This window comes from Corapipo altera, unplaced genomic scaffold (genome assembly GCF_003945725.1).
Source record: "Corapipo altera isolate COAL_440 unplaced genomic scaffold, ASM394572v1 124, whole genome shotgun sequence".
NCBI lineage: Eukaryota > Metazoa > Chordata > Aves > Passeriformes > Pipridae > Corapipo > Corapipo altera.
Window position 1 is genome coordinate 1,460,153 of NW_020884967.1, and position 123,785 is coordinate 1,583,937.

The window sequence follows — 123,785 nt, forward strand, 5'->3', positions numbered from 1 at the left end:
ACTGACGTTTATTGAATTTATTGTCATGTAAGTTTTTAACAACTTGTGAAGTTGTGAGACAATTTTGCATTCTGGGATTTTTTCTGAGAACCTGAGGGGAATTCTCAGTTCTCAGATGTTCCCATTTGGTGTTACAACGGCCACAGTAATTTCTTCCTCTGCACATGTAATTGCCAGAAGTCGTTTCATGAATCTTCCACGGAATTACTATTCAGTAGGATCTAAAAAGACTGGGAGATGGCCATTAAAAACTAGTGTATTAAAAATGTTTGGGTGCATGGATATTGTGAATGAAACCAAGGGAATATGTAAATCCTTCAAATGGTGAGGTTTCCTGGTGCTTAAACAACTCAGCATGACTAATTGCTTTCTGTTCTCAGCCCATCTGCTCTCTCGGGTTCTTCTGGGCGCCGTGCTCAGGAGGAGGTTTGCACTCCCCCATTCCTGAATCACACCAGGAGATGGACCACGTTTCAGGCATCTAGCCCTGGCACGTCAATCCAGAGTCACCACTGAGCAGATTCAAATCCTGAGAGCACAGCCTGGTTTCCAGTGCTGCCTCTCACTTGGGGTGCCAGACAGGGCCCAGGGCTGAGCTGTGGGCAGGTTCTGGTGGGGCAGGAGGTTGTACCAGCTATTTTCCCGGTGAGCCCAGCAGGTTCATGATGTGTGTGCGTGCAGGAATGGGGATGGGGCTGGAAGGACATGCAGCTGGTGGTTCTGTTGAGCTGGTATCCAGAGCAGCTGTGACCAGGGGCCTCAGGAAAATTAGTACTTGAGGAAGGCCAGGTTGGAAGGGGCTTGGAGCAGCCTGGTCTAGTGGAAGATGTCTCTGCCTATGTCAGGGTTGGAATGAGATGGGCCTTTAAAGGTCCCTTCCAACCCAACCCATCCTTTGATTCTATTATTTGAAGATGAAAATGATGGAAATGCCAGCTGGCTCATGTTTCTCTGGAAGGGACATCAGTTGACCCAGCAGGCAGGCAAACCAAGTATTTGGACTAGGCACCAAGCATGTTTGCATCCATGCCCTGGGAGTGTCCAAGGCCAGGTTGGACGGGGCTTGGAGCAACCTGGGCTAGTCGAAGGTGTCCCTGCCCATGGCAGAAGTCTGGAATGGGATGATCTTTAAGATCTCTTCCAACCCAACCCATTCTAGGTAGAGTTCCATGATCTGGCTGCCTGTGCCGGGTGTGCAGGGCTCAGACGTGGCCATCCAGTGCCAGCAGCTCAGGGGCATGTCCTGGCAGTCCTGGGAATATTCACAAATCGAGATTTCCCTGGGAATTTTTTGTTTGAGGGCTGTTGGGAATGATTGTGCTGGATTTTCAGAAATACTCTGAATCTGTATGTTTGCATAAGGAAAACTAACCCTTTGGGGAGGTGGGATATTCCATCAGGAGACCTCTTACTGCATTAGCAGAAAAGTCAGCAGTAACTTGAAAAATAAATGTTCAGATGCATTAAAGGCAGTATCACAAGTGTCTTGCTCTGGTTATAAGATCCATCAAACTTGAACACTTTTACAGTGTTCTCCAGGACAGGTCTGTTCCCCATGTCCAGTATTGATTTCTCCTTCATACATTTCATGAAATAAAATATTTTTGATGGGCTCCAACATAATTTTAGCCTGAATTCCTTTCCTGGGTTAAATTGCAAGAGTGTCCTAGGGAAGAGTTTCTGCTGATTGTGAGAGGAATTTTCAAAGCTCCATTTGGCTTAGGCTTGGAATCTTGTGTAAAGCAGTTTTTGTCAGGTCTGTAACAATTCATATATTGTATGTGCATATGCAATTATGGAAATGGCCTAGCAGTTTATTGCCATTTCTATTTTTTTGTAGCTTTCCAACTTTTTGGCAGCTGTTAGAGTGCAAATATGGGACAGTGGATTTTTTTCTGTCCTGTATGATATAATAGCTATTTAATTCCTCAGATAAGAAATCTGGAATTGGAGGTAAAACACTCTACTGAACTTTCACAGTCTTATATTAAATCTTAATTATGATTTATCTCCTAACTTTACAGTTCTTAAACACCTTGATTTTAGTAGTAATACAATTAATCTGGTGAATTAGGTCTACAAAGTGAATTTTTAATTGAGTTTGAATTCACAACCTGCTGTAGCCGATGACTGTCAGTCCCTGCTTCGGGCTGTATCACCACTTAGGGAAGGTTTCCCATCTCTCAGGGCCCCACGCTGGAGTGATGCTGCTTGGAAGGAGCAGCTCTCTTTTTGGTGACCGACTCTCCTGTGATATTTTCCTTGAAGCCAACTCTCCTCACACAGTGTTTTGTGAGTCTGTCAAGTGTCGCCGCTCTCCGCTCTCCGTCACTTCCCCACAAGCCTGGAGGCCCTGGGGCAGATTTGGCACCTGAGGTGCAGGGAAACCTGTGCCTGGGTGTGCAGGAAGTGATGGGGCTGGTGATTAAAACGTTTTTACATGCATTTGAGCACGTACTGCAGTCAGCTGCCTGCTTTTATTTCTCGCAGGCAGTTGCTTTCCATTCACATTCATATTGTGTAAGTACTGCCTTTGCTGCAGGAAATAACCTCCTAGGATTGCTGCCACGGCCAGTTCCATCATGGGAGTTCTTTCCATAATGGGAGTTGGTAGCTAACTTTGGGATAGGCAAGGTAAGGTATATCTGAGGGAAAAGAGGGGAAAAGATTTAAGAATACAACACAGATGGTTGAGTTGTGAATGTGACTGTGTTTGTTATCTGGGCTTTGAGATGAGAACTAAACATGGTCATGCTTGCATTGCTGTAGTCTTGTCCTTCTGATTTTCCCAGGATAGAAACCTATATGAACTATATGAAATAATAAGAAATTCTTTCAAAGCAATCCTCTGTTCCTCCTCATGCCACCCATATCCAAGCACAAACATCTCTTCTCCCTTACTTCCTCCGTTGTTTCTTTACTTTCTCTTCCTCAGTCTCTGACTGACATCTCTTCTTTCTCCTGTGAAGACTCATTCAGGGCCTGTGTCAGCCTGGACCTGCAATCTCTGAGTTTAAATCTTTATTTCTGGCACAGTAACATCAAATACCTCCACTGTTTACTCTAGAGAAAAAGCACATCCATCCTCTACCTTACTTTTTTACCCCACTCTGATTTTCCTCATCTTTTAAAGTGCTTCTTCCCAACGAACTCTCCATAGCCCATGTCAGACACTCATCTCCTCCCATACCATAACAGTATTTTTCTTACCAAGTCCAAAATACCTTTCAGGAAATTTGGCACCCAAATAGCGACGGTGCCGATGTCTGGCAAGATCTGACAGTCGAGTCGGGGTCTCGGCATACTTTGGCACTCTGCTATCTGTCAAAAGACTATGTAAAATCACGATGAAGGATGGAACGAGATAATAATGAAAAAACCACATAGTTAAGATAAATTAAAACTCAGCTACTCTGCTGGATTATTTTTCTGCACTTGGACAAGGCATAAGGGAAACTCATTCACAGTTCCGTTCAATTGAAGTTCAGAATCTCACATTTAGACACAAATCCTACCAAATAAAATATTTGGAAACAATTGGCCTCAGACCTGCAGAACAATGTATCTTTTTGGACTTGTAAAACAGGAGTTTTAGGGTTGTTTTATGGTTTGTCTTTGCAGCCAGACTAGCTTGACTTGTTCCTGAAAGCATTTTTGGCCTCCAATCACAAACTGAATTGACATCATTTCCTGCATTAATAGCTAACAAATCAAAACCTCCTATTAGGAAGCCAAGGCGATTTGGAAAAAAAAAAAAAAAGGGGAAAAAAACCCAAACAACCAAAACACCCCAAAAAAAAAAAAAAAAAAAAGAGCCAAAACCCAAACAAATGCATCTTTAAGTCACGAGCCCTTGCTTTTGGCATGCTGTGGTACTTTCCAAAGCTTCTGAATGGCTGCACATTAAGAAAGGTTTGAGCTGTCCAGTTATTTAGGCTTCCTTTACTCACCTGAACTGCTGACTTTGTCTGTCCTTTCTTGCATAATAACTACTTTTTGATTGCTTAAAAGTACAGAAGCTTGTCCGTCCAATTCGTTGTGTTTAGTCTTACCTAATTCTGTGTGTCTTGTATTGTTTTACCTTGTAGGGTCCACCTTGAAACGACTATGTCTAGGCAAAGATCACAGTAGTAGTAACTATCCCATTTTTGTTTCTCAGTATTTCCTTCATGGCATGGGATGTTCTTTGCTTTTTTATATTATTATTTTTTACTAAAAGCTAGTTGTTTAATAACTAGAGCTGATGCACTTATACGAGAAATATAAATTGTGGTACTTTTGAGACTAATGCATGTGCTGTGATGTCTTGGGAACCTCGCATGCTGCAAGAGAGTTGTGGTGTTCTGTGTGTGTGTGAGACGTGCACGCATGCAGCCAGGAAACTGGGTTCAGTGTTTGTCTCTGAAATACACACCTTTATATGACTGCAGTTCTCTGCTGGAGGAATTGATAGCTTAAAACCATCCCGGCCCCCTTGAGCTGCATGAAATATTAAACACCAATTGAAGAGCTTTTCTCTCAAAAGCCTTATTTTTCTCACTTTCCCCCAAGTAAAGGAAAAGGGATTGAGCAGTATTCACTTAGAAGTGACATTGCAGGTTGAATGCATGATCATTTAAAGGTTATTAACGTATTCTGTATTACTGTAGGACTAATTAGTGGACTCGGTTTCATTGGCTGGTAACTGATTAACAGAGAAAAGAAGACTGAATGTTCATGTTTGCTTATGTAATAATTATATTACAGTTCTATGAACTTTTTGCTTGGAGAGATGGTCTTTATTTCCAATCTTTAGCTATCTCAAATATGTTAGCTGAAAAGTTACTTTACATTTCCTGCTTAGGTCAGATTCAGGCTCCTTCAGTTGCAGTTCCCTGCTGAGCTTGCTGTGTCAGAACTGTAGTTACCAACACAGGAAAAGCACAGAAAATTTTCTTCCCTAGTGAACATATGAACTTAAACCTCTGTCAATACTCTTCCTGGTTGCTTTTATCTATACCAAAAGTTCTTTATCTCAAAAATTCACCCCCCACTATGTTCTCTCTCCTTTGTCTTCTATACATTCACGGTCCTGATGGGGTTTTTTCCCCAAAAATATGCAGGTGGCCAAATAAATGGTCCTGATGTCATCAAGAGAGATGGTGGGTTCCCAGAGCCTTTGAGGCACAGGAGCCAATCCTACCTGTAACCTCTGCAACAATTACATTTTTCCAGGAGGACAGTAAACTTATGCAAGCAAAATAAATGGTAAATCAATTCTATGAATGCCTGCAGTTTTAGCAATACATCCCGCCTCCCACTTTCTCGTGGTAATCTCTGATAAGGTGGTGTCTGCCTCAGGATGGCAGCATTACTGGGCTGCATTCCTGGCTTCTCTCCCTGTCCTTAATTTCCCCAGAGAGACGTTAGTGGCCAGGGTAACATGATGTGATAGAAAATACAGAGCCATTGGACTTGGACCATTTCTTTAAGCAAAGGAGTTCTGTAGCCAGGAGGGGGAGGGTTAAAAGTCTGAAAAGCCACCATTGGAGTGGCAGTAGGTGAGAAGGTGTTTGAGCTGCAGAGCTGAGGCAGAGATGTCATTGTCAGTTCTCTCTGTGTGATTTTCCAGGATCCTCGACCAACAGCCTGGTGACGTGTCCTGAGCCCCTCCCGCAGTCGACGCTGCAGGTTCAGGCCAACAACAGTAACAACAAGAAAGGGACGTTCACAGATGACCTGCACAAGCTGGTGGACCAGTGGACGAGCAAATCTGTTGGAGCTGCCCAGACAAAACCTTCTTTAAACCAACTGAAGCAGAACCAAAAAAGGCAAGACATGGAGCCAAAGGCTAACCCCATGCAAACACAGAATGAGACATGTGGAGTAAGTGGCCCTCCTTGAAGGACATACCTTTTGCTATGTGTCTGGCAGCCTTTTCAGAACTCAGATGTGGAGGAGGACATAGACTAAAATTACTCCAGATAGATGCTTCCTATAAATGTCCAGCTCTTTTCATTCAGTACTAATCCGATTTTTTTTAAAATCGTCTTTTGGAATAATCTTAAGGGATACGTGGGCTGCAGTATATATATATATACATATATATATATATATATATAAAATATATATTTTTAAATTCCAAACTGCTTATTAACAATGATACACAGCAATACTCATATCATTACCACCTGTTGCTCAACTTCAGTTTCAACTTACTAAAGTTTTCTTCTTTTTGATGTTTAATATTAACCTTCCTTCAACAGAACAGTAGCTGGTGGCTTGGGTACTGTGAGCCGTTGTTTGAGTGGAATTGGAGTGAGTACTGGGCTGAGAGAGGGGACAGCTGGATGCGTGTGCTGACCCTTGCTTGTTGTACCGGGCACCGTGACAATACCACCCTCAGAGCTGCTGTGAAAGTATCCTACAGCAGATAGGCACCTCTTCCTCCCCTCGTATATTCAGTAGCAGGACAAAGCCATTGCAATGTGTGTGTGTTCAGGGCTGGTTTTCATGGCTGAGGGGTGATACAGAGGGAGGCAAAAAAAGGAATGAGTGCACATCCAGAACCCCAGTTTACCATTCTGTCCCACCCTGGCCTGGGTTTCCAGATGTCTTCCTTCTCCTCACAACTGGAGGTTGTTTGACTAATAAGTTTTGCTGGCTTCATTTTTTTTGAAAAATGAAAAATTGAGCCAAAGTAGAGGAAAATAACAGTGAGGAGCTGCTTTGTAATCCCTTAAAAGCAAGAGAACTAGATCTGGATAGTAAACCATTGTCTTTTTTGGCATGTAGAAGGAAAAAAAACCCTTGTAGCACTAGTAGCTCTGCAGTTGTTCGTGAGGTGAGATGTGCCAAGGAGGAACTGCTCCAGTGCCTCTGCTTTGGGACCTGCACATTCCTGAGTTGATTGGGTCACTGACTGCACAGGGAAAAACGTTTGTGCAAATTTATTAAGCAATTTAATTTCAATTCTTAGTTGCCGAAGTGGGTGAAAAGTAAATAATCCTTCTACATAATAATGGTTTAACTGGCTCCAGAGTTACATATACTTGAAGATTTATAGAGAGTGATGGTGAGGGCACAGATTTTGCTCTGTGAAGTCACTTCTTACCTTCTTTTGATGTGCTTTTTGTGGTGTTTTGGTGTCTTTCCCCTGAGACTCCTGCAGCAGTTTGAAGTATTTGATGTGGGTGTTTTGCCCTCTTGTAACTGTGGAAAAGTGAGTGGTTATTTTTCTTATTTAAATCACTCATTAGTATCAATTTAGAGTTAATTTTACCTCCTGCAGTCTTGGTGTCTCTGTCTCAAAGCCTGTGGGGAAGGCAGAATATCATTGAGAGAGCAACAGGAATGTCCCTCTCTCAGGACACTGATCTTAGAGGGTTTATGTCTTTCTCAACCACGGCAGTTGTTCCAGGGAATCGACAGGGCTGACTGAAGTCTTTTGGAGGTGATTTGCCAAGAGCATGGAGAGGTTGGGATTCCCTGCTCTTCATTTCACATCATTCCTTGTTGCTTAGAGGAGTTGCTTGGAGCCCTGGTGTGGGTGATGCCTGGGATGGTTTGGGGCATGAAGCCCCTGTAAGAACCACGGTGGCTGCAACAGAGATGCAAGGGCAGATGGCAAACATTCCTGGTGTGGGTTTTATTGGGTGTTTTGGCCATGAAGATGGCACAGAATGCTGTGAAGTGACAGAAAACAGGGCAGTAGGATGATATAAAGGACTTTGACAAGAGTTGGTTTGGGAGTTGAGCATCATTCTGCTATTCGTACCCTTTGAATTCCAACCTAAAGGGGAAATTGAAGTTGAGGGAGGAGAGGGCTGTGTGGTGTTGGGAGAGAAGTGGCCAAAAGAGGAGGAAGGGAATAGTGTGACACAACCAGACAAGCGACCTGTGTGTTAGTGGTTGGAGGGATGAGCCCCATGAGGAGATGTTACACCTCTGCTGAATCACAGCTGCATCCACTGGAAGGACAAAAAGAACTTGGGAAATAACATAAAGGATGGGGAAAAATAGCTTTCCAAGAGGGAGAAAGTGAAGCTCAGGCTGTACTTCCTCAGTCCATCTGGTAACACCGTCTTTTGTCACTTCTTTTGATCAAAAATGCCTTTGCAACAAAAGAATAAGGAACACTAAGCAGATTTCCAGCCCATTAGAGAAAGTTATAGTAAGGTTTTATGTTGGAAATAAAGGCTGGATAAATAGGAAACGTGGGAATTCTTATGCCTTTTGTGTTGGTTTTTTTTTCAACTGGAATAAATAGCAAGAAGCTGTTAGGGCAGGTTGTCTCATCTCATGTGGGGTATTGGTTTTGAGAAAAGCTGTCGCTGGTCCTGTGTGATGGTCAGAAATGAGGGGCTGGGGGCAGCAGTATTTGTACCTTTGCTTCTGCATTGTCTCTGGGGGTTATTGGACAGAGAGAGATGCCTCCTTGAAGGGTTTTCATAAGGGGTAGGAGTGAAGTGAGTTGTCCCATGATGCAAAATACATTTTAAAAAAAAAATATATAAAACATTAACTATACATTTAAATAGAAAAATGTATTTTTCAATTTATTATTTTCTTTTACTGTCCACCCACTGTCATTAATAAGCAGGGCAGTTGTGTGTCTGTCTTCAAGTCTTCTCTTTCCCCCTGGAACCAGAAGACATCTCTGATTTACCTGAGATGCTTCTACCACGAGCAGCAAATTGTTTGCTGTGAATGTAATATTTTATATGATTTTTTAACAAAGTGAAGGCTACTCTTTAAGACTGGAAATAGCTCAGAAGAGAAACTGATGGTGTGTTTAATAAGAGTAAGTGGGTTTATTTTTTGTCATCAGAAGTGTAGGCAGCAATGAAATAATTGGGATGCAAAGCAAAACTTTATATTCTGCTTTATTTCTGTGGAAGTTTGGCTGCAAATCCTGGTTAGAAGTTTGCTGGGGGGGAGGGTGGGAAACTTCAGGCATCCAGTTGTGTCACAGGAGCACTGAAATGTTCCTTCCCAAATGTTTTAAGGAAGCATGGAAATGCAGGTAGAGTCTCATCAGCAGTAGTTTGAATTGTAATAGGAGATGTTAGAAAGAATTGAAGTCAAACTGCCTGATAGTGGTGATTTCTGTCTTTGTCATCTGTGTGAAGATATGGTGTAATATTCCTTTTTTACAGGTAATTCTGGTTGACATTGGTCAAGGAATATGCTTAGGAATGTGAGCTGCCTTCTGTGCAAGTATACTGAATATTGGGTACTTACAGGCATTATTTAAAGATGCCTGGGAATGAAGGGCTTGCCAAAAATATTTTCTATTCTTCATGTTGTTCTGGAGCGCCATGGGTTTTAAAAGGCAAAAATATTACCCCCCAAAAAAGGTGTATACGTGTTCCCAGTGCATGGTGAGGCTGTTTCTGTGAACACACAGAGCTGTGTCAGTGGGTGACGTGTGCTGGGGGCTTGGACACCGTCGGTAACATCTGCACATCTGCTGGCATTTCCTAACTCTGGGCTCCATGGGCTGACTGCCAGGGAGCTGGAGGTGGGCACGGATGCCAAAACCAAGCAGGAGGACTAGTGCCACCTTTACTGTATCCTCCGTCTCTGTTGGGTTGGAAGGATAGTAAAAAATGAATCTGTGTTTGAAGCTTGGTCTGAATGTCAGAATGACTTTCCAGGAACTCGGAAAAGCATAAACGCAGATATTCAGGAGCACCTAACAACTTCGGGTTTTCAGCAAACTGGGCAAAAGTGATAAAAGAGGTGGATTGGCATTCTTGCCTGCTCATGTTGGCAGCCAGCTGTGACTCTGCCCTGCCACTCAGTTTTGTTTCAGTGGTAGCTGGTCTATGCAGAAGTAAAACACTAATACTAATGGGGTAGCCATCAAAAGAAAAATATTCTAAATCCTGACTTTTTAAGTGGGTTGTGATAGTTACAGTCAGCTTTCACAGCAGAATTACCTGGTTTCCTCTATTCCAATATAAACCCAGAAGTATTTATGGTGTTTGTGAGTCATACCCAAATCTTGGCTGTGTATTTGACAGTACAGGAGGTGTGAGTATCACTGAGGTGGCACTTTGGAGCTTGCCTGGTGAAGCACAAGAACAAGGTGGAGAATTAAAACAAGTCCAAAGAACAGATTTGGGGTTTTTAAACTACTTAAGTCTGTCCTGTGGGGTTTGTTTCATTTTTACCAGTGTTTTCCTGTATGTTCTCCTCTGTGTGTGTATTATTCTTGTTTTCTAAATGAGTCTGTGTAATTATTTGGTGCAAAGGGAAGACTGGCAGGAGAAGGCAGGTGTTGGGAAGCAGGAAGGAGAGGTGGCTGGTACCTGCAGGGATGTGTACAGGGCAGAGGTTTGCCAGTGCAGGCAGAGCTGGGGAAGGGCAGGTGGGGAGGTGGCCTGAGCAGAGGGGAGAGGGCAGTGGGCAAAGGTGCCCCTGTTGGGTGTTGGTTCAGTAACAGAGGAGGTTAATGGATATGTAGAGGGGGAGAGCAGGGGAGGAACTTCCCTTCCTACACATGTCATAGAGGGTACTCTGCCCCCCTGAGATCCCCCCAAGAGCTGTGTACAGGGCTGGGGCCTCAGCACGAGAGGCACTTGGAGCGAGTCCAGAGGAGGCCATGGAGATGCTCCGAGGGCTGGAGCCCCTCTGCTCTGGGACAGGCTGGGAGAGCTGGGCATGTTCACCTGGAGAAGAGAAGGCTCCAGGGAGTCCTGAGAGCCCCTTCCAGGGCCTAAAGGGGCTCCAGGAGAGCTGGAGAGGGACTGTGGACAAGGGATGGAGGGACAGGACAAGGGGGAATGGCTTCCCATTGACAGCAGGAAGGGTTAGATGGGATATTGGGAAGAGATTCTTCCCTGTGAGGGTGGGGAGGCCCTGGCACAGGGTGCCCAGAGAATCTGTGGCTGCCCCATCCCTGGAAGTGTTGAAGGCCAGGTTGGATGGGACTTGGAGCAACTTGGGCTAGTGGAAGGTGTCCCTGCCCATGGCAGGAAGTCTGGAATGAGATGAGCTCTAAGGTCCCTTCCAACCCAAACCATTCTGTGATTGATTCTATGACTAAAGGACATCAACCCAGTCTTTCTTCCTTAAAAAAAAAAAAAAAAAAAAAAGTAGAAAAATCCCTATTAAATATCTCTGGCAGACAGACTTTTTACGTGGTGATGTCAGATGTAAATTTTGCAGAGCAGTTGTTAAATTTGTTGGGTTTGGGACTGTTGGCCTTATCAGCCTCCTTAAGGCCAGGGCAGCTGACTCTGCTAGGCCTCGACACGCAGCAGAACAAACAGGAGGACATGAATATTGTAACATGAAAAATGAAGTCATGCCATCCATAGCTGGCTAAGCCATGGAATCTGTGGCATTCCTCATTGCTGGTGTTATAGAGTCTAAAGTTGAATCAGAAAGGGAGAAGACCAGTTCTGCTTTCCACTCCTTCAGGAGGGTTGTTTTATTCTAAATAACCCCCAAAGACGTGTCCTGTGTGACTGTGGGTACAGCTCCAAGGATCTTTGTATGTCAGTGGTCTCTCAACATGTGTTGCTTGAGCTGGATGCTGTGCTCTGATATTGTACTGCTTGTTTCCAGTTGCCAAGATAACTTCAGAAACCATTCACAACCATGTCTTCAGGCTGTGGGGAGAATGCCAAAGCCCAGCAGCCACACTGGAAGCCGAAGCCTTGGCTCCCTGGGATATAGTGGGTGTAACTGGTGCACATTGTAGAATCAACAGCCTGTGCCAGAACTGGCACCTTTCATAGACCCACAGAGTCATTGAGGCTGGAAAAGCCCTCTGAGACCACTGAGTCCAAGCGTTCCCCCAGCACTGCCAAGGCCACCACTAACCCATGTTCCCAAATGCCACATCCACACATCTGTTAATCCCTTCAGAGGCAGTGACTCCACCACCGCCCTGGGCAACCTCCAGCAAACTTGCAGAACTGTCAAGGGAGTGGCCAAGGGGAGAGGTGCCTTGGGCCAGCAGGGAGCCAAGGATACCAGGCATGTCCTTTCAACCCAGAACTGGCCAACTCATGAGAGATGGGAGAACCCACAGGCTCACAGCTGCACTGGGGACTCTCCACCCCTGGCAGCTCTCAGGTGACCACTCTGACCACTGACAGGGCACTGGCCATGAATCCCAGGGCCTTCCCTCGGTGCATCTTGTTAAACACCAGCCTGGCTGACTTGAAATGCTGAGCTAGTCCTGTTCACAGCTGAGATCTGACCCCATGTAGGTGATGAACGCACCTCATTCATCACCATCTGAATGTCCATCTTCTTCCCTTCAAACTGTACAAGCAAAGGGACTTGTAGTCTCCTGGCTTTCCTGGAGCCGGGAAATCCACAACTCCTTGTGCTGCTTTGAGGACTCTTCTGGCACATGTTAATTTTGGTGTTTCAGTCAGCATCTCCATGCAGGACTCAATGGGTTGTGTGGGCCTCCATCAGTGTTGAGTCATCAGAACTGGTTAAAAGGTGATGGTTAAATAGAGACCATGACCAAGAGACTCCTACCCAGGGGAAGACACAAGAGCCAGATGTTGTGCCTCCTAAAGTGTGCATTTAGCTCCCTTGAAGCATGGGATGAAGGTAGAGGAAGAAAACTTAAGTCATTAGTATGCATTTGTCATGACATTATCAAGTTTAATGAGTATGTGTAATGGTGGGTTTGGAGCATGACACAGTTTTATTCCCAGTAGCACATACACAGCCTTAAATCCAGCTGCTGCTTTGCTGAGGAATTCAGCTGAGAAGCAGAAAGTTCCAAATCTTGAACTGGGGTGAGTCAGATTTCTCAGTACTTTAAAAGAGCTGAAAATTATGTTTTTCAAGTTAATTTTTAAATAGGGCCACTGAAAATGTCACCTCACATTTTCAGTGCCACTGAATAAATAATCTGTTGCTAGTGTGAGAAATGCTGTCCTGGAACCATAGGATGTCCTGAGTTGGAAGGGACCATCAAAGATCATCAAGTCCGACTCCTGGCCCAACACAGGACACCCCCCAACAATCCCAACATGTACCTGAGAGCGTTGTCCAGAATCTGTATTTTGGTTAGGTACATCACTCACAGGTGTTTAGCTTGGTGGAAACCATGATTTTGAGGATGTTAAAACAACTTAAAGAAGTGTGCTGGTCTTAAAAATATGTCCCTGGTTCCTTTGTTTCTTGTTCTTTGGTGTCTGTTGTTAATTTTGGTGGAGTTTTACACTTTAATGATGTCAAATTCATTATACTGAGGCATCTCGTTCAGTTGGACATTCACCATCAGATTCAGGTTTCAGATGAAAGGAAGCGAAGGAGGGTATCGGATACTTCTGTATTTTTCTAAAATTGCCTTTGGAGCAGAGGTTCATGCCCCAAAGCAGAAAATCCCAGGGGGACATTGCCATTTTTATTGTTAATTGAGAAGAGAAATTAAAATCAGAAGCATGGAGTAAGCGTTCCGCACAACCTTATACGTATATTCATTTTTTCTGTTGAAATTTCACCTTCATACCAATTTTATCAATTGAATGTAAAATATCACATTGGTGGGAGATTCCCAGAATTAAATAACACCCCTTTTTCCTATGCCACAAATAGGTGCTGGCATGCTGGGAACCCCACAGGGAGTTGTAAATTCTGTGACATTAAAAACATAATGAAATGTGAATGTTTGGGATAACGGCAGTTCCCATGGTATTGTGCAGGATGGAGTGTGTCATCTGGAAAGCTCTGCCATCCCATGTTGAGGGAGAGCTCTTTCTCTGCCCCTTGCATGCAAAAGCTGAATAATTGTAGTGGGTGTTAATAGAATTCCAGAAAACCGGCTGGAATTGGTTGTGGCAGCGCCTGAGGCAGAGCAACCCCGCTGTGCCCTCACTGGTTTTGCCACCCTGGCAGGTCTCCTTCCTTTCCTCAGTTCTCTGGGGCCAGATGAAACAATTTTGTACAGAAATATGGGCTAGAATTTTTAAGCCTCTTCTGAGGCTGATCTCACGTAAGGGCGTGAGATTTGGGTTAATTCTGCACTTAGTGCAGTTCATTTACTTCTATGCACAAGATAAAAGATACTTGAGTTCCTCTGGACGTGCGAGGTTGTTTGTGACTTTTTATGGTGTTCATCCTCACTTGTTTAGTGATGCTTCCTTCCTTCTTGAAGAGCGAGGTTATAATCAGATAACTTTCCCCTCTGCCCCATATCAATCGTTCCTATTAATTTCCAAATTTTATGTCTTTAAAAAGAAAAAAAGAAAAACCAAAAAACAAACCCAACCTAATCCCCACCAAAAATATAAAAGGAAAATAATAAATGAACCCAAAATAAAGGCCCAAGGACACTGTGACACCCTTGTGCCTGTGCCCCCAGCTGGCAGCCCCTGCCATGCCGTGGGGGAGCAGTACCACCATGGACATGTGTGTCTGGGCTCGGTGTCACTGCCCGTGGCAGGGGGGAAGAGGAGCTCTGTAGCGACGCTTCTTGTATTTCTCTTTTTGTAGGTAAATTCGGTAAGGACAGGACTGGGGAGCAAGTGCCCTGTTCCGGTGGCTTGCCCCATGCCCACAGGATTAGCTCCTGGAGCTCCACCATCCCTGCCAGTGCCTGTGCCAGGGCCCGCCCTTGCTGGCGCGGTGACACCGTATGTGATGCCTCTCTGTCAGTACGGAGGAGTTTTCCCCAGCCCCGTGTACGGGGTGCCGTGGCCGGGGCCGATGGCGCAGCCCGGGCTGGTCGGGGGTCCCGGCATCGTGCGGTTCTCGCCCCTCAGCAGGAGCTGCCTGCGGATGTACCCGGTGCCGCTGCAGCGCCCGCCCGCCCGCGCGCCCGGCCCGCGGCTGCGCATGACCTAGCGGGGGGCCTGGCCGTGGGGACCCTGCCACGGGCATCCTGCCAGGGGTGATCTGGCTGTGGGGACCCTGCCACAGGTAACCCTGCAATGAGTGACCTCGCCATGGGGACCCTGTCATGGGTAACCCTGTCGGGGGGCTGACCTTGCCATGGGTGACCTTGACATGGGTGACCCTGCCATGGGTGACCCTGTCAGTGGGTGACCTTGCCACGAGTGGTCCTGCCATGGGTCCTGGTGATTGTGACGCCGTCACGTGGAGTGTTTGCTCTGTGGATGATCCGTGTGGGCCGGGGCGGGGCCCGCGAGCGCACAGCCATACCCCGCGTCAGCAATCACTGTGAGGCGGCGTCACAACAGATCGTTTGTGCTTATGGCAATATCTGCTTCTGTTCCATTGCTGAAGACACTTTATTCCTTGTGTTCTGTTTCACACTTGCGATCCTTAATGTTGATGTACTTGAATTGATGACTTGCAAATTGTACTAACCCTGCAGGACTTCAGTGCCTTGAATCTCAGCTTTCCAGTCCCAACTGGAAAGAGATGTACAATTATTTGAAAGGTGTATTTTATTTACTGCTTGCCAGTTGGAGTTCTTTTTATTTGCAAAGATATTGCAGGTTTACAGTTGACATTCCTCATCAGCTTAATTTTGCTGTAAATGCTTTCGTTTTTATTCACGGGTTGAATTTCGTTTCTGAAACTTTTAAAAAAAAAAAAAGAATTGTGAGGTGAGGTTTGTTTGACACGTTTGTTTGACGCACTGATCATAAAACTGTTTGTGTTTGTACAAGGAGTAGTGAAGTGCACATTGTAATGTAGGAGTATTTACAGAGTGATCCAAGGAAAGTGCATACAAGGACAGGGAATAGCTTCAGGCAGTGCAATCCGTTCTCCTCCCCAGCCTGTGGTAAAGTCGTTGTAGACGGCGGCTTAACTGCAGTAACAGGCAGCAAAAATGCTGCTTTCCTCTGGATCAGCAGCACATTGGATTTAATTTCCTTTCCCTATCTGGGCTTTTATAATTCAGTTAAATTACAAGTTCATGCATGTTCCATAAGTGAAGAAAACTAGTGGAACTCTTGATCGTAGGAGAGCGTATCTCCAGGGGACTGTCAGACCCGTGTAAGTACAGCACTCGCACGTGCTCTGGCTCCGGTTCGGCCACCAAGGCTCAAGGTGGTGTCTGGCCACTGACAGCGTTCGTGCTGAAACAGAACAGAATATGAAGCTGTTCTTTCTCATATCTGACACTTCAGGTTTGGAGTCTCACCACCTTTCATATGGAATTTTTTTTTTTTTTTTTTTAATTTATTTACTTACTTTTATTTTTACCAAAGTTTGCGCTCCAGGTGGCACGGACACCTCTCTCCTGTTTGAAAGTTGCTTTTTGCCCGTTTTACTGTGCGTAGAGTCTCCACCTGCACCTCAGTCTAAAGGCACAAGGTAACCACTAGACCTGGTTTGCCGATGGTAAGTCTCCTTCCCTCTGAAAGCGCTGCGGGCGCGTTACAGGCACAGGACCCGGAGCAGTGGCCGTGCCCAAAGGCGCCGTCACTCCCTGGTGATGACACTTTGTACCGTCTGCTGAAGGGCAGAGATGTCCTGTGCTGCCAAGCTGTGAATTGTATAGTTCTATTGTACTTCGAGCATTATTATACCTGTCTAAATTATTTTGTTTGTACCCTTTGAATATATTATTCCATCAATTCAGTTAGAATTGAATTTTATAGACAATTATGCAGAGTCTTCTGCCTGGGCAAAATACTTACTGTAGTAAGAGATTTCTGTTCTCTGTACCATGTATCTTTAATTTGTTTGAGTTTTTTAGATTCATGTATGTATGCTTCATGAGCAAACATGGAAAATATGTTCTCACACCGGGTTCCCTTCGGCTCGCACTGAATCCTACAGATTATGTCGCTATTGCCTGTATAGTCCATCCCTTGTATACTGACAAAGTCAGTGGCACTAAAAGCCCCAAGAAATTGTATAGATTAAAAAGAAAAATAAACATTTTGTGCTTGAAAATGGTGTGAAAAACCCGATGTTTTTCTAAACTGTAGAACTGTGTTGATTCCCAGCTATTCCGGGTAACACTGCGTTTGTTTTCCAGACTCATTCTTGTCCCTTGGTTGTGTAGCAGGAGCAGATGTGATGCCTCTGCCGGTTCTTGGGTTCTCCCCATAGCCAACACCTGCAGCAGCTGTAGAAAGGAAGCGGTGCCCCAGGAGGTGCGTGGGGCCACCTCACAGGGCACAGTGCCCCGAGTCCTTGCCTGTGGAGGTGTTCCTGGTGTTGGGGCTGCTGCAGAGCAGAGCGGGCTCAGTTCCTATGAGCAGATGGTGCCCTCAGCGCTGCTGGTGGTGCACGTGAGGGTGCTGAGTTTGGTAGATGGGAAAGAAGCCCATGGACTGTGTCCCCCCTGTGCTGCAAAGCACTAGGGAAGCCCCTCTAAAGGATCCTGGCATCGTTTAAGTGTGAGGAAGCTTGGCCCCGTTGCCAGCACCCTCTTGGCAGCCACCGTCATTGGGTTAGGCTGCAGGAGGAATGAGGGAAGGGTGTGCAGGTGACACCCCTGCTTCTGTCTCTCTGTGCACCCATCCCACGTGGCTTTGCTGTGTGTGCTCTGTGTGTTGGGGGCTCCGTGCCCCGCGCTGGTGCCCGTCCCCGCCGTGGCTGCATTGCATGCGCTGCACTCCTGAGGGGCGGCCGGGGCAGCAGGGCAGGGATGCAGCTTCCACATCCCCGGGGGAGCAGCTCCTGCCTGTTGCACCTTTATCCAGCACTGGGGCTAAGCAGCAGCTCAGAAGGTGATGGAATTGTGGTACTTGTGTTTAATTTCCTGAGGGCCCTCTTGGCTGCAGCTCTTCTGGCTGTTGCTTCAGGCCGTGGTTCTTTCGTCCTCAGTTGTGACAACTGTGTCATGGGGTGCTTTGACCCTCAGCAGCAATTAAACAAATGACATGAGATTAAATAAATGGGGCGACTCCTTGAGCAAAAGGTGAGCCAAGGAGCAAGAGGGACCTGAGGGATCTGTGCTGTACCATCAGAGAGGGATTTGTACCCACAAAAGATCCCTTGCAGATCGCAGAGCTGAACTCATTTTATTCCTGACTCTGAATATTGCTTCAATAGGCAGCAAATGGGTCAAACCTGCTGGTAGAATTCCTGGCCTTCCTAGTTCCTGACCTGCTGCCATATCCTGTAGCTGTGCCATCACCCAACATTCCCAGCCCTGTGCTGACACATGGGAAGTCAGCACAGAGGCTTTTAATACCAAGTTTCGATGAGGGAGCTCACAGATTCCCCAATTTTCAATCTTTCAGTTACAGAAACTTAATACAAATCTCGAAGGAGTGTTTTAACCCCCCTGAGTCACGCACCCAGTAGTGGAGCAAAGTTTTTGAAACTTTGGTAGGAAAGTTTCAAAGTTTTCACAATTTGGGAAGTTGGGAAAGTAGTTGAAGTTTTCCTGTGTGCCATTCATTTAGCTTTCTGATTGCATCGTGTCATGACGGAGTATCTCAATGCATAATCACATTCTGCTTTCCCACCCCATCCTTGGCTTACTTGGAGTGGGACTGGGTATCCTGAGAAGGAGCTGCTCATCTGCCACAGGGATGCAAAGCTGGGCATTAGAGATGGCAGGGAGAAACACTGGAGGGCTTTAAGGCTCTTTTGCAAATCCAGATTCAACCTCCCTGGCACAGCTTTCACCCGAAAGAATGATGTAACGTTGGCCCTCACAGTTTGTTCGTGTATTTAACTCTGGTCTCCATTTCACAACTTTAAAGAGGAAATATTTTTTTAATTCCTTTAGAAAAGAAAAAAATCCTTTAAAAAGCTGCTTTAAGGAGGAAATGTTGCCCAGAGAAGCTGTGGCTGCCCCATTCCTGGAAGTGTCCAAGGCCAGGTTGGATGGGGCTTGGAGCAACCTGGGCTAGTGGGAGGTGTTCCTGCCCATGACAGGGAATTGGAACAAGATGGTCTTTAAGGTCCCTTCCAACCTAAACCATTCTGTGACTCTGTGATTACTTAACCATCACTTCACACCTGTCTCCAAAGTACTCCATTCTTGCTCTCTGCTGTGTAACTTCTTTACTTTTCTCTGAAATACTTGACATTGGCTGAGATCAAAGGCAAGACAAGGGTGAGAAGTGGCCATTACTGTGCTCAGACAGAGATACTCGTGTTGGGGAACAGGGCCTTGGTGCTCAGGGGCAGTAATTCCTGAAATCAGCTTCTTCATCCAGTGGCAGGTTTTGCTGTTTGGTGTTTGTGGAAGGAAATCACTAATACTTTGAATCATTAGTTTAACTTGGCTTTGCCAATGGTATGTCTTCAAGCATTTTTCATGATCCCAGTGCATTGCTGTCAGGTCTGGGAACATTCAGAATATTTCCAGACAAGCCTCGTGGACACTTCATAGGTCCGTGTTGGATTTGTTCAGTTTGCACATGTTTGGGCAGGAAAAACATCTGTCCTCAAACATTCCTTGGAAGTTGGCTTTGGAGGGTTGTAACCAGAAGTCTCCCTTCTGAAATTGTGTGACCTCAGCATTGCTTTCCCTGTCATCCCCACCCCCACAATGAAGCAAAGAGTTCAAGACTTTTTGGGTGAGATTGATGTTACTCATCAGGTATTGGCTATTAATGCAAAAACCTGCCTTGTTTTCTGCCTTGCTGCCAGCAAGTTCCCCCCAGGTTTTCCATGGATGCTATTGAAGGGGTTGTATCAGAGGCAGAAGTTACACATGAAATAGTTCCTGACTGTGTCTAGTGTCCCAGTAAGGTTTCCTTGCCTTCTCCTGCTCCTTGTGTGCCCTCCTCTGTCCCTGATTTCTGGTGATGTCTGTGGGGAAGTGTGGGCACGGTCTCTGCAGAGTGTACAGGCAGGAAACTCATACGTTCTTGTCGTGGATAGATGAGTGTCTGATACAGGATTGAATATATAACACAGCAAAACCATAATCTTGTGTTATTTCTGGCTACAGTTATTTATTATGGATTGAGTCCATCTCAGGGATCTGTAGGGTCGGGCTGTCCTAGTCGGCGCTTGTGCAGATTGAGTGGAGTGAGTCTGATGTGCTGATCCCTGTTATTATTTTACCCCTGACAATCATTTTCCTGTCTGTGTACCCAGAAAGGAGCCGTTGATCAGATGGGAGCTGTGTGGTGACTCACACGTGCAGTTGGTGCCCTTGGCAGGGGCAGTGTCTGGCTGTGGAGCCGCCCCTGCAGAGGCAGCAGGACAGGGAGGCTCCAGCCCTGACCGTGCTGCTGCTTTTATTAATGCAGCCAAGCTCCAGAAGGGCAGCATAACGAGATGGATTTTAGGAGCTGTCAGATTACAAATTCTGCTTTATGAAGGAATTTGTTGCTCAGAGGGGTTTGGATGTGCTGCAGTGCTGACGTTGACTGTGTCAGCACAGAGATCACTTACACTTGATTCATTTGGAAGTCAGGCTTGGAGCAGGAGGTGGCTGCTGTTGTGAGTGATGTGGTGCTCTTTGCTCCCTTCCCAGGGATAGTTGTGGTGTGCTGTCAAGGCTGGTGCTGCATGCTCTTGGATCTATATCTGCTTATAGAGCGTCTCCCTTGAAATAAGTTTCTCATGAAGAGTTTAGGGGCTGCATGGTTTGAGCCTTCAGTCTGACCTGCAAAGCCTCGAGAAGCTTTAGGGCTCACTTGGTCACTGTGGAGGAGCTGTTCATACACAACAACCTACTATTCGATAAAGTATCTGTTACAACAGTGAAATTCTTGTGACAAGGTCTTGGTTTTTCCAAGTCTGGTTGAGTAAGGGGCGCTTGGATGAATTTCTTTGGATGTAGTGCAACGGAATGGATGCACGGTGAATACTGGTCATGTTGTTGTAGTTGTGAGGCAGAAGGAAAAGTTGGAATTATTTTTTCTTCTCAGAAAGGAGCAGATCCCCCACACTTTGTCTTTCATTATTGAGGTGTCACTGAGTGCTAGCTATGGCAGTGTGGCTCTCGAGGAACTTCGGGTGACAGGACGAGCATGGTGAGAGCCTCTCCAGCCACTCTTCCGGGGTCTTCTTTGTACCTGTTGCAGTTTTTGTGGGGTATTCAGGACTCTGACACCTTGTAAACAATTAGATTTAAGAAGAAATAACCAGCTGCCAATCATTCTCAAATGGGGCTTCTTCAGGTCTGACGTAAAATTGCCCCCAAAAGTATTTAGTCTTCTGTTGTTTTTTTCAATTACTTTGCAAGTAGAGTAAAAACTTCCTCAGCACTCAGGGTTTGTTTATCAGGCTAGACAGACTGCATCTAGGGTCTTCGTCACCACATTAGGCAGCAGCTACAGGATGTGCCATCACTGCCTTTTTCCCACCACCGAGCAAACGTGGGGTACAATCACATTCCCCGGTCTCTCCGGCGCTGTTGCCTCCTCAGCCTGTGAAAGCTCACAGTTGACTTTGTAGTAAGAAGTGAGGAGTTTGTCTGTGGGCTGAGCACCCATGAGGGTTTGTTTGAGGAGCCAGGTGACTGGGGACCTGGCTCTGCTCAGGGTGTTGTGGCTGACCCATGGCTACCATACCTTTTTTCCTAGTTACCTGGAGATAGTTCATCTTACTCTGTTTTCCTGGATGAAACTCTCTGCCAGATGTTGGTTATCCATAGCAAGCAGGTGTTGGGGTGGGTCCAGGTGGATCTTCAGAACCAGCACTGGTCAGAAGCTCAGGAAGGAATTACGATCAAGACATGATTTTCCTTCCCTTAAAAGCCATTCTTCCAATGAACAGGCGGAGCAAGGAATACGGGAAAGTTGGGGCTGCGTTTAACAAAAGCGGAGCCCAAACCACAGAGACCCAGCAGGAGCTGTGCCAGACCCAGATGGCATCTGCACCACGTGCTGTCCCCACCCATCTCCCGCCTTCCCTGCTGCTCCAAGGACTCCCTGCTGCTCCAAGGACACCCTGCATGTGTTCTGAGGGCATCCCAAAGCCATCTGCTCCGTCAGGCCTGTCCGTGGCTGTGATCCCACAGTGTGCATGTGTGTCTGTGGAGCAAGGGGCTGGGGTGCATGTCCCTGGGAGCATGTCCCCAGCACAGCGTGGTGGTGGGCATGTGCTGCAGGGTGTGGGACACGTGGTGGCACCTCGTGCTGCTGCTTCTTTAGCCACATGTTGTGCCCTCGGCGCCCTCGCTGCCTTTTATCCCAGTCCTGTCCTTGCAAGTCCTTGGCATTGCTGTGCCCTTCCACGTCTGTCCCACCATCTTGCCCTGTGGTCTGCCTCCTGTGGAAGGCTGATGGATCCCATCCCTGCCTGGGTGGGACATGGCATCCCTGCAGCCCAGGTGGAAGAAGGTCTCTTCCAACCCAAGCCATTCTATGATCTGTGATCCGAGGCTTGGCTCCGTTTCCATTGGACAAGGGAACCAAGCCTGCGGATGTGGGGAGCTGGTGCCACGGCGTACCCTGGCAATCCCACCATCCCTTTGGCACCTCCACACAGCATCACATCCCTCTCCCCTCTTCCCTCAGCGACAGGGTCCCACAAACTGAGCCCAGTGCTGGGCGTCTCTGCTGGCTCTTTCCATCTCTACCTCCTGGGAGCCTGGCTCTGCTCAGGGTGTTGTGGCTGACCTGCTGCTGCCATGTGTTTTTTCCTGGTTACCTGGAGATACTTAATTTTTTTTTCCTGATTCCCACAGGAATCAGAGCTCTGGTCTGAGGGACCCTGTGAGGTGCTGAGGTTCTACCACCAAAATAAATGTGTTTACACATCTGAGCTCTCAGCATGACAGATCTTGGTCTCTGTTTCCTTGCGGTACCTGTAGCGTGCTCTGGCAGCAGCAGCTCCACACACTTGGGGCCCATGAGCTTGCGTGGCCCTTTTTGGGTTTGGTTTGGGTTTTCCTAGATGTGAAATCCATATATGGATTTTTTTCTTTTAGATTCTGAAAATGAGACCGTCGGCGACTGACACGTGGCCCCCGCAGCTACAGTGCCAAGCGCGAGGCCCCGCCGCGGCTAAGGAGGAGGAAGAGGAAGATGGGAAGTGATTTATCATGTGTGAGGAATTCTGTGCTGTTCTGGTCCATTCGACACAATTTTGTAACTTCTTTCTAATCATTTTTTTATTTATAGTTGGAAATACAAAAAATGTTATGCAAAAAAAAAAAAAAAAATAAAGGAGAATTATTTTGGGGGAAAAGGATTTTGTTCCAAATTGTTCCCTTCTGTTGTGAGCCAGGTTTCCATGAGCAGCAGATGGAGAAGAGGGAGGAGGAGGAAGAGGAGGAGGCACTCCTTCAAATGCTTTTTGTTTCACACAACTAATTGTCATTTAAGCAATTTTCCAAGCAATAAGCCAGGCACACATACAAGGAAGACAATTCCAGTTCCATTTAAATGTCTCACCATTCTTTTGTAGAGATGAGACTCTATTTTAAATCCACTTAAATCAAGTAAAAAGCCCTCTGGATCCTGCACAGGAGAGTCAGTCTGTGCTTGTCACTTCCCTTTTTACCTCTTTCTTTTCTCATAGACCAGCCACTTTTTCTTGTTGGACTTAAATACAGTTTCGAGTCACTGCTGATTTTAACTGTAAGACCACAGATCAGTGGGTAATTGGAGCCATTTTTAAGACTCTAAAGTGCCTTCAATGAGCTAAAATGAGCAGTAGGGGCTTCTTTCTCTGGGTTCACTGGTGGTGGGTTTCACTGGCTTTGGGTCAAGGGGATGGACAGAGTAGTTTGAAGCAATAATCTCACAGGTGATCATTTATCAAAGGACTACTCACCTCTTTTTAAGAAAGCTGGGTTAGCACGGTCCTAAGGAGTGGGAAAGTGCTGCTCCTGCGGTCACATCTGGGCCCCAAACTCTGTGCACCCACAGGTCTCCCTTGCTGCCTCGGCAGCCCCAGCCCAGGCTGTTCTCACCCTCTCACTCTTGGTTTTGATCCCAGAGCCATAGGAACTTCCACCTGCCCATCAGCCCCTCGGTACCCCCCTTCCTCACAGCTGGAGCCTGGTGTTCTGTTTTGTTGTTATCTGCCATGTCTGTCTCTTCCAAATCTTGGTTCTAAGTAATAAATCTTATTTTGATGCCGTTGTTCCCTATTTCCTTTCCACCTCGGCCCCTTCTGCCCGCCAGTGGGAGGGAGGAGAGCACAGGTGGAGGTGCGTGTATTGCTGAAGCTCCAGGATCATTCAAACACTTGGTTAATTCAGAGCTTTGAAGCCCCAGGGCCAAAATATATGTATTTATGTTAATTTTTTGCTTCTCTGGAATACCTCCTGCCCTGTCCTTGTCTGAGGAAATGGAATGGATCACCTGCACAGGAGCAGGGACTGGGTAAGTGGTAAAGGCTAAATTGTTACAGGCCTTGGGCTTCTCTGCTCAAAGGGAAGTCCAGCCAAGTGCTGTACCTTTCTTTTTGGTTTTTTGGTTGTTTTCCTCTTACACACCTCCTTGCCATCCGGTCCCACATCCAACATGCTGGGTACAGGGACAGGGTTGTCACTTCTCTGGGGATGAGCCACTATTCCAGTGATCACGGAAACAAAGCACTTTCCCCTCACCTGAGACTTTTATTCCCAAGTTCAAAAGATGGTTTTTCTCCAGGGAAATCCCTTGCAGGGTCTCCTGAGGTCTAGGTGGGCCTCCTTCATCAGTTGTTCCAACCCTCTTTGCTGCTCCTGCAGATCCTCGGGGTCCCCCACAGCTGCAGGGAGCCAAGGGGCCTCTGGCTCCAGATAAGCATTTTATAAATATTCTATTAATATTCAGGTTAAACATAAGATTTAGTATCAGGATTAAATCTCAGGAGTGGAAGCTGGGGCCACTCCCCACCTGGTTTTGGATAATTTCTCCTGTGAAGACCTACTCTGTCTTGGGGGCTACACATGTGTTTGCTGCTTGCTCAACAGTTTGGAGCTGCCAAGGGTCCCTGAGCTCCTCTGGGATGAACCACTGAATGGGATCCTCTAATTCATCCTGTGGTTCTGTGAGGGGGAATGGTTTTAAACTAGATTTAGATTGGTTATGAGGAAGAAATCCTTTCCTGTGAGGGTGGGGAGGCCCTGGCACAGGTTGCCCAGAGAAGCTGTGGCTGCCCCAGCCCTGGAAGTGTCCAAGGCCAGGTTGGACAGGACTTGGAGCAACCTGGGCTAGTGGAAGGTGTCCCTGCCCATGGCAGGATGGGAACAAGATGAGCTTTGAGGTTCCTTCCAACCCAAACCATTTGAGTCTTTGAGGATTCTCTGCAGAGGAAGAGCCAAGCTTTGGGGCTTTTCCCTGCTCCCTGCTGTCCCAAGTTCCTCTCTTCCTTGCAGTGTTGTAACGAATATTCTCTTCTCAGCCTGGTGCCATGCTTGGGTTTAATCAGAAACCTGAGCAGGAGATTGTGGCCGTGACAAGGTTTAACACAGCACTGAGGAGTGAAAAGGAGGAGTGTGAAGAGCTGAGCTCTAACCGTGCTCCGAAATGCGATGCTTGGTCCCTGCTCCCATCAAAGTTCTCTCCCCAGAGGCTGGACATGATTGTTGGGGTCCACACCTGCCTGTGCCACCTCATGAAAAGATAGAACTCTTCAAAAAGACCCAAAATGTTGCAGTTTGGGTGCTGGCTGCTACAAATTTCAGTGTATTTGGTTTGGCAACAAGCATGCCTGTGGGCATGGAATGGGACTCCTTGGTGTTGGTTGGTTATTCTGAAATTACTTGGAATGTAAAACAAATGCTGAAGGGAAAAAACAAACAGCTCATTATAATCATAGAAGAGTCACAGAATGGATTGGGTTGAAGGGGACCTTTCAAAGGTCATCTAGTCCCACCCAACCCCTGCAGCAAACTGGCAGCATGGTTACAAGGCTTAGAGTCAAATTAGAGACTGGCTCCTGGAGGTGGTTCTTCCAAGTTTCCACCCCCAAGATGTAGATGTAGATGTAGATGTGAAGGAACTGAACTCTTGGGATAATTGTCAATAAAGATTTTCTGGGTGGTTGTTCTGGGGCACCTTTATACCTCCAAAGTGTTCTTGGGGATGTCCTCAGGGTCAGGCCTCAGCTTCAGGATTTTCTGTGGTCTATTGATCTGTGTCATCCTGAAAAAACAATTTGGGTTGTCATCAATCCCTTCAACTTCTACTGGAGCCAGAGGAAGAGCTCGTTAGTAATGGCTGGTAAAGCCATAGTGAGCCTGCTGTATAGGATCAGTTGTAACTGCCAGGACACTTTCCTGGCTCTTAGCTGAGACAAAATGATGGATTTGGGGGCTGCTGAAGCCTCCAATAGCCCAGCTTTGGGGGCTGAATGACTGGAAAACTGAGGCTTCCCCAAGACTGCCCAAGCTTGGGTAACAACCTCTGTGCTCTGCCAGAGGAATCCAAACCAATGATGAGGTTGATCTGTCAGATCCTTCCCAGATCCTCTCTTACAATGCACAACAAGTACTCAGTGTTCCCTGGATGCTGTCTTTTGGGAATAGAACACTTGGGCTTGGACACACTGAGCGCAGCCCCAGTGCCAACACTGACTGGGTTCAGAGCAAGGTGAGATTTTAGTCTGTGTGCCATCAAATCCTGATCCACTCAGTGGATTCTCAGTCACTCTGTAACGTGTTATTCCAGAGGCAGGTGAGGCTGGATGCAGAGGCACATGGCTTTACCTGGATCCAGGGTGTGGTTGGTGGTGTACCTGGTACACAAGGGGCTGCTGGAACAGTGATGTTACTCTTCACAGCCTGGGCACTGTTCTAGAACCATTAATGGGAGTTTAGGAACCAGGCTGAAGTTTCCTGAACTCATTTCTGTGCTCTCAGGCTGCTGTTGTCTGTCAGAGTGTCTGCTCTGCAAGCACAGCCCACAGCCCCCTGCCAAGAAGGGATGTTTGGGACATGGTTAGGAAAATTTGGACTTTTAGGAGCTGAAGGAAGAACTGGGGCAGCTTCTGGTGAGTGGAAGGATGAGGCAGCTCCTGCCAGGCTGAACCCCTGTGCATGGACAGCTGTGCTCCCTCTGGGCTCTGCATCCCAGAGGAACTGTGGCTACCCCATCCCTGGAAGTGTTCAAGGCCAGGTTGGATGGGATTTGGAGCAATCTGGTTCAGTGGAAGGTGTCCCTGCACATGGCAGGGCATGGAATGGGATGAGCTTTAAGGTCCCTTCCAACCCAAACTATCCTAGGATTCTGTGATCCCAGTGTTGCATCCCAGCCTCCCTGCTGGAGAAGAAGGGATGTGAGTGCTGGGGATCTGTGGCAGCTGGCAAAGGGAAGACTGGGGGGAAATTATGGGAAAAAAAGGGGCTCTTCTGGTCTAGAACTATTACAAACAACATTAAAGTTCATGGAATAATTCTACTTTTCTCCCCACAGAACAGGAGAGTTCTTGTTATTATAGAAGCAGTAAGTAAAATCACTTGATATATTAGAAAATATATGTGTGTTTGAAAAGAAATACATTTTAATTTGACCAAAAAAAAAATTTTGTGGCAATAGAAGGAAATCCCTGCAAATGTTGAAAGCACAGCTTAGTTCCCTGTGACAGGGGCTGAAGCAGTGACGTGTTTGAGTGGCTGCTGATTTTGGAGGGGGAAAGACTGGAAAGGTTTCCAATCCCCTCTGGGTTTCTGCAGTTTCTGTAAGACTGTGGAGAATGTTGAAATGGTTTATTCTCTGTGCAGCTTCTCAGTGTTTTGTGCTCTGAGCAGTAGAATTTTTGGAAAGTAAAAGGAGGAATAAATTTGATGAGAGGCTGATTTGACGCTTGGGGGTATGTGGAGATGTTTGAGGCTGTTGGATGTTTAATGAGAATTCCAGGGGCTGGTAACAAAGTCATGAAAATGGGGATTCAGTTAAAAATGTCAAACATAATTCTCAATATTTGCTGATGGCACGTGAGCTGCTGTAGGTGCTTTGAGAGAGGGTGATATGGGGATTCTGCAGGGCTTTGCAGCCCTAAACCTTTCATTTTGGGGGGACTTTGGAAGGTAACCTGTGTTTGTTATCCCTGTTAAATCAGAGCATTCATTGGTTTTTTTTTTAAAAACCCATTAATTGGCATTGGTGGAGCTCAGCATTGCTGTGCTGCCTATTGGTGGCAGAATGAACCTTCTGTTCGTGCCCAGCACTGGCTGGTGACGCAGGGGGAGAGGGGATGGGAGAAGGTGGCTGGAAGAAGTGACACCCCCCCCCTCCCAACGTGGTCCCTGTGGATTTGGTCTCACATGTGTGAAGTGGTGAACACCCTGAAAATCCCTGACAGTGTTCCATTTGTTCTTGCAGTAGGATTCTAGGAGCATATTTCTGTATTTATTTCATATATATTGAATGTTAAGAGATGGTATTTCCAGAAGCTGGCAATTAGCAATGCAGAAATAAAAATATTTCTGTTTCCTGATAAGCAGAGACAAGTAAAGGGACATAGATCTTGTAGAGTTCAGCACTTGGAGACTTTTATTTGTCATTTTCCTTCCATTTCCTTCAGGTGTCCCTGCCCATGGCAGTGGGTTGGAACGAGAGCTTTAAGGTCCCTTTCAACACAGATTATTCTGTGATTCTGTGATTATTTTTTGCTGTTTCCTACTGCCTCTTATTATGAAAGCAGACAAGGAAAATTTTTCAGATATCACCTACTTGGATGGTTCCTCCATGGGAAAATGCAGTTGCTGGAAAGCAAACCCCAATGCTCCATTTCAGCAGGAACCGACACTATGAGCAGGTTTCCTGTGTCCAGCTCCAGCTGAATTAGAAGTGCCTGGAGTGAGGCCATGCCCTCACCCTCGAGGTGGGACCCTCTTGGTACCAGGCTTGGCTCTGCATAATTTTTTAATAAGCTCTGAGATGCTTTTAGCTCCCTCCTGTACCTGGGTGCTTTACGCATTCACAGGCGTGCGGAGTTACTCCTGTTGGGAAAATGCCTCAATTCCATGTCTTTCCCACTGCACTGTGTATTTCTGTATTTACTCACTCTGGGTTAACTTTTTGCTGTGCTCAGTATCAGGAGGTCAGGCCCTGGTGACAAATGAAATGTCCCCAGGAATGATGGCCCCCGTGCAGGGCAGGTGGAGGCTGTGCTGGCCACAGAAGAGGTGAGGGGGTTTGGGGGGTTGGCTGGGCCAGTGAGTCTCTGCTGGACCATAGCCAGGGGACAGCCTGAGATGATGTTTTCCAGATGAAAAAGCAAAGCCCCTCCCTTTTCCTTCCCTCCACTCCCTCTTCAGAGCATCCCAAGGGAGCTCTGGGAGCTGGGGCTGCACTGTGGGGGCACCAGGGCAGAAAAGAGCGTGCTCTGGAGTGGTGGGTGCACGTCTGCACACCCTGGGAGAGGTTCATCCCCGTGGCTGCCAGCTCCTTACTGGGTCTATCTCTTACCAGGAAGTCAACCAGAGGGAAGGGCGGGGGGCAAACATGGAATTTTTTCGATGTTGTTTCTAATCAGATCTACGACAAAATCCTCAGGGCGAGGGCTGGAGCCTGGAGCATCCCCCTGTGCCAGGCCAGGATGGGGCAGGCAGGGGCACAGGCAGAGACAGCCCTGGCCTATAACTGTTCAAATCTCTATTTTTTAAGAAATCCCTGCCTTACATCCTGGCTTTGCAAGATCCTCTGTTCCCAACAGTTAATGAAATGACGTGGACGTGTGTGAGCTGCCGAACCTGTCCCCAAATACTGATTTTCACAGAGGACTAAATCCAGAGCTTTAAGTACAGCAGGGGTGGCAGGGTGGGTTTCTCAGAGTGGGTTTTTCAGGCTGTTTTCAGGGTGTGTTTTTCCACACACACCAAATTCCTGATGGGCCGGAGTTGGCTTTCCCCTGGCAGCAGCCCTCTGGGCTCTTTGTCATGGTGATCAGCAATGCTTCCCTGTTGTCATGGCTGCGGGGTTACTACTGAAGCCAAAGCGCTCCACAGCCCCTTTATTCATAGTTTCAGTGTATAAACTAATTAAGTCAACTGAAAACAGCAGTCTGTTCCCTGCGCCTTGTTTTTCTAATACGCAGATCAGATAGACCTGATTCCTGCCATCCTCCAAAATATCCAGCCTGACTGGGATGAGTTTTGTATCTTAAGACCCAGCAAAGTTCACTGATTATTGCCCAGAAACCTCCTCACAAAATTGAAAAGGTCTCTGGAAAATGTCTTTTGAGCTGCTAAGATGAGGCTGGGAGCTCGCTGTTGGAGCCATGCTGGATTCCTTAGTGCTGCTTTACTCGGGGCAGGAACTCTGTCACTATGTTTAGTTTCTGAGTTTATGCATTGCTGGGTTAAAAAAAAAATAAAATGGTGGCAAAATGCTTGGGGGAGGATTTCTTCAAAGCTCCTCACTCCTGCCCCCACCACGGGAGGATGGAGAAGGACAGGCCCCAGCTGCAGCCAGTGGACAGTGTTTCCTCCAGCCAGGAGCAGGCTGGCTGCACAGTGACACACGGGCTCATTTTTTATTAAAACTTAATATAAGCAGAGGCTCTGTGTGAGCCCCGGGAGCCATGAAAGGAACCCCATTGTGTCTGCATGAGGTGGGAACAGTGGTGCCAGCATCGGCCTCTGTCAGGAAAGGATTTTGGAGATTTGGTGTCCCCACTTGGTGTCCTGCTCACTGGTCAGCCCAAAGTAAAACCACACAGGGACCCTAAAAATCCTCTTACAGTTATCTGCATCTGAGTGTTCCTGTGGTGTCTCCCCAGGAGGATGCACACACTCTAGCACCCCATCCTGGGAGCACAGGGATGTGCAGAGCAGCCCTTCGCCCTCCTCCTGTGGGATTTGCTTCCCTCCTCTCCATCATCCCAGCCTGGGGATGCAGGGCCATCGGCTCTCCTTGGGGTACAAAGTTTGCCCCATGTGGAGCTGTTGGCTGTGGCCACCACAGTGTCTGTGCCACCACAGGGGGGGCAGTGGGGGGTGCTCAGGGTCCCAGTGCGTCCCACACTGTCAGATGTCCATCCACTGCCCCCCTTCCCTCAGGCAGCTGAAGGGGCTCTGCTGCTCTGGGAGGGTGGTGGGCCCCTGGGGAACACCCCGTTGAGATGAGGGGACTGAGGGGCCTCTGGGGGACCATGGAACTTCTCTTTTCCACACAAGGTGAAAACTCCCCAGTTTTCAGACAAACTGGACCCGCAAAGATGGACCTCTGTTCCCATTGGTCCATCCCTTTTCTTCACCTTCTCTGTGGTGTGAGAGCAGCAGGACCCCAGTTGGGGTGCTCAGGGTTCAGAGGCAGCGTGCTGTGCCACCGCTCCAGCTGACTCATCCCAGTGTTTTGCACTGTTACCTATTCCTCTGTTGGGATTTGAGGGTTTTTTTTATTTTGAATTACTGTTCACATTTGGAAAAGAAAACTAAGGGTCGCTCTGAGGACAGTGAGTCCTGGAGAGGTGGTGAATCTGCAGTGATGCTTGTCAGTCTTCAGAATCAGTTGAAGATAGCCCTGCACAGCTCCAACTGCTCACCCTGCACCCCTGGGGGGCAAAAGGCCAGCAGGGCCATTGCATGTGGGTGTAGAGGCCAAGAGGTGCTGGTGTGAGCAGGCACTGCAGAGGGCATTGGGGGGCTGCCAAGGAATTAGGCAGCACTTGAAGGACAATGGTTTGCAGCAACAACGGAGGCTCCTTCCCCCTTAGCCCAGGAAGCTGTGCTGGCTGCTGACCCGGACAGGGAAAATCTGTCTCCGCGTTGGTGCTCGTGGCTTTTGGAAGGCAGGGATTTCTTTTGTGCATCCAGGGGTTGGTGGAGGGGACCTCCGTGACCACAGCCCTTCTGCCACTGCCAGCACATCTGGCTGCACAACGGTGTGCCCTGCTTCCTGCCCCTCCCCTGGCCCTCTCCAGCTGAGGTGGATGCAGGTGGCCCCAACCAGAGGGAGCACAAGGTCCCCAAAGCCTCTGCAGGGAGACACAGTGTGGTTGTGACCATCAGCAAAGTCTGTGCTCCGGCCCTGGAGTGGCTGCTGCCAGTGGGATGTCAGGTGTGGTGCTGTTAGGAGGGCCAGTATGTGGTGATGGGAACCCTGGGAGCTGCTGGGTGCCTGTCACACTGACATTGGCTGCAGGACCACTGGGATGCCCAGGGAAGTGCTGTGGCCTCTGTTGTGGGGGGGGCTTCATATCGTGGTGCCAGGGCAGCTTTCCTGAAGGACAAGGCTGGCAGCTGGAGGAGCACAACTGGATTGACCTGGACTAAGCACAGAGATCATGCACAAATCACCAGGTCCAGCCCAGAGCAAGGTGTTTGTACCTGTGCCACAGGGAGCCACGAGCCACTGCCGAACCCCTCAGTCACTGCCTTCAACAGCTCTTTAATTAGACAGCTCTTAATGAAGTGCTCTTCAAAATAGGCTGTATTAGGTAAACGTTAAGAAAAACCATCCTGTTTTCCACTTCAGTTTAGGAAAGCAGCTTTGAGAGCCTGCAGCACTCCTCGTACCTGGGAAGTGCCACCTCATTCTGCAGATGCTGCCTTCTCCTGTTTATCAGCAGAAATGGATTCCCTCTCTCACGTCAGGAACCCAGCCACAGCCACAGCTGTGAATTCATGGGATTGCTGCTTTGTCCGTCGGACACTCTGGGCTGGGAGATGCTCTCCTAAAGGGCCATCAGGATCTCTGGACTCTGAGCTGACTCCTGGCTGTTCATTGTCATGAAAATAGAAAATATTTTATGCCTCAGGTGTGAAATTTCCAGTGCTGTCTTTTGTTTTGAAAATTAATTTAACTAAGCAGCATATTACTGCCTTTAATTTTACTTATCTTTAACTAAGATCTAGGGTAACCTCAGCCACCTAAAGTCAATTTTTCAAAGTTTAGCATGGAGCATTTTAAATTTACTAAATCCCTGTCTTAACAAGAGTAAAGGGACTCCCTTTCTTTAAGGGACAGCTAGAAATATTTTTAAATGCTACCAGTTCCTCCAACGTGGTGATCTAAAAAGCAATTCTGTAATACAGAAAGGGAATTTGAAGATATGTCAAGTTTCTGAATGATTTTGTTAAAACATTTCCCTAAGTTGCAGTACTGAATGCTTTTGGAGGAGTCTATTTACGTGGAATTTTGCAATTTTGCTTGTTTAGAAGGAAAGTGACTTGGTTGGCATTCCTTCTGAAATGTGACCTTCAGCTTTTCAGGAACATTTTTAACCCCACCATTTGTTGTCAGTACAGGACACCCGGTCCAAGCCCAGCCTGGTGAGTTGTATTGCAGCATGTGAGAAGGATGGGGGCTGAACTCAATGATCTCAGAGGTCTTTTCCAACCTTAATGATTCCAGGATTCTATGATTCTAAGAATGAGCATGGGAGCAAAGCATTGCCTATTCCAGCAATGCAGGCTGGAAATTAGAAGACAGTCAATAAATAGTAAGGGGAGGATGAAAATTCTGGAGCACCCTAAGATTGCAGAGGTGATTTGAGAAGCTCATGGAAGGACTGCACAACTGAGTAGAAATTCCTGAAGAGAGAAAATGGCTTTCTGTTGTGAGTCCTGAGGGATTTGGTGGGCTGCTGTAGTTGGAAAGAAAGGGATTACTGGTTTTTCCTCTCCTACGGTTACTTGTGGGAGTAAGAAAAAATTCCTGTTGGTAGATCATCTAACTTGTGGGGGTTAGGTTGTTGGTTTTTTCCGTGGAGAATAGCTGTGTAAATGGTGATTTTCTAACCAGTGGCTGAAGGAGGTGATGGGACATGTGCTCAGTGCCAGGTGACACCACTGTTGTCCTCCTCACTGCCCCAGCATACAGGGGTTCACACCTGCCAAGGGATGGTTAAACACACTGGGAGCAATGCGTGGACACCTGGAAGGTCCCAAAAAATGACATATTCACCTTCTTTCTGTAACATGGAAGATAAAATCACAGGTTGATATTTCATTTGTTAAAGAACGTGTATTTTCCTAATAAACAAAATTCCACGTGGCACTACAGAGGAGACAAGACATCATAAACTTTCCAGCCCTCCCATTTGTTTATGGATTCCCTTGGTCCCTTGATAGCAACCTCAGGGCTGGTTAAATGGCTACTTCTGCCCATTCTGTCACAGCCATAGCACTTTTGTGGCCTCTCAAGTGAACACCCTGCACTCTCCAGGTCCTTCGTCCTTTCTGTACTGTTACACAGTACAGGCCCAGAATATTTAAAACATGTTTTGTATCACACCAGGATGCTCTAGAAAGAGCCTCTTCACCCATTTTAAAGTAATTATGAAGGACAAGTTTCACTCAGTCCCAAAATAGCCTGACACCAAATTCTCAGCTGAAATAAACTGCTGTCTGGCCAATGCCTTGGGCACAAACCGACCAGGACAGAGCAGCAGCACATCTGATCCCAGGTATGAGCTGTGAATGTGGTAGAGAAGCTTGGCCATAAAATTGATGGTGACTTTGACTAATTTATTAGATTTTATTTCATTTCATTCTATGTTATTTCATCTTATTTTACTGTTTTATTTTACTTTAGAAACTGCTGTGAAGGCTGAGATTAGTGGGGCCTCTCAGAATATCCAGGTCAAGGTAGTTAATTATTTAAACCAAAGACACAGCTTTCTTCAAGTCCTTTTGCTACCTTGTAGGTTAGTGGTGAAAAATAACTTCTAGTTGAAGGTTGGGAAAGCAGGAGATGAAGATACCTGATTTAGTGCTGTGGATATCCTGGACAAGAATAACCTGTTCCTTTGTGCCTGCACAGCACCGGGCACCAGGACCCTCCATATGGGGAAATACAAGTAAACATTATTAGCAAAACCAGAATATTCCTTGTTCAAGCAGCACAGCTCTGGCAGGAGAAGACTGGCAGATAGATTAGCCCACTTGTCATTTGGATGTGGGTCTTATTTAGGCAGTGAGGGCTTCTGCCTACTGATCCTGGCTTCTATGCTGAAAAAAGCTGCTTTTCTGATACATATCCTGATAGAAGTTCTCCTTGGTAGCCCATAGGGTAGTCAATGGAATCAAACACCCAAAGGATGCTGTAAATACAGAGATGGGCATGCAATTGCTGCCCTTCAGGCATAACTTTGCCAAGTTTCAGTGGTTATTGGACTCATGGACTCTGTTGTAGGTCAGGATGTTGCTGGCTGAGAGCTGTGTGTCCTCACAGCTCGGTGCTGTAAGCACAGGCAGGAGCAGCACAGCACAGGCCCAACACCAGTCCAGCTGTGCCCAGCCAAGGTTTGGGGTGCTCAGCCTCCTCCTGGGTCACCTCTTTAGGCTTGCTGAGCTAGTGCTCTCCTACAGGTCCTGCTCTGTTTCATATGAATTCAAAGGCAAATGTGTTCTGTGAACCTGTAAAACTGCACCACTTTCACTTAAAAACCTCTTGGCAATCCCTTTATGAAATACTGTGATTTTATAGTTCTGACCATGACAGATCCCACAAGGCCACTGCTTGATTTTGCAAAGCCCCAGCCTGTTGCCTGCACTTTACTCCCAGAGAAGCTCTTTTATATTTGTCTTCATGTGAAAATGAAACTCCTCACCCTTGACCTTGGTAGCTTCCTATAGACCTGTTTTTCTCAAATTCTGCTTTTTCTTTCTCTCATGCAATTTTCATCAGGAAGAATAAACCTTTTGGATCAATTGAACTGCTCAATTTTTCTAGCAAAGGGATTCTTTCCTGTTTTCTTTTGTGTCTCTCCCTTTATTTCAAGGGAAATTATATAAATTGACCACAGCAGGGATGGTACTCCCCACTCCTCTTTCCTCCAATGGATTTTTCAGAGTTGGGGATAAAAAGTAGTGTTAGTTTACAAACAATTTGACCTGCCTGTGAAGTTGTGTGTTTTGGCTTTCAGTTCTACCTTTCAGGACTTCAATGACCCCTTTCATGGGGGAAAACCTCCCTTTATGTACATTAGGTGAATATTGCGTGAGTTCAGCTTCCAGGATAAAAAACCCTGCCAGTTATTGAGTTAAGGCCTCTCTTTGAGGCACCACTGAGCCCGTGTGCTCAGTATCCCATCAGCAGGGTAACTTGGCTGTGGGATATGGCTCAGCAGCAGGCATTGAGCAGCCAAGCCCGGAGCAGCCCCAGCTCTCCTGACCAGGCTCCTGGTGGGGAATGACACAGGGAAAGTTGTGGAACTGGAAGCTGAAGGGCTGTGACTGGGGGAGGCAAAGCAGGTTAAGTCTGCAGCATCAGAGGTGAGGAATCATGGAATCACAGAATGGTTTGGGTTGGAAGGGACCTCAAAGCTCATGCAGTTCCACCTCCTGTGGTGGGCAGGAACACCTTCCACTAGCCCAGGTTGCTCCAAGCCCTGTCCAACCTGGCCTTAAACACTTCCAGGGATGGGGCAGCCACAGCTTCTCTGGGCAACTTCTGCCAGGGCCTCCCCACCCTCTAAGTAAGGAGAGGGTAATAAGGACTTGGAAAATGCAAGTACAGGGTCGTAAACATCCCTAGGACTGCAACTATAATGTTCTCTATGGCATGAAGTGACAAGGAAAGGGAAGGGAAACACTCCCCACTTCCCACTTCTCAGCACGTGAAGAGCCCAAGGGGTCTCTGGAGAAAAGGCTCCCAGATCAGCACAGCCCTGGTGATGCCTAACCATGTTCCAGTGCATGCTGGGTTGCTAATGAGCTGCATCATCTAATTGCTCCTCTAATTTTGAGGAGCCATAGCGATTCAAGGAGAAGGGAGTGCTGGGACAAGGGGCTTTACAGAGAAAACTGTGGGATTAAAGGACAGAGACGAATCATGTCCAGGTAAGTAATTACCATTAATAGTTAAAAATGTTATCAGTTGGTGACAGAGCAAGAAAGTGGGCACAGGTAGTAGCTGAGTCTCCTGCTGTTTCTGAAGGACTAGACAGGGATGAGGATGAAGACCCTGTAAAAGGAAGGGAGCCTCCATGAAAAAGTGCAGAGGAAGCAGTGTCAGCAAGGGCAACTGCAGCTGGTGATGGGCAAGGAGAGGCAGAGGGGGACTGCTTCTTTTACCTTTTCAAAGCAAATCCGAGAGTTTACATCTTTCATTGTGCCCTGAGAATTTTTTCTGGATAATAGTTCTCCAACTTTCTAAATGTTTTTGCAATTTTAATGATATTTTTAAGGTCAAACCAAGCAACAAGTGAACAGCATCAGGCTTCTTGAAGTCAAGCACATGAATGCTGTAAATGACAAAGCTAAGAGAATGGCAGAGGATGACTATGACAACAAGTTGAAATGTCAGGTTTACCACACAAGATGGTACAATACAAAGTGGGGTTACTATTCATTCAATTAAAGCCAACTGTTTTTTTCACATATTCTCTGAAAATCTTTTGTCTGCTCGCAGTGCTGCTCTCAAGAGGACCCCTCTTGACTAAGGTATCTTTCACTGAATAGGTTTGTACCCAAAAAAGCCCACTCCTTTTCCTTCAGTGAAGAAAATAGCATGAATCATGTTTTTCCAAGGTTAATTTTTTTTATTTCTATAGGCAGGAAGAGAGTGCTTCTCAGTACTACTACAGTTGACTAAAATAAACTACTGGCTACTCAGCAGGTCAAAGGATGCCTGTGAGTAGCATTCAGTCAAATGAGGGGATACAGGCCTAAATATCACCCATATCATGAAATAATGAAGTTATTTCCTAGCACAAAAAATCCTTCTCGATACCATTAGAAGTAACAGAAAAATGCATCTGACATTAAAGATTTGTTCCCAAGTCCTGAGATCTGCATATTGCTGTACCAAAACCCAATCTCTTGAATTCCTAATAATGCAAAGCTTTTTCCAGAAAAAAAAAGTATAGTACATGAAGAATGATGATAGAAGAATTGATGATAGAAGAATGATAATTAGAACTTTTCAGATTTAAAGGCTGTGCAAAGATCTTGCATTAGATCCACATGATATGGATTTAGATGACAGTGTCTGAGCTGTGAACTGGAGGCAAGGCCAGACGTCCCTGGTATTGACAGGAGTGTCTGTGCTCGTGACTGGACTTGGATAATCCACAGCAGGTAACAGGCAGTCTGCAAAACTGAGAGTGGCAAATGTATTGCCACTATTGGAACAAGAAGTGCAAGGAGCTGGGAAATACCTTTACTTACTTTGCAAATCTGAATTTGGAATGAACTGTCACTGGAATCATGGAGTAAATCAGGCTATCATGATCTGGTTTTGATCTTACATGTGATTTTATATCAAAAAACATGTTGGTACTAGTGGGAATGATGTCCCTTGTCCACTGATGTTTCAGTGTTTCAGAGCAGGCTCTAGTGCCCAATCCTCTGAGAGACAGGTATTACAAATAGGCTGCCACCAACGCCCAAAGCAGGTGCACAGAGGAAAGCACTAAAATTCCCAGGAGAAGAACTACAAGGGAAAGAAAATCTCATTTTCTGATTTCTATTTACAGCCTGAAATAGGCTGTCTGCTGGGAGCAGCAGTTCTTTGGGAAAACAGTGATTATGAGGACTATGGTTGTGTTTACTTCCCGGCAGTGTTGCAGCACACTACGTGTACTCAGGGTATTTTTAGTTGCAGATTCTGCCTGGCAGAAACTCACTGGAATTAATCACATGTAGCAAATTAAACAAAAGCAAAAAAGCTGGTGGGCTTAGGGGGACCTGCAGCAGCTGAACATTTTATTGCCCTTTACAAGCAAACTTCCTCAAATTGCAGGGAAGGGGAAGGGTAAAGGCAAAGGGCAGGGGTGGGTTTTGTAACCAGGATCAAACAACCTACATATTTATCTGCAGTTTGTAGACTGGAGCAGGCTGAGGAATCTGTCTATATTCATGTTATAGTCAGAATTAAAGCTCTTCTGCAGTGAAATTGTGGAATTTGGTCCACCAACACATCAGCTGTCCTCTGACAAGTCCTTTGCAGGTGATGAGCTGCTGTGTGCCCCTGCTCCAGTCCCAGGGAGGAGGGTGCTGCAGAAAGGGCCTTGATTTGAAGCTGTGTGAGGACACTGAGGGCACTTAGTGTGTTCAGCTGGAGCAGAGGAGACTGAGGGGAGACCTCAGTGCAGTTCCAATTCCTGGGCAGGGGCAGAGGAGGGGCAGGGACTGAGCTCTGCTCTGGGGGGACCAGGGACAGCAGCCAGGGAATGGCTGGAGCTGTGTCAGGGCAGGCTCAGGTTGGATCTCAGCAAAAGGTTCTTCCCCCAGAGGCTGGTTGGGCACTGCCCAGGCTCCCCAGGGCAGTGGGCACAGCCCCAAGGCTGCCAGAGCTCCAGGAGGGTTTGGCTGATCCTCTGGGGCACAGGGGGTGACTGTTGGGGATGGGCCTGTGCAGGGTCAGGGGTTGGACTGGATGATCCTTGTGGGTTCCTTCCAACTCAGCACATTCTGTGATTCTGTAAGGCACCCAGTGGTGAGCAGGACATTCACCAGCTGTGGAATGGCATTGCCATCCACAGACATTTCAAGTAGTCTGAATCTAATGTGGATTTGCAGCATGGGAGGAAAGGTATAAGAGTCAGGAACTGACGATGGTTTGGGCGCAGCTCAGATGGATGCAAATACCCTCACCCCATATCCTTGTGGGCTGGTGAAATGGCTCCTGAACATCACCTTCTGCAGCACATCCTTCTGTTTTTGAAGAGGTTGCCTAGAACATTCTTGCAGAAATACACCTTGTTTCCATTGTTGCCTTTGGTGGACATGGAAGTGTATCAGTCCTGGTAACTTTCTCTCCAAAACCACAGAAATAGTAAAATTAATCTCTGGTCAATGATTAGTGTTAAGTTATAAGGAGCTAACTCAGCTCAGCCCAGAACTAAGCCCAGAACTTACAGTAGAATTATGGCAATTAGCATTTGTGGGAAGAACACATCACTGCTTTAAATGAAAACTATTCTGCCATTAGCTCAAAGTAGCTTGTAAAAGCTTTCACTATGACTAAGATCTGCAGTAATGTTGGAGATCATTCACCCAAAGATTGTGCTGTAATGCCTATTTATGGCTTTAGCATTTTAAGGTTTTTGTGAAGTAAAGAAGTAGGGATGAAGTGGATTCCCTCGCATCTTTATGCCTTGGGAAGACAGCACGTGCCTGCTCAGGAATTAAACTAGGAACTGCATATTGAATTGAGAATACACATGTAAGGAGTTAAGGAGATCTGAATGCTGAACTCACATCCACCACTCCAGAGGCATAAACAGAGCATGCTACAGTCACTCTCTGTCTTGAGCAGAAGACAACACTCACTGCTGGCATCCCACTGCAGCATTCCAGAGCCTCTCACAGGGTGGCTGCCTACCTCCCAGGAGTGGGGAAAGAGAGACAAAAGGTGGTCTTAGGTGAGAGATGTCCTAAATGTGTTTTGTATTCTTCCAAGAGGGAAATAAATCAGTGATTGTTTTATTACTGTGAACTGAAAGATGGGCTGGTGGAGGTGCAGCTTTCACAAGGCTCCACAACCCAAAGATGCACCGAGTTAAGACCCATGTGTCTTTTCTGGAAAGATGCAAAAAGGATTACGAAGGTAATATCCTTCCTCGGGCAGGTTTTGGTTGGGTTTTTTTTCTGGCAAGAGAGATCTTTTCTAATAAATAACTGTTCTTTCGTATGAGCCAGCCATTGTCAGTGTCCAGAGGACACAAAATAGATCCTATCTGCCCAAAACAGCTCACAGACATCAACTATCATTTTGTTTTCTTTACTGGGTAAAAGGAGGAAAATGGCTTTGAAATTAGATGTTGAACCCCTTCCAGAATTGCAATATAAGATACCAAATCAATCATTCTTCACACAGTTACCTCCTACTCTACAAGCTCCTACTACCACAAAAATTGGTTGTTGCCAACTGAGCTGAGTGAATAATTTGCAGTTTCATATTTGTTAGAGGAATTTTTCCTTTTCCTCTTTTCGTTATTTGTCCACAAGCAGATTGATTTCCTTTTAACATTTCTTTTCCAGACACATGTGTTGTAATCACTCTGCAAGTAACTCCTGCCATAAATCATTTGGGAGCGCTTTGTTGGGAGAAGTCTTCAAACATTAGTCCCAGTTCCATTCCCTGTACATATGAACTTGCATGATGTGTCTGTTTCTGTGAACAAAACATCCAAAGAGCTGGTTTTGAGTATTCTCCCCGAGAACAATCCTGCTTCTGAACACAGAAAATTCATGCAGAAATCACATTTCACTGAACATTATTTAAGACTTGGGGACACACGCTCACAGAGATGCCTGCAGTTCACGTGCATCTGTAAATTTCCATTCTAACTAGAAGATCAGCTTTCCAACCCTACAGAGAACATTATTTTACCACTTTGTGAGTCAAGTCTGCTCCTCGCCAGAGCTTTTGTCTCATCCCGTCATTACAATTTCTGTCTCATAAAACATCCCTTGTGAGAGATGAGGCTTTCAATGGCAGATGAAGTGGTTGGGTTCCAAATTATGACTGAAATGATGCACAATTTCACCATTTAAAAATTACCTCATTCCCAGAAATATTGGCAGGATTCTCCTGGTTATTGTTACACTTGAATGAAAAACAAGGGTGTATCTAAACCCAAGCTGAAGAGTCCGACCTGGACCGTGCTGGAGTCAGTGCAAAGCTCTCATTTCTCCATTTTTTTAGGTGGAGGAAACTGCCCTTCTCAGACTGTAAAAGACTGTCTTTTAAGATAAAAGTTTAAAAGAATGATTGCACTGTTCAGGAGGATTCAGGGGTTGTTATCATGTGCCCTCTCACAAAGAAAAGCATTGGAGTGACTCTGACAACATGGAAAAGGAGGTAAAAGTCAACTCAGGCACCAAGTGCCATCGTACTCCAGAGTTTGAATTTCAATCCCAAGTCTCACAGTTGGCCTGAAATGTTTGCTTTGAAGGCATTTGTAAAATACAGGCCTTGCCTCTGGGTGGTGTGCAGGGGAAACGCTCTGCTGGTATTTCAGCTACTGTAAATGGCTGCTGCAGCTGCCAGCCCAGAACTCTGTGATGGCTGTAGGAAAATGGAAATGGAAAAGTCATGAAAATCATGGATTACGATGCTTGTGACCATAAATGGGACATGGATGGGCATCTCTTCCATTGTCTCTTGCTGTCCACTATGAAAACAGGAAACCTTGAAAAACAGTTAAAAATAATAATAAAAAAAAAGAAATCCACATAGATATACTGAGAGCTGCCAGTTAAAACCCAACTAACGTTTTTTAAAATATGAATTTTTGCAAAAGGAAGTTTTATTTTGCTAACTTGTTCTGAAATGATTTTTAAACCTGTCAGTGCAGAAAAGACTTTGTGCACCGTGTTCATGTCCTTAACCAGCACCATCTGAGCCAAAGTGAAGTTTTAACTCTCAGCGTTCACAAACAACTCCTCGGATAACGTAGTTTGTGAGAGAAACAAGTTGTTGATGTTAAGCATCAAAGTTCCCTGAACCCAACTTTCAAACAAGCAGTTTGAGGCTTGTTCCCCAGCCTGGATGCTGGATCCAGCCCAGCCACAGGAGCTCCCGCAGGAGTCACAGCTGCCCTCCCAACATCTGCAGAACCCAGACGAGCCGTGAGAGCATTGGCTGTAGCACAGAGTAAAATCACTGTGAGACGTTCAAATGGGATAATTATATCATGTTAATTTGCATCTCATTTTGGTGATGTAGTGGTATGATGCCAACACAGTAACTGGAAATGAATACAGGGCAGCTCGTGCCCTGTCATGTCACACTGCTGGCCCTTCAGAGCCAGGAGTTCTTAACACCGTAGTCATAAACCAAGCCCCTCAAGACAAGAAAATTATTATGAAGCTGAACAACAATAATTTACACTTAGAAAAGCTCCCTTCTTTTTCTTCCACCTGGAGCAGAACAGGGAACTCTTAGATAGTTTTCTTGTATGCTGAAGTGAAATTTTACTCTCCGGCAACAGCAAAATAAATCCATGTTTCTGTTGAGTTACTTGACCAGTGTGGTGGTGTGACCATGCTCTAGGAAGGCCTGTGTAAATGGCTGCTGCCCTAGGAAGATCCACACTCTAGGAAGGCCTGTGCATGCTTCTCAGAGCAGGCAATAGTGCAGTGTGTGAGTTTAAAGGCTGTTGCCCTGCTTTGGAGCAGTGGCACAGCAATTCCTATGCCAAGTGCTGTGTACAGTATTCCCCTTCCTGCCAGATATAGATCTCAAACATAACAGAATCTTTAAGTTAGTTTTACTTACAGTTTACGCTGAATCACATAAAATGTGACCAACTCAGAGGCACAGCATATTTCTTTGCATTTTTCATAATTTGCTTGTATTTTTTTCTCAGTGCCTACGTGATGTGACTTCACATTTGGTACGGTGATACCAATGGGGTTTTAGGGCAGAGAAATGGGGATGTGCTGGCATAAAACAAATCCAAAAAATGAAATCTTTGTAAGCAGATACATTCTTGCCATGCATTTCCTGTAATTACTATAGAAACCTACAATACTATACATGAGAAAGGAAGGTTGCTATACTGAAAAAACCCAAATGCTAGCCTGCCTGTTTTTAAATCTGCATATTCAAGTTCACTGACATCACTGAAAGGGCAGCAGTCCAAAATATAAATCACTTGAGCTCCAGTTGCCACCCCAAGCTGCCTGAAACCACAGTGCAGGTTTGAATAGCAGCGCTCTGTGCAGATCCACACCCGTCTACCTACAGCAGAATGAAATACTTGTTCAACTCCACCACGCTGTGCTCTGCTCCACTGGTGTGAAATGGCACAAAATGAGGTACAACATGTACTCTTATTCTAGAGAGCAGGTATAATCTCTGTAATTATACCACAACTGCACAGCAAATGTCGTGTAAATACAGAGCGACGGCATGTTCCTACAGCTTACTTGTTAATTATGCTGTGCTACTAACGAGTTCAAAGATAAATTATCATAGCACTTGCAGGATTTAGGTGCTTGCCAGGCTGGGCCATAATGGAATTCATACTATTAAAGGCTTGCTTTTGTTGATTTTCCAGTGGGATGGGGAATGGAAACGACTCACCTCTCATGCCCAAAGGCTTAAGTGTATATTTTGTCCTGGTACAGCAGAGGCAGCTACCATACAAAGTGACATGGCACAATTAGGAAATCTGGGCAATAAACCAAAAAAACCACAAAATTTATCTTAATAAATCACTTTTCAAATTCCATTTAATAATCATCCCAAGCAGATATTGTGTTTAAAATCACTGGTATTGCATGCAATAGAACTGATATGGGTTTCCTGGCCCAATATTTAATCTTGCAGAGGCTAAAAACAAGAGGAAAACGTCATTTCACCAGTGTCACTGGTAAAACTGTTGATTGCAGTGAGGGCAGGGCTCCACCCAGGCAGCTTGCCTGGAAATGCGCTCTTGAAATAGCTTATTTTATATGATATCAGAAATAGATCACCATGTCAGGCCAGCTCACAGCCCATGCTAGCTCTCCTCTGAGCTGCACTGCAGAATTCTGGACTACAACTTGTAACTTTTAATAGGTATTTTAATAGTATTCAATAAAATTAAATTAGCCTCTCTATAAACATTGCTCTTCCCCAAAGTCAAGCTTCTCTTTAAGTTACGACTCTGCAGTGGTTGTTTGGTTGGCCATTTATTCTGACTTTTACAACCTGTGTTGGATCACCTTGGGCTTTATTTGAAATTGTTTTTTTCAATTTCATTATTTTCATATTGATTTTCTACCTGAAAGGTGATGATGATGTTTCTGACCCTTTTTTTTCATACTGAAGTTGTTGAGCTATTTCTTCTGAAAAAACTACTCGTGTCTATTGCAAGGAAGATGTTGGTCTTCAGGGACTGAAGAATCAGTACAAGCAGAGACAAAACAGCCAACTATTATTTTGTGTAGCTTATAGAAAGCTGCAGCACGGAATAAAAACCCACTGAAATTGGCTGTGCATAAATGTGGATGAAAAGAGCAACCCCAGGGCAGGGAAGTGACAGCTGGGGACAAAGCAGCCCAACAGACAGGCAGGAGGAGGTGGAAGCAAAGAGCCGGCTGCGCTGGTCGTGCTCACCGTGTCTGTGCATGGGACAGGAAAACAAGGATCCACTCACGGCATCTTCAAGAGATTTAGGAGACAGCTTTGTGGGTGAAATGACTTCTTGGCTACGGAGGAAATTTTGGAATTACTGCCCGTGGGAGGGACAAGCAATTTCCTAGTGAAAGAGATGGATAGGGCAGGTGGGTCAAGGAGGGCACTGGGAAAGCAAAGAGCAGTTAACTTATTCGAAACGACAGAGAAGCAGGAAACAAAAGGAGGCTGAAGAGACTACTAAGGATAAAAGCCATAAATTAGATAAAATTATTTGACTTTATCATCCTAACTGCATTGGTCGAGCCCAGAAAGCAGGAATGTTATGGATGTGAGCCATAAGATCACCAGAGCCTGGTTCAAAGCTTTAGTTCTCAGTTAGGATAGAAAAGGACATATCTGAAATGCCATTTCTGTCATGGAGAAATAAGGGACAAATTTAAATCCAGTCAGTCCAGGCTGGCCCATGGTGTGATCGAGACAGCAGATGGGAATGAAAAAAAGCAGTCATCATACTGTTCACAGAAAGTGGGAAATAAACTGATGGCATGAGCTTGAAAGACTCTAAACCCCCCTGCTTTAGGACACTGACCTTGATCAGATAGCTACACCTTCATGGAGAAATGCCACGAGATTCTGGTTTGGATAGAAGACAAGTCTGTCCAGGAATGGCAGGAAAATCCATGTTTGTGGTAGAGGTTCCTTAATGGCCAAGTGTGGAGATAGCAGGGAAAGACAGCGGGAGAGCTATGGGGAGGCACAGAAGGGATGAGGATGTTTCAGTCTGTTTTGAAAGAGCAAACAGAAAGGACAGAGTGTGACATACAAAAGTAAGACTGTATTTTAGCAGGAGGATACCTGGCAATGCTCGGGGCAGAGTTTAAGGTTAAGGATGAGAGGAAGGGAAGGGACAAGAACTGGCTTAGGGGAGCCAAGCAGGACCCAGAATGGGATCAGGTCACTGTAGCTGTGTGTGACATGTTGGAGTATTTTATTATCCAGTGTGCTCTTAACTGTGAGGGTAACACTGGCAACAATTCCTAAACTAAAGCATATTCTGACTGAAGATCCTTGGATCTTTAGTGGGAAAGTAACATCAGATACAGAATGATTGTTGGTTTTAGGGGTTTATGTTTGTGTAATGTACATTGGCTTTAAAGAAAAGGGAGCTGTACATTTCCAGCACTGGGAACCAGGCAGAATAATTGAGGCTCCTTGGCCCAGCTGCAGCAGCTGATGGGATCCTTTGAAGATGGAGTCCTGGTTCACATGGAATCACCTTGTTTTCTTTCACTCATCTCACTCCCTTCTCAATCTACCCTGTATCCTGAAGAACTGTTTGTAAGTACTCCTAGAAAACAGACATCTGCCAAAGACAAAGTGAATGTAAATGATCTTTCTTCACTCTCAGGGTCTGATCTCGTTCTTCCTGAAATCTGCAGTGATTCCCACTGTCTTCGGTGGTACCAGGCCTGGTTCAACCAGCCCACATGTAAGCTTGAAATTCCCCTAATGAAAAAGGCTTAAGTGTACTGAATGGGGGAGATACTCATTAATAACTATTTAGGTTCCCTTGAAAGGCTAATTATCTTGAGAGCTACCCATTCAAAAAAGTCTAATCAATGGGAGAACAAATTAAAAATGAAGAATCTCTCATAAAACCAGACAGTGGAATACTGCATTCAAGAGGACATTCACCAATTAAAAGAAATGTCAACAACTCAAGTGGCAGGAACTTCAAAAGGGAATTTTTTTCCTCATTTTCATATGCATTCTTCATGAGCAACATCAAGAAGTGTAACATGCTAATAGCTAATAACACTCAGGATAAGATTCACTAATTTACTAACTGAATAACTTAATGCATATCAAAGGCATGATTTTCTCATTTCATTCTTATTTTAGATCTAACACTAAGCGGGGTATTATCAAGTAGATAAAACTGCACAGATTACAAGTCATTGCTGAAACAGTCATTTTAGAATTAAGATTGCTTTTTTTCCATTGGATGTCTCCTTTAGGTTTAAGGAATCACATACCTCTTACCCTCATTACAACTCAGATTTAAGGAAAAGAAATTAGGAAAGTGTCTTTGTGGAAATGTGATGTTTTTCTAAAAGCAGAGTGTTTTGCAGAGACACACTTGTTATGATGTTAAGCTCCAAAAATGTCCCAGGTAAGCCAGTACCACCGTGGCTGGGAGGTGACCTGAGGTTCAGAAGATAGAGCCCTGAGCTGAAGCAGGAATGGCATGTGGATGATTGGTGTGCCCTGGCTGTCCTGGCATGGAGGACTCTCCTGATCCTGTGAATGGTGAGAAGCTGGTGTGATGTCAATGAAGAACAAAAGACAAAAATGTTCAATTTTTTTTTTAATTATGAAAGAACTGTTGTATACTCCAAAATGACGCACTGGATGTTGAAAAATAGAACCATTTCTTGTTTAATGTGATTCTTAAAAGCCTATTTACAGAATTCTACTAAATTTAAACAACGTTTTGCCTTTGCTGCCATTGCAAGCTATGTAGCCCACTACCCTCTGCTCAAACCCTTTAAGAACAGGCCACCAGTTAAGGTACCAAACACAACTAAATTAATAGTTCACACGCTAGTGAACAGGAAGGAAACACCTCCTCAGCTGGCTTGTTTTCTCACAGCAAACTCCTCGCCAACAGGGCACAGCACTGCAGGGTGAGACACACAGACACACTCCTATCACCTTCCTCTCCTCACAGCCCAACAACAACCATCACGTGTCGTGATGCCCCTTTGCCAGGGAAGGCCAGGCTGTTGGAACCAATGGCTTTGTGGCAGATGGAGCAACATGTGCAACTGGGAAAAAAACAATCTCATGCTGCCAAAATATTAATAAGGGGCTTTCTCGGAAATATTCTGCCACTGTCACTGTTACATTTAAATTTGCCATGTCAATATGGCTTCTTCCAAGGAAAAAGGCTTGGTTCAGTAGGCTTTCTGAGGACAGGGACCTCTCTGCACCTATTTTTTTCTCTCCTGCCAAACCATTTGCTTCCAGTCACAAATTTTCAGCGCTGCAGCACCATGTGGGTGCTACTTGTGGTGTCTCTGATGAGAGACAGGAGCGAGCAGGGCTGGTTTGGGCAGGCTGGGCCATGATCCCTACTCACCTGAGGTGGGCAGGGACAGGCTTGGCAGTAAGGACACATAGTGAAATCCAACAGGGAATGGTTTCTTTGGGCTTGTTTGGGGTTTTTTGCACACTGTATCTCCCTCTGTGAATGCTCATTTTCCTTACACAGTGAGAAAAACCATGAGAATTTCATCTTCTTCTTTTATACCACCAGTATTTTCCATAGCCTTATAACTGTCTTTTATTAATTTTCTTTTAAAAACAAACACTCACAATCCTTTCAAATTCTGCATCTATACAACATCAAAGCATTTCAGTGGATTTTTCAGTCCATTTATATGCCATCTGCCTGGCAGTCAGCAGTGTGGTGGTGGCACTGCAAGCAGTAAAGATGTCCCACATCTCTGCAGTTCTCCTTGTGGTAATTACTGATTCCTGGGGAAACTGAGCCTCAAACACCAAAAAAACTTTCTGTGATGTCCCACTGTTTTGCAGAGGGCACTGGGAACAGTGTGTTTTTAGTTTAAAGAGACAGCCATTGTCACTCCACTGAGGAGGAGCTTAGACTTGTTTTTGACTTCACACTTTTCCACACATTGTGACAAAAAGCTGAATAATTCTATTTTCCTTTAGGATATTACAAGAGAAAGAACTGGTCTGATACATTTCAGATTAGAGATTCTTCCCTGAGAACAGGGCCTGTTGCCTCATGGTACCACACCAGAAATAATCTCCTTTCCCCCAATACTGTTAGCTGGGGCAATGTATTTTCCAGAATTGCTGAACTAAATGGAGAGTTCTCCAACATAGTGCTTCTGGGCATTCAGATTACTCTCCCTCTGCCAGTACTGGGATTAAGAAGTCGTGAAGGTAATTTGCATCATAGGGATATTATAATGATTGTTCTGAAATGGAAAAATATCACACATCTGTGTTTGCATTCTCCAGCCTGAGACATACCTTTAGGAAGTCAGTTTCTGATGACATGTTTGGGCAAACGATGCCTTATCTGCATGCTTTTCTTCATGTATCATCCTGATCTGGGAACCTGGATGCCATAACCAGAAAGCTATGTTAATTGTACAGGTTTTTAAATCAGTGTAGTCCAAAACATGTTCCTCAAGACTATCAGCCTGACAAAGTCTGCTCAGGAAGCTGGAGATGTTCTGTATCTGTTGGAGGAATCACATAGAGTGTTTGTAATAAGAACCTCCTTGGCCTTATGGGTATTACGTATTTCTGTTTCCTAAAAATAAAAACCACCAAGTGTATGAACTGGTACTGTAAACACAAGCACAAGTAAATGAATTCTTCTGTTTCTGGACTCCTCCTCCCCCTCGATTTGGGCAGTCAGCAAAAATACTTCTTCAGTATTGAGTTACAGTAAAGAGTTGTTGACCCTGGTGTAATTGAGAGAAAAGACAAAGTCAGGTCAATGGGGTTTGCTTCAGCTTGTGACATTGCAAATAAAGCTTCTAAATTTGTTTGGATCATTAAAGTGAAAGCATAGAGAAAACATGTGTTACAAGAATACACGCTTCACCCTAAAGTAATTTTTATGGAAATGCTCACAGTCAGTTAGTGTTATTTGCTTCTAATTTGGGCTTCATTCTCCATACTCTACGTTAACAAACTTAGACCACTTAATGCCAAGTGCCTTACACATTTCTCTTCAATTAAATTTCTCCAAAGAATCACATTACATGAGCATTTGCCAGTACAAAAAGCACACTCAGAAATCCTGGGTAAAATCCAGGCTCTCTTGCAGTAACCAGTAAAATTCTCATTGAAGACTGAGTTCTGCCCTACAGATCTTTGCTACATATGGGAAATAAAAAATTATCTTGTCACTTATGCTCTAAGTTCTTCAGTACACTGTTCTAAGAGCTTAGCTCTGAGTGAGCTCCATGTTAGCACTTACCAATTCCCTTACCAGATGAAAACAAGGTTACTCCAGAATCAAACCATGTCTGGTTTCAAGTATGTTTGTAATTGTTGGAATATGCAGCAGATGCCAGTTTAGACAAGCTTCCAACCTGTGGATGGAGGTAGGCACTCAGTTTAACAATCTGCAGTTTTACTAGAGTTTGAGCACAGGATTGCCTGCACTGGGCTCTAGGAGAGACATAAACCATTAGGGCTTAACTGTTCAGTAATAAATTATAGGTGAATAGAACATGACAGTGGGATGAAAATTAAGATTTTAAACAATCTTTATGATAGAAGACAAGGTGTAACAATTTACCTGTATTTAATTCTGATTAATTCTCATCTGTGTGAGATGTTGAAGTGGGCTAGTTCTGCCATTCTTCCTCTGACACAGGTTTTTTGCGCCGTTTTCTCTTCCATAACTGAAACATGCAGAGCTCTGGGGTTTGATGTTCGAGAAAAAAATAAATCAGGGCTGCTCTAGGCTGACACTGGTCAGCAAGGGCAAGAGGAGGAGGGTTTGAGCTGGTGCCCCTTCCTGTCACAGCTCTGCAGGACGTCGCTGTCCTGCAGCTGAGGAAGGGCAGAGGTTGGCTGAGGGCTCACCTTCAGTGCAAAGTTACTTTCCTAACAGGTATTTTTTTTGCAGCCACTAAGATGTTACCTAGTTACCAGCAAATCACAGCCTGGTAACTGCTCGGAGAATCTGGGGTTTATTTATGACAAAGTGACCCTGGATAAGCCAGGCTGGGGACATTTGGTCTGCCCAACAACAGGGTGAGACTCACACAAAATTTATTTGAAGTGTTAAGGGGAAAACTGCAGTATGAAACTAATTACGATTAGTCTTGACAACACTAATTCTATTTAAAATCTGTTGAACTGGTTTAAAATTAAACTTCGGGTTCCCTCCAGCTGAAACCCAGCCTGACGCTGTCGAAGCCTGCGTCGTCCATCCCATGCAGGATTTTCTCATCTGGGAGGAAGATTGCTATTAATAGACCAGAAGTGGGGTATAAAAAAAAAAAAAAAGGAAACAGTGAGATTACCCAATTCTGCAAATGTTTGTTTATTCGCTTGCTTCAGTTTTGCCCGAAGTTTAGTTTCCTGACAGGGCTTAATCCTCCCCTTCTGTGGCTCTGGACCATCCATCCCTCCTGTCTCCCCCAGTGCTGGCTAAGCGGGGTTGCTAAGCGACATGTTCTTCTCCTCTGTACTTTAGCAGAGAGGAACAGATCAAAGACACCCACAGTCCTGAATTATTTTATAAATGAATTTAAAGAGACACTCTCCTGTGCAGCATTATGTGGGGGGAGAACAAAAGTTACTGGCTATACTGAGAGTATGTGGAGAATTAAACTGATGTCTTCTGGAAAATAAGAATGCTCTCAAATGAGAGCTGTGTAGTATTTACCTTTTTTTTTTTCTTTTTTAGAGCTAGACTACAAATTTTTTCTGTTAATTAATGTTTCTAGTTTTCTAGTTTCATGGCAGTCAAGACATTGAACGCAGGCCAGGCTGCATGTGTGTACAATGTTCAGAAGTCAGAGTTTCTGTCATTCAGTGACAAGCTTGCAGGGTTTTAAACCTTTTCATCTCTTGCAAAAGAGTTACCATTATTGAAAAATACTTAATTCTTTAATTTTTAAATATTTTCCTGATTGATGTCAGGCAAGAAAGTCACAGGGTGAAGTTCAAGTGATGTATCTTTAAAAGAATAAATGAAGATGAGGAAGTAATCTGTGTAGATCAGGCAGAAAACATACGACACCAACATCTCAGACCTTGCTGAAAGAATGAAAACCAAATGAATAACCTGTAATGACAAAACCTGGGAATACACAAGTTTAAACATTACCTCTTACGAGACAAGCACTTTCCTGGCATGAGTTCAGCTCTGGTGCTCTGTGCAGGCTGGGAGGTTTGTAGGAGCATGCTGGCAGCCGAGGCAGGCGTTTGCTGAAACAGAAAAGGGCAGAATTATGTGCCCTCGGATTGACTCGGTTTCAAATACCATCAATGTCGTAAAAGGAAAAAACCAGCACTTGGTAACAAAGTGCAAGAATTTTTCAGGACTTTCATTTCCAAAGATGCCATGGTTGGCACAGCCTTCAGAAGAAGGAGAGGCACACAAAACCCACGCTTGAAGCATTATCCAGGCAAGCAGGACAGAGCGTTTAGGTAGCAAGCAAAACTCCCGGGTCAGATGGCTGCAAAAAAATTGGATGCAGAACTCTTCCCATGTGCAAATCTCATTGTTCCATACCAGTCACTTGAGCAGCATGAACAAACCACAGAATCACAGAATATGCTGAGTTGGAAGGGACCCACAAGGACCATCGAGTCTGATTCCTGGCCCTGCACAGGCCCATCCCCAACAGTCACCCCCTGTGCCCCAGAGGATCATCCAAACCCTCCTGGAGCTCTGGCAGCCTTGGGGCTGTGCCCACTGCCCTGGGGAGCCTGGGCAGTGCCCAACCAGCCTCTGGGGGAAGAACCTTTGCCTGAGATCCAACCTAACCCTGCCCTGACACAACTTCAGGCCATTCCCTCTCGAGGAGGGGAAGAGGAGGAGTAGACATTGATCTCTTCTCTGGGGACCAGTGACAGGATCCAAGGGAATGGAAGGTGGGAGGTGTATGGAGAGGATCTCACTCTTCCCTGTGTGTCTGATCACAGAATGGAGGGATCCCCTCGCTCTTGCCCTAGGCCAGTGACCTCACATCAAATTGAGGGTAGATTAGTGAAACCTAATACTCTCTAGGACTATAAAGAGATTACTCTCACATAAATCTTCACTGAAAAAAATAAATCAGCATTAGTATTTATTTACATGCATTTTATTTTTCAATGAGAAAACAAGCCTCCCTTTTTTTCCTGCGTCAATAAAAGTCTCTTCAAAATTCTGATTGCTTAGATTTGGCATGTAAAATCCACTGTACTACAGGTAACTTAAGCATGTATTTTAGAACAGAGCTCTGCCAGCTTTTCCATTTCTAGATATCAATTACACAGGCAAGATATGTGCTTTACTCTCACTGACAGAGTGTTTTATGTATAAACATCTTGACCAGCACTATGTTGTCAGTGCATAGCAGATTCAGTGTGTTTTGGCTGAGTTTCTGAAGGGGAAAACTGTGATTTGCACTCTAAATATTTTTTCTGGAGAATGGATTCCTCAACGCACTATGAGCATCTTGTACAGAATATAAGTAAACATTTGGGAAGGAATTTCATGCTTATGGCAGGTACTGACTTGCCAGCCTTGAAACTGAGCTCCCTGGGACCCAGGGCACGAGCACAGCTCTGGATCTCTGAGCTCCATAGGCCAACTGAGTTCCCACCACTCCTACTGCACTGGTGAGGGAAGAACTACTGAATCCTAGAATGGATTGGTTTGGAAGGGACCTTAAAAATCAGCTAGGACCATCTCCCTGTCATGGGCAGGGACACCTTCCACTAGCCCAGGTTTCTCCAAGCCCTGTCCAACCTGGCCTGGAACACTTGCAGGGATGGGGCAGCCACAGCTTCTCTGGGCAACCTGTCCCAGGGCCTCCCCACCCTCACAGCCAAGAATTTCTTCCTAATATCTAACCTAAACCTGCTCTCTGTCAGTTTGAAGCCATTCCCCCCTTGTCCTGTCATCCCAGGCCCTTATAAATAGTCTTTCTCCATCTTTCTTGTTGGCTCCCTTCAGGTACTGGAAGGCCACAATTAGGTCACTCTGAAGCTTTCTGTTCTCCAGGCTGAACAATCCCAATTCTCTCACCTTTCCTCAAAGCAGAGCTGCTCCATCCCTCTGATCATCTTGGTGGCCTCCTCTGGACTGGCTCCAACAGGTCCATGTTCTTCCTGTGCAGGACACACAGCAGGACCTGCATTTCTGGCAAGTTTATTCAAACATCCTGAGCATGCTGTGTTTGGGAATGCAGTTTGATCAAGCTGGTACTTTACCTCAAAGGTAAAATGTTCTGAAGTGGTGGTGGTGTAAAAGTTTGAGTTAATTTGTATTAATATTGGTAGAATTTTGGTTAATAAATGTAAGTAATTTGGAATTGCTGCTCCTCTTTCCTAATTTCCAGAATGCTGCAAGAGCCCCTGCTGCAGCTGGGCAGCTGGATCCCCAATCCAGGTCAAGGTTTGGGTCTAGGAATAGGAGATGATGCTTTTGATATGTGTGAGGGCAGTGAAGGCCTTTGAGAACATTAATAACATTACTTCACATTTCTACAGTACTTTCCCTGCGCCTGCTTAAAGCTCAACATAGACTATAAGTAATTAGTGATCTGGATGTCTCTGAAATGATCATCATCAGCATTTAAATTATCACTAAAATACAATTAGCAGCCCTTTGAACGGAATGCTGTCATTCCAAGCAGTCTAATTGGTGGCTCGTGGGCCAGTTCTGGGCAACAGGAGGATTGTTTGCTTCTCCTCTCCTCTAACTGCACCAGCTCAAGGAGCACCCTGTCACAGGAGTGGCAGCCGTGCCCATGGGATGGACATGGAGAGCCATTATGTGACAGGAAAGGTACAAAGTATCACTTGTGTCCAGCCCACTGCTTTGAGAAGTCTGGATTTGGTGGACCTCGTTTCAGCCTGTGTGCTGATTCAAGCAGGCACAGCCCCACAACTTTACACTTTGCAACTCAAATCCATTTATTTTTTTTATACTTGGATTTTAGACTGTGCAGCAAGAGCCGCAGGGATGAAAAAAGGGCAGTTCATGATAAGACAAACAACTGAGCAATCCACATCTCTGGGTGATGTGCTGGCAGACCAGGCTGGCGTGTGTTTGGGCAAGAGGAAGAATTCAGTTGCTGTAGCAGACTGATAGTAAAGGTCTGGTTTGCATGGTGTTCCCAAACCTGGCATCCCTACTGCACATTTAGGTAGCTAAATCTGTCACTTCCATGCCTGAGATGCTTGTGTTAATTGCATAAAGGTCAACAAAAATGACATGGTTTTAAGGTGTTGGAAGTGTAAACAGCTGCTCTTCTGAAATGGCCACAGTTGATGTATTTTAGTGCAGATGTGCTCTCATGATACCACTTGCAAATGCATCTTATCTGTTATAGTATCTAGCTGCAGTATTCTATTAGTATCTCTGTTGTAGTAACTAGCTGTAGTACTCTATTAGTATCTGTTTGTAATACTACTGATGCTCCTGCAAAAAGCACTGTAGAATGTACTTTAAATACTGGCTTTTTGTACCTCTCACACAACTATGCATCCCTCCACGGGAACAGCACGCTACTGTTCCAGGTTTTCGAAGAACCAGTGCTACTGCTCCCCACCAGCTCCCGTTGTCTGCTTCATAATGCCCTTATTATTTATGCTTTTTCTCTTGAAAATTCAAGTTTAGAACTGAAAATTTTCACGCTTTTGTTTCTTACAGCTAATCAAAGGCAGCGAGTGGCCCTGATGTAATCTGTGTGGTGTGTGCCGCAGCTGAGCATCCACTGCTGTGAAAGCACTGCTTGTTCTCTGAAAGGAGGAATTCTTTCAGCCGTCACGGCCCCCTCCTCTGCCTGCCTGCTTTTCCCAGGCACTCCGAGCACTCGCTCCCAGTCTTTTTCTTGCCCTAAAAGTGTTCTGGAGCAACACAGTCATTTACCCCACAGTTGCCCAAGGCTGAACTCCTGACGGCTTGGCCTCTATGGATGATCAAAAGTTTCAAGTTTGAGCGTAGCAGTGGCTCTACTAAGGTGTGACATCTTTTTAATCATCTTTTCTTTGGATTGGTAGTCCAATAGTAGCCCACTCATCTCCACGTGGGCACCACAGCAGGCTATCAGAGTTCCTTTCTCTTCCTCTGCTGTTCATGTAGTAAGTGACGTGCTTTCACGTATGTCCTGTCTACAAAAGATGTCAGTGTTGGCCTGGCAATGTTTTACTATGATTTGAGTGACCTAAAGAAATTACTTGGAAAGCAGCAGATGCCTTCAGAAAAGAGGGAAAGAGGAAAAAAAAATAGACTCAAAGAGGAGAAGAGGAGAAAAAGGAGGCTCAGGGGAGACCTTATTGCTCTCTACAACTATCTGAAAGGAAGTGGGTGTCGGGCTCTTCTTCCAGGTAACAAGCAATAGGTCAAGGGGAAATGGCCTCAAGTTGGGCCAAGGATGCTCTGAGTTGGATGTAAGGAAAAATTTCGTCACCAAAAGAGTGGTTAAGCTTTGGAACATGTTCTCCAGGGAAGTGGTGGAGTCACCATCGCTGGAAGTGTTTTAAAGAAACCAATGCAGATGTGGCACCTGGCATGTGATTTAGTGGCCTTGGTGGGATTTGGCTGAAGGTTGGACTTGGTGATTTTGAAGGTCTTTTCCAACCTTAGTGATTCTATGATATTAATAAGTCAACTGGCCCAAGGAAATAGAAGTGCAACTCAGCAATGGTTGCCAACAAGCAGTATTTAAAAGCCACCCAGGAAGATAATGCAGCTCCTCATGATCCTGCTCCTGTGGTGTTCCATCTTCTCTCCCTCTCTCTGCATTCCCCATTCCATATAAGAAATGTGCATTGCTGCCCAGTTCATTCAAATACAAGGCTCCCTAAATTAGCTTTTTTCAAGCACATAAAATATGTATTGTCTCAGGAGGAACAAGAGACCAGAAACTCAAAAATGTGCCGTGGGGTTTGTCACAGCCACAGCTCAGAACACGTGCTCCAGGCCAGTTGATCACTAGTGTTTCACACAGGTAATTGTTAACAACACCCAGATAACTGTCTGTGGGATAATGGGCAACACACCAAAACCAGGCTATGAGCCATAACAGGAGAAAGTATTACAAGATGCTCACAGCCAAATTAAGATGTCAAAAGAAATTCCCAACTAATATGAAGACAGTGAGAAAAGAGTCTTTGTTCCAGCACTGGTGCCTTTGCTTTGCTCCTGCCCCCATGCTGGTCATTTGGATCAACTTCCTTTAAGGGAAGTGTACAGAAAACACATGGAATATGTGAGAACTCAGGAGGATTTAGCAATTTTGGGAAAGAGTAACAGTTCTTAAATACCTCACTGCAATTAACCAAGGGCCAGAAATGTGAGAAAATCTCTGAAGAATTAATCAGGAATCAACAGCAGTTTGTCTTGACAGCAAAGGCGGACGGATGAAATCAAACAGCTCCCCCCCAAAATGGCTTCTGAGTAAGAGTGAAAAACATAACAAGGAAGAACGGGCTCTGGATAAATCTACATTTTGTTGAGGAAAATAAAAAAGCAAATGTCAGTAGGAAGGGGGAAAAAAAAAAGAAAAAAGCCTGTTTCCTGTCTGGTCATCACTGGGCACACATTTGCCTGCAAGGGCAGGGAGAGTAGAGGTGCCAGGACAGCAGCCCTGGCTTAGAGGGGCAAAGAAGGAGTGAGATTGACTCTTGACTCTCACCAGAAACTAAAACTCCCTTAGGCCAGCTGGTACAAGAGAATGAAACAAAAAAACCTCAGTGGACTGCTAAACTGTGTCCAGTTGGGAGTTGGGAAGGGTCTGGAGAACCAGGAGAGGCTGAGGGAGCTGGGGGGGCTCAGCCTGGAGAAAAGGAGGCTCAGGGGGGACCTTCCCACTCTCTCCAACTCTCTGACAGGAGGGGGGAGCCAGGTGGGGGTTGGGCTCTGCCCCCAGGGAACAAAGGACAGGACAAAGGGAAATGGCCCCAAGTTGCACCAGGGGAGGTACGGGTTGGGTATTATGGAAAATTTCTTCACTGTTAGGGTGGTCAGGCATTGGCACAGGCTGTCCAGGGCAGTGGTAGAATCAACCATCCCTGGAAGTGTTCAAAACACATGTAGATGTGGCACTTAGGGACAGGGTTTAGTGGTGGATTTGACAGACACTTGACAGGTTGGACTTGATGATCTCAGAAGGATTTGTGCATCTCCTCCAGCTTTTGCTAACAGTCCTCAGAGTTAAACCAGGGGCCTGAACTGGAAGAGATGGAGCTCTCGAGAAGGGCACAAATTCTACATGGCCAATGTCAGAGCAGAGCTGAAAAGCAAATGAAGATGCTGCAAACTGATCCATCGCCAAAGCTCACAGTGGTCAGTGAGGAAGCACAGAGGAATACTCCACTCCCCAGTTCCAGGACCTGCAGAAGCTCCGTGCTTCCACAGAAAAGAGCTGATCCCAGCGAGAAGGTGCAAGTTGTACTCACTAGGTATCAGTGAAAATGGCTCCCTGCAATTTTATGTTATTGTTATGGCATAAATTTTAAATTCAATTTTAAATTCAGTTGAAATGTTAGAGCAGAGGAATGCCTGCTGGGTGAGGGCAGAGCAGCTGAAGCTGAAGACTTTCGGCAAAGTCTTCTTTGCAAAGAGAAAGTTTTACAAGAGAAGCTGTGAGAGTTGATATTACCCAGTTGTTATTGAAGGAATCATATTATTTCTTGATGACTAGGAAACAATGCAACTGCTGGCAATAAATGTTTTTAAGCTGACCTATGGGCTTCTGCAATCTTATGTCTTGCAGAAAGCTGAAAAAGGGGTAAGTTCCAGAAATAGACTCAAAGTCCCCAGAGAGCTGATGCTGATGGAGAGACCAATCAGCATTTAAATGACTCAGTGAGATGATTTGTTTGTCCTAGGAGGAAAATGCTCCATCCTAAGTATCACAGAGATTTTTAAAAAGTTATTGTGTGCTTAAGGGAGATGGTGTTTGTTGATATTTTGGAGACATACCTGAACATGGAAATTCTCCTTCTATAAATTTTGTGTGATAGTATATGGTTTAATTGCCACAACCCAAGAGATAAGAAAGGGATGCCTCACATGGCAGTAAATGACACAAAATGATGATACAAAATCGGAGCAAGACTGCAATGAGTGACAAATTCTGTCCCCAACATTTTTTTAAACCTAAGCAATTTTTCTTTCTTCAATTTGTTTTATTTTTGCAACTATTTTTCACCAAGTGGCAGGACTGCCTAAAACTTTGAGCACTGAAGTAGTAACACAGAGAAGCACCCTGCCCACAGGGTGACCTCACAGTCACTTGCAGACTCGGCAGTAAGGAGAGGGCTGGGAGCTCTTCTCCTGCTGCAAGAACTGGAAAATATTGGGGCAGCAGCTCCACAGCAAGACACACCAGGGCGAGAAAGGAGGATAAATATTAAGGGAAATCATGTAAAACAAGTGTTTCCCGTGGATAATACACGTATCTGTTACACCCAGGCAGATGTACCCTTCAGGTCACAGTGGCTGTTCCACAGCCCACGTCCGTGTTCATCTCGCTCTGGGACCGACTTTCGTTAACAAAGGAACCAACTGATAACGTTCAACTCTGCTCTTGCCCTGACATGGTTATTCCTTAGTTCTTCCTAATGACTGTTCAGTTCCTTCCTTCTCCAGAGCCACTCCTAATTCTCTTCTGTTCAGGTTGGATAATGAGTCACTGACTTTAATACCAATCACTATTAACCCTGCCCTTACACAACCAACATCTGGGAACAGTGAAATGTGTTGTGTCTCAGTGCTGAGGGAGAAGATTGATGATTCCTGCAGGCTTTCTGCTGCTGGTTGATGAAAAAACACCTTGTTTGCCTTGTGCCTTTGATTAATTGCTCTCTAAATCTAGTGTAGTCTACCTACTTCACAGAGTAATTTTGTTTTCCATAAATTTCACTTCTTTTCCATTGTCATTGCCTGGTCAAAGTTTTAGTTTGTGTCAAATAACTTCTGGAAGCACCTTATTTGCTGTTGTGCTTTTCCTCTCTCTTTTCTCTGGGGAGGGAGGGTCATGTTTGTGGCTGGGCAGTTCCACTGAGCCTCCCTGACTCCATGGGAAGAGTCAGGATGGTAACAGCCAGGCTCCTGGTCGCACACGTTCTGGGCTAGTTTCCTTCTTAAACAACAACAAAACAGAAAAACCACCCATGAGTAAATTTATCATCTTTTATTTACAGATGATGTGCCATTCCCAAAACTACTGAGCCTAAAGATCCTGTGCTATTAACAACAGCAATTGAATTCTTCCTGACTCAGCTACCGATCACTTACAACTTAGGGAATGGCCTGTTTGTGATCAACCTTTGCACTGTTAGAGCATTGAATATGTGTAGGCCTGTCAGATCACCTGCTTTTAGCACCTCGTGTATGGCAGTACTTGCTGTTTTGACCAAATTTCGGTGATTTTGGGGATATTTGGATTTCTAGGTTCTTTCTTCTTGATCCGCTTTCCTTCTATTAGCACTGCTGACGTACTATCATATTTTTTTGTGTCCTTCAAAGTGTTCTACAGTGTTTTATTATTTTGATATTATCAAAACACGTCTATTCTGGTAGGAGAATCTAAGAGTTCTAAGGGAATGGTAGTTTGGAAAGAGATCAGGCTATTTACATAGCAAACCACGCTCTCAGATTACTGCAAAAACAGACTTTTAAGAAGAAACGTACACTTCTCATGATTACTTCCACAGCTTTTTCAGTATTCTTTATTCCACCATCCTGATGCTGCACCAGTCGGCCTCGGATGCACATCCCTGGCGCCTGCCAGCGAGCCAGCCCACTCCTGCTGCAACAGCTATTCCCTGCTGGGAATATTTACTGTGGGTGCCAATCCAGCCTGACTGAAACCTCATTAACAATACGCTTTTTCCTGATTAATAAAATATTAATGTGAACATACAGCATCAGCAGCTTGACATTTTCTGTAGTTTTCCAACACCTGCACAGCACAGAACTGCTCAGGTACTGTGACATCACTGCAATGACAAACTTGCAGGCAACTTCTGATGCTTGGGGACAGTCCTCATCTTGGTCTTTTAAAAAAATAATTTCATCTGGTAAAACTGAAGACAGATAATTCCTCACTGCCTGTGCAGCAAAGAGTAGGTCTCTTGCCCAATAATCAATATTTATGCTCATTTATGGGTTTCTTCCCCAACAATTGATACTTATGCTCATTTACCAGTCGTGGCAGCAGTGCAAACAGTCACCTTAAACTTGTCCAAGGTGGAAAGGCCATCAAAATCATTTAGGGAGGTAACTGTCTCTCTCTACTCTGCAGTGGTGTGGCCCCACCTCGAGTCTTGTGTGCAGCTGTAGGTGCCAAAATACAAGAAGGATCTAAAGCTATTAGAGAGCATCTAAAGGAGGGCAATGAAGATGGTGAAGGGCCCTGAGGGGCCATGACAGGAGCAGCTGAGGGTACTTGGTCTGTTCAGTCTGGAGGAGACAGGTCAGACCTCACCGGGGTCTGCAGTTTCCTCACGAGGGGCAGCTCTGACCTCTGCTCTGTGTGAGCAGGGAGAGGACCCAGGAAACGGCTGGAGCTGTGTTAGGGCAGGTTTAGGCTGGATATCAGGTAGAGGTTCTTCCCCCAGAGGGTGGCTGGGCACTGACCAGGCTCCCCAGGGCACTTGCCACAGCCTCAAGGCTGCCAGAGCTCAAGAAGCGTTTGGACAACGCTCTCAGGGGCAGGGTGGGATTGTTGGGGTGTCTGTGCAGCGCCAGGGGTTGGACTGGATGATCCCTGTGGGTCCCTTCCAGCTCAGGATATTCTGCGCTCTGGAGGCTTTAGAGCAGCAGCGAACGCTCAGCGGGTGCGGCCGGGCCCGGCCGGCACATCCACCGCTCACTGCCGGCTCTGTGCGCAGGGGAAGGCGCCGTTCCCAGGCCGGGCGCGGCCCCGCGGCTCCTCGGCCCGACCCGAACCCGTGCGGGGGCGCTTCTGCCGCCCCGTCACGACCGAGGGTCTCCGAGCAACAGGTGCCCGGGACGCCGCTTCCCCGGGCCGGTCCCGCCGCGGGGCTGAGGGGCCGGCGCAGCCCGGGAACGCCCGGCGGCACGGCCGGATCGCCGCCGGTGCTGCCCCGGCTCCCGTCTCGGGTCCCCCCGCCGCCGCTCCCGCCCCCGGCCCCCTCCCCTTCCCCGCCACTCGCTTCCGCCGCGCTCCCGCGCATGCCCGGGTTATGCAACGGCCGCGGCGGGCGGGCCGGGCCGGGCAGGAGCCGCAGGGCAGGGCAGGGCAGGGGGGCCCTGAGGGGCTGCGGGCACCGGGCACAGGCGGCGGCGCCGAGGCCGCTCCGCTCCCTCCGCCGCGCTCCCGCCGCGGCCCCGCGCGGTGTGTGAGTGGCAGCGGCGCGGCCGCCAAGTCCCGCCCGTTCCGCTCTCGCTGCCGCAGGCGGCGGCAGCGGCGGGTTGGCTTCCTGCGCGCCCGGCCGCTCCCCCGCCCCCCGGCAGTCGGAGCCGCAGCCGCCCGGATCCCCGAGCCATGGCTCTGTGAGCGCAGCACATGGCGGCCGCGGCAGCCATGAGCCCCCCACTAATCCATACAACTCCCCCCTGATCGGCCACCGACGGCAGCCAGCGCTCCCACCCGGCTCCACCGCTCCCACCGCCCGCCCGCCGCCGCCGCGCCGCCCGGCCCGAGCCCAGACCCCGCTGCCGCCGCCGCCGCCACCGCCGGGCCCCTGCTCGCCTGCCCGCCGCCGCCGCCCGGTCCTCACCATGGGAGTGCAGGGATTCCAGGACTACATCGAGAAGCACTGCCCCAGCGCCGTGGTGCCCGTCGAGCTGCAGAAGCTGGCGCGGGGCAGCCTCGTGGGTGGGGGCCGCCAGCGGCCCCCCCAGACCCCGCTGCGCCTCCTCATCGATGCCGACAACTGCCTGCACCGGCTCTACGGCGGCTTCTACACGGACTGGGTGAGCGGTGGGCAGTGGAACCACATGCTGGGCTACCTGGCGGCCCTGGCCAAGGCCTGCTTCAACGGGAACATCGAGCTCTTCGTCTTCTTCAACGGCGCCCTGGAGAAGGCCCGGCTGCACGAGTGGGTGAAGCGCCAGGGCAACGAGCGCCAGACGGCGCAGCAGATCGTCAGCCACGTCCAGAACAAGGGCACCCCGCCGCCCAAGGTCTGGTTCCTGCCGCCCGTCTGCATGGCGCACTGCATCCGCCTGGCCCTCATCCGCTTCCACATCAAGGTGAGGAGGAGCCCGGGGGTCCCGGCGCCCCCTCCCCGCCGCTCCCCCTCGGCCGCTCCAAGATGGCAGCGGGGGCTGCCCGCGGGGGAGGGGGGGCACCGTCCGCCGCTCCCCTCAGCGCCTCAAAATGTCGCCCGGACCCGCGGGGGCGGCACAACTTTCGGCGGCCTCAATCCCCGGGGGATTTCGGCTGATTTCCAGGGCGCTGCCCGCCGCCCCGCCGAGGCCGGAGGCCGGGAGGCCTTGACGGGGTGAGCGGCAGCGCCCGTGGCCCGGCCCGGCCCGGCAGCAGGGCGGCTTCTGCCTCCATGTTCTTTCGCTCCCTTGACTCAAAATGTCCCTTCTTGCCTTGTGGGCTGTGGTACCGCAGGGGAGAGCGGGTGAGCGAAAAGCATCTCTGTAGTTAATTATTGAGAGTAGGGGGAAAAATAATTAATCAGTTTAGTTCTCGCGCAGGGTGGATCTGCAACAAGTTCCCGGCTGAGGCGAGGTGTTTAAACTTGGGCTGGAGGGGAAATGGCTCGCTGCGAAAAGCACAGAGGTGCAGTTTCGGCTTTATGGAGGTTTTTGTGTTTTGCTCAGTGTTTTCCCGGTATCAACAAGCGTTTAAAATCAGGCGTAGAATAACTCTCACCTTACTCCGTAACAGCAACACTTCCAGTTAGTGCAATCAGCAGCGCCGAGCTGACAGTCCTTCATTTAAACTTCTTATTTTAAGGGGCAGCCCCAGTTTTCCGGCCCCATAAACAGCCCTTCGTGCCGGATCTGGGCTCCATAGCCATCTTGCACTGGAAGGCCATGATTTCAAAGGTTGCAGGATATGACCACGTCGCATCTCTCCGCACGACGTTCCTGATTTACGATGGTTTCTGTTCAGCCGAGCGATTGTGTGCATTGAAACACAAGACGCTGGAAAAACAAGCCCGGGGATGAAGCTGCAGTTTTAGGAGTTGCCTGCTCGCCTTCCTGCTGCGGAGGGAAGAGCAGCAGGAGGGAAGCACGTACTCGTAGGCTTTATTATCCTAAACTACTTTTGTGTGTAGAAAAATATTATGTAACCTTCGGAGTTGCATGCTCGATCACTAGCAGCAGCTTAATGTTATTTGGCCTTTTGCCGGATTAGAAACTCTCTGGCAGGGCTGCGGTCCTGGGGTACAGATGCCTCTCTCCGAGGAGCTCACCCCAGAGGTGACTTTGGGTGAAGTTTCTCATAGTTCTGCCAACGGGGCGGGAGCTGCTGTTGCTCCCTCGTAGTGCCCTGCTCGCTGGGCCAGACCCATCCATGGAGGAACTCGGAGCTGGAGTGCAGCCACCCCGGGCTGGCAGCGGGTGTTCAGCGGTGGAAGTCCCATCCTGTTGCCGGGATTGGGTCACCAGGCCAGGGCCACCTCGTGAGTGGAACAAACTGGAAGCGGAGGCGAAGCTCATTCTTGCAGGGCCCGTCGAGCTCTGCCAAGCACGATGCCTTGGGCTTGGCCTTGGTTAAAGTGAGGAGGTTATGGCCGTGTGTGCTGCAGTCGTGTGTTTTCCTGGCCAGCCTAGAAGCAGAATTGTGTAATGGTATTTTGGATGGTGGGAATTTGCACGATAGCAAAAGCATACTCTCATTTGAACTTTTGGGGATTTTTTTGTAGCTAGGAAATACTTTTGTTCTTCAAGCAAAAAGTTTTAGGCCCCATGCAGTGAAGGTCTTTACCTTGATCTGTTTGTGGGTGCATTATAAATCTTCCTTCATTTGTTATTGAGAGTTAGAGATCGTTTGTAAAAGCAATGAATGGGGTAAAATAAGAATGTTGTTTTCTTTTAATGTATTAAAATGGAGACTTGGTTTAATGCAATACTGAAATGCATAGTACCTGACAGGAAGGCAGCTAGTTTGATATCAGTGGGAATGTGGTGTTTGTAGCAGTTTTGTGGCATGTTGAACTGGGGGTTAGTTTGTTAAACGCTTTCTGTCTCAGACCTGGCTCAGGTACCTTACATCCAAACCAAACTGCCACATTTGGCAGTGGTGTCACCTGTAGCACTTTGTTTACTTTCAAGCTTAGCTGCAGCATTAGCTCCTTTATGGTTTCTTGGTAACAGGCCTTATTCCTAATCTCTGGAAGCAGCCATAGGAGTACACATCATACCGAGTCCCTTTTCTGTCATTAGAAAAATACCCCAAACTCCCCAAATCCCCATAAGTACAACATCCTCCCAGTTTTGATGAAGAAGGTTTGTGGGGTGGGTATTTATGTCAGGTTAGCCCTGGGAGCTGGCAGCTCATTACCAGATACTGGGGGCCTGGGGGGAGAGCTTGTGGCTGTTCACACCCCTGAGCCACCACCTTGCATGTCCAAACTGTGCTGGCTCTCCCCACTGCTCAGCTGTCCTGGGGGTGGGAAGGGTATCAGCAATTCCCGTTTGATGCCTCATTTTTTCAGTTGTTGAGAAACTCTGTGGATAAATCTGGTTTTAATGGATTCATTTTCAGGATAGGAAGGATATTGCATGGTTATAGTGGTCACATGCATAATACACATCAAAGATACTGCTGAGCTTAAATCATGTTTCTTCTCTGCTTTTCTTCTTCTCTGACATGATTTATTATCTTTCTAAATCTGCTTTATTACATATATCTTTCTTTCTCTAAACCTTCCTCCAGTTTTATTCTTGCTCTCACTTTGACATAGCCCTCCTGATGGGCAAAGAGCAAATGCATCTTGAAGGTGTGATTTTTTTATTTGCATGTACGGGTGATTTTAAAAATTTGCATATGCATAAGACAGTTGTTAAATTGTGGTGTTTTCTTGCTTTGTTTTGAGAAGCTGGGTTTGAGAATACTGATTGACTTTAAATATGAAACCGATTTTCATATTTTTAGGAAGCATTTGAGTCTTGAGTAGAAGGTTTCTGTGTGAAGCTAGGGACTGGCTATGAATTTAATCTATTTTGGTAATTAGAGGGGAGAAAAAGAGTAATGTCTTCCATCCAGAGCAATTATAAATCACTCACAGATGGTTTCAGCAGGATGTAAAAATAACAGGTTCCTCCAGGTTATAACAAATATCCCGCGGGTTCTTAGCTTCATTGTGACCTGGTATTTTTCAGTTTGGGGGAAATAATTCTTACAAGAAACTTTTATGTGAAGTAGGTTTGCTAAAATTTAAATATTTATGCAGTGGAGATCTTAACATTAATGCTTTGGGGAGGCTGTTTTGCTCTCAGTACCTAAAGGTGCTTGTGCCCATTTACTCAGGCAGGATTCTCTCCTGAGCCAGCACTGTTAGTGTTTACACAAGATTTTAGACTTGAAAATGATTCCAAACTCCTGGCTGTGATTTCCCCCGTGTCCCCCTGCCTGGGTTGGTTTTGAACCCTGCACATTGCCTGGGTATGTCTGTGTTTGTGAGAGCCACGAGATATTTCTGACTCTCATCTTGGTAGAGTTTTACGGTGTGGGTTAACTGTACTTTGGTAAATACAGCTCCTTTCCCTGTGGTGGTTCAGTTATTTGAACATGGATTCTGGTATTCCCTGAACAGCCAGCAGCTTGGAGCTCTGTGAAACAGGGAGGGACCTGGGGGCTGTGGAGGTAGAGGAAGTAGCTCAGAGGAGATGAGAGCGGGCACACCGAGCTTCCTCCTGTGTTATCTGCACCCCTGTCACACCTTGTGCTGCAGGAGGAGTTCTCACTTGTTTTTTTTATAGTTCATGGGTCTTTGCTGTGCATGCAGAGAGGTTGAGTTTAGATATATTAGTATAATTGAAATCTATCTACCCTTAATTAAAAAAACATCAGAGGGATTTTTCTAATTTAAAACCTGTGAAGACTGGGGCCTGCAGGTGGGGTGAAGCCTAAGTTGCCCTCCTTTAGTTAGGAACTATCTGATGTCTTTAAATTCTTCCAAAGATGTTTATGGTTTCTCCCACTCCTTGTGCTGGGGGATAGCATCATTGTTAGAAAATAAATACCTGTGTTTTTCTCATGAACAAAGTAAATTTCAAAAACACTCCATCGAGGAAGTTTCTGAAGAAGTAACATTTTCTGAAGACTACAAGGTGGTAGGATTAGGAGGAGGGAGAGCTTAGTGAGCTGGTGTTTGATCAGGAACATCACAGGCAAGGCACTGGCTGTTCTGCTGCTCAGGATTTAACTTGGAAGGGAACGTCTCATGAAGGTACATGAGAGAAGCAAAATTTGACATACCTCCCTGGAATACCATAATTCAGCATCAGGTTCAAGTGCAAGGCATGAGTAGAAGAAGAAGGGTCTCTGTTAACTTGCTGTGAATGACTAAGGGGGGCTGCTGGATAGGGCTGTTGAGTTTGGGACCCTCTCTCCTGTTGTGCAGAGGATATAAATGGCCTGGCTGGCACTAAGGCTGTAGTTATTCATGCATGCTGTGGAGAGTGAGGCTAATAGTTTTGTACTGATCTATTTTGGGATAGCTTGCTATCTACAGTGTTGTTTAAATGGAATACTCGGTGAGGGGAGGTTATACCAACACCCAGCTTGCAAGGGGGTTTCCAAATCACCGTGTCTTATGTGTGTGGATGGGGGAAGCATTGGGGATCCAAAGCTGGCTGGAGTTGTGTGTGTGCACACTGGAGTTGTAGCGGTTCCTGATGGTGTGTAGGATTGCAGGACGGCACGGACTGACCTGTCCTCGTAGGATTTTTGGTTTCAGTATAAGTTTCTTGATAAGAAAGGGTTGATTTTGTGTTTCCAGCATTAGGAATTGGCCCATATCTCCCTGCACAACACGTCTGTTCGAGTCATCTGATTGCCGTAGCCTAAAATATGTGCTTTGCTAGGCAACAGGAGTGGAGAGGTGAAGTTTGGGCTATAAACTCAAAGCAGTTTGCACCATCAGACACAGCTGTGTGTGAAAGGATAGGCTGAAAGTGGAAAGAGGAAAAAACTTGGCTTAACACAGCAAAGTGGGCATTTGAAAAGTTGAGAAAGTTACCTCTGTTCATCCAGGGTGGTGTTTGGCTCTTTTACAAGAGGGTCAGAAAACTTTGAAAGGGATCATGGGTTTGCTTGATCCTGGGGGGGCACCTTGGTGTGCTGAGCTGCTGGAGTACCCACAGCCTTAAGGCTTTCCCCGTGAGTGGGACAGACAGTGGCACAGTAATACCTTTAGAGTTTCTGTCATAACCAGTTCCTTCAGATGAGTTCAGCAGTACAGAATCCACTGCAGAGTGGGGGCTTCCAGGAGTGTGTGCTGGGCTTCTGAGCACTCCCTCTGTCCTGTCCACGTGTGCTGCGTCACTGGATTGGTTCAGTTACTTCAAATATATCTCGAGTGTCTTAAATACTCATGTTCAGTTTCAGAAAGACCCTCTGTATCGTAACAGTTGTGATAAATCAGTGCTGCCATTTACACTGGAGCTAATTGCTCTGTCTTCCACTGTAGGTTGCACAGAGCATTGAGGATCATCATCAAGAAGTAATTGCTTTCTGCAGAGAAAAAGGTTTCCATGGTTTGGTTGCATATGACTCCGATTATGCATTGTGCAACATCCCTTACTATTTCAGTGCCCATGCCCTAAAACTGAGCCGGAATGGGAAAAGCCTCACAACAAGCCAATACCTAATGCATGAAGTTGCCAAGCAACTGGACCTGAATCCAAATCGCTTTCCTATTTTTGCTGCTCTTTTAGGTAAGTGAAGATGCTGCTAGTCAGCCTTACGATTTCAGTGTCTGTTAACTGCTTTAAAATAACGTGTGTGTAATTTGACAGAACACCTGGGGAAAGGCATCCCTTTGTTCCAGACATTCCTGCCCTGGACTGGATTTGTGTTTATGAGGTCAGACATGCCCAATTTGTAGAGACCTGCGAGCAATGCAAATTGTGGCTGTCTAGAAAGAAGAGTTGAAACTAGGGATTTGGCAGAGCTCTGCCTGGCCAAAATGTTCTCTGTGGATGGGGGGAAATCGGGACAGTTGTGGTTCTACTAGTTTGGGTCCTGTATAGTATTGAGGTCTAGTTTCAATGATACACTTTCCAGACTGGAAGTATTCTTCTGTCCTGAATTCCACCTAAAAATAACACCTATGGAGTGAAGGTGTTTGGGTTGCAGAGCCTCTTTTTTCCCCTCTGAAATGAGTGTTGGACAAATATGGCAGCACGGCAGCTGCACCAACAATATATTGTACTGTGTGATTGAGTGAAACTCCACATTTCTGAAAGCACAGGTGACTGACATCGTACCAGGCCTTTGGTTTTGTCTGGCACTCCTGCTTCTCATGCTCAGTGCTGTGGGATCTGTAAGGAGCATAGGTGGGAATGTCTCCAGTTTCACATTTCTGCTTAAATGGAACAATTTTAACACACTCTATTTCCACAGCAGTGGTAGAGAATAACTGTTGTAATCTCTCAGATGCAAGAGTGAATTAATTACTGACAAAGTTGACTCCAATGAATAAGATTTATTTGGAACAGCATTCTAACTGCTTTTTGGGAGCAGCCATGTTCTTGTCATGCTGTGCAAACAAATTAAGAAAATTGGATTTTCTTTTTCTTTTCTTCCTGACTTTGTGTTTCAGTGTTGGTACCTGATAGAGGAATAAAACTTCTCCTTCGAAAGCTGTGAATGAGAGAGGCTATGTGTTACTGCTTTAAAATACTAACATTTTAGTAGTCTTTAATATTGTTTCCAGTCCAGACAGGCATCTTCCATGTTAAGAAGGAAAGAACCAATGGATCTTGCAGTAGAAAGCCACAAGTATTTGACTGGTTGGAGTTGCTTTTTGTCAGTGTGTGCTTCTCCTGCCTGCACAGGTGTAGGGAGGGCAGGCAGAGGGTTGGCTGAGCTGCCAGTGCAGGAATTGCATGGCAGACTACTATTGCTTGGCTTTGTTATGCAGTCTATAAATAAGTTGGTGCATGCCAGTTCAGTGAGTAAGAATTACTGCTGGAAAAGCAGTTTCCCCATTGCAGTTACGTTTTTTGGGGTTCATGGGAAGTACACAGGAATGGCATGGCTTTAATTCATCACACAGCCCCAGCTGCATGGCCTGCTGAGGCTTTGCTTGGTTGTATCAAACAATAGGTGAGAAAAGTTCTGGTAAAGTTTCTGAAGGGTTTGCAGTTTTATGCAAGAAGCTCTTGAATGTTTTTCTCTCTTGCTATCTTACATGACCAAATATTTTTCAACTTGCTCTTAGGAGAAAGAAATTTGAGGTCATTTCACGTGACAACTAGAGAGAGATTTGGTAGCTTTTTCCACACCACCACCCCCCCACTGAATTGGTACAAAGGTTAAAAAAAAACCAGTTCAGCTATGAGTTCAGTTCTGGGTATTCCTTTGCATTTATTGTGTGTGTGTGTGTTCAGTATGAGTAAGCAGAATAAAGTTCATGGGGTTAGAACAGAAAGCTGCTCAAGAGGTCTTCCTGCACTCGGGGCTTTTGTGTTATTTTTGTGTGAGTGAATTTTAGGAACCCTAGGTATTTGGGATAGAAAATGATTATATAAGCTGACAACAAACAGATACAGTTTGACTTAAAGTACTTGCAACATGTTTTCACTTTTGCAATCTTGGTAATATAGTAGCTTTTTTTCAAATAAAATACTAAGTGTGTATGTGCACATAGTTGTGCATGGAAGGTGTTTAAATTAGGGTAGCTCATTCAGATCTAAGTTTTTATATTTTTATTGAATATCTAAGGGCTTGTCTGGCTTCACAGGTTATTCTGCCTTTGCTCCTGTGGCTTTGTTTTAGTCCCAGTAAGTAGAATAAAGAAATGGGAAGGAGTGAGTGATAGTTTATGACATGGAAAGGCACATGCATTTTTTGCTGGGTACAGCAATTCAACTCCCCATGCCAGTACTTCATGTAGGAATAAAATAATGTATTCTGAAATAATGACAGTTAAGCTGCTGCTTTAATGTTTGCAATTCCAGAAGGCCCAAACTATCACAATAGCTGTAATATCCATATTCAACTTCAGGGCTTCTGTTTCCCTGTATCCAGAAAACTCGAATTTCTTTGTAGTCAGATACTTTCTTGTCATTAACTCCGAGGGACAGTTTGGGGATGCTGAAAGAGGAAAAACATCCTGAAAGTTTCAGCCTCCCATTGAGCAGCTGGAGAAGCCTGAGGAATGACACTGACCTGGGCAGTTACAAAAGTGTTCTCAATGGCAAATGATTTGGGATTGAGCTCTTCAGGGATAAAGTGTCTATTGAAGTATTGCAGCAAAATATTTTTATGACTGTACCAGCCAGGCAAACTTTTAAAGCTTGCTTTCTGAGGAGGTTCTGTGTACGCTGTGCTTGGTTCGTTTGGTTTATAGGTTTTTTTCTTCTTCCAGCTTTTCATGCAGAAGGGGTTTGTAGTTGTAGCTTTATAATATAAGGAGTATCCTTGGCATGGACAGTTAAAATGTGGTCTGGACACTGCATCCTCTGAGAGTGTGCTCTTAAAAAGTTCTCTTCTAACTGGTGCTGGTGTAAACAGGGAGTTGATTTGGGTTCTTTTGTAAATTTTGACTCAAATACTTCAGAATAATTTAAAGAAAGAAAAGCAGTCCAAGCTTCAGCAGTAGAAAAACAAACCCAGTGTGAGGCATAGGGCTGTAATTCAGTGAAGTCTTTAGAAAGGGCAGTAGCTTCAATTAGTATCTAATTGCTTTTAAAAAAACTAAGGCATATACTATAATAAGCCATTAAAATGGGAAAAATCAATATATGTTGAGGTTGTTCAGCCAGGTCAAGAAATAGAGGTTGCTTATGTAAGGCTGATCTCTTTCCCACTGTGACAGCACTCTGTAACGTGTTTAGTTATGGAATCTTGTTCTGTTTCTCAGGAAAGTTTTAGAACTACATAAGGTAAGTACAGGCATCACTTCTTAGCTGGCCCACAAAAGACACTGCTGCACTTCTGCATCCTAAATCCTACACTACAGTGTGGGGTGAGAGCTGATCAAACAGTGATTTTATGTGAGTGCAGGGGGATGGAATTAACTGCAATGACAGATGGAGACCAAACAAAACTGAGGTTCTGGTGGAAGGGAGAGAAGCAATTGTAGCATCTGTAGGAGTTACTGTCCGTTATCACAGAGCACTCTGGTGCTCTGGCTGCAGTAGATTTTGTCAGACCTGTATTATAAAGACTGTTTAATCTTTCCTTGACTAGATTGGTGAAGGTGTGGCTGTTTTATGCAAACTTGTTGAATCTTTTTGATGTGAGGTTAAAGTTTAGCTCCTAATGAATAAAAATGATAATATCTTCTTGCTGGAGGTCTGAGTAATGGGTAAAGTATTGATTGGACACAAAGACTTCTCTTTCCAAGAGGCATCACCAGGCAGGGGACAGCTTTCCTGGCTTTCACATGTTAAAGACCACTAAGAGCAAACTAGGTGTTTACAAGCAAAATATTAAGAAAGGAAACAATTGTTATAATGTTCGAAGAATCTTCTCATATTCTTTATGAACAATGCACTCACTACTAAGTTGCTGCTTTATAAAACCAGGTATAGAAGGTATCCTGAAGTTTTCTGCCAGAGTTTTAAGAATATATCCTGTTTAGCTCTTTGTAAAGTTTGGATCCACAGCCATTGGACTTAATAAGTAGTTGATTAGTTACATTTTTGATTAATTCAAATGTTTGAAATGTTTCCTAGTAAGAATTTTTTAGGTTTGTTGGTTTGGGGTTTTTTGTTTGTTGAGTGTGATGTGCTTCAGAAAAAAAACAACGTGGGTGATCTTCCATTGAGTCTGAGCAGTGTGGTAAATACAGTCTGTCCATGGAAACAACAAAATGATTTCCCAGTTCCTTCGCTGCTGCCAGCCCAGGGTCCCATCTGACCTGGTCAGGTCCACAAAAGAAACTTCAGGAATTGCTAAGAACCTGCTAAGTGTTGGATAAACCTGTGTTTAGCTTGTGTTGAGGGTTGGATAAACCTGCCTGGTGCCTTGCTGCCTGACCCATGCTGCACAGGGGGCAGAGTGCAGATTCCAGAGGCAGCTCCCATGTGGATCAGTAAGGGCAGGTGCTGGGATGCAGAAGGGGCCTTCCACCGTGTGTGAGGGGGCAGTAGGGTGTGTTCTTACACTGTTGCACCTGCACTATGCAATCCTGTTGCCGATTCCCTGCCAGGACACACCGGGTGGGGTGGGCCCCGTGTTGTCCCTGGCTCTGCTGCTGCCGTGAGTTGGTTTCACGGAAGAGTGCTCCTCACACACAGGGAAGTGGCTCTTGCTGCAGCAGCAGAATGCTAATTAGGGTTTTCTGGAGTAACAAAAAGCTATCTGCAAGTTTAATCTGTTAATCCTCTTGATGGGGAGTTGAGGGCTGATTGCAGATTTGTTTGCTGTATGTAGAAACTGTGTGTAACGTTTTGTGATGTACTTAAATGAGTTCTGCATTATGTTCCAGGTAATCATATTCTACCTGATGAAGATTTGGCTTCCTTTCATTGGAGTTTACTTGGTCCAGAACATCCACTAGCTTCACTTAAGGTACAATTTTGATATAACCAGGAGCAATCGAGCTAAAACCAATTGTACACACGGAGCAGTGGGATGGGTTAGTTGAGAGCAGCTCTGCGAGGCCCCTGTGCTCAGTCACCCTCAGGTGTCCCAGTCCTGGCTTCAGAGGATACCTGGGGTCAGGAGCCTTACAAGGCTAAACTTAGCCTATGTGATCCCCCTCAGTGCCCTTCAGCTGCACGAGCCACAGCTCCAGTGTGGTTTGGCTTGGAGAATGCAGCTTCTTGCTCTCCTCTCTTTTTAAGAGGAGAGTTTTTTGTTTAGTCATGTTCTTCAGCTATCAAAAATAATGAGCTGTACATCTTCCTACCATCTTGTTTTATTGTCTGCTGCTCTGAATTTGTGGGTAATAGTCAGGTTTTGGTACTTAAAGTGTAAATGTCCTGGAGAATATGCTGCACAAGAAAGCTAAAGTGGCTTCAGTAGTTTTGAGGGGGGTGGTTTGAGACAAGTAACTTGTCTGATGCTCTTAGTTTACACTATGTGTGTTCTGCTGCTTCATCGCACTTGCTTTGTGCATCTGCCAAGTAAATGGCTATAAAAGGGAAACTGAACACATCAGAGAATGGGATCATAGTGACCTTTCTCTCTCTGTGCCACAACAGATATATCTATTTCCCTTTCTCCAAAGGTATACCAGGCAGCAAGTAATCCGCTTTTTGTAAATGCTGCCTGAATGTTTTGTTATCTCTACAACAAAAGTTTATTAAACCATGAGAAATTGTAACTTGTTTGGCCAAATGTAGAATTTAAAAGCAGATTCCAGATTTTCAGCAGAATTTTTAGGGCTTGCATGTGCATTTCTTAGTGACCAACTGTGACATTTGATGTTACGCTCATCCCCTATTTTGCTGCCGCTCCTGTGTTTAGGAAGGTAAGTGTCAGCACATTGCAGTGGCAAAACAAAACCTGCATGCATGTTTGCTACTTCCTTGTAAAACTTGAGGTGAAAAAAACGAGAGAGTGTGCCTGTGTTTTCATTTTTTACTAAAAAGGTTAAAATGTCAACTAGTGGTTGATGATGATACTTTTCTGTGGTCTAGGCTGAGTTGTCTTGTTTGACAGCCAGTTCAGCATATGACTTCAGACACTTAGACCTCCTGGAAAGCCCTCTAAATTTATACTGAATTACTTGAATGAAAATTGGGTCTTTGTAATCTTTGCTTCTAGATGTACATTTTCAGTGAAAACACCACCGGGGCTCTGTAGCTGGTGTCTCAAGGAAATAAAATGTGTTCCCCCAGAGTATCCCTGGGTCTCCTCAGGCAGTTCTTCCCTGATGTATTTCATCTGTTGGCCAATGTAATCAGATATGAAAGCAGTTTCCATTTGGCTGTTGGAGATTCCATGACAACTGCTGCACTGTTATCAGTGCAAAGCCCCAAATAAATGCCCTGACTGAGGGAAAGGCTTGCACAACACAGGATTTGTTGAATTTCACGGCAGCTTTGCTGCCAGTGCACAGCCCCAAACTGGCCACAGCACCTCTGTCTGCTGCCTGGTGATGGTGTCACATGGAAGGGCATGTCTGCAGCAACCCAGTCTTCATTAGTTACTGGTCATGGAACAACTGCTGCTTGTTTCTTTAGGTTCATAGTGCTCATGGTTTGAAATGATAACTTCTTTCAGGAGCTCAGTAATTGAGTTTAATTTCATTTGACACACTAGTATGTCAGTGATGTCATCACAGTTCTCTGTAGGGGCCTCTTCACTGTAGATGTGCACAGAGCAATATTTCTTGTAAATTTTATGAATGCTTAAAAAGACATTTGTATTAACCACAAGGCTGATAGCAGAGAGTAGTTCCAGAACAGTGCAAACCTTCATGAAAACTGGAAATGGGGGGAAGTTGTTGTGTTTCCCCAGGATGTCCTTCCTGGGCTGTGCTTACAAACTTTGCTTTGTTGTGTCTATTTAGAGTTACAACAGAGTGTTCTCCATGCTTGGGAACCAAGACCTCTGATTCCACACCTCATTCAACTCAGGATTTAGAAAGCTTTTTCTCACTGAGTAAAGATTTTAGTCTTTTGTCTTTAGAACAGTGTGATCTTGAGAATCAAAGCTGACAGATTCCATTCCAGCGGCTGAATTTGTTGCTTTTCAGGGAGAGCTGTGACAGTTAATAATATACAATTTATTTCGTGCATTCTCTCTCAATCTTTTATTATGCTGTAGCAAAATGTTACTTTTCCTACAAGCGAAGCTTTGCCAGTTCACCAGTGAGAAAGTGTAACTTAGAAAAGAAAGAACCATCTTTGCTGATAGAAATTGCTGTGTCTGCTCAGATGTCAACATGGGGAGGGGGGAAAAAAGCAAACCTGAGGAGATCTTACCTCTGTTTTAAAGAGGGACATGAGATGGGGGTTGTTCATCCAGGAACAGCTGAGTAGAAGTGGGAAAAAGGAAGAGAAATGGAAACCTGACTGAAGAATCCGTGCTTCACATCTGGAAGGAAATGACCCAAACAATCTCTATATGCTGCATGAAAAGCCTTTCAGGAGACACTGACAATTACCGTCAGCTCAGCAGAACTGTGAAGGTTCCATGGCCAGATTTAAATGAAGAGATATGAATTGCTGTAGCTGCAAAAGGGAGAAGGAATCAAAAGCCATCCCTGTGAGCTGTTCTGAGTCAGGCTCTCATCTGTCCAAACGTCCCTGTGGAAACAGATAATGAATCTAATAAATGTGCAGACCTGGGCTTGTGTCCTGTCACCTACCTGAGAGCAGAGTTTGCTGAAATGACCACCCCAGTCAGGGGTTTGAAACAAGAAAGGAGTTGATTGACTTCCTGAGAAATCAACTGACCTTCTTTGGAAGCCAGCATTATCTTGCTTTTTATTTGTGTGCTTTGGGATTTATCTTTTAAGACAAAGACAATTTGGTTCTTATTCTGGGAAAACTGGTTACAGTATGGGGCTTCAAGATCAATGAATAATACTGTCAGAATGAGATTGGGAGGGCAGTTTCTTACCTCTGGAATAAATTAGTGCCTGTTTGGGAGCACAGACCACCGAAGAAGTGCTGACTCTTCATTCACAAGGTAACCTTAGAAACAAGGCTTAATGCAGTCTCCCTTTGTGAGTAAGGAGAGTATGCAGGGAAACTCTGTCTCCTTGGTTGTTCCATCTCGGTGGAGAGGGAAGGAGAGATGCTTCCACAAAGCAATCCAAAATACGCAGATTAGGCTCCTTCTCTGAAGCGCTGGAGGAAATTCCTGTCTTACTCAGTTTGTTGACTTCGGAGGGTGTCTGCCAGAGGGACTGAGGTGTGAAGTAGATGCTTAGGTAATTTGCTGCTGCTCAGATAACAAAGGTAGTACTATTAAGATAGACTTCAAGTAAGTGCCTTGTTGTTTGTGGGGTTTTTTGATGCTAAGGGTCATCATAATGCAGGTCAGAAAGGACCTCAGGAAGTTACTTAGTCCAACCTCCTGTGAAAAGTGTGGTCAGCTTGAGGTCAGAGCAGGTTGCTTAGGGCATTACCTGGACTAGTCTTGGAAATCTCAGAGGTTGGAGGCTGCACAGCCTGTCTGGGCAGCCTGCCCCGTGGTTTGACAGTCCCGACGGTGCAGATGCTTTGCCTGGTGTTTAGTCTGAGCCCATCTTGTTTCAGGCTATGTCTGGTGTCTCTTGCTCTTACACAACGCGCTGCTGTGAAGAGCTGGCTCCGTGTGCTCAGTCACCTTTATGTGGGTACTGGAAGGCTGTATCTCCAAAGCCTTGTCTTTCCCAGGCTGAATGAGTGCCATTCCCTCAGCCCCTTCTTGCAGAGCAACTGCTCCTAACTCCCTGACAATCTGGAGGCTTTCTGCAGAACCAGCTCAACTGTTGTGACACCTGGCTGGAGCCCCAGCTGGGATGCAGTGCTCTGGAGGTGACCTGCCACATGCTGAGAGCGGGATCCCTGGATCTGCCACTGTGCTCCTGCTGCACAGCCCAGGGTGCACCTTGCTGGCTCCTGCTCCAGCTGCTGCCGCCTTCCAGGAACCTCAGGTCCCTTTGGCACACCTCCAACCTGGGCAGTAGCCAGGTTTATTCCTGCCCAGGTACCAGGCTTCGCTTTTGTGGCCGCAGAATTTCTGAGGGCTCTGTTGGTTCGTCCCTCTGGCTTGTCAGGGTGTCCTGGATGGCAGCCCAGCCCTCGGGGTCGTGTGGTGTGCAGGGCTGTCACACGGGGCTCAGTGGAGTCTGTATCACATCTTTGGCTTGTGCTTCTGCTCTCCCCTTTGCTTTCTGACATAATTCTTGTTCCCTGTTTAGGTTTGGTTTTCTCCATGTCCTGTGTGTACAGATTGTTAGCAAACAATGCCCATGCCCTGTGAATTATTGTTACCATGCAGAAAGAGGTCAGCTTCTCAGCCAGGATGGAGAGAGGAGGAGAGAGAATTTTTAATCAAATAAAGCGATCTTCAGGGAAAAGCTGAGCTTTGCTGATCTGAGAGGATTTTAAGTCATCCAGGGAACTTCTTGCCTCTTCAGAAAACTTATCATTGGATCAGATGCACTACAAGCTCCTAAGATGAAGTATTTCTAACATTCAAAGGCTGATACAAGATCCAAACAGTTTGGTTGCTATCTCTAATAGAAACTACAAGGCAAAAATAACAAAACCCAGGCAATTTGTTGTAGTATCCTTCGTATCTTCAGCCTTTTCTCTAGCCAGTGGAGAAAGAAATGTTTCCTATGTGTTGCCTCCGAACATTTGAGGTCTCTTTTTTTTCGTGGTTTGAAAATAAAACTGAACCAATTATCTGTTTCCAGCAGGCACAGCAGTAAGTGTGGTGTTGATTAGTTTCTGAAGGCTGCTTCCTGAAGACAGTGGGCAACTGGGGTGTTCCCAGCTTTTCCCAACTGTAGCTTAGGTACCTTCTACACTACCCTACTCATCCCATGGAGCTGGGCTTATGTGAGTCTGTTCTTTTCCAAACAAGCGTGTTTTTGAAAGTTTATTTCGTCAAACCCAAGACGTTTTTATCTTTCAGCTTCAGGGTTTGTGGTGTTACTGTCTGCCTCTCATTTTGACAAATACCTCTGTAGAATTCATGGCCTTCCCCCACTTAATCTTCAGAGTGCTCAAATAGGTCCCTTGTGATTTTTGTCAGTGCTCTGTCACAAACTGAAGGAGTCCTTTTACAACTAGCAAAGGAACCAGACCCTTTTCAGACGTCAGCTCTCCAACCCAGTCACCTCCCAGTGTGGGACCCACCCCCATGTTTGCCTTCCAAAATAGATTTTCCGTGTTGTTCCTTGTCTGAAACTTTTCTGTAGAGCATAAGGGAAAAAATAACTTCTAGGAAGAAATCTCTTCTAATGAGAAACTGGTAAAACATGCTGCTGCTTTTGTTCAGAAACACTTTGTGCAACACTAAAATTAAGTTTGAACCATGAACATGTGCTCTGTAACTTCTGCTGCAAGTCTGAATTTTCCCCATCCCTAATGCACAGTAAGACTTACCCTGTATTTTAATGCACACAGGATTAGAAACATTCTTTATGATTCAGTATAAAATCTACAGTTTTGGATTTCTGGAAAGTTCCAAAATGAATAGAAATATTTTCCTCTTAATTATCAGGAAAGTACACTTTATTTCACCACTTTCATTTTTGGCTTCTGTGTAGTGTAGGTCACCACACTCTTAGTTTTGAGGGTGTTCTCACATCTGCACTGGATGTCTTTGAAACAGAAGAAAAGAAAATCCAAATATCTGAAGCATCTCTAGGTCTGTAAAACATACTTTGAGAAGGTCTCACTTCAGGAATTAAGAATATTCTCCAGTGAGGTCTTGAGGCTTTTTAGAGGCAGCTAAATGGGAGCAATATGTGAAGTGAGTCCTTGATAGGTCACACTTGAGCTCCACGTTCCCTGGGCCTGAGCTGAGCATTAGTGCCAGACTGATGTGATGTCTTCTCTTGGTGCCAACTTTATATGGTTTATTCAATATTGCCATCTTGGAGATGACATAAATTAAGGGGAGATTGCTTACTCCTGTCATCCACTGTGTTCCCAAGCAGAGATTGCAGGAACACTCAGGGAGCAGCTCAGGGTTTCTGCAAGGGCTCTGCAGAGAGCACATCCAGCATGACACAGCCATGGGATGATTCAGCTGCTTCAGGGATGGGTAATTGTTACACATTCAAGGAAAATGGGAGGTGTTCAGCAACAGACTTGGATTACCAGCGAGAAGAAGATCTATTCCTTCTGCTTCCAAAATAGGGGCAAAATGTTATCATCATTATTTGTCACTGTTAAGCTTACATGTGAATGTGATCTGTATTTAGTATTGTGTATATTCAGAGTGCACGTTAGTGAAAATTTGGATTTTAGTATCTGAAATAGAAATAATTGCCCTGCCACTGACTACACTAAACAGAACTGTTCTTAACTGTTCACTTTTCACAAGGGCATGGAGTGACAGGACAAGGAGGAATGGCCTTAACCTGAAGGAGGGCAGGTTTGAATTAGGTATTGGGAAGAAATTCTTCCCTGTGAGGGTGGTGAGGCCCTGGCACAGGTTGCCCAGAGAAGCTGTGGCTGCCCCATCCCTGGAAGTGTCCAAGGCCAGGGTGGACAGGGCTTGGGGCAACCTGGGCTAGTGGAAAGTGTCCCTGCCCATGGCAGGGGTGAACTGGATGATCCTTAAGTTGCCTTCCAACCCAAACCAGTCTGTTTCTATGTTTAATTTAGGCTTATAAAATATGTAGTTCATCTTTAGTAGAGGGTGACCAGGTATAGAATGAATATCCTGAGATTTGTGAAAAGTAGACATTAGGAGAAGGAAATTAATAAAAATGGGAATCTGGCAAAAATTCCGTGGTTTGAATATGAAGAAGGCAATCTAAGAAACTACATCATAAGTGGATCAAATAAGGGCAGGGAAGAAAATAATCACATATAGTAGACTCCATCTAAAATGAAAAGGGGTTGTGGTACACGTTTTAAACTTGCAAAGATAAAACTAATGAAGTATTAATCAGAATTTTGCATAAACATTTCTGACAAGGCTGAATTGCGGTATTTTCTAGTAAAGTTTGATCCCTCTGTGTAGAATGCAATAAGAATGTATAAAGATTTTTCATTTTTTTATACCTTAAAAATAGAACTGTTAAATCGTCATAATGATCTCTCAAGTCTCGAATCGCTGAATTTTGCGAAGACACAGATTAAAAGATGTTACCAGCAAGAACCTAGCTGCCCCTATAGGCACAGGCAGAGCGCTCCAGAATGTGCAGAGGTTCCAGACAAAATTTTTAGAAAATCCTCAGGCTTCCTCTGAAATGTAGGACACGTATTTGGAGACCTCCTTTCTGCCCCTGCGAGAGTGTGCAGCACAAGGGACAGGAGCAGGAGCTGCTGGTGGTTGAGGAGCTTTTCAGACCCAGCTGGCAGCACCACTCCCTGCCTGGAATTTTGCAGTAGTCCAGGATGGTTCCATGACCTAAAGTTTCTGTACCCAGTGTAGGATCACATGGAGCATCAGAGTAGTGATTCCCATAACACAGGCTGGATAATCCCTAGTTTATTTTCGGGAGGACCAAGTGAGTGTTGAGGTGGAAATCCAGTGTTTCCAGGACTATCCAGTTGTCCTCCTTTCTCCATGTGGACAAAAGAAGGAATCAGGCCAAAGAATGAGTCTAGAACTCCCTGGAATGGGACATCCACCTGGTTGCTGAGCTACAGGAACTTCTCTTCATAGGGGCTTTGGATATTGTCCCACAAAGTTCTTCCAGCTCTTTCTTCTTGCTACAAAGTCCAAAGTGATTCTCACCTTTTCAGTCTGATGGCCTGAGTTAGTGACCAGTGAATCAATGGGAATTCAGCATTTTCCTAACACCTTGGGAAGGCTGGCCCCTGGGTTGTGATTTGTAGATGTATCTGTGGTCTCTGGGCCCAGGTCATAAACTCAAGGGGAACTTTTAATTTGCATTGAAGCACGTGTTTCTCATGCACTTAAAATTGTTGGTGAATGTGGGAGGCCAGGCACATCTGGAATTGGATGGTGAAACATTAATGCTGGATATTGAAATTATTTTGTCAATGGAATTATCTTAAGAGTTTCATCTGTGTCTGCAAAATAATAATCAGCCCTGTAACCATGTTGATATTGCCATCATAGCAACAAGAGAAACCCAGACATCCTTCTTGGCTGATGTATAATATAAAAGAAAAGTCATTTCTTGCCTGAGATGTTACGTGCTGTGAAGCTGTATCAGTGTATTCTGCTACAGATAATGAAATGCACGAAATCTGAAAACACTAATTATTAAACTACGTAATCTTCAAATAATTTTTAGGCCCATTTCTGTAGAACCTTGAAAATAAGTTTCTTGAAATGCTCCTGTTTTTTTTAAATTTGATTTTCAAATCCTCCATTTTCTGTGCACACAGAGATCTTCCTGTTCCCAATGGGTCTTTTTCAACAATTCTGATATGACTTTACACTCAGGATATAAACTGTGTCAAAATATTTTCTGGCTTATATATGTGGATGTATGATGAAGATTATGGTGCATGATGAATTAGATGCAGCCTTTTGCACTAGAGGAAGTGTCCAACTCGAAAGCAGTGAAGGAATCAGCGTTGTTGAACCTTGTTTGTGGTTGGAACTGGTATTTAACCAGCAGGTATTTACATAGAGCTGAAGTTTCACATATATAAAAATATACTGTACTTGTATGAGTCATCGTTTAAGCCTTAAAAACAAAGTGGAAGGCCCAAAAGTAATTAGATACTAAATCTGGCAACAGGGAATTTGTTGAATATCTTGCCAGTAGGTAAAAGCCGAGCTCTGGGCTGTGTGCTGTGGCCCTGGTGCTCACGCTGCTGTGTTTGTTTGCACAGGTACGTGCTCACCAGTTAGTTTTACCACCGTGTGACGTAGTGATCAAAGCCGTAGCCGACTACGTCCGTAACATTCAGGACACCACTGATTTGGATGCCATAGCAAAAGATGTTTTTCAGCACTCACAGGTAAAGTATAAAGCCAAATACTGGTTTGCTTGGGGTTTCTAATCGATTGCGCTCTACATTTGTGTTGGAGAATTGAATTTGGTGAGAACAGGGGTTTGATCAGTTGATAACAGGAATCTGTTATGCGATGGCTTAGCTGCCCTAATTTCATGTTCCATCTTTCTGAAGGTAAAAATACTGCATTTACTACTCTCAGTGCTTTAAATTCTTGATAACCAGAGGGGGTTTGTAGCCTGGCTTTGTGCACTGCCTTTGAGAATGAGCAGTACATGAAGACTGTATGTTCAAGCCTTATCCCTACATGGAGTGACATAACATGTCTTGTGCTGGAGCAGTGGTGCAGTCCTGGAGGGTCCAAAGGCATTAATCCTGTGATATGGTGCATGTTAACTACTGTACAGACCTCCAGGTGACAAACCTGGACGTGCTCCTGACAGATCTTTTTTTTTTTCCTTATTTTAGTCTAGAACAGATGACAAAGTTACTCGGTTTAAGAGAGCGGTTGCTTATTACTCAGCAACTAATAAACCTATGCCATTTCATCCACCACATTACCTGGGTAAGTAATGACAGCAACCAGGCTTTTTGTTTTAACTAAAACCTGAGATAACCCGAAATCAGAAATAGCATTATTAGCAGGATCTTACAGAAATGTTTGTATCTTCTGGCAATTCTCACTGACCCTCTAAGATGAGGTTTCAGAAGGTTTTCACAGGATATGTGCTGAAGTTGTGTTCTTGCCCCCAAAAGAGGAGAACAACCTGGACTACTTTTCCTCTGGGGTGTTCCACATCCATTCTGGCATTGGGACACTTGAGAGAATGATGCTGTGAACAACTAAGTCTGATGTCCAGTCCCATTCATGAGGACAGTTCCTATTTCTGGTCATTAAAACATATTTTTTGTTTCTCACTGGACTTGCTGACATGTTTTAGAAATCTCTTTACAGTCTTTGATTTTTTAATGTCATAACATACCTGCTCAAATTACAGCCACACTTGCTTGCCAGTTGTTCTGGCATTGCAGAGTATTCTCAAGGCTTAAAAATTAACTGTGTGTTCACAGGATTTCCTGACCCTGTTCTTAGCACTAAAATGTCACTTTAGGTGAAATTTTCTGAGGCTCTTCAGTTACCATACTGGTACACTGATACAGATTTTCCTGCTCCTATTTGAGGGGTGGGGTGTCTTTATTTGCATCCAAAGACCTACATTAGAGGGTGTTAAGGCTACTTGAGGTCAAATGTTCAAATGGCAGCAAGTGCCAGCATTTTGTATCTGTCTGACATTGGTTTTGGCAGCATCTTCGTTATGACATCTTTGGGGCTTTTTTTTTTTCTTTTAAGCTGCCTTTGATTCCCAGATAGAATAGGAATGTGCAGCAGTAAGAGATACAAAGACCTGAGAGAAGGTGAGACAAGTAAAATACACTTCACAGGCTGCAAAGTATTTTTACTGAAAGGCAAAAATGAATAAAACTGACTTAAAGGCATATGAGAAAACAGTAATGCTAACAGAACAAGAATAAATAAACCATAGAAGCACAAGGACAAACAGGATAACTTTTGTGTCAAATATCGAGCGTTTTCATGAGTGTTTGGTTTTTTCCTTTTTTTTTTTCTATCTTTTCCCCTCCTCCCCTGCAATACAGCAGCCAGACCGAATCAGTTTGGTATGCCTGGGATAGTGCCACCATATGTTCCTTCTCAGATGCTTAACATTCCACAGACCTCACTACAAGCAAAACCTGTGGTAAGTTCAGTCTCTACCCTGCTCCTTGGGAGAGGCCTGCTGTGCTCAGCAAACTGAAATCCAGGTGGGAAAGGTGTAGCCAGGTTTTTTAGTGTAGGCAGTCACTGACTGAATGCTAAGAGGAACTAAAGTGATGCTACAAACTCAGATAGAACAGTTTTGGTGGATGTTCAAGCTGGCTGAGTTTTAATGTGTACATTTGGAAAAGGCCACTTGGTTAAAGAATGTATTTTGTTTTAAAAGCAAAGCCTTTTTGTTGCCTTCCCTCAAGAGGTCCCTTTATTTTAGGCCCAGCAGATGTCCAATCAGGGTGGGGCCCAAGGCCAGGGTCCATACCCATACAGCCTCTCTGAGCCAGCCATCACCTTGGAAACAGGTGGAAAAAGTCTTTCTGAGCAGAACAACTACAGTAACATTCCTCACGAAGGAAAACACACACCATTATATGAACGGTCTTCTCCAATAAATCCAGCTCAGAGTGGGAGCCCCAATCATGTGGATTCAACCTATTTTCCTGCCTCTTCTACATCTTCGTCCTCCGACAATGATGAAGGCAATGGGGGTGCAGTGAAGTAAGTTTCTCATGAGGATGTTTTCTTACTCAGCTTCTGTTAAAATAAATTTCCTTTCAAAATCATTTACTGGTATCCTGAAAGTAAGAATCATAGAATCAATCATAGAATACCCTGAGTTGGAAGAGACCCACAAGGATCATTGAAGTCCAAGTCCTGGTCCTGCAGAAATCTGCAAATCAGTGAAATGATAGACCTTAAAAAGATAGTTTTGGGTCACTGTGACTGCAGACAAATGCGTGGTTCAGTCTCATTGCCGTGTTCCTTAAGCAGGAATTCAAAGCCAAATAATGTTGGGTGTTTTTCCACTCCTGCCCTTATGGTTTATTGAGAGAACAAGGTTTTGGTAAATGTCATAAAGCCTTCCAGTTCTTTACTTTGTATAAAAGAAATATTCCTACCTCACAGTATAATTCATTAAAATTACAGTAGCTAAAAATTGTGGAACTTCACTGAACTTGCAGTGTTTACACTTCTTAAGTTTGGGGATAATGTGGCTTTGCAAAGAAACCTGATGTGAATGTCAGAACTTTACCATTTTGGACAGTGACATAAAAGCCCTCATGGAGCAAAGCAGGAGCGAAGCTGGGTTTGCTCTGTTGTGCTTTACTGCACGAATATTTCTGACTGGAGCCAGGTGGGGGTCGGGCTCTGCTCTCAGGGAACAAGAGGAAATGGCCTCAAGCTGTGCCAGGGAGAGGTTCAGACTGGATATTAGGGAAAGTCTTCACTGAAAGGGCTGTCCAGCCCTGGCACAGGCTGCTTAGGGAGGTGATGGAGTCACCATTCCTGGAGATGTTCTAAAAACGTGTAGATGTGGCCCTTGAGGACACGGTTTAATGGTGAACATGGTGTTGGTGCTGGGTTGATGGTTGGACTTGGTGATCTTAGAGGGCTTTTCCAGCCTTAATGATTCTGTGATTCTACAGGGTGTTATATTTTGGATGTGTGTACAGTGCTGCATGATTGCTTGGACTTTGATTTCTGATGCGTTCTACCAACTTTAAATATTATCCTGTGTTTTGCTTAGTAAATCAAGTAGGTTTGCATAGCTTCCATGCAGTGCAGAACTGGAAATGTGCCTGTGTTAGAAAAAAACCCATAAGGGATTTTTCAACATTTTTTGTAGTGTTCCTTTTGCATTTTATGCAATAAATTCAGGCACCGAAATCTAGACATTTATATCATGGTTTGAAGAAAGTCTTCTGATTGAGAGAATTCCTTGGCATAGTGACAAATATTTAAAGTTCAATCAAGAATGTTTCTTGTGTGAACATTATCTAGTCATCATAATATGCAGCTTTTAAATACGATCCAAATGTTCACATAGTGTAAATGAATAAATGTTGGTGTTCAGGTCTCTTCAAGACTCCTACAAATGGACATTACTAATAGAAAACATCCCTTAAAATCAAAATCATTCCAGACACCAAGGATTTATCCTACTGTCTCCTAAACTGGACTTTAATATGATGTTTTTCTTTCTGTTGTTCTTCAGCCATGTCAGTGGGAACAAAGTAGGCTGGGAAAAACCAGGAACCCAGTCAGAAAGTCAAACACGTGGAGAGCTGGGAGACCAAACAAAGGTATTTCCTGAAGTTCCAAACTGCACAGTTCATTATTTTGTGTTAAAGCTTTACAGCAAACTTCAAGGAGGATTTTCAATATCGATCCTTAGGATTTAGTGCAAACTTCTACACTTTTTTGTGAATTACGAAACAACAGCTTTAAAGTCCAGGAAAGAAGGACATTGTAGGATATACATAAAAATGAACATTAAATAGGATGTGTTAGAAAATGCTGGATATAAACCAGAAACAAATCAATAACCTCGTTTGGCCCTTAGCCAACAATCTCACCCTCAGTGTTGTTCTCCAGGTTTGCAGTGGTGCCTTAGTCTGATTTTTCAGGAAGGAGTGTAACAATCTGAGTGTCCATGGGGTCAGAGTCCGTGTCCTGTAACCCACAGTGCAGTAAGCACAGCTCACACACACATCAGTGTCAGCCACAGACCACTGGAGGTGCATTAAAGCTCAGCTGAGGAGACAGAAGTCCTTCGTGGTAGGAATTTCATGCAGTATGTGTTAAAGGAGCTCGTTGAGACCAGTTACAGTGTATTGCTGCTTAGCTAGGCAAGGATGAGCTAGATAAGCCCTTGATAAAGACTTCACATTATTAAATTCCTTCAAGATTTCAAACCACTGTCAAATGGAGAATACAATGGTCTGTATTCCAAGTGTGATCCGTGTTTGGAGGGAGCATTCAGAGCATTTCACAGAAGAATCTGAGTTGGAAGGGACCTTGCCTTTAGTATCTCCTGTGCCTTTGTGGTAGAGCTGTACACCAGCTGTTAACTGTGTCAAAACCACCAATCTTGAGTTAATTACACTGTAGACAAACAAAGCATTTTCCCTGCATATTCCCTGTGCAGGAATTCCAGTAAACTTGGGCTTTGTGCTTAAAATCTCAGGCGGGTGATTTCATCCCTCAGCGGTTATTATTTGTGCAGACCCTCATTCGTGCAGACCCTACGATAACTGAATCTGCCTGGGGATTAGTCACCGTATGCAAATGCTAATCTGACCTATTCCATCCCTTTGATCTCTGCACTGTGCCATGTGTGCAGCCCTGTGGGCCCCTGCCAGAGCCCACAGAGTGTGTCCCACAGAGGAGCAGTGGCTGGGTTGGAGGAGCAATGGCTGTGTTGGACCCACATACAGCTCTGGCTGCATGTCCTGGTAGACCCAGAATTAGAGCTGTACAGGCAGTGATTAAACTTCTCAATAGATGTTTGCACACAGGCTGACTTAAATGCATCCACTTTAATAGATAAATGCTCCTGAGCTTTACTTGCCAGTTTTTTTATTATCAAACCACTTCTTCAGCCTTCAGCAGCAGGAGAAGACAGTTGCATCTGTTGAGCAGGACAGGAAGAGCTGTGAGTACATTTTATAGATAAACTCATTTTCTAGAGAGGGGAATATTAATGATTGAAAAAAGAAGCAGTACTTCCTGAAGAAGTTGCCCAGAGAAGCTGTGGCTGCCTCATCCCTGGAAGTGTCCAAGGCCAGGTTGGACAGGGCTTGAGCAACCTGGGCTAGTGGAAGGTGTCCCTGCCCGTGGCAGGGGGTGGAATGAGGTGGGCTTGGAAGTCTCTTTCAATCTGTGATTCTGTGAAGATTTCAACTGAGTGAACTGTGTGAATTTCTGAGGTAAAGTGCTGAAAATTCAGCAGAGATCAGGCAGGTAGCAGCAATCTTGACACTCCTTTCACTTGACTTAAATTCCTTGCAGTTGTCTCACAGCCTGATTCTACATGACAAAGGTAAGCTCATCTCATTTGGCTGGATGCATATTACTAAAAAAAAACACCACCTTTTAACTGCGGTAGTTCCTCAGGCTGGGTGTTGGAATATCTTTGGAGCTGATCCAGAAGAAACTGGATAGTGCAGATGTTGTGTAGGGTTTTTTTCTCTTCTTCCTTGCGTGCCCCCAATATTTGATAGTTCTGTAAACTCCTCATGTGCTCCAGTATTGCTGACTTATAGTTGTTGGGGTAGTAGATGACAGAGGCAAAAATCTCTAACTTGATAAAGAAATATTTGATAATATAACAAAGATTTAATAGAACTATGATAGCTCTTTTGTTTATAAAAGCATCAGGTATTAGCATGTTGTGTTGGCAGTGTTGTGGTTTCCAGGTTTTAACCATATTGTCATATATTTTCATTTTTATAATTCAAAATGCAATCTTTTGGTAATATCCTCTTTGATTGTGTGCTTAAAATGTCATCTGAAAATAATGTTGCCCTTTGATATTTTGCTAGAGCCAGTTTTTACTACTGTACATGTTTTTGTAGAAGATTTTTGAAATCTGTGTGGGATTTTTTTTGATGCTTGCATGCAGGTTTTTATTTTTCATGGACCTGAAGTGAACAAACTGAGCTTGTTTGGGCCTGTTTTTTATGTTACATATTCTGGGGGATTTCAAGCTTTGACCATTTTTCTTTCAACTTTGCTTTTCAAGTCTTAGGAGGCACGTGAACTTCTTTACACATATTGTGAAAATACAGATGATGTATGAAGTGATCAAATTTCAGTCCCAAAAGTTTTTACTATTGCTATAATAGTTTATGGGCATAAAGGTAATATGAACTCTTAAGCTAAAACAAGCTTTCAGTTTTGAAGACCAGACTTTTTAGGAATGAACTCTTCTTTTTCTGGTTCTATCTGTGAGAGATCAACATAAATCTTTAAAAAGGCTTGTTCACTGCGAAGTTTACAGTGTATTTTTACACATCAGATTTTTCCCATAAGTTTGTGAATTGCATTTCTAGAACAGGAGTAAAATGCCACTTTAATCTTGTGGTCGGAAAACATTGCCATTTTCTCTTACAGTCTTCTGAGACAAAAGAGTTTTATGTTTAAAAACTAAACAGAACCCAACAAACCTTTACAAGGCTTTTGAGTTCAAACACTGTATGTTCTAAATGTTATCAAATGGAACTGTGTCCTTTTCCCTGCTGCATCTGGAACTGCGAGATGAGATGGAAATGTGTTCATGAAAGTCTGGATAAATTACAGACTTTGAGACTGTCAGTTCACACACTGAGTTGGGAGTATCTTGGAAATACTGAGTTAAGAGGCCATTCACATGTCATTAAAAGGCCGTCAGTCCCCTTCTGTATTGGGCAGTTAAAAATTAAAGAGAATAGTAATTACTGTTGCTGTTAATAAGCTTTACCATAATATTTATTTTCTTGGTAATTTGCTGCTGCTAGCAAACACTGGCTGAAGGTTTCTATTTTCTGAAAACCTTGCAGCCAGCTTTGGATAATGATTCTACACACTGCAACTGCGTGATGTGAAGATTTACTGTTTTCATTGGGGGCGAGGGAGGAAATTTGCTGTTTCTCTTGGCTGATCTGCTGGTATGTTTCTGGACACATCCAAAGCACTTTATTTTGTGTGTTCTGTTACAGGCAGAAGGTTCCTCTAGTGCTTCTTCAGGAAGTCAGGCAGCTGATGTCAAAGGGAATCAAACCAGTAATCCACAAATCCCATGCCTGTTGTCCATGCCCACCAGAAACCACATGGATATTACTACCCCTCCATTACCTCCGGTAGCACCTGAAGTGTTACGAGTGGCAGAGCACAGGCACAAGAAAGGGTTAATGTATCCCTACATCTTTCATGTCCTAACCAAGGTATGACATTTAAAAGTGAGCTACTGTGAGATAATGATTCTGTGAAGATAATTGCTCTGGTGTTCCTGGCTAAAGAGTATCAGATTTTTACGGCCTTCTTAGTGCTCTGAGTTCTGGTCCCTTTTTAGTCCTTCTGTTGTTCCAATAAGTATGAGAATACTATAATTAGAAGTGTTTACTTACAAAATAATTTTTTTCTGACTATATGTAGGTATTTTTATATCTATAAGCATGTGTGTATATGTCTGTGTGTGTGTGTGTGTTTATGCAGAGTCCATTTCCATCTAAAAATGCCTTCGTATGTGCTTTGGTGTCTGTGCCAAGTCTTTTCTATTTTCAGCATTCAGAAGTACTGAGATTGTTTTCCCTCCCAAAATGAGCCCTCACATCACTGATAGCTGGCCCTGAGAGAAACAGAGCAACTCTAAGAAATCCTTTTTGTACCGGCAGCAGCAAAATGGAACTGTCCCCACTCCTGTTAACCTTTATTCACCTTAAAAATCCACTTCAGGACAATAAGGACCACAGGCAGATCTGAAGTCCATCAAACCAAAAGTTGCTGTATCAAGGTTGAGGTTTGGATTTCCCATGTGTTTGTTTTGCACCACAGCTCGTGTTGCTGCCTTGTTCTTACACTTCTTTGTCGAAGAAAAGTGGAGAAGAATCAAAAGGTCTGTGAAGACCATCGATGCCAGTTCTGCTTCACACTTTGCATAGCCAAATATTCTTGGCATATTTAAATACTACTTCCTGTTTAATCATAGAATTGCAGAGTCATTTAGGTTAGAAAAGATCTTTAAGATCAAGTCCAGCTGTTTACCCAGCACTGCCAAGGCCACCACTGAACCATGTCCCCAAGTGTCACATCTACGTCTTTTAAATCCCTCCAGGAATGGTGACTGAGCATCCTGTGCCAGGGCTGGACAGCCCTTTTGGTGAAGAAATTTTTCCTAATGTCTAAACCTCCCCTGATGCCACCTGAGGCTGTTTCCTCTCATCCTCTCCTTTGTGCCCTGGGAGCAGAGCCCGACCTACCCCAGCTTCCCTCCTCTGGACACACTCCAGCACCTCAACGTCTTTATTGTCATGAGGGGCCCAAAACTGACCCTGGGATTTGAGGTGTGGCCTCAACAGTGCCCAGCACAGGGGGACAGTCCCTGCCCTGGGCCTGTGGCCACACCATGTCTGGTACAGCCCAGGTGCCCACCTGGGCACACCTGGGCTCCTGTTCAGCTGCTGTCACCAGCACCCCCAGGGTTGTTTCTGCTCGGACACTTTCCAGCCTCTTCCCCATGTCTGGAGCTGCAGGGGGTTGTTGTGACCCGAGTGCAGGACTGCAGGACTGTTGAACCTTGTGGTGCAGTTATGGGGGTTCTTTAGAAATGGGCACATAGAGGTGTTCCAGGTTATGTGGCTGTTATGCAGAGACACCTTTCAGACATGTCTTACACCTAAGGTAGTGTTGTCTGAGCTAAACCTGACAATATCCTACTGTAATCACTCTGAGATGTCACCTTCAGGATTCCTTATTGGTATCATTTAAATGTTTTTGGGGTTTTTTTTTAAGAGAAAGTAATGAACACAATGGAGTGTTTTCTTGTCAGTGTTGAAAATAAAGGTTGATATTTGGGGGCAGTTCAGTGAAGTCAGTCATTTTTCAAGAATATTTTCACATGGTTGGATGTGCAAGTCACAGAAAACACTGTTGCTGCTTTTCTGAGAGAAAAATGTTGGGCGGTTCTTTCATGCTTTTTTTCTGAAAATGTATAAAATACTAACATTTTATTTATGTGTATTCAAACCCAGCCTTACTCAGGTAATTCCCAGTTAGGATTTTTTTGGCCAGGTTTTCTCACAGTGTTGTTTGTTGCTGTAAGTCCTCAGTAGTGTTTCAAATCCTGCACCAAAAATTCAGACTGGTGTTTTTGGACAGCATGAATATTTTTTTAAAATAACTTCCTGAAATCTATATCAGCTTTAAATGTGCTTTGACTGTCTAAAAGCACATTAATCTATTTCCATGTGGGCTGTTTTTCTTTTCTAAGTGCCCATATTTGCAGATCACTATTTAGTTAATTCTCACGTGCAGATAATCCAGACAAACAAACGTGTTTATAATGGAGAAAAGCAAGAGGAAAGCAACAGGAATGATCAGTCAGGGCTGGGAGGAGAAGAAGCAGGCTGGGGCAATCCTGCCCTGGTGTTACCTGCCCCGAGCTGAGATCCACGGTACTGCTGGATCACATCTGTCGTGACCAGCTGAGATGGATTTGAGAGCTGGATTGGGTTCCCGTGATACTTGATTGCTTTTTGTTCACTGTAACATGTCATATTTCTCTGCTTTCTTTCATGCCAAAGGGTGAAATCAAAATCGCCGTTTCTATAGAAGATGAAGCCAACAAAGACCTGCCTCCTGCTGCTCTCCTGTATAGGCCAGTGCGTCAGTATGTTTACGGAGTCCTGTTTAGTTTGGCAGAAAGCAGAAAGAAAACTGAAAGGCTTGCTTTTAGAAAGAACAGACTTCCACCAGAATGTACGTACTGCAGAACCCACACTTTATTCCTCTTGCCTTTGCTGTGGTTTCCCAGCCACTTGTGCCATGATCTGAATGGGAATCATTGCGAAGATTTCGTTGATGTAGCTAAGGCCAGAGGGATTTCTGGCTTATTGGATCCCATGGATAAGAGAAAAAGATGTTGTTAATTTCAAAATTTATTTGCTGTCGTAGTTTAAAAACTGTAAATATTGCCATTTCTGAGCAAGCTCTGGGGTTTGGTTTTGAACACGTCTGCTCAAGCTGCTGCCAGAGCTGCAGTGAGGAATGTCAGCTTGTGATGTCATTCCCAGGTGTATGGCAGGGCTGGATTTAGGAAACTTAGTTCTCTGCACAGGCATACACATCTACCTGCTTTGTTTCAAAAGTGAGATTAAGTTGTTGTGTCTTCCCAAATGCGTCATTAAAGGTACCCCAGGGGAATCTGCAAGACTGTCGTGCCTTTCAGGTATTGGCATATAAAGACCTGATTTAAGCCCCACAGAAATCAGGTGTAATGTAAGCAAAGGTAGACCTGGGTGGGGACAGGCTAAACTTTTGCAAAGAATTTTATCAAATATTCTTTGGCTTGTTCAGAGGGGGATAGATGTTAATCATCTCAGTAGTCTGGAATTTGTCTTTTTAAGTCTTCCAGGAATTACTGTCCTTCCAGAAAACTCCTTGTTCTAGGGTGTTTTTCTTATGATGATGCATGAAAAGAAATGACTGAACTTTGCAGTAGCAGCTTATAAAGGTTACAGGAATGCTGAAACCTTCAGTGCACAGCTGCAGCACAAGTTTCTATGTAGGAGTCTGCTGTCACTAGGCTAAATTTAAGAATCAGGTATTCAGAATGCATGGAATCATCATTCACAGGCTTCATGTGTAAAAGAATAAAAATAAGTATCAGTTGTAAACTTTATATCCATTCACTTTGCTCTTTCCATTTGTAATTGTGAAATGGTTTTGTATGTTTGTAGTGAAGATGATAATCTCCCAGTGATGTTTGAAAAGCTGCTTATCTTTGCCAGTTTTTATGTGGGAATCACTATTTACCCTGCTTGAATAATACCTCAGCACACATAGTCACAAACTGCTACTTTCTTTAAACTCACACAGCATAGTAGTATTTTGGGTTACAAGGTTATTTCAGGGTTCAAATAGTGATGTTATTTGCATTCTTCATTTATCCTTGTGAGACTCCTGTCCTTAAAAGTGTACTACAGCATTTTTGTGGTGAACTGGCTGAGTGCTGGAGGTCTGCTTCAGGTTTTATCTTGTAAACATAGAATATCCTTGGTAGGCTAGTGGGGAAACCTAAATAATCTCTATTTTCTCTTCATGTATCCTGCTTTTCTGAGTTTATTCTCAGTTTAGGCTCAGCACGCTGCTGCTGACTTGGTTTAGTTACGGCAGCTCTGGCAAATCTTGCTGCAGGATGCATCCAGCTACTGACCTACTTCTAGCTTAGGACTGACCAAGCTCTTAAAAAAGCCAAAAAGAAATTGGAACATTTGCCCAGAAGTTCCTTGCTTCACTGCAAAGCTGGCAGTGGCAGTAAAGATGGATTTGGGCTGCGATGCAGGTGTGGTTTGTGAAAGGGCTGTGGTGCAGGGACGTGTCTGCTTTAGTCACCTCTTTTACAAAGCATCAAGACTTGGGCAGGCTGTGGAGAATGCGAGGAGAGAACAGTGTCTAAAACAGCAAAGCAGGTCGATTAGCCCTCTCTTAAGTTTTCTGAGGATCCAGGCTGCAATGAACTGGTGATGCTTATTCTCCTTCACTGTCTAAATTATTTTGCTGCACTCAAAAATGAGTAAGTGCTGAAACACAGTAATGAAGACAATTAAGAGAAAATTTAGGAATTGAGAGATGTTAAGAGAATTAAGAAATCAGTTTCTAAAGAAATGTAAATTGTCCTTAAGGTTTATGTAGAGAGGTAATGAATATTAATACCTAAAATCCTGTCATCTTTGTTGTACAAACCATAACACTGGCAGCTTAATAATAGTGCCTGAATAATTGGCAAGTATATTGCATGTGAGGGTTATGTGAGGCTGTGAAAAATGCATAATAAACTGACACATTGGGATTATTACTAAATATATAGATGGCAAAATAATGGATCTCTCATGAAATGGATGGCTTCCTGTCTTCTAAACCATTATTTTTTGTATGAAGTTGAAAAGGCAACAAGAAACTACAACAGCAGCAGTCAGTGGGGTTCTTCAGTGATCAGTATCTGATAAGTGATGGCTTAGCTGTACCCAGCCTCATCTCTGCTCCCAGAGGACGGGAGGGGCTGGGTCACAGAGTGCCTGGTTGTGTTTGGCTGCCAAGGGCATGGCACTGGCTGTGCTGCCTTTCCTGAGGAGGAGCTGGAAATTCAGGGTCTCCCTTGCTCTGCTTGTCAGGCCCTGGATCAGGTTATCTCCATGTTCTGATAAATACATGTGTGTAGTGAAACCGTCTGCCCTTTCTGCTCGGTGGCAAAACGCACAAGCTGTCACAGGTCCTGGTTGGATCCCAGGGTTTGTTATTTTAAGCCCAACCACCTTGTGTTGTGCTGTTCCCCATCACAGACGTACTCAGCCAGTGCTGGGACTGCCAAGAGGAAAGCCGTGACTCTTGGGCAGTAGCCCTTGTGCACACTCAGGCATGCTGAGCTCAAGCTGTGCTGTCAGTAAGGACTGCAAGGTTAAAAATGAGGCTTGATAACTCTGCATTTGCCAGCTCGGCTGCTGGTGGCACCGGGCACCTCACGGCACGGAAACTGAGTAAAGGCCAGAACCACCCAAGCTGTGCTTGGCAGCCAGAGCTCTCACAGGGTGCTGTGGTGCCTTCAGAGCCTGTGACAGCACTCGAGTGTTCCTCAGGCAGGTTACTGTCCTGCAGGTTCGTGCTGACTCTTGTTACCTGGATCAAGCTTAGCGTGTCGTGAGTGCACTGTTCAAAGCAGAGTCCATAGATGGTGTGGTAACCTGGGCCGAGGTTTGGTGTGAAAAACAGTGTGATCAGCACGGTGATGGGGCTGAACACACTGGTCCTGGTTGTAGCTGATGTAGTCTTGAGGACAGGCATTGCTCATGTCCTGGTGGAAGTCACGGGAGGAAGCACCACACATCCCTCTGAGGACAGAGATTCGGGCAGCTGAGGTTGCAGTGAGTTTGGCAGCAGTCCCAGTACAGATTTGTCAAAGGTTTAAGAAATGCCCTGGAGAATTAAGTAGATATGGACAAGTCCTGGATTAATCTCTTAGGTTAAATGCTAAATTTGGGTGAAGAGTACTTACAGTTGCTTGTGGATGGATACAGTTGCAATTCTTCACCCCATCACTCAGAGTTTGCTGGACCATTAGACTGACCTCCATGTTAAACCATCCCACAAAAAGCATGGTTACCTGTGTCCAGCTCTGGGGTCCTCAGCACAGGGAGGGCATGGACCAGCTGGAGCAAGTCCAGAACAGGCCATGAAGGTGCTCTGAGGGCTGGAGCACCTCTGCTATGGAGACAGGCTGGGAGGACTGTTCAGCCTGGAGAAGAAAAGGCTCCAGGGAGATCTTAGAACCCCTTCCAGTGCACAGAAGGGGCTCCAGGAGAGCTGAAGAGGGACTTTGGGCAGAGGCCTGGAGGGGCAAGACAAGAGAGATTGGCTTCCCACTGCCAGAGAGCAGGGTTAGATGGGATATTGGGAAGAAATTCTTCCCTGTGAGGGTGGAGAGGCCCTGGCACAGGTTGTCCAGAGAAACTGTGGCTGCCCCATCCCTGGAAGTGTCCAAGGCCAGGTTGGAGCAACCTGGGCTAGTGGAAGGTGTCCCTGCCCGTGGCAGGGAGTTGGAATGAGATTATCTTTAAGATGGCTTCAAACCATTCTAGGATTCTTGGATATTATAATCATTATTTAGCAAAACATAAAAGCCAGTGTGGATCTCTAGCATGACCTCTGGAGGCAGTATGTGACTGAAGAGCAAGCTGAGGTACTCTTGCTGTGGCCTTAACCTCACAGACCATGGAAGTTCTCATCCCCAGATTAAAAGCTTAGAACCAGATTTGGTGGTTAAAACATAGGATATAAAACTTGGACATAAAACATTCCCTTCTTCTAAGCTGGAGGTCTGTATGTGTTAAGTGAAAGAAACAGCAGTGGAACACTGGTGGTGTGTACAGTTTTGCTTTTGATATCTAAAACAATTGTAAGAGAGTTTGAAAACGTACATAAAATACATCCCTTTATTTGTTTGTGTTTGCTGTTCCAGGCCTAAGCAAGCAGAGAAACCCAGTGATGAGCTGGACCCCAGTGATGGGGTAGCTCTGCTGCCTGTTAAAGCCCATCTTCAGAGTGTGTATAAAACCTGGGAGCAACCAAAATAGAACATGATTTCGTAGTGAGGCTACCAACTAAATATATCAAATGTTTGTTTGCATTGCTGCGTATGATCTTTGTAAAACTGCCTTGAGCTCTCTGAAGGGTAACTACAATACTAGGCTGGGTTTACTCCCGAAAAGCATGAGAGTGCTTTGGGATATTTTGGAAGTCCTTTCTTTAATCCTGACTGTCACCTCTGCCGTGGTTTGCCTGCCCCTGGCTATGGAGTCCTCTGTAAGGCTGCAGCCTGATTGCTGAAGAGGGCTTTGTAACCCTCAGACCTGCGCTGGCAGCAGCAGGACACACTCCTTGGTCTGTACCCAGCGGATTTCCAGCAGAAAGAGCAGGTCTGTACTCCTCAGGGAATCTCCCCAGGCTGTAACCTGAACCTGCACTAACAAGCTCCTTGAATCTTTCCACACTGCATAGCTGGGCTTGGAGTTAGAAGGGTGCAGACACATTGTGGGCTGTGTTGGGCTTGGGGTCGCTCCAAGGCCAAAGGTATCTTCTCTCAGCCTTGACGTGAGCTTGTGTTCTGTTCTAGTTGCCTTCAAGTGGAAAAAGGGAGATGATTTAGCAGCCATGTAGAGTGAACTGTCTTTGTTCTGATGTGCATGAAAGGGAGCCTAGGCAAAACCCACTAACCTCTTCATAGAAAGCAGTGCAATAAATGGGAAGACTTCAGTAAAGTAATGTTTTATAAAATTTTCAGGCAAAAGTCCCCTAATTTGCCCATATTTGAGATCTCATTGCATTGCAGTAGTTGAACAACTGCGGACAAATATAATATCAGGATTAAATCTGATTCAAGTAAATCACTAGGATCATATTGCTATTAAAAAGACACACGTGGAATATGTTTGTGTTTATGTACTGTTTTTATCACTTTAGGCTTTTGATCCATGACACAGATATTTTAGGGGAAAATTGCATTTTCAGGTGAGAATCACAAAATGGTTTAGGTTGGAAGGGACCTTAAAGACCATCCAGTGCCAACCCCCTGCCATGTGCCAGGGTCACCTTCTACTAGACCACATTGCTCCAAGCCCTGTCCAACACTTCCAGGGATGGGGAAATGGTGCTGTTTGCTTTAGAAAAATATATATATAGTTCCTTTACATTGTGTATATTTATTTGAAAATATTAGCATAGCGTTCCTAGAGAACACCTGTCTGTATGCACTGAATTTGTAAGTGGTCACAATTAAAAGGTGGTTCATGCAGGGTTTGAATTACCATTTTGGCAGTATAATCCAGCACACTGGTACCTATTGTGGTCTCAAAGTAATGGTTTTTGGATCCAAATCTCCTGCATATGAAGTTTGAAATAAATGCTGAACTATGAAATATTAACTCAGCCCGGTTTCTTTCTGCTGTTGCCGTTCTGCAGTTTCACCGGTGATAATTAAGGAATGGGCTGCTTACAAAGGCAAATCTCCCCAGACCCCTGAGCTGGTGGAAGCCCTTGCCTTCAGGGAGTGGACCTGTCCCAATCTGAAGAAGCTGTGGCTGGGCAAAGCCGTGGAAGACAAGAACCGACGGATGAGGGCGTTTCTGGCCTGTATGCGATCGGACACACCAGCAATGCTCAACCCAACTAACGTGCCCACTCATCTTATGGTGCTCTGCTGTGTGCTAAGGTCAGTGACACCTCCAGGGGAACCAGAGCCAAGGAAAGTTTTACTGTGGAATCTCTGTAGAAAGTGTTAATTCCTATTTGCAAGGTCACTAGGAATGGGGGTTTGGTTTGGCTGTAGAAAAGCGTGTTGTGTAGTCACTGGTTTTCGGTCTGTTGAAGGGAAGAGGAAAAAGATCTTGTGTTGCAAAGAGGCCGATGTAGCATTTGCATTAGTTTCCCTTGCTATGCTTGAGGCTTCAGCTTACTGAAAAATAATATTTGGGGCCTCAGAGGCTCTTGTGGGTGAAGTTGCACAGCAAAAAGAGGGAGTTCTTCAGAGAACAGCTGCATAGCAGCTTATCAGGATGTGAAGCTCATGTGATGATGCTCTGCCTGTGGTGTGTGAGGCTCCCTGGGTTAGAATTGCTCATCCAGTTGAGGTGATGATAACCAGTAGTAGAAGTGTTAGATCTGTACTTGAGCCTTCCAAAGAGAAAGTCACATGAAGTCCAGAACCCTGATGTGTTTAATTTTCAGATTGAACACTGAGAAACTGGGAGATGCTTACCTTTGGGGTAATTATTCAGCACAACTAACTCATAATTCTGGCAGAATCCAAGGGTAGCATGTTGCACATGAAAAAATATAAACCATTTTTGAGAGTGATAAATGTAAATTTTATCTTTGGTTCCATTGAACTTCATTTTGGCCTTTGAGCATCGAAACTCCTTTGTTTCTCCTTCTAGAATAGTCAGTACGCAGAAAAAGTAGTCCAAGTGGTAAAGCTCCTCATTTCATTGGGACAGCATGTTTCTCTGCTGTTACATGTTCTATGTATACACATAAAATCCCTCTTGTTTACCCAGTAAGAGGCTGCTGAGTAAGGTTGTCCTTCCCTGCAGGTACATGGTACAGTGGCCGGGGGTTCGCATTCTGCGCCGCCAGGAACTGGATGCTTTCCTTGCCCAAGCATTGTCTCCAAAGCTCTATGAACCTGACCAGCTTCAGGAACTCAAGGTAATTCTTAACTATATAACTTCCCAGCTGATCTGGGAATTAACTGCAGTGGCTGATGTGTACGTGCCTGTCTCACGAAGAGTCTTGCACAATCACCTGTACTTTTCAAAATCTTACTCTTGGTGGTTTCACGTGTGGTGGAGATTGATAATCTGTTCTGTTTCACTGGTTGAATAGGTAACTGCAGAACCTTTTCTCACAATTTCTTAAGTTTGTGTCTTGGAAACAAATGTGCTTCCATTGAAAAGATACAGGAAAAGAAAGGCTTCTTCCCTGTGTGGCTCTTTATAAATACTAACCTGGGTATTTTCTCATGATTTAGCACTCAAAAGATTTTTGCAGCTAAGTGTAGGAACGGAGAGAGACTTTTATATAATCTTGAGTGAAAAAATGCAGGGGAAAGAAGAAAACAGTTTATGAATGCTCTTAGAACTGTAAAAATCATGATTTTGAGGATTTTAAAAGTTAAAATCTCAAACGTTTAATTTTTTTTTTCTAGTACAGTGGCACTCCATGAGGTGGCTAACTCATAGTTAGTGTGGTATCCTTGTTGTAAATACAGAAGGTAAGGCAGCAAGGAGGAGGTGGCACTTGTTTCCCAGGTTGACACGAGCAGCAATTCTAGCACACCCCTCTTCTCAGGAGAAACAACAATGAAGCTCACACATATTCCAGCTATTAGGCTTTTCCAAGGTATATTTTGTCACTGATACCAGGTCTGGAAGAGGTTTCCTCAAAGCCAGCAAGTGACTGTTTCTCTTCTGTGGGTGACAAGTGGAGTGTGAGTTGGGTTCCTACCTGTAGCACCCTGGCAAGGACTTCTCAGCCTCAGTCCGTAAACCAAATCAGTCTGCTCGTGGAAACTCGGCACTTAGATATAAAAGTATTAGTCAGTGCAAGGGGAAGAAAACCAAATCCACTACAAAATCTGTTTGAACTTGGCACACAGCAAGTAGACAATTCACGTGTTAGCAAGGGTAGTAGCAGAGTTAAGAGAAAGCAAGAACCTTCTTCCCAGATACCAAAGGATGAATGTCAACAGAAAAATAATAAAGAGATCAATACAATCCATCAGGAAGACATTTATTTGTCCTTTCCCTCATTGCTGAAAAAAATGTGAAGCACAGTGAACACCCCATGAGTTCATGCACAGCCACTTGTTTGCTGCAGCACTTGGGGCTGTATCACTGCTGACGTGGGTTATAACCTTATTATGGCTCCTGAGAATCGTGGGTTTGAGTGCTGCTTGTGGGTAATGCCTTAAAAGCAGCCTAACCATAGTTCCTGGTTGTCAGGAGACTTGTTCAGATGTGTGCTGGAGCTGCTTTTCAAGGTGTGTACTGGACATTTGTGCTGGGAGCCCTGTGTGCTCACTGGGTCCTTCAGAACCCCAGGGCTTTGGTCCAGAGAACAGCTCTGTCCATGTTGGAGGAGCAGTGCTTTGTCTTCAGGGCAGTATGTGGCCAACCTCTGCCAAAGGAATGACCTGGCCTTGAGTGTGCTCAGAAGGAATGTAGGCAGCCCATCTGAGGGGACAAGCATTGCACTTGACAGAGTGTAGCAGAGTCTTCCAAAGGCTCATGAGAGGGTGGTTTAAGGCATCTGCCCCAAGCTCTCCTGAAGTTGTGTGATTGTACCTGTGGGTATCAGCAGAAATTCTAATGACAGTTTTGTAGGCCAGGCTGGATGCATCAAAGAGCAGCTGTGTATCAGCCACTCGATCTGCCATGTCCATTCTCCAAACACAACACAACAAACAAATCATAGAATCACAGAATGGTTTGGGTTGGAAGGGACCGTAAAGCTCATCCAGTCCCACCCCCTGCCATGGGCAGGGCCACCTTCCAGTATCCCAGGTTGCTCCAAGCCCCGTCCAGTCTGGCCTTGAACACTTCCAGGGATGGTGAGCCCACAACCTAAATGACATCTAAGGGCAGAGATTTTGACAGAGGTATCTATAGTTACAGAATCATCAGTGTCTCGCCTCTCAAGGTCTGATGCAAAGAGGAGGAAACTCACTGTGAAAATTGCTGATCTTAGAGACCTAAGAAAGGAATCACAGAGAAAATATTCTTTCCATTCCAACACAAAACAAATGACTAGTGATAAACAGCAGACAATATTTTGGTTTAATAGACATTGTTTTATTTTTCAATCACAAAGTAATGCAGATAACTTCTATAAGATATGTTGGTTAGCTGGAAGATGCAATGTTTCCTCAGGGTTGTTACTGTCTTCACATGAAGCTGCTTGTGAATACAGACAGAAAGAACAGCTGAGTTTGAACCCAGCTGTCTGCAAAATGAGCTGGATAGTCTTGGGGCCCATAAAGGTTGCTTATGCATAAGGAAGGTAATAGAGTTTAATTTTAAAGTTTAATACCAAGGTCTTGAAAATGTTCCCAAGAAAGGGCTGATATTTTGAGAAGTATTTCAGAGAACACCAGTAGTGATATTTTCTTATGCCAGAGCTAAAAATACACTTGCTGCAAGCCAATCCTTTTTTTCTTCTACCATCAGCTATTATTCACCATTTAATTTTACCTTTGTGTCTCTATCCTGCATCCTAAATAAAACTGTTGTATGCATAAACACTGCCTTGTTATTAAGAGTTGTGTTCTTACAGCAAAATCAAGATAATAGAAAATCCATTATAAAGGAGTTGGAAAGGAAATGTGTTATATAGGAAGAAAAATGGAATGCTGTCTATGAACTCATTCCTGAAACGTTCTACAGCACATCTCAGAAGCACATAATTATTTGGAATAAAATTTTTAATGAAGTTTTCTACTGCTAATTTCCTCTAAGTGTCTGTAGAAATAGTTTCTTGCACTTTGTTGAGAAAATAGAGGGATTTGGGTTTATCTCTGGCCTCAAGTGGATGGATGGAACCAAAGCCTTCCTGAGGATTGCTGCTCTGCATGCACAGGCGAGAGGTTCTGGTGCATTCTTCTACTCCAGCATGTGAAAGTCTGGATGACCTTTTAAAATCCCTCCGTTTGCAAGAGTTTTGAAAAGAATGTAACCGTTGGAATAACTTTGAATTAGATTTCATGGCGATCTTACTGACTTTCCCATGTTTTCCAACAGATTGAGAATCTGGACCCCCGTGGAATCCAGCTGTCTGCTCTATTTATGAGCGGGGTGGACATGGCTCTTTTTGCCAACGATGCTTGCGGGCAGCCGATTCCATGGGAGCACTGCTGTCCCTGGATGTATTTTGATGGGAAATTATTCCAGACCAAGCTCATCAAAGCAAGCCGGGAGAAAGTTCCGCTCATCGACCTCTGTGATGGTCAGGTGTGTAGTTCAGCACGGTGAGGGAGTGTCCCTTGTCCCCAGAAGGGTTGGATGGGGTGGGTTTATTATCATTTATGTCACATGTCATGTCCCTGCTTTTAAAGGAAAGTACAAAGTGAATGGCTAATGGGTGGGTTTTGCTGTTTGATCCCTTTTCTCTTGATGGTTGGGATGGCATTCAGGCAGATTTGGAAGAAGAGGCATCAACTTAAATTTCATTTTTATCTCTCTGGAAACTGAAACTTGAATGCCATGGTGAATGGCCGAGTTGGAAACTCTGCTCATTTGTTCAAGTCCTGCCTTTTTGGGTCAGACTGTCCCAGAGGACTAAGCTGCACTGGGTTTACAGTGAAAGAAAACTGGTGGTTTCTAACTGATTTTACAGACTGTGAAGTCATTCTTGAGGTCTTTTAGCTTTACACATTTCTTACAATCTTAAAATATACACATAGGAGTTTTTTATTGTATCTGAATCATGCAAAATTATTATCTAACTGTAAAATCAAAAAACTGGTAAAAATCAACACTATACTGTATGACCAAAACTTTTTTTTGATTTTAATTTTTTGGGAGGTATGAAATCATATCCCTTCTTATTTCTGACTCAAGGGAAGCTGATCTTAGCTTGGCTACTGATGGTGGCCGTGGTCCCTCTCAGGCTTGTAACCCTCCAGGCATGTTTCAGCCTGTCTGCACAGACTCTGGTTTGCAGTCCAGGTTTAGGATGATGATTCTGTCTCTGTTCTTCTGTTGTTTTGCTTTCTTCTTTGAATTTGTTGTGTAAATGTAGTTTTATACAATTGAAATGAGAATTTTAATATCCCTCTGTGACCTTCTCTTTATTCCTAGGCTGAGCAGGCAGCCAAGGTTGAAAAGATGCGTCAGAGCATCCTAGAAGGATTAAATTTCTCCAGGCAGAACCATCCTCTCCCTTTCCCACCTCCACCTGCCATGCCTTTCTATCCAGCTTCTATGTATCCTCGACACTTTGGGCCAGTCCCACCACCTCAGGGCAGGGGGAGAGGCTTTGCTGGTAAGTGATGGGACAGCGGTGCCACACACGATACCTTACCTTGCACATCCCCAGAACTACAAATCCGTTTTCCTGTTCAGTTTCACAGAGAAAATACATAAAAGCAAGTGGTTGGCTTGTGTTGGCAAGTGCCAATGACTGTATTTTGGTGTTACTTTTATTAGCCATAGCCCAGTGATATGGAATGGGCGTATTTCAATCAGGATTTTAGTAACTGTGCCAGATCAAAATATTTTTACTGTTATTGTAGAACTAGAAAAAAGAGGAACGGATGGACACTGGGTGTTATGAAAAGGCTCTGACTTGCACAGTACATTGCTTCAAAATGTTTATAAATTAATGGACACGGTTTAACTGTCAGGGTTGGGCAACCTTTCACCCTCCCCACCCCTCTGTGTTTTGCTACAGTCATTTAACCATTGGCACCCTCGAGTGTAAATACTGACACAACCATTCCAGACTGTTCCTAGAATTGCTCCCTTCCTCAAAATCTCTCTGTCCCAAGGCCCATAGGTGTATGGATATGGACATGGGCATTCCTGGTGTGCCATGACCGTAGCCAGCAGAGCTCACTGCCAAAAAATTGTCCCAAGCCTTTACAATGCCATAGAAATTGGGATCCCATTCCAAGCCCAGGGTCAAGGCGTGCTCTTTGGACAAGGGACACCGTGCTGGCTGAGGCAGCAGGACACCTTTGGCCAGGGCTCCCTCGGTGTGGTGGTACAGCATCACCCACAGGAGCCCGGTCCGCAGGAGCACGGCCCTCCTGGCTGGCTCCAGAAGGGTGGAAGGAGGCAGCAGCCTCTCTGCTGGGGCCTTCCCAGATGCCTGGCCCCCTCACAGCTTTTCCCCTGTCTTTCTTTACCCTGGGTCTAACAGGAGTCTATGGCTTCGGAGGCCCTTATGGGGAAACAGTAGCCACAGGCGCTTACCGGGCCTTCCGGGTGGCGGCAGCGGCAGGACACTCCGGAGCCTTCTCTGGCAATGACAGCAACAGGACTAGCAAGTTTCAGGGCGGTAATTATACCCAAACCCCTTTTCTTAGAGCTTCTGGCAACGGCTTCCTCCACTGTACGGTTTGGTCTGAGGCTTTCTTCCTGACTCCCTGTCTCCCTAACTGTCTCAGCTTCCCTCTCTAGAGCCTGCCCGGGCTGCTGTCCGCTCTGCTCCCCGTCCCTGCCGCCAGCCTCCTCTCGTGCCTAGAAACCCTCCTCCGAGTTAGAAGAGCCTGAAAACCCAACGGGCCGGGCTGGCTCCTGTCCCCAAAAGGCGAGGGGGGATCTGTAACCTGCTGGACTCTGCCTCACTCTATTAACAGGCATTTTCCAAAATCTGAGGCAGTTGAGCTTTTTGCAAAAACTCAATGTAGACATGACTGACTTCACTGTTACTGCTGACCCCTTCCTTGCTGGCATCAGTGCTCGCGTGGACACAGGAGTGGGATTTAGTTCCCTACCTGTGTGCCTGTTGCTTACCTCCTGTATGAGGTGGGATGAAGGAAACCTGTTGATTCCAGTGCCCTGGTCAGGGTAATTTTTTCATATTTATTCAGCTGTTCTTTCTGGCCTCTGAGCTTTTATCCTAAGAGCAAACATACCTCTAGTGCTTCATGTGTGAATAACTCTGCCCCTGCAAACCATCTGCATTTGGAGCTGAAGGACTTGCACAGGGAAGTAGGAACTTTCTGGATGTAATCAGTATTGTAGTTCCCAGCCTATTAACGTTTGGAGACTAATTGTGCTGCATAAATGCTGTGGTTTGTAACTCTTTTGGTGCTGATGGTTTTACCAGTAACATCTGGCTCAGTCCCACTTATCCAGATTCCTTAAAATACGTGTTATGCCCTCGAGCTGAATTTTAAGGGCAAAACACCGGTGTTAAGAGATAAGCAACTTGAACAGAAGCTACAGCTGCATTTTAGACAATTGCAAATTTTAGCTGCTTTCTTGGAAGGGGAAGGATAAACCCACCTTCTACACCCAGATCAATTTAAATGCTACATTTTCATAGCAACTTAGTATTAGTACAGCTAATCCTGCCTAGTAAGTTCTTTACTGCAAATATAATCTGTGTGGTTTATGCTGATACTTGGCGTTGGCTAAAAAGTGCCTTGAACCTGCAAGAATTACTTCTTCATTAGGAGTGCAGGAAAAAAACCAATCTTCAGCCAGCTTGTGAAGTTCCCCTTGTTTCTTGAGGCTTTTCTCAAATATATTTTAATCCCTGAAACTGAAGCACTCGTGTCAGTTAATTTTTCTTTTCAGAATTCATATCTATTTTTAAAAAACAGGGGGGGAGGGAACAGACTCTTGGAGCTCTAACACTTCTGGAATACCACAAAATGAGCAATAGTCTCCCAGTATCCATAGAGGAAATGGGATATGTGGTGAAATGTGGGCAAACCATCTTTCCATTCATTTGGAACTCTACTGTGATGATTGTGAAGATCAAGGTTTGGTTTTCCTTTTATGTGCAGGAGTCCAACCTATTCCTTCTCAGGGAGGGAAACTTGAAATTGCCGGCACTGTAGTCGGCCATTGGGCTGGAAGCAGACGTGGACGAGGGGGGAGAGGGCCATTTCCTCTGCAGGTGGTGTCCGTGGGAGGACCAGCCAGAGGGTAAGTGCCAGCCTGGCAACGTGCTTCTCGTGTGGGATTTAATGACTGGGGAAACAAGGAAAACAGGGAAAAGTAGAGACTGCATATGACACATTTTAGGACACCTAAGGTCATTTATACCTGCTGAATATTCAAGAAAAGCATTGACATTCGTTTTAAAATCTTTTAATTCAGTTATTCAGGTAGGTATAAGCATCTGTGTGCAAATAAAATTCATACTCAGTCTGAGATAAAGATATATACACACACACAGAGGTTTGTTTTGCATGAGGAAACGAGTTAGGGGCTTTCTCTTCCCTGAAATCAACAAACACAATACATTCAATTCCTTTCTGTTTCATGGCAGGACATTTTTTAAGAAGCATGATAAGATTTTTAACAACTACATTATGTAATTCTACTGTGAAGCAGAAAACACCTGAAAGACACTTCTAGGTTTAATAGTTCTCTGTTACAGTTGTGGTGGGAGTTGTGCTTAAAAGAATATTAATTTCTTCCGCTCTACCACTTCATTGAACTGCAGCTGAAGTTACAGGGGCACAACATGTCTGCGAAACAAGTACTTTATTACAAAAATATCTAGTCCATTACTTTTAAGATTATATTTTTTCCATAGGTTTGCTGGTTCTGTGCCTTACAGAACTTACCTTTAATTAAGGTTCTGTCTATTACAGGAGACAATCCCAAAGTAATGTGATTTATATATTATGTCTGTCTGTATTCTGAATGGAGTAAAGTGGGTGTATTTGTGCCACCTAGAGAACTGCAGTCTGAAGGACTAAGTCTGCACTGCATGAATTCCTCTCTCTGTTAATGTACTCAAATGTGTACTATAAAGCTTCATGCTGGAGTCAGCCAGAGCTGTTGGAATGCTTGTCTTGTTGGGCTGAGTGAGGAGATGGGTTGATCTGAAGCCCTGGGAGAATGGAGCTGCTGTGGGGACAGGGAGAGGCAGGAGCAGCAGAAACAAAGATGAACAGGTTCAGCAGCAGCACACAGCATTAGTGTGAGAGAGCAGGGCTGACCTTTGAGGACACTTAATTCTCTAGAATGAGATTTGGTTGCCAAAACAGAGCATTGAGTGTTGTTTTAGTTGTTTCAGACAACCATCAGGTACCTGTGTGGGCTTCAGGGGGCTCCTTTCCTGCTCCAGAGCAGCAGCTGGAGACAGTGGGAATGAGCGAAGGTGAGGAGGCATGAGGCTCTTTCGGGTATCAGTGGACAAAATAACCTTTTCCACCACCAAAATGAGGTTACTGGGAGGTCATCAGTTCTATTTTTCATGAGGATGCATGAACAGGAGAGTGGCCTCCTGCAGAGCTGGTTGCTTCTCTCAGCGACCTGCTCTGTGTGGGAGAGGCCCCGCTGGTGTCCTGCCCAAAGCCTCTGTATTCCAGAGCTCCCCGAGGAGCGTCTGGGGCACCCTCAGGCTCAGAGCTGCCTTACATTGACGCACATGTGCAGGATAGAAGTTCCTCCATCTCCTGAAGAGGGAAATACCTGAATTCATGCAGAACATCTGTAGCCAGGAATCAAGAACCCTCCTTATCTGGGAAACAGGTCACTGAGAAGGTGTCACTGCTCCAGTCAGTACCTTTGTGACAGGGGAATATATTCTCCAATGGTAGCTTTTGAGTTGAGATAAAATATCCGATGTTTCTTTTTGTTGGAGGTCCTGTCTTTAGGCAGTAACGTTTTGGGTGCACGTCGTCACCTCCAAAAGACAGGAAAACTGTCAATGCTAGATCTTCTGTCTCCATCAAATCAGCACCAATGGGAAATTCTCCACATGAAGAGTTACTAGAACTAGTCAGAAAGGGAAAATGACTGCAGGCAGCTTACCTGTTTGTTGGGTCAGTTGATGCTGAAATACAGCCAGTAGGAAAACATGCTCGTGTTAAGGGTTCTGCCTAAAGACAGAATCATAGAACCATGGAATGTCCTGAGTTGGAAGGAAGCCACAAGGATCATCCAGTCCGACCCCTGGCCCTGCACAGGACACCCCAGCAATACCACCATGTGCCTGAGGGTGTAGTCTTGAAGCTCTGGCAACCTTGGGGCCGTGGCCACTGCCCTGGGGAGCCTGTTCAGTGCCAACCACCCTCTGCGGGAAGAACCTTTTGCTGATATCCAACCTAGGGACCGAGTCAGGCTTGTTCACCCCATTGTCTCACATCTCTGCAACACTGAGCTCAGATGCTCTTATTGTATGAAATTACACCAGCTGTTTTGTATTGGCTTTGACCCAGCAATATATTCTCTGTGATTTCCTGAGGGAGAAAAGTCTTGCTCAGCTCCTTAAAGGACACACTTTCGCCTTGTAAAAAGAGCCAGTGGGCAGGGTGAGGAAGGAAAGCAGTGAGGGTGACTCATGCAAACCAGAACTTTTCCCTCTTCATTCTCTGCTGTTGCTTTTAAACCCCAGAATTTAGTTTCTTAGTGCCCAATGTGGGCATTCACATCGCGTGTGAAGAGACTAGGGGGGCACAGGCCAGTGTCACGGGGGGACCTGCTGGAATTGGGCAGCAGATCCAGAGGAAACACAGAGCAATACCATGCTTCTAGAGCAATCCAATATTTCCAGTCGAGAAAACAAAAGGCATTTTTAGGGCAGTGGTATCCTTGACGTAATGATGGGGAAGTTGAGTTTCTGCAATTGATGGGACTAAAACAGTTTTAGCAGAATCATGAAACCATTAAGGTTGGAAAAGACCTCTAAGATTGTCACATCCAGCCACCACCCCAACACCACCACCATGTTCACCACTGAGCCATGTCCCCAAGTGCCACAGCCACACGTTTTTTGAACACTTCTCGTGGTGACTCCAGCACTGCTCTGGGCAGCCTGTGCCAGGGCTTCACAACCCTTTTCATCAAGAAATTGTTCCTGATAAGTAATCTAAACCTCCCCTGGCACAACTTGAGGCCAAGGTGAGAAAGTTTGTTGTGATCTGATCTAATCTGTACTGAATCACACCAAAAATCACCACCCAATGTGTCCAAGTTGAGAGCCTCCATTGGAAAGCATGCCAGCTTATCAATTGCCACATGCCACATATGGATGAAACTCCTTCATTCCCTCAGTGTCTTAGATAGTTTTGTATTCTCTCATCAAAACCAAAGGAGTTTTGTATTTGCCTCACTTTCTTTTATCAGATCCTGTCTGTCTCACACGTTCATATGGGGGGAAGTGTTATTAAATGGGGAAAATGCCCTTGTAAGTGGTTCAAAATGCTATTTTTGTAAGGTGAAAGTATTTTGAGCTCTGGTTTTAAAGTGCTGTGAGGATAATTTGACACCTGGATAATGTTTCCGTGGAGCTTGAAAGTATCATTCATTGTTTTTCTAGAAGGGAAATATAGAAACAAACATTTTATCACTCCAAACCCAAAAGGTTTGTTGGGTTTGATACGCTTGGGAACAGTAGAACCCTGTGATTCAGAATTAGTCATCTTGCTTCTCTAAAGACATCTCTTTAAGGAACTGAAGACAGTAAAGCTAGGGAAAACAATATTCCAGCAGAATGAGATGTAAAGCAGTTGTAACCAAAGCTGATGTGTGTTTGTTTTCTCCTCTCTCCCCCACCCCTGCAGGCGTCCCAGAGGAGTTATCTCCACTCCGGTGATAAGAACTTTCGGAAGAGGCGGAAGGTACTATGGGCGAGGTTATAAAAGCCAGGGAGCAATTCAGGTAATGAAGCCAAGTGCCTGACTTGGCTCTGTGGGACAGGCTGGGCTGGGCTGGGCTCCAGACCAGCTCAAAGTGGCTGTGAGCTGTACCAGGACAGGCTGGTGTCACATCTCACTTAAAGCAAACTTTGCTTCTAAAGACACACATGGAAGAATGTATTTTGACATGAATCCTGTGCCTACACTGCTCGAACCAGTCCTGGGAGTAGAAGAAAATTTAGGAAAAGTGGGAGAAATACAAAGCTGAAACAAATTAGCAGTTCTGTTCCCGCCCCCCACTCTTCCCCAGTTCCTTTTCTGGGACCTTGGTCCAACCTCATGAAGGAAAGTTTGTAGCAGTGAAGGATCTTTGCTGCTGGAGGGCTCCAGATGAAAGAGCTGGCTCTAAACTTCTTGGGAATAGCGGAGCAGCCTTGTCCCCGTGAGCACACAGGTTCCTTTCTGGTGACAACCCGAGAGGTGTCCATGGACTTTTGTCTTTTCCATGGATCCTTCAAGTACAGCTGAGCAAGCTGCTGATCTCTGTGAAATGCCTGTTGCTTCAGAGTTCTGTTTTCCTCCCTTTTCCATGGTTCTGGCTGCTCTGCAGTTTGGACTGTAACGGAGGAATGAGTAGGAAATAGTTGGAAGAACTTCCACAATAAATATGTCATATGGACATGCCATTTGTCAGGAACACCTGAGAGTAGGGGGGTGTTTGCAGGTGTCAGACAGTAAAAGAGGGAATGTTCTCCAGTAGATAATGAAGCAACTCAACTTCCAGTAAAACTTACTGATTTTTAGGTTTAAAAATTCAGATACTTCACTTCCTAGTTAAATTTCTGTGTACACAGACTCTGTATATTTACAAATGTACCTATGGATCTGAAACTTTACATTTTTAAATAGAATAGAAACCAGTTTGTTAGTGATAGAGTATCTAATTTCTGAGTATCTTAACCTCTGAAATAAAGGAAACCCTGAAAACATCCTCCCAAATATTCCAGGCTTACTACAGATGTACATATGAAAGTGTAGCTCAGGTAGAACATGCAGGTGTGTTGGCAAGTGCCATCAAGGTTGGATATTCGCATTTTTATTAATGGTGTGTAATTTGGATGGTAAATACTTGTGATTACAAGGACCTGTGTGTAAAATTGTGCCTGGACAAGAAAGATAAATGACATTTTCTGTGGACTGGTCCTGAGCTCACTGCATTTTGTGATCATCAAGTCCCTCTAGTACATTCCTTGTACAGGAAGAGGAAAAAGGTGATTTAAAATGCACGTGGCAGGGAGAACTTAGGAAAATTCATGTGTAGTGAGTAGACTGTGATGCCCAGTTCAGGCTGAGTGGTGCTGGTGTACCCTGAGCTCATACCCTGGGATGAGGAGGGGTGTCTGTGCAGGGCCAGGCTCACCCCAAGTCACCCCCTCCCCGAGGGCTGGGAACCTGACCAAAATGAGCTGCTTGTATTTACCAAACACATCAGACTGGCCGGTTTTGTCCCAGGAGGAAACCTTTCACTCTTGGTCTGTAAAGAAGCAAAAGCATGTCTTGAAAGCTGAACATAGTGACCCCTATAAAGAGGCCCATGGACACGGGTGGTCAGTGTCCCTTGTCCTCAGGGGCCAGTCCTGTACCTGTGCAGTGGGACAGAGTTGTTGGTGATTTTCTGGGTAATGAGAATGCTGGAGAGCAGCAGTGCTGGCTCACCTGCAAAATCCTTCTGTAGAATCCTTCAGCAGCTGAGTACAGCACTAGCATGCTGTTCTGGCAGGTAAAAATGGAGGAGTTTGCTGTTGTTTGAGGTGTATCAGGTTTCCCTGTTTTAAGCCATTTCTTGGCTTGGTGAACAGTGTGACAGACCAGTATGCTGCTTGCTCCCCAGCAGCCCAGCTTGCTCATTTTGGTTTGTTTAAAGCCTATTATGTTTCTGGAATGCTAAGATTAACTATAGATACTTTAAAACTAATTGTATGATGCATCAATCTGGATTTTATGGCTCTACTCTGTCTTGTAAGATTTTACTATATGCTTTTTGTATGAAACCCCTCTCCTAACGTTGGAAGCATATAGCCTGGTGCAGAGAATACTGCATGGTGCCTCTGAAAACAGTGGGGTTTGAATTTGAGCAACATGTAACCCTGCCATTAAATCACAGCACACATGAACCAAGAAGCAGAGTTCAGCTGTACCTTGATTCTCAGTTTTGGTGTTTGCAGACATTTATGTACCTCTGATGTTGTGAAATAAGTGAAGCATCGAGGTTGAAACTGAGGGGTTTGCCCCAGAAGCATCAGGAGGCTCTGGGGAACACTGAAAATCCTCTCCTCAGTGTATTTTTTTTTGGCCACTTCTTTCAGCAAATGCCTACTTTTTCATGTTCAGTCATAATCCTGTGCCCTGCATGCTGCCTGTTGTGGCATCCTTGTATCAGACTGTACAGTTATAGATTTATATACATTTATAGCACTGGTTCTTCAGTAATTCTCTTTTTTTTTTAACAACTAGGGCAAACCTCCTTACGCTGCTTCAGCAGAAGAAGTAGCCAAAGAACTTAAGTCAAAATCCGAGGAATCTAAATCCTCACTTGTGTCTTCAGATGGATCCCTGGCTGAAAATGGAGTTGTGACTGAGGAAAAACCAGCTTCCCAGATGAATGGGAATACAGGAGACATCAGGGCTTCCAATCAGTCTGAAAGTGCCTTGAGTAATGACTCTAAAATGTGCAATACGAATCCTCACTTAAATGCACTAAATGCAGACAGTGTTTGCCATAAAGATGATGCTCTTGAGGCCACTGTCTTAAAAAAAGAAGAGTAAACTTATTTTTTATAGAGGGTGAAGGATGTTGGGAAGGGTCAGGATTAGGAATATCTGGAAAGAAAGAGAGCCTACAGTTACGTACATTTTTTCCTTTCCGTAAGAGAAAAATGAGGACTTTGGAAATTCGGATCCCTCTTTGATGTCAGAGATTTAAACAACACATTTTTTTAGTTTTAACCAGTTGTAGTCAAAATGCTACAATAAAACAAAAAAAAAAAAAAGAGAATGAAGAGCATTTGACTCCCGCACTTAAAATGAAGTATACATAAAGTTTAAACTGGTTATGACAAAAGCTTGTAGTTTTGTTTTTTGAAATATAAAGAAAACAAATTTTGGCAGTCTTTAAGTATATATAGCTTAAAACTATAATTTTTAGTACTTGGCACCATATGTATGCCATTATATTTGATTTTGCATTACTGTGTCACAATAAAGCTTTCTTTAAGGCTTTGATTTCATGATTATGGGGGGAAAAAGGCACAACCACAGTTTTTTCTTTCTGAAATCTCATCACCGTTGCCGTGGTTCTTTTGTGTTTAAAAATGTGCAAACTCTCGAAACTACCAATTCTCAGTAACACTTGCAGTTCTGCTGAGTTCAATAGACATCATACATACGTTACGAGCGAGTTAAACGGAGATAAACTTGAAATCATAGAAGATGCAAACGACCTTTCAAAACAAACACAATGTGTTGGGAAACTTTTTGTGACTAATACCATGCATCCGTGATCAATGAACTATGTGGTTTTGAATCAGACGTAGACCATTAGTACTACTATTTGAGCTAAACTTCTGCATGGTTCATGATTTTTAAAGTGTGTAGTTAATATTATGCATGTTATTGTCCTCTTTCTTCCATTCTTACAAGTACTGTGCCCATTTGCAAAACAAAAAAAGCTAATAATCAGTAATAGTCCTATAAAAGATGTTAACTATGTTTAGTCATTGACTGATCTTGCTCTAACCTTAAAATTTTGTGATTATTGACCTCTGTTGCATTTATTCTAAAACTTTAAAAAAAAAATTATCTAGCCGTTTTGAATATCAACGTTACCCTGGTGTACTCATTGCTGTATGCATTATTGTTCTCTGTTGCTGTTTTATGCCTTCATATTAGCAAATATGAAATTCTGTGAAAAACAAAAAAAAAAAAACGCTTTGATCTTCAAAAAAAAAAAAAGTACCCCCCTTCTGTAGCAGGAAACAAATGGCTTGTTCTTGAGAACTTTCCCATCAAGAATTTAGTATAAGCAAATATACCTGTATCATTTTGATGTTTTTGTTAGTGTTTCCAAACTTAATGTACTTCAAAATCAGAATCATTTCTTTATATTCGTTTTCATATAATTCTCCTGATGCTCTTCATCACACATTAGTGATCAGAAATGAGGTGTAATTCCCCATTCCCTGCCCGCCAGAGCTAAGTAGGTATCTTAATGTAAGTTGAAGGGAGTTCTGCCCCAACTCATGGATTGTGCAAGAATGAACTACTGTTGGGTTTGGCTGGTTGTAGATGGATTGTGGTGTGGTGTCTTTGAAGGCTATTGAATGCAACTTACAGTGCTTAATAAAAATCTTTATTCTTTTAGTATAAAATACTGTATGCCTTTTTTGTCAAGTATTTTTTTAATTAACATGTAAATAAAAGTTTTTCCTATGCCCAAGTCAAGTGGTTGAGTTGGCAGGCTCCGTGGTGCCCTCCCAGAAGGCGGAGGAGGGAAGCATGACCTTTGTTTTCTTCCCTGGAAGTGTTCAAGGTTGGATGGGGCTTGGAACAACCTGGTCTTGTGGAAGGTGTCCCTGCCCATGGCAGGGGGTGGGACTGGATGCTCTTTAACCCTTCCAACCCAAACCATTCTGTGATTCCCCTGCTGCTGGGGGACACCGCACTGGTCGAGGTCGAGCTCTGGCCTTGCTGGTGTTTGCAGCTCCTTCAGGCATCCCCTTTAAATGTCAGATGGTTGATGAGTTGCAAATAAAACAGAAATAATGGAGGCAGTTGTTTAAAGAGAAAAATCAGCCACAGGTGCTTGCAGATACAGAAGGTGGCCTGTGCCATCTCTGCAGAGCTGGGAACTGTGGTACAGGAGTTTGCTCTACATCACGGATCCACCTGATGGGACGTGAGGAGCTGCACATTTACACCTTGGTGCCTGTTGGAATAACCATCAACAAACCCAAGGGTGCATGGGAAGGTCCTGGTGTGCCCGTGCCAGTCCCCAGTGTGTGGGTAATGGCTGCTTTCCTCAGTGTCACTGTGCCACCTGTGTTTCACCACAGGCAGCCGAGGTGTGACAAGCTGTCCACTGCAGTGTGACCAGGATTAGGGTGTGAGGGTCCAGCAGATGAAAAGTTCATGGCCCCAGTGCCAGGTGCTGCATTTACTTTTTCCAGTAATCCTGGTGAAGAGGTTTGGCTTGTGTGGCATGTGTATCCTTGACCTGGAGGCCGGGTTTTCAGTGTGCCCCATTTAAAGCCCTGCCATTGCCCTGGAGGGGCTGAAGGATGAGGAGGATGAGGCCTCGGCTGTCAGGAGGGGCTGGTGGAAGCAGCAGTGGGAGGATCCCTCAGGTACCTGTTTCCTGGCTGGGAGCATCGTGGTCAGACCCAGGGACAACACCGGATGTGTTTTTGCTGCCTGCAGTGGGTCAGCAGTGGGGCATTGGGGTGATGTGGTGGGTGCACTGGGACCGAGCAGGGATGGGTGGGCTGGGAGAGCCCAGTGATGCTCTGTGAATCTGCCCCCTCGGGGACAAGAACAGGGCTGCCTGCCTGCTGTCCTGAGCTGCTTCCTGTAGGAGGGAGGCATTTTGCATTCATCGAGTCCTCTCCCAAAGAGTTAAACTGACCCTGCCATCAGTGATCCTGTGGAATGATCAGGGAATACTGCCTGGGCTCGGTCCTGAAGAACATATTTTACACCTGAGTTTATGAATAGAATAGAAAAGAATAGAATAAGGATAGGATAGGATAGGATAGGAGATGGAGATAGGATAGAGGATAGGACTGGATAGGATAGAGGAGAGGATAGGATAGGAGATAGGATAGGATAGGAGACAGGATAGAGGATAGGACAGGGGATAGGATAGGATAGGATAGGATAGGAGATAGAATAGGATAGGAGATAGGATAGAGGATAGGACAGGGGATAGGATAGAATAGGACAGGGGATAGGAAAGAATAGGACAGGGGATAGGATAGGATAGGGTAGGGTAGGATAGGATAGGATAGGATAGGATAGGATAGGATAGGATAGGATAGGATAGGATAGGATAGGATATTTCAGTTGGAAAGGATCCACAAGGATCATTGGGTCCAACTGCTGGACTCCTTCAGCCAGACCAAAAAATTAAAGCACACTATTAAGGGCATTGTCCAAATGCCCCTTGAATACTGACAGTTTGAGGCACCGACCACCTCTGCAGGAAGTCTGACCACCCTCGCGGGAAGGAGCGCTCCCTGTGTGCCCAGTATCTCCTTATCCGGCTCCAAGACAAGAGTTAAACCGGCAGCATCAGCCGTTTGGGCGGGCCCTGTGCCCGTGCCGTGCCCGCGGCGGCAGCATCCGGGCTCTCCCTGGCTGTGCTCGCTAATTGTTTGTGTTAACGAGCCGTACGATCGGCGTGTGCCACAGCCGAGCCCCGAGCGCTCCCGGCCCCCCGGGCAGGGGCTGAGCTCGGCAGCGGGGGCGGTTCGGGGCTCGGGGAGCTGTGGAGCAGGCGGTCCGGCCCGGGTGTTGTTCCCGGCTCTCCCGTGTGACGGGGCAGCGCCGTGTCGCGGGCAGAGGGGGCGGAGGGTGAAGGGTCCCCCCGGGGCGTTTCCCTTCCCTCCTGCCGGGCAGGGCCGAGCGGGGCCGTGACGGGGCCGCGGTGTCGGTGCATCGCTGCGTCACGGGCAGGGCCTCGGCCCGGCAGAGCCGCGGGGTGTTCCCGATCCCTGCTGAAAAACCCCCGTAGCGGTGAGTCCCCCGGGGCTGTGGGAAGCCCTGCAGGCGGCAGGGCCGCGGGGCCCCGTTCTCACACCGTCACTGAACAGCTCTGGCGACACCCGGCAGCCGGGACGGAGCCCCAGCGCCTGGTCCCTGCGAGGAGGGGGAGCGGGACCGCCCAGCCATCGCTCCTGTGCCGTGAGATGACTGAGGCCGGGACACGTCTTTCAGTGCTGTCAGTGCCCAAGAGCACCGTTATCCTGCCCCACAGTTCCCCAGCCCCAGGCGGCAGCTCCCTCGGTGGTGACAGTCTGTGTAATCCTTTGGATTGCGCCTAAAACCTGCAAAGTGAGCAGAGTCCGGCCGCACTGACCCGCCAGGTATGACCACACCGGAGGGCAGGGACGGCTCCCCACCCCGTGGGATGGAGATGGGATGGAGTGGGGCAGTGTAGAATCCCAGAAGATAAGGGGCTAATGTGTGTGCCTCAAACACTGATAGCTGTGGAGCCAACCAAGGACTGCTGGGAATAACCAAGGACTGTTGGTCCTAATACACCATAGGAAAGAACAAGATGTGGCTGGAGAAGGGGCCATGCGGAGGGAGGGCAACACTTCCCCGGGATAAACATCCTTGTTCTTGTTCCTGGAGATAAGCACAACACAACACAGCGCTAGCATAGAAGTGAGGCTGAGAAGTGGGTATGGACTGCAGGGGATCAAAACCACCTGAGACCCCCAAAGCCCTCTGACCCATTTCCAGAAAGGTCTGAAAGAATGGACTGCAGGGGATGGGATGGGATGGGATGGGATGGGATGGGATGGAATGGGAACAGAGGGCTGGCTGGCAGGATTCTGGCTGCTGAAGGAGGGTGGCATTGGAACCAGATATCTCCTGGGGGTGCCAGCCCAGAGGCACAGCACTCACGGGTGCCTGGAGCCTTCCAGACTGGTCAAGGGTAGAAACTTTGTTGTGGGGCTGGAGGGGCGTATCACCCCAGGTTCCCAACTGCCTTTCGAGGTGCTGCATTGAGGTGGTACCCTGGGGTGAAGCCTCAGTGGGTTCACCCTCAGCAGTGGGTTCTGCTGTTCCTGTCAGACCACACAGCACCTCCTGGGTAAAGTCCCCAGGAGGGTGTCCCCAGGTGCCACCCCTGGCAAAGCTCCTCCCTGCCTATGGGCCTTGCCTTCGGGTCTCTGTCAGAGCCGTGCTCATCTGTGTTACTTTACTCTGGTTTCTGGTTCCTAACAGCTCTCAGCACATCAAAAGAGAAACGTTTAAACACTTGGAAGATCTCTTTTACCTAGGAAACTCCTGGCTGCTTTGGCTTTGGGAAAAATGAACATCCTGAGCGAGGGATGCACCCTGATCCCTCATGGAACAATGTGAGGAGAGGTGGAACAAGTGAGGATCAGCTTGAGGCAGCAATGGGCTCATATGCATCTCCCTCCTTTACAGAGCTTTGGAGCAGGGAATGCTTGTGGCCCAGCACAGTGACACCGTGTGAGGGGGTGACAGGGGCAGCTCCTGCCTGCAACCAGCTCGGGGTAAAAAATAAAACATTGGGTCCAACTGCAAGTGATGAATCCTCATGGATGGGCAGAGCCCTGGCAGCTGAGCCAGCAAACATGTTCCTGGAGCTGCAGAGCAACCCCGGAGGAGCCAGGGGGTTCCCCCCCTAGGAATGTGCCTTTCTCCCCCAAAATATGCCAGCCAAGTCCTGATTCCTGAAGATCCAAACGGAATCTCTTCCAATAGTTTTTCTACTCACTGCATCTTGCCCTTGTACCTCGTGGCGACTCCTGGTCCCGCATTTGCAGCAACACACAGCCCAGCTGAGGAAAAACCAGGAGATGCAGGGTCAGTACAGCACATCCTGACAAATGTGATCAGATTTCCCTGTCTTTCTGCCTTTGGATTCTTCTTGCCTGCAGTGCTGCCAGCAGGGTTGGCTCTGGGATTGACTGCATTGGGGTGGCTCTACTCAGGTCAGTGGTGCTGGGGGGCTCAGGCATGGTTTGGGGAGCTCAGGCGTGGTTTAGGGGGCTCAGGCATGGTTTAGGGGGCTCAGGCATGGTTTAGGGAGCTCAGGCATGGTTTGGGGAGCTCAGACGTGGTTTAGGGGGCTCAGGTGTGGTTGGGGGCTCAGCTGTCATGTGCAGCAGGACCGGGGCCATCGCTGCTGCTGCTGCCCCTGGCAGGTGGGTGTGGGGGAGTCTCACCCTCTACCTGGGGAACCCGCAGTCTCTCTGTGCCGGGTGCTCAGCACTGCTGGTATGGAGTCTGCCCTGCTGTGCTGGGGCTATGATCCCCACTGCTCTGGATCTCCAGCAGCCCAGGGAGTCCATGGGGCTCCCCCACACCAGCCCTGCACAGAGATGGCACTGTGGGTTGGACAGGTCTGTGAGCAACCTGGTCTAGTGGAAGGTGTCTCTGCTCATGGCAGGGGGGTGGAATGGGATTGTCTGGAAGGTCCTTTCCAACCCAAAACACGCTGTGATAAGATGATCCTGTGACCCACAGATCACAGTGGTGCCACTGACTCACTCACCACTGCCATGATGTGCACTGGGACAGATCCCAGCCCAGCCATAGGGCACCCTGGGTGAGCAGCCCCTGGGGTGGTGGCCGTGGTGACCACAGTGGCCATGTCCTGAGCAGGGCTGTGCCAGGCTGCTGGCTGCCAGCTCTGCCCCATCTCCCCCAGCCTGTCCTCTGCTCCCCACTGCTCCCATCACTGGTGTGCTGACTCTCTCTCTCCTGCCTTGCTTTGCTCTTCCATGTGAGGATCCAGTTCCCTTTCACTCCTCTGAGTGCAGCAGGGAGGTGGGAGGAGGTTTTGCTTGTTCTCTGCCCCAGTCCATGGGCACCGGGCACTCCTGTGTCTGTTTCATTTTTATTTTATTTAAGTTTTTCCCCTGAAGGCCATGTAGAGTGAGAACTGCACACAAGACATGGACAATGTCACTGAGGCTGCCCTGCTGCTGGTGCTGCCACGGGCAGACTCCTGCCCTCCCCTCCTGCCTCGACCTGGGCCCCTAAGTAAATGAAATAAAAGTAAGTAAAATAAGTAAGATAAAGTCAATAGCACAAAATAAAATAAATATCTGAAAAATTAAAATCTCATAAGAGAGACTGATAAGTTTTATTGACAGCTGACAAGAAGGTTCAAAGTTTGGTTTTTTGCCAATATACCTTGTGCAGGTTCTAGTGACTGACAACAAACACACAATTTAATGTCAATGTGACACCAAAACCCCGTGCAGTGACTCCTTATGGCACATGCCATCAGATTGTGGGATGGAATATAAAGTATTACTATATTAGCATAAATTAATATTAACAATCAATATAAATGTGGTGTCGGGGAGCACTGGAAGGATGGATACTGTCTGCAGCCACTGGACAGGGGGACTCTTGGTTTGTTTGAGGCTGCACCACTGCCACTGATGTTTTTTCAATTGGCTTAAAACTTATTTTTTAATCAATAATTAATTAAATATTAAATATTAAATCTTTTAAAATACTAATTTTAGATCTATTTATCAGATAAAAACTAACTTCAATATTTCAAAGAGTGAACTTAATGATCAAATGACGTTTTGCTGAGGCAGCTGGGCACAGCTCCACTGCTCACCCTCCCTGCCAGAGGGCTGCCAGGCACCTTCTGGATCCAAATGCTCCTGGAGAACTGAGGACAATGGGACAACCTCACCCATAAGTTTCTTTATCCATTAATCCCTGTCAAAGGGATGAGTAAGATGTCTGAGCTGCCAGAACAGAGCCACTGTGTTTCCATGCAGTGTTGGCTCCAGCATCATCCAACACAACTGACTTTGCAGAGGAAAGGAGTGAAAACATGGACACTGAAAACAGGAGTAAAAACATGGACACACCACTCTGCTGCTGGGTATGGGATCACCTGAGGCCCAGCAATGGATGATCAGGAGCTGGACATGATTCCAGCCCCCAGGAGCACCTTGGCTGCACCCCACCTGGCCCTGCTGCCCTTTGTGGTGGGCACCAAACCCCCGTGGTAGTCAGAGGGGTTGGCTCACCCACGACTGCAGGGGGGACACACTACTTCCAGGGGGTGCTTTGGAATATGGCTATTTGCATGGAGATGCTCATGGGACTGAGGAAAGGTGGTGAGAATGTAATTCTTCACAGCTCATATGGGCTGGGTGAGCAAACAACTGGGAGAGGGAGATGAGCACAGGACACGGTGTGGAGGAGCTGCTGTGTTCACAAATGCTTCAGGGAATAGTCGTGGAATCATTTTGGTTGGAAAAGGCCTCCAAGATCATCAATCCAGCTGATGATTCCATGTGCCATTAACGTGAAAACACTGGTTTCAGGAAGGGAGGACAGCCCGTCAGGTTGCAGTGCAGGTGTTTGGGGTGTACAGAGGCACAGAGCCCAGAATCCTCGTGACTGTCCTGTAGGCATCCCAATCTCCAGAGGCTCATTTAAACCCTGAGCTGAGAGGTGCTGGGAGATGTCCTTGGCAAGAGGAGCAGTGTAAAGGCGTGTGCAGCTCTGTGATGGCTCCTGAGCTGTTCCGCCCCATCCTGCCTTACTCCCAAGACTTGCTCTTCTACTTTCTGGCTGAAGCTGTGAACCATCAAAACCATGACAGGTGGATTTAAACCTACAGTTTTAGAGGCTTTTAGGGGGCAGGTCCTTCTGTGGTGCATTGCGATGAAGGAAGCAGGTCCCTTGGTGCACCTCGAGACACTCAAACCCACCAAGTCACAGTTTAGGACATGGCCCTGTGGCCTCCCACTGTGTCACTGCACTTGGGGACGTGTCAGAGGCCACCCGTGGTGGGGCTGAGCGTGTCACCCACACACAGCTCTGTGTGTGACAGTCCTTCCTGTGTGTGTACACACAGCGGGCAAGGGGAACCATCCTGGCAGCCCCTTTTCAGCAGGGCTGTCTGTACCAAGCCAAAGTGGGGTCTGTCTGTACCAACAACAGCCACCTCACTGTAGAAAAACTCAAATTTGAAGTTTTTTGGCTCCTTGAATTTCCCTTGTCCCTCACAGGTGATTCTGAGGACTTTTGCAGACTGATGAAAAAAGGCTGAGAAATATCTGTTTTATTTTTTGATCTAAGACAAATAGAAGTTTCCCCCTCACACCCCCAAATGTAAAGGATTTAAGATGCTGAAATCATCATAATGGAATTAAAATCCCATCTTCGCTGGGATACTCATTGCAAGCACTTTGTAGGAAGCTCTCACTCCTCAGGGAAAGGTGTCAGTGGCTTTTGAACACTCTGGGGACACAGGTCCTCCCAAAAGCCCCACAGTCTGGTTGTTTAACCTCTGTCAGAGCCTTGGCACGGTGAGGCAGCCTCGGCTCAGACCCCACGGTTCCCTTTTCACCTTTGCTGTGGGAGGGGGCCCGTGGGGATGTGCAGGGTTGGGGTACACAGTCAGTCAGTGCCTCGGCGTCCCCTCACAGCCCGTATGCTGCTGGGATCTGGTTCCTGGTGGGAACAAGGTGTTCATTACCATCCCTTTGGTGTCACAGCAGGGAAAGGGCTCTGCTAGAGGAGGTGGTGACTTTAAAGGCAGAAATCATACAGTCACAGAATCACAGGGTGCTTTGGGCTGGAGGCGACCTTAAAGACCATCTCATCCCAACCCCCAGTAAAACTCCCAGGTGGTTAAACCCTCACTAATTTGATTTTAGTGAATAGAAAGAAGCTCATTTTTTCGTGGTGTTTTTTTTTCTTTTTTTTTTTTTTTTTTTTTTTTTTTTTTTGGTGAACCAGCCCCTGTGCATATCTATGTACCCCCACCCGCCCTCCCCACCCGCACACCCCCTCCGGGCGTTGTTCCTGCGGGTCGCACCGCACTTACGGCCACTTCCCCGGGCTTCCTCTGGTCCTTGGGGCGGACTGGGAGCTCCCCGCTCCCCGCTCGCACACCGAGCGCCCCCCGCGCTCTCGCCGACACCCCCCGAGCGGGGTCCCCCCGTCCCCGCACCCCCCGAGCTCCCCCCGCCGCGGGTCCCCCCGCACCGCCCCGCAGGCCCCCGCGGCGGGGCGGGCGGGGGCGCTCGGGCTGGGCAGCTCCCTCCCGGCAGGCGGGGGTTAACACAAACACGCGCGTTCCGCCGAGCCCCCGCCGCGCCCCGGCCCCGACCGGGGAGCCCCCGCTCGGCTCCGCTCCGCCCGGCCCGGCCCCGCTCGGCCCCGCTCCCTCCGGGCTGACGCAAGGCCGGGCCCGCCGGGGAGGCCGCGCCGGGCTGTCACCAGGGGGCACCGCCGCGATCGCCGAGCACCGGGAATCACCATCCTGGAGGGACAACAACAACAACAACAACAGAGAGCCCCGGCCCGCGGCGCCGGCGGGCGGCGGGACCCGGCCATGGCCCCCGGCTCCGGGCAGCGCTTCCCTGTCCTCCGGCACCGCTCGCCTGCCCCTCAGGAGCCCTAAATCCACTACCGCGGTTTTCTGGCGTTATTTTTTTTTATTATATTTTTATTATTTCGTTTTTTCCACTCTCTCCCCTCTCCCCCCCGCGTCCCCCCCTCGCGCCCCGGCCCCGCCGTGCCCGCACTCGCCGCGCTCCGCTCGGCCGGGCGGGCGGGCGCCGTGAGCGGAGCGGATCGGCGCGAACATGGCGACGGTGCCCGTCTATTGCATCTGCCGGCTGCCCTACGACGTGACCCGCTTCATGATCGAGTGCGACGCCTGCAAGGACTGGTTCCACGGCAGGTAACGCACCGCGCCCGCACCCCGGCCCCCGGCCCCGCCGCCCCCGGTGCCGCCGCCGCCGCCGCGCTCCCTCCCGCAGGCCTTCCCGGCGCGGGGGAAGGAGGAGCCGGCTCTGCCCCGGCGCCGCTCCCGCGCTGCCCGCGCGCTGGTTTTGTGTGTTTTGTGGGGTCTGGGGCCGCGTTACCCGCACAAAGCTGCTCCCCCCGCGCTGACACCGGAGGCCCCCGGGGGTGGCGGGGGCCATTGTGCGCACCCGGGGAGGGGACGGGGCCGCCCCGCGTCCCTCCCGCAGCCGGGCCCGGGGCGGGGGACGCGGAGCTCGGCCGCGCTGTCAGCGGGCTCGGCCGCGGCGCCTCGGCCTCTCCCGCCCGGGCAGGGCTCGGGCGCCCCGGCCCCCCGCGGGTGTTCCCCGGTGACAGGGCGGCCATGGCCGGGGCGGGCCGGGGGCTGCGGGAGCGCCCGCCCTGGAGCCCCTCGGCGCGGGGAGCGGGGCCGAGGGGCGG

At 45.8% G+C, this 123,785-nt stretch overlaps 3 protein-coding genes and 1 long non-coding RNA gene across 18 annotated transcripts in view; 3 read left to right on the forward strand and 1 right to left on the reverse strand.

Annotated features, from left to right (window-relative positions):
- WNK2 (WNK lysine deficient protein kinase 2) overlaps positions 1 to 23,884 on the forward strand; it is a 120,432-nt gene extending 96,548 nt beyond the window's left edge. For 5 of the 8 annotated variants that reach the window (XM_027664935.1, XM_027664940.1, XM_027664936.1 and 2 more), the window contains 3 exons: positions 4,089 to 4,133; positions 5,612 to 5,865; positions 14,455 to 16,833. In XM_027664935.1, the coding sequence (XP_027520736.1) occupies positions 4,089 to 4,133; positions 5,612 to 5,865; positions 14,455 to 14,805 (650 nt within the window). In that variant the 3' untranslated portion in view covers positions 14,806 to 16,833. Of the gene's footprint in view, positions 1 to 4,088; positions 4,134 to 5,611; positions 5,866 to 14,454; positions 16,834 to 22,732 lie in introns of those variants that run through there. The other 3 variants (XM_027664942.1, XM_027664943.1, XM_027664941.1) reach the window with 2 other exon arrangements.
- Positions 23,885 to 42,456: 18,572 nt separating this feature from the next.
- Positions 42,457 to 62,291, reverse strand: LOC113957447. Of its 2 annotated transcripts, none has more exons than XR_003531161.1 (6): positions 62,181 to 62,291; positions 51,598 to 51,698; positions 50,056 to 50,178; positions 49,744 to 49,846; positions 48,771 to 48,858; positions 42,457 to 47,006 (listed from the first exon to the last, which is right to left on the reverse strand). It is a non-coding gene; the product is annotated as an uncharacterized LOC113957447 (long non-coding RNA). The 2 variants fall into 2 exon arrangements; XR_003531160.1 differs by having other exon boundaries at positions 49,732 to 49,846.
- FAM120A (family with sequence similarity 120A) lies at positions 61,858 to 114,220 on the forward strand. 5 transcript variants are annotated; one of them, XM_027664984.1, is made up of 18 exons: positions 61,858 to 62,655; positions 68,061 to 68,307; positions 73,032 to 73,114; positions 81,985 to 82,113; positions 82,576 to 82,672; positions 83,767 to 83,864; positions 84,153 to 84,436; positions 85,935 to 86,022; positions 89,419 to 89,643; positions 92,002 to 92,176; positions 97,931 to 98,180; positions 99,061 to 99,175; positions 102,265 to 102,474; positions 103,324 to 103,507; positions 104,378 to 104,524; positions 105,984 to 106,125; positions 109,719 to 109,815; positions 112,308 to 114,220. In XM_027664984.1, the coding sequence occupies exons 1-18, from the start codon at positions 62,182 to 62,184 to the stop codon at positions 112,617 to 112,619; spliced, it is 3,357 nt and encodes a 1,118-aa protein (XP_027520785.1). In that variant the 5' UTR covers positions 61,858 to 62,181; the 3' UTR covers positions 112,620 to 114,220. The 5 variants fall into 5 exon arrangements, with proteins under 5 accessions (XP_027520785.1, XP_027520788.1, XP_027520784.1 ...); XM_027664983.1 differs by having other exon boundaries at positions 61,861 to 62,655; positions 83,764 to 83,864; XM_027664986.1 differs by having other exon boundaries at positions 61,861 to 62,655; positions 104,387 to 104,524.
- Positions 114,221 to 122,771: 8,551 nt separating this feature from the next.
- Positions 122,772 to 123,785, forward strand: part of PHF2 (PHD finger protein 2) — an 82,744-nt gene continuing 81,730 nt past the window's right edge. For all 3 annotated transcript variants that reach the window (XM_027664988.1, XM_027664990.1, XM_027664989.1), the window contains exon 1: positions 122,772 to 123,282. In XM_027664988.1, coding sequence (XP_027520789.1) covers positions 123,185 to 123,282 — 98 coding nt within the window. In that variant the 5' untranslated portion in view covers positions 122,772 to 123,184. The remainder of the gene's footprint in view (positions 123,283 to 123,785) is intronic.

What these genes read in the sequence shown, in the direction of transcription:
- FAM120A (XM_027664983.1), top strand. Translation starts at nt 62,182, where the DNA reads ATGGGAGTGCAGGGATTCCAGGACTACATCGAGAAGCACTGCCCCAGC. An exon ending in TATTTTTGCTGCTCTTTTAG is followed by an intron (nt 68,308 to 73,031) that starts GTAAGTGAAGAT and finishes ATTATGTTCCAG; the next exon opens with GTAATCATATTCTACCTGAT. An exon ending in CACTACAAGCAAAACCTGTG is followed by an intron (nt 83,865 to 84,152) that starts GTAAGTTCAGTC and finishes CCTTTATTTTAG; the next exon opens with GCCCAGCAGATGTCCAATCA.